Below are 121,938 nucleotides of genomic sequence, written 5' to 3'. Positions count from 1 at the left end.
AAGAATAGCTCTAAAATCTGAGATGAGATAAGATGAGATTATCAGTAAATACAAATTAAATAATTTTTAAATAGTAATAAAATGATTTGAGTTAATATGTTTTATAGGATTTTGAAAAATAAGATAGAAAAAGTTGAATAAAAATATTATAAAATTAAAATATTATTAAAATATAATTTTTTTATTTAAAAAAATTGAATTACTTTTTGTTTGAAAGTAATGATTATATGAAAAAGTTAAAAATTTGAAATTCAAAACTATTTGTATTTATGATGTTTGGATATTGAGATTTGAGATGAGATGAGATGCATTGGGAGCAGAGACTTTGCTATCCATATCAGGCCTAAGAGATATAACATCAACAATGCGATTAAAGATGATAAAAAGTAACATTTCTCTTAGAGCAATTATACTTCTTATCTTAGATCTTGTTATTCTTGATTATACCATGGTTGGTGAGACATATTTTAAGTTGTTTTATATATCTATTACTCAAATTAATGACTTAAATTTGTGTATTTCATCATTAAATGTGTATGGTGATAACAAAATCTAATGTTTCAAATTTGAGAAAGGCTTTAAAAAAAATACATACATTTTGAATAAAAGAGGTTGATCATTGATCTTGTTTATAAATTAACTACAACAGTAATTGTTTTTCATGAAAAACATACCTCCCAAAAGAATAAGCAACTCAATGGTCATATTCTAGGGGGAGTATAAAGGCATAACATGTATGTATTTACAATTATGAACTCTATGGACTTGCTTTGCTTGTCTATAAGAATAGTCATGGCATTGCAAATATACATATATATATATATAGAGAGAGAGAGAGAGAGAGAGAGAGAGAGAGAGAGAGAGTAGTGTTATTAAAAAGTTTCTGTGTATAATAATTTAATTTAAAAGATAAATTTAAAAATTTAAATATTAAAAATTAAATCTTAATATTTAAATGATGTAAATGACGTGTTTTATGTATCAGCCTGAAAATAAAATAATTTATATGTATATATATATATATATATATATGATATTATGCCTTATATGAGCAAAAGTATAATCCAAAAATGAAAATTAATCTTTCTTTGCTATTATTTTTCCTCGTCCTTCTCTAAACCTTCAATCATTACCGTCGCACATGTCCAACTGTAGTAGTACTAAAAATTCTCAAAAGAATTATGATTCTAGAACCATTAAGTTTGAGATTCGTTTTCCTTCAAACGATTGCCACACGGACATTGCCGACCATAGTTGCTTGAAAAAAAAAAGGAGAGAGAAAACAAAAACAAAAACAAAATTTATGGGTACGAATCATGGGCCCATATAAAAGCAAATATGCATAATATGTGTATATAAAAAAAAGTGTGTCCATGTAGTACTTCTATAAAACTGGTCATTTATTGGTCATTTATATGCATAAAATTAAATTTATAAATTAACATAATTTCATATCATCTATTAAATTTATTTTATAATAAAAATAATTTTATAATCTAACATATCACATAAAATTTCTTCATAATTGAAAAGCTTGTGATATAGGAGGAGCCGAGTCAGATGATGTTGAGTTGATAAATAATAGGTTGATGGCATTGAAATACCTTGAGGTGGTGGATCAGTTTAAAAATGGCAAAAAATCATGATCTTCTCCTTATTAGGGTAGATTTGGGCAAGTTTTGGTATTTTAACTATAACTTTAACTACGAGTATCAGAATAGCACGTATGATCCCAATTCAAAAAGCTCTTTTTAGTGATTACATTGTGATCATCGAACTATGCTGGGTGTGCATTTTTTTAAGGCCAAGATTCACAAATTTTTTTTCTGAATCTCTATTTTTAGTTATTTTTTGTCTTTTATGGTAATATTTCATTTGTCGTTTAAGAATTGATTTTGAATTCGATTTGGACTAAATTTTTGACAAAATACTTCTTTTATTATGTATTTATTTTTGAAGTGATTATTGAGATTTTGCTATCTTTGATAAAATTTTGATATGAATGATTTTCAACTAATAGAGCTTGGCTTGTGAGTTGATTTGATATTTTTAGATTTTGATAAGTTTGAATTGAACATCAAAATCCTTTTTTTATATTTTGGACGATTCTCTTATCTTCATTTCTTATAAATTATGTATTAAAACTAAGTTTCAGAATAGAGATTCCGGTCAATTTATTTATCATATTTTATAGAATAAAAGTTGAGTCAAAATACATGTGGGATTGTCTAAAACCAATCAAAGGACTTTATTTTATAATTATATCATATGCAAGAGAAAATGGCCCATTATTAAAGAAAAAAAAAGTGAAAATGGCTGTAGGTAACTTGGAAAAGAAAATCATTTTTCGAGGAATATTCCATAGGTTTAACACATTTTTGGTGCGACTAATTAATATAATATGGATCAATGCATGTGACGATAGAGACAGCTAGCCGAAATGGGTAGCTTACGTCCATTTGAAGAAAAGAATAATTAATATCAAACTAATTACGACTTTTATTTAATATTATGGTTTAATTAATTTTTTTAATATTCATGTCATAAGTGGTCAGATATGAGGACTTCTTGGGTCCGTGTTTGCCATTTAATTAATTAAAGAGTTGATTAAAATATGGATCTATTCGACTCATTGGAATGCTGAATTCAGCAGCCAACTTTGAAGGTACATAAGTACCAGAAAAAGAACCACAAAAAAATAAAATAAAATAAAATAAAATAAAATAAAAGAACAGTAAAATAATCTTAAATATTTTGTGGATAGTAAAAAAGAATAATAAAAAGGTATTAAATAATAATAAATAATAGTATAAAATAGTAAATAATAGATAAAAAATAATGATAAAATAATTTATAATAATGACGTATTCTAATAATCAAATTAGTCCTCAACTAGTTGTATATCAAAATTTTTAATAAATAAATAATAAAATCTATTTATAACTTAAAATCTTAGAAGTTCTGAATTCAATTCACGACCTTGCCTTTCACTCAACTAATTAAATATTTCACGTGTTAGACATATTTATTAAGGAAAAGTCTAGCCAACACATGAAAAGAAGTGTCATTTTCTTATAAGTTTAAATTTTTAAAACAAGTGGTGATTTCACAAAAGGAAAATATTTTGTGTCCTGAGAATGGGTCTTGATTATTTTTCTTTTTATTTAATAATTAAGTAAGTATTTTTTAATAATATTGTGATTAAAAAAAAGATATTTAAGAGAATTGAAAAAATGCATGAAAGAAAAGCAATTAAAGAGAGAGAGAGAGAGAGAGAGAGAGAGAGAGAGGCTAAATGACCTTCTTTGTGACTTCTCTAGTGGTACACCCTTAGTGGGTACAGCATTGTCCTTTCATAGAAATGTTTTAAGTTGCACCCTTTGAAGATGCTTTTATAAGTACTCTTTCAATATGGCTTTTTGTTTCATTTAGCCACTTTTCGTACTAGTTTTTATCATTTGCCTTTTAAGTGTATTGGTAGTCTTATTAGGCGTGCAAGTTTCAATATATTTTTTTTAAAAATATAGATAAATATGAGATTTACATTAAAAAAAAAGATTAATTAATTTTTTAATAATAAATTTCATTTTTTTTAAAAAAATTCGTAAGACTTGCACACTCTAAAACTATATATAATATTACTGTATAGTTACATTTTAACCGTACAATTATTATAGAAAGTGATGAAATAACATGAAGTCTTCAAATTTGTTTGATTATTTAGTCTCGTCTTTTTGACATTTAGCCACTGCATGCTTTATGTCGTATCCATAGATAGAGATATCTCAGATGTGGGTCTATTTGGGGTCGAATCTTCTGTTGAATTCCCTTGAAGAATAACACAAGCATCTCTCCCATAAAGCGTACAGATGAGGTTCCCACGCATCCTTTTTGTGTTTGTAGTTCATATTTTAGGCCTTTATCTTTCATTTTTCGACGAAAGGATAATTAAGCATCTGGGCTGGGTTACCAAGGCCCAAGGCCCCGAGTTTCCCTACGTCTAGTTTACCTCAGCATTGACGTGCAAGGGCCGTACGTTTGAATTGAGTAGTCGACCTATGCAAACTTATCTATTTTCATATAATACATTAGATTTATTTTATAAAAAATAATTTTATAACTTGACATATCATATAAAATTTACTTTGATAAAATATTTTTGCAGCTAAAACATTTTTCTTATATATTACACAAGATCATATACATTGAATATGGGGAATTCTAACTCCATCGATTTTCATAACTTCTCTCCTTTATGTGGTAATTCATTTCAATGATTGTAATCCACCACCCTTCTTGTGCTCTACTTGACTAAACAATTTGCTACTTGATTAAGCTCTTGAAACACATGAGATTTAGAACTCCAAATATCTAACCTAAACTATTCTTTCTCTCCACACGTTTCGCTCTCAACCAAAATCCACTTAAAGACCCCTTCTTCTTCATCCAGAGGGGCTTGGAGCTTTAGCTCCTCCCTTTCTCCTCTTGTCTGGCTTGTCCAAAAACTGTGCAGCCCCTTTCTTTCTAGTTTTTATTTTGTTTTCCATTCATAGCAAGGAGAAGTGCCAATCTACTGCTTTCTAGAGCTGCAGCTGCCACTCGGCCCACCGCAGGACTCCCTAGCTGTCGATCCTTCAGACAATTGAAGCAGAATGTCGAACAAAGCGTTGCGTGCGTCACATGCACGAATCAAAGCGCACGTGAGATCCATGCCCGTTGCATTGAGGAGCGACTGTTGCCTCTACGGGTAGCATTTTTGGAGCTAGTGACCTCAGATTCTTCAGATCTGACGGACCTTCACTCTCTTAGACTGGTGTGTGGCCTCCACGCGTCGTTGTAGTCCTTGACCGCCGTCCTTTAGTGATTGACGCATCTCCTATTTGCTATCTGCCTATGTTTTTGCTTCTCTTAACCAAGGATCGTAGAAAAGAGGTAATGAAAGTCTCCTACAACCAGTCCAGACTAGTGAAATACAAAACAAATATCTTCACTGTGATTTTCAATCATAGTATTACAATTCGTTTATTAGACTATATCAAAATCGCTTCAAGCGGCTTTCCTTTGTGAGAAATGGGTTGGAGTCAAGTCAAGTCATTACTGCGTAGTACCAATTACGTAGCTCCATTTTTTTTTGGATCTTCTCTTTCTGCTTCCTTGGTTTAGTCTCATCTAGGGTTCACCCATGGTGGTGCCCACTACCCCTCCCTCATCGGAGGGGGATGCTGGAGGCGATGGTGGTACACTATCATTCGTTAAAGTTGTCTCGAAGCCTGCACCGACTCATTCTTTTAAGGTTCTGATGTGGTTCCCTGTGGATGTGGATGGAGAGCCTGGTTTCATTTTTATGGAACTAGAGATGTTGAAAGCTGCAGAGGACTTTCAGTTTGCCCTTGTCCTAAAGTTCGTGCGTGTTAGGCCAATAATTGATGATATCCACTTGGCTATTATTAAGTCATGGGGTTTATTGGAGATTCTGACAGTGAGTGTAATGGACGATTATCATGTCTTGGTGAAGATGTAAACCGAACGTGACTTCATGCATGGTTGGGCTAGAGAAGGTCGGTTGATTGCTGGATCTGTTTTCAGACTTTTTAGATGGACGAAGGACTTTGACCTCCAGAAAGAATCAACGTTATTGCCACAATGGATTTTTTTGTCGGGTTTTCCCCTTCATATGTATCGGACGGATGTTTTGCAAATCTTGGTAACAATGTTTGGTCGATTTTTAGGGATTGATAATGCAACCTTGCATAGAACTAGAGCTTTGGGGGCCCGTTTGTGAGTCGAAATCTACTTGACTGAGAACCCGTGCAGCGTTTTCCAATTGTGGTGGCAAATAGAAAATTCTGGCAAGAGGCACAGTATGAAAGGCCAGGCTTCTACTGCAAAAAGTGCTATCGGCAGGGGCATACCTCTGTTGTATGTCGGGCAGGTGAAGGCCCAGTGCATAAGGGTCGAGATGGGGCCAAAGGGGTGGTAAAGAAAACCTGGCAAGAGAATCCAAAGAAGAAGAGTCTGCAAAAGGAACCAGGTGCAAGTTCAAAGGATAAACAGATTGAGAATGTAGATTAGGTGGAGCTATTTAATGGTAAAGAGGTGGTGGTTACAAGGGAGGATGAAAAGGTGGATGCAAGTGATGTTCTTGAGAGTTCTGCGATGAAATTAGTGGGGGGTCTAGGTGATGACGAGAAGACGGAAGAGCAGACTTCAATCCAAATAGAAAATATGGTGACCGATCGTGAAGAGCAGATAGTGTCGTTGGAGCTTGATGATGAGCGGGGAGGTTGCCTTGCTATGGTATTTATACTGGTTGATGCTTCCAAGTCGCCGGGTAGTGGGGGTCGTGGTCAAGCTACGGTGGTATCTGAAGCCCTTAATATGGAGTGTCATCTGAAACCAATTGCTGTTGATGTTCCACCGGTGGTTATGTTGTATGGTATTGATGTGGAAGAGGAGGATAACGTACTTCGTATGGCTAACATAAGGGGTATGACTCTGATGACATGCATAATCCTATTTCAAGCATTAAACAAAAAAATTTAGTTCTTTATCAATCTCGACGGGTGTCTACCCACACCACCAAACTTAATCTATGACAGAGTCCATCATTGCATGGAACATAAGGGGGTTGGGTAGTTCTCGTCGTATTTTGCATAGTTTGATTCAGAAAAATAATGGGTCTATTGTTGCTCTATTTGAGCCTTTTGTAAGAGAGGACAAGCTGCAAAGGTTGGTTAGTTCTTTGGGTTTTGATGGTTATTTTTGTAATGAGGCCGAAGGGGAAGAAATCTGGATTTTGTGGAGAGCCCCGTACGATTTTGAAGTGGCTAGTGTATCAACTCAAATGATTACCGGTTGGTTGTTGTTAGAGGGTATTCAGACACTTGTTTCGTTCGTGTATGCTAAGTGTACTCAGGTGGACCGAAGGGGGTTGTGGGCGAGTTTGGTGGAGTGTAGGTCTAATGCACATCCATGGATAGTTATGGGAGACTTCAACATCATACGAGAGGATCAAGAATATGTGGGGGGGTTGCCCCGAGTTGCTCAAGCTATGGACGATTTTAACGAGTGTATTGACTCTTGCTGGCTGGTAATCCCTTATCTTGGTGCAATGGGTAGGAGGGGACTGCACATAAATGGGCAAGATTGGATCGCGTGCTTATGAATATGGTTTTTTTGGAATGTTTCAATATGGTGAAGCTTGAATATATTAAAGGAAGACTTTGGACCATAGCCCCATGGTGGTCCGTTTATCCCGAGTTAATACAAGGTATGATCCATATCCTTTTTTATTTCAAAAAATGTGGTGCTCTCACCACTCATTTCACAGTTTGGTAAATGAGGCATGGGGTCAGCCTACGTCGGATTTGGGCTTGGTAAAATTGGCGACAAAATTGAAGCGACTCAAACTGGAGTTGCGGAACTGGAATAAAAATGTTTTTGGCAGAGTGGACGGCAACTTGCAAGAACTTGAAGCGAGGCTGGCAATATTGGAGGCCCAATTGTAATCTGAATATTCGGAGGATATAGAAACAGACTATCTCGTCACCAAGCTGGAGATTGATGTTTGGGAAAAGCAAGAGGAGATCCATATAGCTCAAGTTGCAAAGAATAGATGGTTAAAAAAGGGTGACCAGAACTCTAAATTTTTTCATGCAGTTGTTTCGCAATGCCAGCTAATTTTCTTATGGAGATGCCGCACATTGAGCCTGCAAATTTGTCTCTGTTGTTGGGTGTGGAGATGTCTGTTGATCAAAATTCTGACTTGTGCCTTTTGCCATTGGAAGAGGAAGTGAAAGATGCCGTCTTTTTGATATTGCAGCATAGTAGCCCTGGCCCGGACGAGTTGGATCATCTTTCTATATTTCTTGTTGGCAAATAGTGAAGGAAGAGGTGGTGGAGGCTGCAAGGGATTTTTTTGCAGGTTCCACGCTGTCAAGATTTTATACTTCGTCATATATTGTGTTGATTTTGAAAGTGTTAGATCCCAAGAGTTTTGAGAAATTCGGCCAATTAGTCTTTGTTCGGTGGCAGACAAAATCTTCTCAAAGATTCTTGTGACTCGTTTGACAAGCTTTTTGCCAATGTTAATTTTGGTGGAACAAGGGACTTTTATTCTGGGTCACAGTATTTTTTAGAACATATCTCTTGCTCAAGAGATGGTTCATGTTTTGAAAAGAAAGACAGTTGGAGGGAATGTTATGGTGAAACTTGATATGGCGAAGGCATATGATAGGGTTCATTGTGATTTTTTATTTAATGTTTTGGCTAGTTTTGGCTTTTCGAAAAAATTTTGTAGTTTGGTAAAGGAGTGCGTTGCGTCCCCTTGGTACTCGATGATGATGAATGAGACGTACAAAGGATTTTTCAAGTCGACAAGAGGCTTACGGCAAGGGGATCCCCTGTCGCCATATTTATTTATCTTGATGCAATGAGTACTTTCGAGGCTTCTTCGGAAAGAATTCGACGAGGGCCGCATTGGTAAGTTTTATCATCCTATGGGGACCTCGTTGTGACTTACTTGTTATATGCGGATAATATTTTAATTTTCTTGAATGGTGAAAAGAGATATTTGAGAAGATTGGGGAGTGTATTATCTTGCTATAAAACTTGGTTTGGACAGCGGGTTAGCTGAGAGAAATTGGCAATTTTTATCTCCCCAGCTGTTAGTGCAGCTGGGCAATGTGGTTTGGTGAGATTAACGGGGTGTGCGCAAGGTAGTTTTCTTGTCATGTATTTAGGGGTTTTGTTGGTATGTGGTAGATTGAAGGCGATCCATATGCATCAATTGCTAGCGAAGTTTCAGGCTAAAGTTGCTGGGTGGAAGGCGAGGTTGTTGTCACAAGGGGGGTGGCTAATTTTGCTTAAACATGTGTTATCTGGTACGGCTTCCTATTGTTTGGCTGTGATGAACATCCCTCAGGTTGTGATTAAAAAGATTAATTCCATTCTTGTTACATTGTTTTGGGGAGAAAAGAGTAGGAAAGCAAAAATGAAGTGGTGTGCATGGTCTCGGATGTGTAAACCAACAGAGGAGGGGGGCCTGGGCTTGAGGAATTTTCTGGAAATCCAACGAGCAATGCATAAGAAATTGGCGTGGCAGATTTTATCGATGAACTCGTTGTGGGCTCAATTCATGGTAGCAAAGTATGGAAGGCGCCAACATGTTTCTCTGCTATTAGCTTGAAGTAATAGCTCAAGATTATGGAAGCCTATAGTCTCTGTTCTTTTGGATGTATGTGAGGCAACTAAAGTCAGAGTAAGGGAGGGCACGGTTTCTTTTTGGTATGACAGATGGTTTTTTAGTGGTCTTTTTTGTAATATGGTGAATGAAGTTAGCAGGCCAGTTTTGAAAATTAAGGAGGTTTGGATTGGGGACTCTTGGGACGTTGACATGCTGCAGCAACTAGTTGGTGTGGAGTTGGCGGACGCTGTGATCAGCGAAATTGGTGCAGCCCGTTCTGAGCAAGATGTTTTGATTTGGAAGCCAGCACTGGACAGAAAGTTTTCTATGGCCGGTGCATGGGACTTAATCCGAGTGAGGGATGAACATCAGACTTGGATGGACTGGATATGGAGTAAATATTTACTGAAGAAAATTTCAGTTTGTATGTGGAGGGCTCGATTTAGTTGCCTAGTGACGGATTCACTGGTGCAGTCCAGTGGAGTGGCCATGGCCTCAAAATGTGATTGCTGTCAAGTCCCACGGACCGAATCTCTGGATCATGTTCTTGCTTTTGGGTAGGTTACAGAGCAGGTATGGCGTATAGCCTCTTTGACATTGGGCATCTCATGTTTACCAACCAGAACCTGGTGGCATCAAGTGGGAGCATGGCTGGCATGTGCGAGAAAAGGGAAAAAATCAAGAGTTTTAATTGGCCTTCTACCGAGCATATTAACGTGGTGCTTATGGCGTCGACAATGCCGAGCTCGAATGGAGGGAGTTCAAGGTAGTGTAGTGGAGGTATGGAGATCCGTTCGGTTATGGTTGAGGATTTTGGTAAATGACATGCATGACAAGAGGCTTTCCGTAGCTGATGAATAGATTCTTAGTGCTTTTGACATTAACGTAACGCTCCGGGCAGCACGTATACCAGTTCAAGTTGTTTGGTCAAAGCCCCCGCTTAGTTGGTGGAAGCTTAATGTCAGCAATAATTGCCGTGGGAACCCAAGAAATTGTGGTGGGGGTGGAGTGTTGCGGGATCATCGGGGCTGGATAAAGGCGGGTTTTTCTGCTCACTTCAGTTTCGGGACCAATAATGAGGCTAAATTAAGAGCTTTACTCCAATGGGTACGACTATGCAAAGAAATGGATTATCGGAATATGATTTTGGAATGTGATTCCAAAGTTGTGGTGGATTGGGTGAAGAAGTGAGACTGTAATTTATGGTATCTTTGAGATTATTGGGATGCTCTTCTTTAGGAACTTGATGGAGTCCACTTTCAAGTGGTACATCAATTCAGATAAGGAATGAAGTGACAGATTATTTGGCAAGGAGACTAGGAGAAGAGGGTTCGAATTGAGATTTTATTTTTGGTGATGACATTCCTAGATTATTGAGGGGTATTATTAGATTGGATGTGTTGGGTATCCCTTTTATTAGGAAGTAATTGTATGTTGGATTTAAAAAAAAAAAAAAAAAGACTTAGAGGTCTTTACGTTTGGATAGTTGGGATTTCCCTTACATTAGATGCTAGTTTTTGTAGGATTGGGTTTTGCATTTGAAATTGCGATGTTTTTGTTACCACGGTATTCTTCCATCATAAGTGAGGAATTTTTTAATAAAATTGAAAGGGGGTCATTCATGGATGGGTAATTTTCAGTCTCTTTCTTTAAAAAAAGAAAAAAAGAAAAGAAAAAAAAAAAAAAAAGGAGATTTGGAACTCCAAAACTCGATCACTCAGCTCTCATATATGAGAAACCATGCATGAAACATGCCCATTCCCTTCCAGCCATTCATCAAGCACTTTGAGTTTGACTCAACCTCAATCATGTCCAGAAAACTTCAAGCCATCCAAATTCGTTAATTCTCACCTCAGCCCATCTCTCTCTCTCTCTCTCTCTCTCTCTCTCTCTCTCTCTCTCTCTCTCTCTCTCTCTCTCTCTCTCTCTCATATTCATTTCCAATTATGTAAAAAATGCTGATATTTCTTGCATCGCAAAATATTATAATTGGCTCTTTTTATATAGGATCCTAATGTTTGGCAAGGAATATACGTATGCTGTCAAATCATTAAGGATAGGTGCGTATATTGTAACTCAGCAATACAAGTTTTATGAAGATCAGGCTTTGCCTTCTTTTGCTTGTGCTGCTGTCCTGAGTTTGACATGGTTCTGGAGCATCATGAACTAATTCTCACGATTGAAATATATATTATTCTTTTGTAGTTAAGCCATTCTTTTACTTGTTTACTTTTGGATCTTGTTCATCAGATCTACAAGTGGGATCTTCAGAACTAAACAAGGACACCAAAGCCTTCAAAATATTAAGATTTAAGAGTTATGCTTAATTTATACTCACAAGCTAGTGTGGAGAACTTCTCGCGCAAATCAAATTCTGTAATGTCAGTAGATGGAGGCTAGGACTCGTGAAAGATGTATATCTTCCACGCTAACTTACAAATATAATTTTTCATTTCATACTTTGAGCTTGGGCCCATTTTAAGGTCAATTCCACTAAATTTGAATCCAACTAGACGAAATAGATAAAATCCAGGCCTATCGGCTCTTGAGGATATATAATCTCTGGTTGAAGCTATGTAAGCCCACTACCAAAAAACACACTTTAATGGGGGCAACAGAAGACAAGAAATCACCAATCCGATTGGTTTTGATTTGCCCAAAACCAAAACCTCCACCTCCACCTCCACCATGGCTTTCTCCACACACAACCCTGCGATTGCAGTACCCCGGAAGTCTGAACCAGTACCACCTAACTTCTTTGGTTTTCTTTCCTTTTCAATGAGCAATATCGCAGTACTGATGAAATGTTGGTCTTCCTTTGGATCTATGCCTGCTGCTTAAAAGCTTAAAGCAACTAAAGAAGTTTTGAGAGTATTAATCCATCCTTACATGGTAAAAAAGCACAGCTTTTTCTGCTACAAATCCACTATTATACAGCAGCCCATGTTTACATGAAAAAAAGTGAACGACAAAATCATTGAGGCAGAAATAAATAAGTACTGTTGCTACGTCTTGGTAGGATTGCAAATATCACATTCCCTTTTGTAGTGCATTCAATCACAATGCAAGTCCAAGTCCTCTACCTAACTTTATTGGTTTTCTTTCCTTTTCAATGAGCATATTTGGCTAATTATGTCTGCAGACAATTTACCGGGTATCTCGAAAAATCCTCCATCAAACTTTTTCATACAAGAAACAAATTAATTACCAGTGTTCTACATGTTTAATATGTAGCTCTAAAGATCATAGATATGTAACATTAATGAATTCTAAAGGGATATGTAGTGAAATATTATAATATATCTTGAAATGGATTAGATCAATATTATTGCATGGTCAACCTCATGACTCATTCAAACAAAGCAATGAACACTGAATGAATTCTCCCTCAGATTATGGCTATAGAAGAATAGACCTTGTAAGCCACATAAAGGCAGCATGATTGGGAAGTTGAATGGAAAGCAGAGAATAAAGGTTTTCATTTCTGTTAATGGATTGAATAGGATAATGGAATCGTTGGTGACAATCGTGTGGATTGCATACTTTCTTCAATTACTTTGTATTTTCTCAGTCCCACTGATCTTTTCCTCTCATCACTACTTTCATTTTGGACGAATGCTCCCTCACTATAATATTAGTGGTTTCCTCTTCATCAATCCATTTATGAGCTTTGTTTATATATATATAGAGAGAGAGAGAGAGAGAGAGAGAGAGAGAGAGAGAGAGAGAGAGTTTCTTACTGGGAGAAAAAGCAAGGCAATCAACATAAGAGAGGTACGTTGGTGCGTGCATGCTTAATGAATATTGACTGTGGACCCAAAAAGTTGATAGTGTCTGCTTAAGAGGATTACTTACGCATGATATATGTTGGATATTCTCAGAAATAATTGGAGGATGTAGTAATATCACTACTTGTAGAGTTTCTTTACGTGAAACTGTCCGGTCTTTCCACTATTTTCAAAAGTAAAAGGAGCGGAACAACTTCACATAATTGCTCAACTAGATATATCATCATATATATGGTTCCAATTAAAAAAAAAAATGGTAATTAATTGACATAATTTATCTATCGAGAAGTATTATAACCACAAAAAAATTCACAAAAGCAAACATACAAACTGACATCGTTTTATATAATATGTTAGATCTACTTTACAATAAAAGAATTAGTTTTACAATCTTATATACCACATCAAATTATATCAGTTTGTATAGAAGATTACTTTTGTGGAACTAAGTTAGCATGCATGATCTTGAAGTAGTGGTATAAAATAAATAAAACCCTTAAAATTAAGTATCAATGTTAGCATTTTGATCTCCATAATTGTGGATCTCGATCTCCACTCTATTTAATTCCTTGCTAGTTAGATTCATCAGGAGTACTGATCACCGATCAGATAGGTATTCATACTAGTACTAGACAGATAGCTAGCTGGTATATATTTATTGATCTTGAAAAACGAGGCCGGAGGTGCCATGCATGCATGCACGGAACCCTAATTCATGTGGATATGGTACCAGACGTAGTACTTTGGCTGTGCAAATAATAAGGTCATGAGTAAAGGCAAGCCATTAAACTATCTCTCCACTATGAATCTAATATTTCCGCATGACTAGCCAACATTTTATGAGAGATTTATACGTTTTGTCGGACGATGTTGCCGAAACATACTACAACAGATACCGGTTTTTGCAACGAAAAACTCTGTTGTAGCGATAGATGTTTGCATACAAGTTCTGTAACCGAAGAACTCGATCGAGCAGTTCAAAACCTTTTTCCGTCCGTTTTTCTTCCTTCATTTCTTTGATTTTGTTACTTGAGGTCATGATCGTGTTGGTTGTCATGCTTTAGTCATGAACAACAAGGCTGGCTGCATGCATCTGTAACCGCCTTAAAGTGTATCTCTTTTCTTTCCTTCTTTTAGGATGAACTTCTCGGTGTCCGGCCTCATCATCTCTATGCTGATCTTCACAAGAAAACGTAATGCACCCAAGAAAATTCTCTCCTTGCCGGCAGTTTTCTTTTTCCCCCTTTTTTGCTCACTTTCATTTAGGTTGCGTTTAGATCATTAATGAAGAATTTGGATGTATATTTGAATTTAGAGTTGGATCATTTCAAATCAATCATGATTGTAAATCTACGATCTTGAAAAGCTTAAATGCTTGTCTGGCCTTGTTAATATAAATCCAAATCCAACGATCTTAATATATAATACAACAAGTGATTTGGATTTTAAATCCCCGGCCGGCCAGTTTATCCAAATCCCCCTCCTAAATCAATCCACCCAAACACACCATTAAAAAGTCCCACAATTAATGTTTCTTTCTAGCTTTCTTTTGGCTTTAATTAATTAATTTTGGTTTTCTCTAGTTTGAACCTCTAATACACGAGAAATACTCTAACCACAAAATATTTCTCTAACGCTATAAAGAGATCTAGATTATATAAAAATAAACTCAAAAATTATATTTATTGTAAAATATATCTAAAGCATCATATAATACCATATCAATTTATGAGTTTATTTTTACATAATCTCTTTATGTTTGTAGTACTTATCAATACACAATTTGCGATGGTTTTTTTCTTTCATTTTCTTCGCCTGATCTAGCTCCCATTTCCTGCTTCGTAGTACTATTCCCCTGATATGACACTCAGTGCAATGCCTCAGTGTTTCAAACTTCCAATATCCATTAGCTAATGATCAGACAGCCATTGCCATGATTTTTTGGATCATATGATACAAGGTAGTTTTCTAATTCTTTTTCCTAACTAATAGAGCTGAATTCTTCTCTAAATCAGTGGGTAGACCCCACCATTGCCTCCACCATAATTAGAAATCTCCATCCATAAATACGTACGTACCCATCTCTAACTGCGTGTGTCCTCCACACCTCTCCATCTCCTCCTCTGCAGTTCATATCATTATTTTTTCATTTCTAACCATGTCATCCAACCAAACATCCCTCAATGATGCCAAATTCACCATTCCCTCCACGGACCTCGAGCAACAGTCAGCCCTAGAGCTTGAAACCAAGGAATTTGACTACTCTAAAAGATCTCAATGGCTGCGTGCAGCTGTCTTAGGAGCCAATGATGGGTTGGTGTCAACAGCCTCATTAATGATGGGTGTTGGAGCAGTTAAACAAGATGTAAAGGCCATGATACTTACTGGGTTTGCTGGTCTTGTTGCTGGGGCTTGCAGCATGGCCATAGGAGAGTTTGTGTCTGTGTACTCACAGTTGGACATAGAGCTGGCCCAGCTGAAAAGAGACAATGAAAGGGGAAATGGTGAAGACAGATCCGAAGACGAAGAGAAAGAGAGTTTGCCCAACCCCATGCAAGCTGCTGCAGCATCAGCTCTTGCCTTTTCTGTGGGTGCATTGGTTCCACTGCTAGCAGCTTCATTTATAGAGGAGTATAAGGTAAGAGTGGGTTTGATTGTTGGGACAGTGAGTTTGGCTTTGGTGGTTTTTGGGTGGCTGGGGGCTCTGTTAGGTAAGGCCCCTGTGTTTAGGTCTGTTGTGCGGGTTTTGCTTGGAGGTTTGATTGCCATGGCTATAACCTTTGGGTTGACCAAGTTGATTGGATCTAGTGGGCTCTGATATTAATATACCCCAATCTCCAACTACATAATATCCTTTGTTTATGTGCCCCTCTCTCTTTCTCCTAGTAATATTGTAAGCAGTCATGAGAGTTTTTTTCCCTCTCTCTCTCTCTCTTTTCTCGATCTGTTGCATCTTTCCTTGTATCAGATGGATACTAAAACCAGTTAATCACGATTTATGACCTCTCTCTCTCTCTCTCTCTCTCTCTCTGGAGTGTACTCGTCCACAGAGAAACATGCATGCTGATCAGCATGTTCTTATCAAACATACGTGTAGATCCTTGTCTCAGAAGGGGATATTAATCATATCAATCAAATGCAGTCTAACATGCCTGTAGTAGAGTCCTTAGAGGAAGCTCTGCAGTCTAATATTCTAAGTTATGGAATGATATGATATAATTAATTGGATCATAAGCACTTAGCATGCGCATTATATATATATACACATATATTTATATATGTTTATATATTTATATATGCATGCAGCAGATCATATGACAATCCAACATCCTAATTAATTGGGAGATAGTGCAGGCAGCTTTTGTCTCTAAATTATCTATTGCATGCCTCTTAATGTATTTGACTTGGCCAAGCTGGAGGAGATGGAGGAACTAAACTTTTTTTTTTCTTTTTTTAAAAAAAATATATATATCTTTATTGAAAAAATCAAGAAAAAAAATGCGAATATATATAAATATATATAAGTGCTACCATTTCACAAAATAAATTCACAAACACTTCATATAATATTTTAAATTTACTTTATAGGTAATTTTACAATTTAACGTATCATATTAAACGACAAATAATTCGTGGGTTAACTTTTATGAGATATATATATATATATAGAGAGAGAGAGAGAGAGAGAGGTAAGACTCTAATATTTGAGTTGACTCTAGGTCATAATGGTCTGCAAGATTTGTTATTATGGAGGCCATATTAAGATTTGATCTTAATTATGATAAGGGAGCTAAATTAATGTTCTTAAATTATGATTACTCATATTAATTATTTAAATCGGTCTTCATTAATATAGAAATAAATGGACTTGGTTTAATTAGTTTTAAAGACCAAACTTAACTTCCAATTCTATTTGTTATATCATAGAAAATAATAATAATAAAAAATCCAAAATCAGTGGGGCAAGTTTCCTTCGGATCATCTGGGGTTGATCAGTCTATTTGAGAATTGGAAATTCGATCAAGATTTTTCTTTTTTAATTCTGTTTTGTAAATGAACTTGGCCGGAAAGCTTTTACAAACAGTACTTGAACCTAACTCAGACATGGATTAATTATTTGCAAATATATATATATATATATAGAGAGAGAGAGAGAGAGAGAGAGAGAGAGAGAGAGAGAGAGAGAGAGAGAGAGAGTATTTATGAGCACATACATATAATACTATATATATATATATATATTACAATAGCTTGATTAACTTGCTGTCTTTTTCTTTACTTTAGGCGTACGTAGAAAGCAATTTAAAGTCAAGAAAGTTGGCATTTTGTAGTTCTTCTAAAGCACAAAAGCCTCTAACTTTTATCCTGAAAGCCCAAAAGAAGATAAAGGCGCATCTACGCATATGTGTCAATCCTAATATATATTTCACCATGCTTTCGAACACTATCAGTTATCAACCTTATCACGACAGCATTTTTTTTATATTTTTTAAGAAAAATGATTTGGTACAAGTTTAAAATAGATAAATTAATCTTATATCAGCCATTGTAAAAAAGTGGATCCTATATATAAAAGTGTAAAAAAAAACTATTCATTCATTAGTGAGATCCACTTTTTTATAATTAAAAGACTTGTATGAGACTTATCTATTTAAGACTTGTACCACGAGACCGAAGTTTACTTTACAGGATTGAGTCCCTAGGACCCTTGCCTTAGAGAGGTTCCTGACATTAAAGCCACTCCATTCGCCTTTTAATATTTGATGATCTAACTTTATATCCATACATATAGATTTTTCCGCCCATGACTTTAATTTGTGTCATGGTTGGCAAATTGGCAATCTAAAAAAAAAAAATCATATGTTAGGGGCTTAATTATTGATATAAAAAATAATACTATATACAATCTTAAAGTGGACAAGTCATATGTATACTTTTTGAAAAAAGTTAACAAATCTTTAGAGTACGCGAAACTTGCACACCTTAGAACTGTAAATATCATTTATCTAATCTAAAAATTTAGACTCTTTGGTTAAACTTTTAGATTTTAGAATCATCAGTGTTCAGTTAGAACTTTATCTTAAGACCCCATGCTGGATCCCTTCATGTATTGAACCCTCAAATTAAGGTTCACTGTAGATCTCGGAGTCCAACACATTAGAGTTAACACATTTCATATCTTTATATAGGATTTGAAAATCTATCTTCGCCCAAACAACCCCATCAACTGAAACAGGCTATTTTCTGAACCAAATTTATGGAATAGACCAGGAGAACCACTGAAATCCTCATGCAGTAAAATAGGAGATCCACTCAAAAATTGCAGCCAACATGCTTTGCCCAAAATACCAATAGGAGTATGAATGCTATAACACATAATTTAGACCAATGGATCACTTCCCACTTTCCCCACTTCTCAACTTGATGGACCCTTACCTTAACAGCACTTCCTCCAATTCATTAATTGGCTGGTTTGATCCATTCTTGTGCATTATACTTTTATTTCTTTCGAATGCAATGCCCCATAAACAAAGAGAAAAGAAAGGAATAATTGCACGTTTCATACCCAAAATGTAGAAGGGAGACATGACAATAAATGACCGAAAGACGAAAAAGAAAAGTTAATCTTCTGATACTTGTCTGTGAATTATCCATGGGTTTTTACTTTTCTGGGATCACTGTGTTTGAAAATACCCGCCGGGCTATTATTTTTTCTTTCAAAAAAAAGTATTGCCAATATATCAACATCATATGGCTCCTCTATATAATCATTATTACATTCCCTCGATTGCCTGTTTGTACCGAAACCTCTTTCCTATGCCAACACCACCCAAAAAAAAAATAATAATAATAATAATAATAATAATAATAATGAAGAAGAAGAAGAAGAAGAAGAAGAAAGAGATTTTCACAAAAATCAAACCAAGTTAATTGGTCACTCTGAGCAAAAGGGCTTCTCTGTGCAAGACAATGGAACCTTGCACCACCCTCCCCAAGTCAAACCAAGTGGCCAAATGATAGACAAAAGCTTCTTCTCCACCACATTCCTTCTGCATCATTGTTTGTAACAGAGCAGTCTCGATGAAGCTCCTTTGTTCTTGGAAAGCTACTCAAAGTTGCCTCATCATTGTATCTTGAAAAGTCTCTTCAATGTCACAACCAACTTCCACTCCTCAACAGACAGATCATCCTGCATATTATAGAGTTACAAAATAAGCAACAATTTAAAGACAATGCATGAAGAATGGCAAAACCAAGCCACCCGATGCCACCCAGGGTTAGCGCAATGAAAGGTCAGTATACAACCCCGATGTGTGAGATTCAATCACTTACCCTATAATTAGCTTTAAGTACATCAATTGACTTCCTCGAGATGTGGCTGACAAGTTCATCCTCAAGCTCAAAGTGCCTACCAAACATCTTTTGCTGTTCCTCAGGATTGGTGCCAACTATCTGAAAATGCCAACTAACATTATGGAAGCAAGGGCATTGCATTGAGACCAAAAATTCCCATTTCTTATGTTCTTTTTTCTTTTATATGTAATCGAAGATTTTTTTTTTTATCAGTGCTATCAAATATTTTTTTTATCAATGCAATCGAAGATTTTATTAAAAAGTTCAAAAGGAATAGTCCGAGTTATGTATACTAGAGGAACACCTAACTAGGAATAATTCTGAAGTCATTTGTTTGAACCACATTTGTTTTTAAAAAAAATACCAATAATAGAAAAATAATTTTTTTTATAGGTACCAAAAATAATTAGGATTTACACAAAAAAAAAAACAATTCACTTTCAAAAGTTTTTTGATGTTACTGAATCTTGTAAAAATCGATTCATGGAGTCTGGTGATTTCCCAAGAAATTAAGAAGGGCCTGGCATATTTATTTTATTTGGAAATGCTAGTGTCTCAATGATGACGTGCACATGGCGCAGAACAAAAAACTGTATGGACTCTGAGAACAATTTGATGTAAGATTTTTAGAAAATTCAGCACTAGACTAGGTTTGTTTATAAAAAAGAGTGAATCCTGCATCATAGGTACGAACATATACCTTAATTGCAACCTTCTGCCCTTTCTTTGCAATATCCACAGGTTTATGATTATTTTCAATGGATGCAATTCGTCCGATATCAATAAAATCCCTCTGAGGAATACAAATCGGAGTCCCAACCTGTGCAGAAAGCAAATGGCATCAGTCGTGCTACACAAACTCTATGGGCATCTGATAATAAGCATCATCTGAAACCCACAACTAACCCACAGTTATAAAAGTCAACATTGTAGAGAAATTTCAGGACTAGTATTCATTCACATCAAGACTGCTCAGGAGTTCTGTGCCATACATGATATTTACAAGTTTACAACAACACAAGCTGTAAAATCAAGCAAAAGATCAGGGAAACTAAGTTAGCCTCAGTCAAAAAAGTATATAGACAAGATGGAGCATCCCAGCCTGACCATGAATTCTAGAGCTGGTAAAAAGTCATGATAAATAAGTTCAAACCCTTTAATCACATTATTAAGATAAATGACAAAGCATACTACTGCAAAAGTGTTCCCAAAATTTATGCTACTTGATCTACAAGATCTTGAACTTTTAGAGTTTCATAAGCATATCATACAGGAAAACAAATAACAGAAGTCCCATATTTTGACAACTCTGCTAGGTCATACCATTCACAATGGACAACATCAACCCTTGAGCACAGAAAATAACAGAGTAGCATCCACGGTCTCTGTATCTGTTGACTACTATCTGACCAACGAACAAAGCCCCCAAATCATGCACAACTCAACAAGCTAACTAATTTGATATTATCATCATTATCACCTCCCGACTGTGTAGTGGTAACATTTAGAACTTTACCATCTCCTCCTTCCTCTTACTTCTCTCCTACATGACAGCATAAAGAAAGGATAAACTCTCAATTCCCTTTCCCTTCCCGTCTCTTTCCTTCATTTTTCCATCCCTATCAATTCTAGTGCAGTTGTATAGGAAGGGGGAAGGAACTATGAAACTGAAGAACAAATAGAGTAGGTATATAAAACAATCTCTAGGGTAGACTTTGGCCTCAGAAAAGTTCACATACGTAGATGGCTTCACTGGCTTGTTCTGTTGGGAAGTACTAAAGCCAGACCTCCAAATTGGGGGCGTAAACAAAAATAACACCGTGTGCTCAAGAAAGTTGATTGGTTGAACTGATTTGGAGGTCACTACATAAACCCCATGCTCCAAAGCATAACTCCTAAGCAACTCAACAAGTTTAAAATTGAATGGACATTTCACCGAAATTATAGAGTACTTATTAAGCTAGCTTCTTGTTTTAAGTTTATTAGCGGTTTCCCTTTTTTCTCACTTCACTGAAATCCACAGGTAGCTGGTCTCAACCAGATCTCCTCTTTTCTCAAACCCAAGACGTGTGAGAGAGAGTGAAGTGCAGGAATTATCTGGTGCCGATAAGGACTTCATATCCTGACAAATTATATTTCACTAACATTATTGTGTCCCTCAAACAACAAAAAATAAGCCATATCGGGTGAAAAATAATTACCTTTGCAATGCCTTCAAGGACATCAAGCCCCAATACAATTGGATCCTTCTTGTTGAAAATACAGTTGGGTAAAATTTTAAGGACACATGGGAAGACCGCATCATCAGCAGTTTCCTTCTTCTTTTCCTCCTTGAGGTTGTCAATATAGGCCTTAAATTGATCAAACAAGTGATAAATGATATCGGCCCGAAAAATTGTCACACTTAGAGACTCTGCAAGTTCCTCAGCATCCTTCATAATTTTTACATCAAATGCCAAGATAGTAGCATATTCCTTTTTCTTTTCAAGCATTACACTGGCCTTCATGACATCCTTTTTATGTACTGGGCCTATGCCTATACCACTAACAGGAATGTTTACAGCTGGGGACTTTAAGAACTCGAGCAGTGCTTCCAAGGAGCCTAAGGTAGACGCTTGCACATAAACTCCCTCACCACTCTTATCAATCCTGCTCATGACTGACTCCACATCTTCCATAGCTGCTTCCTTGACATCCTCTAAATCATCATCTGAACCTACAATATATAGACCAGTGCCAGCTATAGCATGTTCAAGGCCCTGCATTAAAATAAAACACAATATATCAGGTACTTCCTTCAAAAGAACCAACAATATTCACTTTAGTAGTGCAAATGTATTGCTTAAATAATAGATAAAGCTAATAATTAGGCAGGATTGGCCCGACTTCAATATGTGAAAAAAATACCTGTGCCGAGATCTTGATACCCATTGCTGCCTTGATTTCCTTATGGTGCAGATAAGTCCCCTGAAATCAGCATTGAATTAGATTTTTTTTTTTTTTTTTTTTTTTATAAGTAAGAGAAAAATATTATTGATCAGAAAATAAGCATAGCATGTGTACACAGGAAGTATACATAAGACACCTAGTTACATTCTATGAGCGATGAATTAAAGACAGGAAATCATGAACATTGTCCCCGTTTACTACAATGGTGGAAAACCAAAGCAGTAAAGTGTGTAGGAAAAAGTTCTTCAACTCTGCCGTAGAGTTTTCCTTGTCTTCAAAGCACCGGACATTTCTTTCCAACCAAATACACCACATGATACACAGCGGGATCATCTTTCACACTGCTGCCACTTGATGACATCCTTGCATCTTCCTCCAACAACCTAACAAATCCACCACCCTCGAGAGCATAACCCACGCAACATCAACCCTTTGAAAAATCTCATCCCACAGCTCCCTTGTAACCTCACAGTGTAGTAGGAGGTGATCCATAGATTCTCCATTCTTTTTACACATATAACACCAATCCATCACTACATAGCCCCTCTTCCTCAGATTATCCGTGGTCAAGATCTTCCCAAGAGCGGTGTTCCATACAAAAAAGGCTACTTTAGAAGGCACACGAGACCTTCAAATGTTCTTCCAAGATACAGAAAATGATACAAGAAGATCATCAAAACTCAGGTTGTTATAATCCATAGCGGCTGCCCAAAGGAACAATGTATTGAAAAAAAAGATTTTAAGCTCATCCATTGTCCAGCAATTCTGATATTGTGGCATAGCAGTTCTAAGGTCGTACAACATGACTTTAGTATACTGTGGCAGATTTTTGTAAACTTCTCTCTCATCATGTTTTCTTCAACCCTGCCTCAAAGGTTTAACGTCCCAAATAATTCACCCTTTCATTACCAGAGGGCGAGTAGTGAAGCTTAGCAACCTTTTTCAAGATTCCAACTACTCTCTTTTTGTCATAAGCAGATTCCAAGCATTCAACAGACTACTGTTGCAGATTACCTTCAAGACCTTGGCCTTGAAATTCAATCAAAGAAAGATTCACTTTAAAGTCTCTTCTGTATGTTTGTTCTTTCCAAAAAAGAAAAAAAGTCTCCTGTATGTTCAGATAGAATTCAATGTAAGGCTCGACTATCTCTTCTTTGCCAGTTATTTTCCTAGCAGTTACTGGAGTTCTACTTTTCCTACTCAAGAACTTTTTGATATGCACTTTTCCTTCTCAGGCACTACGAAAACAACGTGAGAATGTCAAAAGAGAGAACCATACCTTGACTCGAAGTTCCTTCATTGGATGGGGCGTCAATAAAGCTCGAATTGTGGTGACAATAGGTCCCTACAAAGCGAGATTCATTATTAAGGATTTGAAAGCAAGCATGAGATCATGAGGAAACATGCTTTATAGGTGCTTGCCTGCATGCCACAAACAACTATTTGATCTCCTTCATGAAGCACACCATTGACTAAAACAACATCAATAGTTGTCCCATGACCTTCAATGACCTTGACTTCCAACACTGTACACTGGTGGACAATTTACTCACGATCAGATTTTCCATTCTACTATCAGGTTCTCAAGCAAATCAAACATATCGAAAATATCACAAACCTGAATTTCATTGCTATATGTAAGTTTCTCAACCATAGTTTTCTGACTCCATTGAATCAATAATAATAACAAATCTGGGATGCCTTCGCCACTGGATTACCCACAAAGCTAAAATATCAGGACAATGGCAAAAACAGCTTGGCAGCTGAAGAGCCCAAAAAAATTATGTCAATACAAGACTAAAGTCCACAATTTGTACCTAATAGCACTTGTAGGTACAATGCTAAAAGTTTCCCCCATTTCCTTATTCTTATAATACAATTCACTATTTAGACCTTGCTCCTTGAACTGGGTTACAATCTGAAAACCAACAAAAACAAACAAAATGAATGAGTTATAAATCAAACGGAAAATAATGAAACAAATAAGAAATGGCGGAATATACAAAACCTGAGTGACCCTCATATTGAATTCATTTTGTACATCCTTAGATTGTTGTTTCATGGCCTTCACAATTGGTGCATTGCGACATGTTTTCCATCCATAGAGCCTATCCACCTGCTCAATTGAAAAAGCAGTTCTTTTTTAGTATTGAAAAAACAAAATAAAATACCTACACCAAATGCAAATTAAATAATGAACCTAACCTTATTCAATGCAACAATGAATTCTGTATTCCTCATTTTCAAAAGGTTAAGTGATTCTATTGTTTGTGGCTCCAAGCCATGCATTATGTCGACAACCAAAATTGCAATATCACATAAACCCGAACCCCGTGACCTCAAATTAGTAAAGGATTCGTGCCCAGGAGTATCAATAACCAATAGACCCGGGACCTTCAGTTTTGCATCAGCTTTCAGTTCCTTGGTTCTCTCACGAATGTTCTCAGCAGGAAAATATGTTGCACCAATTTGTTGAGTGATACCTCCAGCTTCACCTTCCTGAACATTAGTGCCTCGGATACAATCCAGCAACTTTGTTTTACCAGTATCAACATGGCCCATGATGCAGCAAATTGGGGAACGAAGGTTATCTTCACTCAGTTTGGAGGTAGAATCAGACCTTGAAGCTTCTTTTTTCGAGGATTCATCTTTTCTGTTATTTTTTTCAGCAAGTTCAGCTTCCTGTATTTCCTTGTTCTCAAGATTCAGAGATGTTATTGGATGGGAAGGAGTGGTTTTCTTAGCAGCACCCATTGGTTTGGCAGTTGCAGGAGGTGCTGTAGATTGAAAAACCAAAGAAAGGCAATAGGTAGATCAGTAGGACAAAGGAAAAAATAAACAAGCACGATAGTTACTCCAAAGGCAATATGCTTTAGCAAGGTAGTTCCTAACAGTGCCATGAAATGACAATATGCCTAGACCCCAGACCTTGCAAATTCAGAGACAGGTTAAAAAACACACGATTTATCAACATGCTTATTTTTATTTTTTACCATCTTCTTGTTTGGCAATGTGGGTTGTACAAAAGGCATCTGCTATGCCAAGAAACTTGAGGTGATTCAACATCTCCGTAATCCTTACAAATAAAATTTCCCACCTGTGCAGAAAAACATATATGTTGCTGGAAAGTACGACCATAAATTTTACTTATAAAAAAAAAAGTAGGACCATAAAATCCCATTTCAGATTAATCAAGTTAGATCCAATACTAGTAATAAGTCATAGTTTTCAAACAAAACAAAAGAGAGGGCATTAGACAGAAAACAAGAGTTATATGTAATGCCCCACTCAGTCCCATATTGGGTGGGTGAAACATGATAAAGGTGAATGTACATTGAGTGCCACGTCTCAAATTGGTCCCTTAGGAAGTTGGACTGAGCTTTTTAAGGATACCAAAGAGCTCAAATTTCCCCTTGCCAAATTGCTTCCTTCTAGTTTGCCTAGGTGTGTAGAAAAGTTTCAGCAGAACTTCCTTTGGGATGGGTTAGGTGAAGAGATCAAATTTCACCTCGTCAACTGGCCGACGTGTGCATTTCAACCTCTAAGGATGGTTTAAGAGTTCAAAACCAACTCTTAATTGATTGTGCCCTCTTGGGAATTAGCTTTGGTGCTATCAGAACTAGAGAGACCTTGTGGAGTTCAGCTGTGAACTCTCAATATGGACGAGTGGGATTATGGATTAACACAAGAAAAGGTTGGGTGAAGGTTTTTTTAACATACTAGAATTGAAGTGGGAGATGGAGCTACAATGAGATTCTGAAAAGTTATGGTAGTAGGGCTCTCAAGGAACCTTTTCCATGTGCAGTGTTGCTCGTACTAAGATGCTTATGTGAAACCATTAGCTTTATCTGAAAAGCTCGTGATTGAGAGGTAGATGTCTTCACTGCATTCTTCAATTTGTTATACACCTTTAGTTTGAGACGAGGACATGGAGATAACCTCCTTTGGGCTCCTTGAAGTACACCTCACGAACATCACAAAACCCACCTCACCGACTGATTAAAAGGTTTTGTGAGAACGAAACAGAAACATATCATTCATTAAATGGCTCATGAGCTTCTTTTTAAGGTCTAGACATTATTGATGAAACAGAAACATATTATTCATTAAATGGCTCATGAGCTTACTTTTAAGGTCTAGACATTATTATAATATAACTAAATCATGTATCCATTTCCATCATCTTCATTCTCATAATTCCATGCAGATGTGCTTCCAACAGAAGGTTGTTGCTCGACTTGTTGCTATACTTCTGGACTGGTTCTACTTTTTTCCTCCAAAATAGCATTTCACAAGCATATACTAGCCAAATGTGTAGAACATGTGGCGTCAAATGCTGAATTGCTAATATAATTATACAGGTCTGAACAGGATGCTATGAAAAAAAAATTACAAAAAAGGATAAAAAGCCAGAGATATCAGCGACAAAATTGTAACTCTCCTTCTTACTACGAAAGAAAATTGTAACTCTCGAACAAAAAAAAAAAATGCAGCGTTTGCACGGTGTCCAGGATTCCCTTGACATAAAAAAAATTGTAACTCTCCAAATTCTGAAAATTCTATATGTAAAAAACATCTAAGGCTAAAGAGGAATAATGGAGAAGGTAGTTGCCGAAACAAATGGACGCGAGGCATATCCTCGCAGGCGAATGTAAACAAGTCCAAGAAAATTAAATCGAAAACCATCATGATAATATGCCCGTCAGAAAACAAGAAAACAAAGAAATGATATTTCAACATAAAACTTACCAGCATTGTGAGAAGTTGGTATTGCAACCTTTGTCTCCTTTTTAACCACTGGGTCAGGCTCAGAGTCGACCTCTTCATCAGCAAACGCACTTTTAATAGAAAGATTAACTGCAACATCATCCCAGCTCTTTGCATCCCATTCATCCTCATCATCATCTTCTTCCACTCCATTATCTTCGACAGCCTCAGCCACTTCAGACTTGTCCTCCATGTCAATGGACTCCTCATCAACTTTCTCTGAATCGACGCTATCCATCTTGGCCAGAGTCTCTGGTGGTTCTTCCTTTGCTTCTACATTTTCCACCCGCTTGTCAGGAGCACCGCCATTTGCTTTATCGTGAGTTGGTTTTTGCTTCTTGTTCTGATATTTGGGACGTTTATTTTGTGCAACAGTGTCTGTAGATGGGGGAAGCATCCCTGCATTAGCAAGGAACTGGTTCTTCATTGCTTCCAACCTTCGGGCTTCATCCTTCTGCTTCGTAGTCAAAAGCTTACCTTCCGCTTTTTTTCTCTGCAATTTCTCTTTTTCCTTTTCCTTCTTTCTACGCTTAGCTTCTTCTGCTAGTCTCTCTAGTTCTTCTTGCTTCCGTCGCTCCTCTTCTTCCTTCCTCAACCTTTCCTCTTCTTCCCTCTTCTTCCTCTCTTCAGCTTCTTTTCTCCGAGCAATTGCTTCTTGCATTTCCCTAACATGTTTTGGCACTTTCTTGTCCGCAGCTTTACTCTTAGATTCGTTCTTCTTTGGCTTTGTTGGTTCAGTTATTATTTCATCCTGGGTTTCATCCTTCACCTCCAAAACAGTGGCAGCAGCTGCTGCTGCTGCTGCCTTCTTCTCTTTTTCCTTCTCCTTCTTCTTCTTCTTCTTCTTTGCTGCAGCAGAATCCACACTCTCTTCTTCACCTTCCTTCTCATCAGCCAGAGCAACTGGTTCAGGTTGAACCTCAATTTTCTCTTCTTGTGGAAGAGCAGCCGGCTTTGACATAGGAGGCGCCTCACCGAGTTCTGCAAGAATCTTATCTAAATCGTCCTCCTCCTCAGCTGTTCTTCCACCCTTCTTCTTTTTCTTCTTAGTTTTAGAAGTGTCCTTTACCTCTTCACTCTTATTAACTTTATACACTTCAGCTACCACATTACTAGTTCCCATACTCGGTTGTTCAGGTTCATCTATACTCCTAACTTCAGCTTCATCTCCCAGTTCAGTAAAAACGCTACTACTCTTTTTCTTTGAAGACTTTTTCTTACCCGAAAATGTGATTGCAGAGAAATCTTCATCCCCTACAGTATCATCATCAGCTCTAGTATGTTCAGACACGGAAGTATCTTCATCATTCTCCTCATCAGCCAACACAGCACTAAAGGAACTACTACTACCAACAGTCTTCTTTGAAGACTTCTTTTTCTTACCCAAGAAAGTAAGCGGGGCAACATCTTCATCCTCTTCTTTCTTTTCATCCCCATCATCCAGCCCGTTAAAATCAGACGTTGTGAACACACTACCACCACCACCTTTGCTGCCACCTTTGGCTTTGGATGACTTCTTCTTCTTCCCTGTAAAAGCAATTACTTGCTCATCTTCATCATCGCCATCCTCAACTTTACTTTCTCCCAAAGAATTATCCACCTCCTCCCCCTCATTATCATCAAGATTGTCACCATCATCATCAATAGCATCAAACGCCGATGCACTAAACAAACTACTACCACCCATGCTGGCGTCCTTGGACGGCTTCTTCTTCTTCGTCTTCTTATTCCCTGAGAAGCTTACCACTTGCTCATCATCATCTTCCACACTGTCTTTCTCATCAGTTAGTCCAGAGCGTCCATCCTCATCGTCATCCTCTTCTCCCAACAAACCGAATCCAGAAGCGTTAAACGCTCTATTCCCACCGCCCTTCTTCGACTTCCCTTTCTTCTTCCCAGTAAACATCGTATCAGGAGCATCGTCCTCTTCCTTTTCGACATCGTCACCCTCATCGTCCTTGGGGTTCAAAGCTTTCGCGCCCCCCTTCTTACCCTTCTTCTTCCCAGTTACAGCAACCCTATCTTGAGCCTCTGGCTCCTCGGACAGCTCAACTCCGATAGTGTACTCATCGTCGTCGATGACGACCTCCTTCTTCTTCGACTTAGACACCGCAGCAGGGGCTTCGTCCCCACGAACCATCGGCTTCTTTCGACCCATCAAAAATACGTTCTTTCTTTTCGACGAATTGGATTCGATGAGTAGACCGAGAACCAGAACCAGAACCTATACAATCAGATCTATCCTACAAAATCTCATATGAAAAAGACCTGAAATTTATCACTAAAAAATGGAAAAGAGTCTTAAAACAAAATCAATCAATCGAGAGCAGACAAAGCGTAGAGAAAGAGGTTACTTGGGGCGACGGTGGGAAACGAGAAAGAGAATCGGAGCAATGGCGAGAACAAAGGAATTGAAACGAGGTAAACGGAGTAGGCAAACTGGAAGGAATGGATAGCTGAGACAGGGCAAGAAGTGGTTTGAAGGAAATGCAGAGAAGACCAGAAGGGAAGGGCAGAGGAGTCGGCAATATATAATTTGTTCAAGGGTTGTCTTTTGGGTCTGTGCAGAATGTATTCCGTGAGTTGGGTTTGGTTGCAACTCTGCACCCGTTTTGGACTTGCGAAGAGGTTGCAATTCGTGTTTGGATAGGAACAATCACAATCCCATCGACTCAATCTTATTTTAATTTTTAATTTTTTTTTAAATATAAAAGAAGGCAAAGACCAAAGTTTATTGATAAATTCTTACTAATTTTTTTTCTATTACAATGAGTTGACATTCTTTATCAATATTTGAGCTGCATTTAAAAAAAAATGTAAAAATTGATTTAAGGTAATTAAAGAATAATATTAGATACCTAATTCTTATTTCAAATTTAACACACTACATAAAATATTCATCTCTTATTTTTTAAATAAAAAACTTAAAAGCCGAAGTTTGATGTTATCTCGTCGTAGTAGAATGAGAGTGAAGTGTCTAAAGTTTTTATGTAGCAATTAAGTTGCTACCAATAATACACTTTTTTAGATATGTGTGGGTGATTTCAATCACATTCTCACAAATGAAGAAAAGTGTTGAAAGGAAATGAGAGAGCTGTGCCCAAAATTGTCTCTTTCATAGAATTGCCAGCCAAAGTATAATTTTATCGATCCAATATGTCAAGGCTATGCAAATTTCAGTTCGTCTAATAATCAGTGCAAGGTTTGAGATTAATGTTACTCACCAATACACTTTGTCTCCATATTACCTGACAGTGATACTGGTTTCTATGTTCAATGAATCAATTGTCTCGTTTTGGCACCATACTCCCAATGAAAAACATAATGATGACTATGTCTGTAACACGCCGTAGGCAGCATTATTGAGATGTCATTTCAGTGCGATGTCTTGAATGATCCTGGTCTAAAAGTACCATAATTTCTTATTATTCTGAAGTTAACAGATGTCATAATTCTGAAGACCCTGATAATCAGTGCCAACGGGCCAACATGTTCTTTGGAGAGGTTCAGGTGTCACCAATGGAGATTTCCTCGAGACAGGGCAGGGGAGAGAGAGAGAACAAAAGTGGGAAGCAAATCGCCATTCCTGCCAACAAAGAATCCTTGATTGGAGTATTTATGCAACTTTCTGGAGCCCTCAAGTCTTCTTCATCATGCCTACTAAACTACCTGGATCGAGTCAATATTCAGATGCTTTCCTGACCTTTTTATTGTCAGAAGTACAGAATTTGAGCTGTTAAAATGTCATATATAATCCAATTACATATTCCCTGGTACACAATTAAATTAAAACGACCATCTTGAATGATCATTGATATTCCAATAAATAAGAGAAAATGGTATTGGGCAAGCCATGGAAAGACATCAACCATCAAAAACTGGGAAAATTACATACAGAAAGTTAATATCTTGAACCCAAGTACATACCTCAATTGAATTTTATGGAACAGTATCATCAAAGAGAACTTTATAAAACCTTTTTCTTTCTTCCGGATCAAACAGACCTCCCAACTTATCTCCCCCATCATCATTGTCGGACATTTCAGAGCTTCTGGTCTTGTTTTTCTCTAATCCCCTCAATACTATGTCTTTCTTTTTCTTCTCCAAATTCAGTAAATGTCGCCTCCGATTATATTCATGAAGTCCGTCCTGCATCAGTTCCCCAAATTTTTCTTTAGCAACAACCAGAGGATCTTTATCAATCAGCTCTGACCCCTTATATCCCTCTCTAAGAAGCACAGTATAGATTTGATACTTATTCGAAACGTAGAAAATGCCTGGATGTTTGAGCAACAGAACATTCAGTTTCTCTGGCAAGCCAAACTCTCTCCTAAAATGTCCTAGCTTCAAAATTGAAGCTTTCTTCCACAGTGTCAACGACAACAGCTCGTGCACCAAGCCCACAGTCCTCTTCTCCATCTCCATTGATCCCTCCATCAAACCTCTGGGTTCCAAGTATGGCGAAATATAAGGAGTTGAGTTGAATTTGCGAGATCTCTCCCATGACTTCACCCAACTAGAGGGCAATGAACATGAAAAACATGGCTCAGAACCCTGCTTCCTAGCGGCGGCTTCAATGGCGGAAACTGCGAAATCAGGGTTCCAGGAAGCCAGTTCAATCTCCATCGAACTCCGTCTTCCGGTGTAATTAACAACCCGAAACATATCCGAATACTTGGGCACGATTCTAATCAGATAGTCGTCTGGAAAACCGAAATTCCTCTTTATTTCATTGAGTTTAACGACATTGAGTCTATGATTCGAGCTCATCATAAGCAACTTCCCCAGTCTCTCGACGAACACCGGTTCCTGCATATCTTTGACAGCCTCTTCCTCTTCCGCCAAAAACATCATCCGCTTTGTCAGCCGGCAGTAGTACTCGTCGCCTTCGAGATAAACGTCGAAGCAGCACGGGTATTTCTTGAGCCAATTCAGAGCTTTGCCCTGTAGATCAAGGTTCTTGAATTTCTTCTGCAGGAACTTCACCGGCGCCACCCGCTCGGGACACCGAAGAATGATGTTCTTGATCTGATTATTGACAACCCACCTACGGTTCCTAGACAGAGCAGATTCGAGATCCGGTTCTTTCTTCATTGACCAGAGTGAGAATTTTCGGACAAGGTGCTGAAGAGAGTGAGGAACATAAAATGGATTGTTCCTAAAACTGGGGTTTTTCCGAAGCATTTCGATTAACAAAAAGTTCGGTTCTTTGCAAACTGATCTTCAAGACCCAGTACTGAGGGATAAGATGGGTGCCTACCGATAATCTCCTCGAGTTTTTTTCAAGTTTTCAATTTTGCCATGCCTTTTTTTCTAACTAAGATCATACACGTTGATAGTTGATTCTCAAGCACCGGGCTCTTTCCGGGCCTCCAGCTAGTCAGAATATTTCAAAGGCTGCAGTGCTGCACTGAATGAGAGTGCTTTTCTTTTTTTTTTTTTTTTTTGAGAAATGATATTTGCAATCGTGATTATACAAGTGGTATGTAGTCACTTTAAAAAAAATAAATTAATATGAGACCCACATGAAAAAAAAAAAACTAACTTTTTAATCGTAGATCCCACTCTTTTTCAAAGCGATTGCGCGGCTTTTGCAATTCTACGACTGTATGTAGCATTGCTATTTTTTTTTAGGTTGTTTTACTATTTTAGCAAATTTTTACTTTTATAAATTATATATTTTAATTAATAAATATAGAAAAATATTATTCTTTATTCTAAATTTTATCACTCCAAATCATTAAAATGGATCAAATATATCACATGTTGAAAGTGACAAAACATAGAATAAAGAATAATAATGCTCATAAAAATAATTTAACATTCAACAAATTGACTTGAATTTCATAACAAAAACCTTCTTTTCAAGTAGAGAATTGTGTATTCAATCTGCAATTTATTGATGTTAACTAAAGGAAATAATTTAATTTTTCTGAAAATTTTGACTCAGCTTGACTAATCTCTTTAAATTCCAATAAGGTTCTCCAATTTTTATTCGAATTCGAATCATCATATATGTTCACGTTCACCAACCAAAACAGATGGCTCGACCCGACCCGACATTCTAATTGAAATTTTTGTCCTTTTAGGCCTGATTTGTTTTCTCAATTATTATCAACTCATCGTATCTATTTATTACAATTTTTTTAAATTCTCACACAAAATAAACAATTCAACTTTTTCAAATCTTAAAATAAAAATAATAATAAAAAAATATATTCTAACAATATTTTATTTAACTTTTAATTTTTATCTGAACTCATCTCATCTCATCTGCGAAGAAACAAGATAGTAGAAAGGGTACCAGTTGGTTAACAGGTCAATACGTTTTCCCACTCAAAACATCAGAGTGAGAAAAACAAGGGACAAAGGAAACCTCAAAAGGCTAAGGCCATGATATTTTAATAACTTCAACAGCAAGAACAAATTTCATGTTTATCTATGACCTTCCCCCCCACCACAACAAGAAGAAGACAAACAAAGAAAAAGAAAATGTTCCTCTAATCGATAAAGGTTGACATGAATGAATTTTACAACTCAAGTGACAAGAATATCACAAAGTTCTTTCCGTTTGCTTGTGTTGACATATCAAAATCTAATTGGGAGTCAAACATACAGAATATAGAGTACAAATGGCTATGCACATATTTCAGACTGACAAAACCAGTTCATGGACCCGATTCATGTGCCCTGAAACGCAATCAAACCAAACAAGCAAATCTATCCTCACTTTACCTGTGCTTGTTTTTCCATTCATGCTGTCTATGGTTCCCACAACTAAGAACGGACCCAATCATTAAATCATTCACACAATACTAGGGTGATCCCCCACCCAATTGCAAGTAGCACGGGGCCAGCGTGTTCGTATGCAGTCCACCAAAGGAGCATGCTGAGATGGCTCCGGTTTAGCTTCAGTCTCTTTCCCTCCAGATTCATTTCCACCAGAAGCCGAGGACACTGGTACATCAGCCATGAATTCCTCAGGCGTCCACCTTGGTGGTACTGAAACCCTCAATTTTGTAAGCCTCGGTCTTTGCACGGGAGTTTCACCTCCAGTTGTTATGTGGCTGCCATTCAAATCTGATTTCGCAATCCCATTAAAATGGTAAAGGTCAAACACCTTCTTGCCCATCAATCCAGATGAATCCTTTAAACCTCCCAAGCTCTTGTCCAAATCTAAAATAACCTGCCAGAACTCACTCCATACAATAAAACCCGTGTTGCAAAGGTGATCAATTTTCTCAGGGGTGAGCTTGATGTTTGTGTCCCTGAGAACTTGATGAAAGCCTTCCACACTAATGAAGCCACCACCTCCACTCTGATCTTGAGCATCAAAAGCTTTCCGTACCTGTGATTCCCTTTCTTCCAGTTCATTCTCGTCTTGAACAGTGGTATCAAGAGAAAATATGACTGTATAATGGGACTCACTCCCGACAACCCATATTGGCCATTTTGGGCATTTCAGAAACTGTCCAACCTTGCAGAAATTGAGAGATTCTAGCAGAGTGAGGAATCCAACTTCCACATTTCTGAATATGCCCTTTAGAAACATGCCACCACCCAAGTCCATCCTACCATCAAACACATTAGGGACAGCCTGGCCGCAGAGCAGTAGGTTTACAATTTCCTGTTGCATAGCATTCAAGAGAAGGACTTAATACTATGTAAGGTCCAACGGTGACACAAGAATTATAAAGGAAAGCATCCAACGGATCAATTGCCAAAGCACCAAATCAGATAAGTCAACACAGGCTTATATACCTGAGAGGCATGCCCAAATGGAGCAGTGACTAGAGGTAGGCTGGGATCATCCCTGTCAGCTTGAACAGAGTCCTACAAAAAAATAGTTTTGGATATAAATTGGTAACATTGCCAACCCAAGCAGAGAACTGAAGAACAACCACAGTGAGTGCATTCAATTGAAAATATCATTACACCAGATTATGAGATTCAATGGGTAAACATGATATTACTAAAACCTTTAGATGTATTTTTTATAGTACTGAAAGTTTTAGATATGGGCTTATACATACTTCAATGGCTCTACAGATCCACTTGAGTCATTAAAACCTTAGACTAACTGCTTCTTGGAAATCTAGATGGTACTTTAAAGTAATATTGCAGTGGACTTCTGATGAGGTTTCTGGCTTTTTCTACAATGATAACAATAATATTGACTAAGAAAATCTATACCAAACATTTCTCATCGAACATCCATTACAATTTGGATGCTTCCATACATTTAGACAGCTTGAATAAATGAAGCCAATTTAAGTCATTGAAAAGAAGCCAGAGTAATACATGTCAACAGTTCTACATATACTTATAACAGACTTAATTTACGCATAACACATTGTTCGTATTTTGTGAGAAGGTATAATATATGCATCTGATACTCTCTTTTGGCAAGTGCACGAGAATTGGGAAACAAATTGTGTTGATAAATAATGGATCATAGAATCCAATTCAAAAAGAATAAATTTGATCCGCTTGACTTAACAATTCAAGAAGAATAAACAATTCAAGAAGAATAAGTTTGATGCGCTAGACTTAACATTTTTAACGCTTTGGGGTTAATGATAGTCTCAATACATAACAAAAGACTTCACTAACTTCGTGTTTTCCAAACCATTAATTTTCAAAATTGAGAAAACACTTCTGCGCAATTTTGATAATTTTACAGGTGGCCATCTCCTACCCTTATAATCACAAAATGAGCTCTAAGTCTAACTGAGAAAACATCAGTACATTTATATTTTTAAAAAATATCTAAAAGAAAGAGACGAGGGTACCCTGAGATACAGGGGCAGACAAGCATACCAGTCCTCGTGAAAGTAAAGCAGAAATAAGAAATAGCATTGCCCCCATACGACTTTGGAAAAAGGGAATCAATTGTTGGAGAATCTGAAATGCACTTTCTTGCGATGTGTATGTGTCAACTCTTAGAATTTTCTGCAAGTCAGATGCCGATTCAATTGACAGACCATCAAGTGATTTTGCAATGATCTGTGAAATGGAGCAAATTACCAATGAGAAATGAAGGAATGCAAGGGTATTCAGCAAACAGAAAGAAATGACAAGTTTGGACTTTCAATTCAATTAAAATTTTCAGCTAAATGACTCGGTAACAAAACAAATTCACATTACCTCCTCCCTCAAACCGTCTTCAGCCTCAACATTGTGGGTTATGACATTCAGAGTTGCCACCACAACACTTTTACTATCTCCGCATAAAAACAATATCTCAACCATACTTCTAACCAGGGCTCTGTAAAAATTTAAACATAGTTTTCAACAACCATATTCCGTGAGTAGCAGTAATCAACTATCAGTCATCAAATAATCACCAAGTTGTCAAACATGAATCAATGCTTACCAGTTAGTATCACAAGAACAAAGTAACAAATAAGAGATATTATCCCAGTTCACAATAATGAGGAACACTATCTGGATGAGAGAATATCAAGATTTCAAGCCACTACTCCAGGCTATTTTTTTTATGACTAATACTCAGATGTGTTTATCAATGTAGATTAAAACTACGAACAAAAGAAAATAGAATACGGAAGTAGAACATGTCATGACTTGACTGAAACCAATTAAGCTACAGAGATCACATGCAACAAAGAAATTAAGAAAGCCACGTTGTACAAAAACAAAGCGATACACATAAAACATAATAGAGAATATATTTAAAATTATGGATCAGGCACCAACACAACCATAAAAAAGTTTGTTTAGGTCAAAAGGAAACAACTTGAAGAAAAAACCCTAAACCCTGAATTTATGTTATAAAGCAATTTAAAGTCGATAGATGAAAATAAAGTTTAAAAAATTATACACACCCAGGACATCCTAGAAATATACATCATCTCTGATTTTGGACAGTCAACTTATAGCTTAACAAAAAGCCCCATGTAATTGCACTAATTCTAAGAGAGTTAAAAAGGTATGCACACTTGCATATCAACACGCAACCAAACACTACGGGCCTATTTGGGATTGCGGTGGGAGGTCTAAAAAGTGCGGTAGAAAGGTCTAAAGTGCTTAAATGAAAAAATTTATCTGTTTGGTAGTTTTACATCAAAGTACTTCTAAACCAAAAACAAAAAAAAACAGAAAACTACGTTTCAACAAAAGCATCAAAGTGATGCTTTTTGTCAAAACCACTTCAGAAAAAGTAGTCCCTATTTTACCATGCTATGTACATTACAAAATGACCCTCATCATTTTAACACAATGACACCTTGCCCATCTATATTTTTCATTATTCTCATATTATCTACTCAAGACTTTGCCATCAATATTTTTCATTCTTCTCTTATCACTTATGCATTGTTGAAGAGATTTTCTTTTTTATTATAATTATTGAAAAATCTATTAGACTATTTTTGTTATTATTTTATTATAATATTTGATTTTTATCAAGTATATGCCCTTTTATGTAATATCTATATCAAAAAGTAATTTTTTAATTTGTTTCCAAACAAATCTAATATGTTTGAAAGTGCTTTAGACATATGGATCCCAAACAATAAATAGCTTTTTAATAGTAGTGCTTATTACGTTAAGCTCTAAGTTATAAGCCTTAAGTTAAACGTAATATTTTTTTTTGATAAATAAATAAATTTTATTGATCAAAGAATGGCAAAAGCCTGTATTACAACTCTGATGTCCCACCTAAGTGAGCACATTAGAGGCAAGGAAATCCCGAAGGGCCATGCCATTAAAATCTACAGCAATGGCCCAACTACAAAGAGTTCTAAAAAACAAGAACTTAAGTTCCTCTATAGATCTTTCCTTGTCTTCGAAAGTCCGCTCGTTACGCTCCCCCCACAAACTCCATAAGATGCAAATAGGGATCATCTTCCACATTGCTTTAATCGGTTGACTACCTCTTATGCTAGGCCAGCTGGCCAACGCTGCCTCCACAGTTTTCGGCATCACTCAAACCAGTGCCAATCGAGCAAACACGCCGTTCCATAGAGTCCTTGCTACATCACAATGTAACAGAAGATGATTTACCGACTCTCCCCCTTCTTTACACATACAACACCAGTCTGCGATAATGATCCTTCTTTTCCTTAGATTATCCGTGGTAAGGATCTTTCCCAGGGAGGCTGTCCAGACAAAGAAAGAGGCTTTTGGAGGTGCCTTGTGGTTCCAGATCTTTCTCCAAGGGAAAAGAGAGTTGGACTCTGGGGTGAGAGCCTTATAGAAAGACTTCACCGAAAAGATACCTTTTCTTGCTGGAATCCACCACATGACATCTTCTTGCTAGCTGTTTACTCTTAATGGAATAAATAAAACTGTAAAAATCTGCAATGCTGTTTACCTCCCAATCCTGAACTGCTCTACCAAAATTAATATTCCAAGTACTTCGCCCCCCCGACACCTCCATAGCATCCGCCACTGATAAATCCTTTACACTTGCCAATTGAAATAAAGAGGGATACAAATCTTTTAAAGCTCTGCTATCACACCACACGTCGCTCCAAAATTTAATCCTGGTTCCTGTACCCACCTGGATCCTAACAAAACGATTAAACACCTCCCAACCTTTTCGAATGTGCTTCCACAATCCAACTCCATGAGCCCCATTAACTTCCCTAGTGCACCAATCTCCCCATAAGCCTCCATATTTCTTTTCAATGACCAATTTCCAAAGAGAGTCTGGTTCGGTGGCAAATCTCCATAACCATTTGCCTAATAATGCCCGATTAAACACCCTTAGGGTCCTAACTCCCAATCCTCCCCCCGGGATAGAGCGGCACACCTGTTTCCATTTAACCAAATGGAACTTGAATTCATCCCCCAAACCCCCCCACAGAAAGTCACGTTGGAGCTTCTCAATACGGGTTGCCACACTTGCTGGTACCGGAAAAAGAGATAAGAAATAAGTGGGTAAGTTAGATAAAGTACTTTTTATCAAAGTGATTCTACCGCCTTTGGACAAGTACAATCTTTTCCACCCCGCCAATCGCCTCTCTATTTTCTCAATCACTGTATCCCATATCGAAGAAGCCCTCGAAGCACTTCCCAACGGAAGTCCCAAATAAGTCAAAGGGAAAGATGCTATCTTGCAACCCAACATTCTTGCCAAGAGGCGGATATTAGGAACACTCCCAATTGGCACCAGTTCTGATTTATCCAGATTTACCTTCAACCCAGAGACCGCCTCAAAGCAGAACAGTAAAGCCTTCAACGCTTGAACCTGCCTTTGGTCTGCTTCGCACATAATCAGTGTATCATCTGCAAATAATAAGTGGGAAATATTAATGATGCCCCTACTCGGGATTCCGATCGGGAAGCCTGTTATAACACCATTCACAACCAAAGCCGATAGCATCTTGCTTAGTGCCTCCATGACAATAACAAATAACAAGGGGGATAAAGGGTCCCCTTGTCTCAATCCACGAGAGCTCTGAAAGAAACCCGATACTCCATTCAACAATACAGAGAATTTTGCCGAGGAAATACACCAATGGATCCATGTCCTCCACCGCTCTCCAAAACCACATCTTCTAAGTAAATGAAGAAGGAAATCCCAATTGACATGATCATACGCCTTTTCCATATCAAGCTTGCACATTAATCCTGTTTTCCGGGCTTTCATTCTGCTATCAAGACATTCATTAGCAATTAACACCGCATCCAGTATCTGTCTTCCTTTTACAAATGCATTTTGGGGTTGACAGACAATCTTCCCCATCACCTCGCTCAGTCTATTCGCAAGAACCTTGGAAATTATCTTATACACCCCACTCACCAAACTAATAGGTCTGAAATCCTTAATCTCCGCCGCTCCCACCTTCTTAGGTATCAAAGCAAGAAACGTTGTGTTAAGGCTTTTTTCAAACCTTCCTTTGCTGAAAAACTCCTTAAAAACCTTCAATAGGTCTTCCTTAATAACTTCCCAACAACCCTGAAAGAAACCCATAGAAAAGCCATCTGGTCCTGGTGCCTTGTCCTTTGCCATTTTCCTCACAACTTCATAAATCTCACTTTCTTCGAAGTCCCTTTCTAGGCGAGATGCATCACTCACACCTATGGTGTTAAAATCCAGCCCATTCAGTGGAGGCCGCCAGTCTACCTGCTCCTTTAGAAGGTTCTCATAGAATTCCACAACATGATTGTGGATTACCTGTTCATCTCTGCATTCCTCTCCATCCACCTTCAACATCTCAATATTATTATTTCTCATATGTGAGTTCGCAATTCTATGAAAGAAACCCGTGCTCCGATCGCCTTCCCTCAACCATAGAGCCCTTGATTTCTGACGCCAAGACATCTCTTCTAATAGAATCAACCTTTCAACTTCTGCAACCAGCTCAACCTTCCGCTCTTGTTCCGCCTGAGTGAGGTGTTGTACCACTTGCAGTCTCTCAATCTCCTGTATTTCTAACAACTTTGCTTTTTTCATTTCTCCTACATTGCCAAAAGATTCTACATTCCATACTTGCAAATCTTTTTTGAGAGCTTTCAATTTTGACGCAAAGATGAAGCTAGGTGTGCCTTGGAACTGGTAGGAAGACCACCACTGTTTTACCCTATCCACAAAGCCTTCCGATTTCAGCCACATATTCTCAAATTTAAACGGCCAACGACCCTTACGAATACCTCCACAATCGAGCAAAACCGGCCAATGATCTGACCCAATACGGGGCAACCGCTTCAGCCAAACCTCTGGAAAGTGGCATTCCCATTCTGGTGAAATTAAAAACCGATCCAGTCGTGACCATGACTGGTTATTAGACCACGTAGCGGTACCACCGGCTAAAGGCAAGTCTACCAAGTTCAAGTCAAAGATGCATTCCGAGAACGCTTCCATAGCTGGCCGTAATCTTCTACTTCCCGACACTTCGCTTGGGAATCTCACAACGTTGAAATCTCCCCCTATACACCAAGGGAGATCCCACCAGTTGTGAATCCCAACCAGTTCATCCCATAACAAGCTTCTATCTTTGTCTAAATTGGCTCCATAAACACCTGCAAAAGCCCAAAGATAGTTATCGGCTATACTCTTAAAAGAGCAAGCCACCGTATAATTTCCAATGAACTCCTCCACCCTTTCTACAACACGTCTATCCCACAAAACCACAATACCTCCTGAAGCCCCATTTGATGCCAGATAAGCCCAATCTACATGTACCCCACTCCATAGACTCCGCACAATACCCCTATCAATATAATTCAATTTAGTTTCTTGTAGACAAACAATATCCACTTTCCATTCCCTGATCATATTTCTTATCCGCAAGCGCTTATCTACGTCATTAAGCCCACGGACATTCCAAGTCACTATTTTTGGTTTCATGGAGGAACGGTCTGCCCCTTCCCTTTTACTCTACTCCTACTAGCGCTGCCCTCCACATTCATTGACCACGATAGTCTTTTGAGCTCCCGGTGCTTCTTTGAATCTCCCTTATTTTTTTGTTTATGCCCCTCCTCAATTGCTGTGAACAAGGCCATGAACTGCTCCTCATACCCATCACATTCCAGCCCCACTATTTTCTGTATTTCTTTCACCTTATGAAAAACCCAATCCGAGACATTCGGTTGATAAGGGAGGCAGAAGTTCAACGGAGTGGGTTCCTCCATTCTGTTTATCTGGTTTCCTTGGAATTCTCCATCCAGAGTGAAATCTTCCAACCCCATATAACCACCATCATTAGGAACCTCAGAAACCCTCTCCCCCTCCAACTCCTCCCCCTCTGAATCACTCTCTGGAAGGATTGAGAGTTCCATCCCATCTACCCCGTTGACTCCAGCATTATCCGGCTTCATCTGGCCACCACAGAGAGGGAAAACAAATTCTCCAGTCGCCGGAGAAGAGACGCTCAAAATCGGCCTAGGGTACTGTGCACCCATGGCCACCGGCACCCTGCCAGAATCTCCCCCTTCCCCGGTCGGCACCTTCTGTAGAGTCACTGTTGGCAAATCAGTCGCCGGCGAGCATAACACTATCTCGGGCGTTGTTGAACTCGCGTGAATGGTGACCGGGTCACCGGGTGAGCCAACAGGGCTCAAGACACAGGTGGGCTGGGTCGGCCCAGGCCCAGGCCCTGAATCCCTATCTTTAAAAGAAACACTGGGCCGGGCGTTCTCCGCAGGGCCCGGCCATTCTAAGTCCAGCAAAGCTGAACATGGCTGAGGCCCACATTTGGGCCCTTTTGGCCCTTGATCGCACGGCCCCAATTCCACTTCACCTTCAGCCAGAACCAACTTCCCCTTCCCTTTAAAATCCTTTTTCATCCCGACATAATCACGCAGCTCTTCCATCTCCCTCTGCACTTTTCTCAACTGCCCCTGCAAATCCAACAGACGCCTACTACTCACCCACGTCTCCTGCCCAACCTTAGGCCCGCCATGTCCTGACCCCCGTACAGCTTGAGTGGCTCGAAACGCACCCCCACCCCCTCCACTGGTCTCGCCGTGCACTGGTCTCGCCGCCATAAAGGTCTCTGCGTAATTACAGTTTGAATTTCTATACGCCTTATTCCCATCAACTTTAACTACCGGCTCCCTCAACTGAGTCATCTCCTCTGCCATCTCCTTTAAACTTTTCCAGCCCCGTCCCGCTGAACCTTCTGGAAAACAGAGTAGAGAAACTCTTCCCTCACGTCCATATTCTGCAACCGATAGATAACGGCCTCGGTGATTGATACAACGTTGAGCAACAAAACTCCTGTAGCCTTCCCTTACCACGGAGTACACCGCCTTGCTCCCCCCTCTCAGACAATCCCCCAGCACGCTTGCGAGCCATAACAGAGTGTTACGGCACACCACCACCTCATATTTTTCCTTCCACCCCCTTTCCGACAAGCGAAAGTTAACTCCTTCTCTAACAAACGCAATCCTTTTCGATTCTATCACTAACTCTCTCATCAAAAACATCCTCCTTCGTATCTTTTGATTTTTTGATTTTTTTTTTTTTTTTTCTCCGTCAACAGTTCCTCACCGTCAACAGTACCGGCGAGATTCCGGCGTGCTCTGTGATAATTTCCGGCGAGAAAGGAGCACTGTGATGATTTCCGGCATGTTCAACGGAATCTCGGCTTGGTGCTGCAGTGCTTCACGGCTAGATCTGAGTAGATGGATACGAGTGATAAGGCCGGATAAAACGAGCTGTCGTCGGGATCTACAGGTTCAGAGGAAACTTCCGGCGGTGTCTGTCGAAGCTAGGGATCAATCTTCGCAGGGAACTTCGGAAAACCTCCCAGGCTGCACAGAAATCTCCGATCAAGCACCCCCTGCTACCTCGCGCTATTCCGGTAAAGCTACACCGAGATCCCCCTCCTCGTTCCTATTCCGTCGAGGTTCTCGGTCTAACAGACCACAAAATCTATTTCTCTCTCTCAGAAGAACCTTAAATGTCTATAACCCAATTAGTTTATCACCGTCCTCTCTGCCATATAGCATACGTATAACTGGTGGAGAAACAATTGGCCCTGATGCAAAAGTGTACAAAAGATATAACTAAACGTAATATTTTCTACCACAATCCCAAATATGTGCTGCACCAGAGATGGCATAGTATGAATCTATGCATTCCAACTCTTTTAATAGTCAATGGTCTTTCTTTGCATGAAGTATTAAGCAATTGAACTTGAACTGTACAGTTTAAAACAGTGTCTGTACCTAGACTAAAACATGATGTATATGCTTTACCATGCAAATATAATTCACCTTGCTTTTGCATCTTCGGTGAGAGAAGGAAAATTATTTGATGCAATACATTCACCTGTAGACAATCTCCTTGAACCCAAATTCTGTGTCACGCTACCTAATTCATTTGGAAAGAAAAGAATGTATTTGAGAACATATGCCTGCAAAACCCAAAAAACAGTATTGAACACACATAAGTACCAGAAAAAATGTTACTTCTTGCCAATTTTAAAACATTTCTTTATAGGTAAATGAAAGCAATTTTAAAACATCTTAAATAACATAAACCATGATCGAACTGGAACAAATTCTATTAGCAACATATCTGATATATTAACCACATAAACAAATTTATCATATGTAGCAAGAAGTTCCATGATAATTATTAACAATGTCAAATTGAACAACAAAAGATCACAAGATGAACCCTTCAATGCCATATTCAAGTAAAAGAGAAAGGAAAGCAAAGAACAAAAAAAAAAAATAATTCACAATAAGTGACATCATGCAAAGATTTCATAATTACATCAGTATAATGACCAAGATTTTTTTTTAAGTAAGAAGATATCTTATTAATATTGAAATAGGCATAGTCCAAGTACACTGGATTTTTGTTTTTTTTTTTTTTTTTTTTTTTTTTTTTGTTTTGATAAGTAAGAGATAAATTGTATTAATATGAATGAAATAGGCATAGGCCGTGTACACAGAAAGTATACAGAAAAACACCTAAATACCTTCTAAGTGAAATGAATTAAAGACAAAAATCATGAACATTGTCCCAATTTAGTACAATAGCGGAAAACCAAAGCAATAAAGTGTGAAGAAAGAAATTCTTCAGTTCCTCCATTGTACATTCCTTATTTTCGAAGCAACGCTCATTCCTTTCCAACCAAATACACCACATGATACACAACAAGATCATCTTCCACACTGCTGTCACTTGATGACAACCTTGCATCTTCCCCCAACACCCCAACAAATCCACCACCTTCAAAGGCAAAACCCAAGCAACATCAACCTTTTGAAAGATCTCATCCCACAGCCCCCTTGCTACCTCACAAAGAAGTAGAAGATGATCTATAGATTCTCCATTCTTCTTGCACATATAACACCAATTCATCACTGCACATCCCCTCTTCTTCAGATTATCCATGGTCAAGATCTTCCCAAGGGCGGCATTCCATACAAAAAATGCCACTTTGAAAGGCACATGAAACCTCCATATATTCTTCTAGGGGAATGGAAAATGATCTTGTGTTGACAAAATTTTATAGTATGCCTTAACAGTAAATTTCTTATGATTATTAGACCTCCACTTCAATCTATCCCTCTATGCCATAGGAGTCCCCTTGGAGTATAGTAGGCTGAAAAAATCTGAAACAATAGATAGTTCCCAATCGTCGAAATCCCTATTAAAAATAATATTCTACTGGTGAGAGCCATGAGAAAAGAGTCGCATATCCGCCGCTAAAGCCTTCCTATTCACTGCAATATGATAGAGAGCTAGAAACACCCTTTCCAATGCATGATCCTCACACCAAACATCTCACCAAAAGCTGATATGATTGCCCTCACTGACTACATAGCAAATCTGATTCTCAAAACATGACCACCCCCTCCTTATAAACTTCCATAACCCCACGCCAAACCCCCCTCTCACTTTTTTGGAGCACCAACTACCCCAAGCAACTCCATATCTAACATCAATAATTGCCTTCCACAATGATCCCCCCTCCAAATGATATCTCCAAAGCCATTTCCCCAAAAACACTATTAAAAGTTTTCAAGTCACACACTCCCAACCCCCCATACAGAACTGGAGCACAACCTGTCTTCCATTTAACTAGATTAAACTTCTTCTCCTCCCCTATACCCCCCCTCAACCCCAATAAGAATGGCCTAAAGAGTTTCTCAATCCTGTTCAACACCCCTACAAGGCTATAGGCATAGGAAATAGAGATAAAAAATATGTAGGAATGTTGGTAAGAGTGCTCTTAATAAGGGTGAGACGACCCCCTTTCAATAAATACATCCGTTTCCAACCAGCCAACATTTTCTCTATCTTTTCCACCACCCCATCCCATATAGCTCTAGCCTTAAAAGTTGTTCCTGACGAAAGGCCCAGATATTTCATTGGCAAAGAGGACACCTTACAATCCAAGATTCTTGCTAAACTAACAATATTTGAGACCGCACACACTGGAACCATCTCGGACTTACCAAGATTCACCTTGAGCCCCAACATTGCTTCAAAGCAAAGTAACAATGATCGTAGAGTTTGGATTTGGCTAGTGTCCACATCAAAAAAGAGCAAAGTATCATCTGCAAATAAAAGATGTGAGAAGATAATAGAGTCACCAGTGCCATTGCCCACCTTTTAACCAGATAATAGACCACCATCCACAACGGCCTGAACCATCTAACTAAGAATCTCCATAACTATAACAAACAACAGGGGAGATAATGGATCGCCTTACCGCAAATCCCGGGAACTATTAAAAAAACTAGCACGTGTACCGTTGACTAGAACTGAAAAATGGGCAGTAGAAATATAGTGACGTATCCAGGAAATCCACCTATCACCAAATCCACACCTCCCAAGCAAGTATAATAGGAATTCTCAATTCACATGATCGCAGGCCTTCTCCATGTCAAGCTTACAAAGAATACCTGGACCTCCCTCCCTCAACCTGTGATCCAAGCACTGATTTGCAATGGGCGCTGAGTCAAGAATTTGTCTCCCACGAATAAATGTGTTTTGAGGCTTGGAGATAATATGTTCCATCACTGGAAATATTCAGGAGAATACACCTAGTTAGGAACTAGAAATGGATGCAAGGAAATTGTGAAGGCTGAGACCATCAAAATTTGTAGCAATGGCCCATGTAAATAAAGTCTTCATAAAAAAACTCTTAAATTCTTCCAAGGAGTGCTCCTGATCCTTAGAATTTCAGTCATTCCTTTCCCTTCAAATGCACCATAGTAAACAAATGAGAGCCATCTTCCACACAGCCACAATCTAGGGGATACCCTTAAGCCCTCTTCAACTAGCTAGCAGATCAACCACCCTCCTAGTCAAACGGACAAGATTACCAGGAGTCAAGCGGACAAGATTACCAGGAGGAAAGTTGTCGCAAGAACATACTCCATGGATAATATAACAAACTTATTGGCCCAATCATCTTATTTATTTGATGGTTTCTAACACTAAAAGTTCACCTGATAGAATCTTTGGGAAAGGAGGGAATAACATGCTGGCGGGATTCCTAGGGCGATGTGATATTCGAACAGGTCTGGCCTGAGATCCCATTCAATTACTTGTAGACATTTCATAACTTCAAGACAAATGAAAAACATATCCCTTTTAGTACTGTATAACTAAACAGTATTTTAAATTAACTTTTTTTTTTTTTTTTATATAAAAATAAAAATTTTGACAGGTTAAACCTAATTTGTCACCTTATATATTTGCATCTTCCCATTCAACAGCCTGGCATATGCCACAAACTCTTTTATAGTCCAGGAACTTTGTTTTTCATAGGTCATAGTCCAGGCACTTAATTATATATCTGCTCCAGTTTAAATTACACATTTTTAACCATGTCTTGTTGCACTTTAAACTATAAGAAAATGTATCATACAGCTGAAAGCATTCTAAGGAAAGTCTTTTCATTGAAAGTGACCAGGTCAGCAAATCTTTTGTTTAGAGTAAAAGATTAAAAAAAAATAGAAAAGTGGTGGAAGAGGACAACTGCAGTAATAGAACTTCTACATGCATCCAAAAAAAAAAAAAATCTTTCCAAGAGTGGGGGACAAAAACTTCAAATCACCCAGTTTTGGGTTTTTTCTCTGGTTAAACTATCTCCCAAAGTGAATTAATAAATGGCAGAGCCCATATGTAAATTTCAATCCAACTTTCAAAACAATATATTAATACTGTCATATACAGACCCAGTAACTTGAAAAAATAGAAGAATAGTAGAACTCTAGGTGCTTCTACGTGTTCAAAAGGATTTTTATTGTTTGTTTATGTTCTGTGATTTTCAAGAAAATGGTCTCTCAGTTACCTCAACAGGAGGAAAAATAGAGCTACTAAAATTTAACAACTCCAACGTCCAACTTCAAGGGTCGTCACATGTCTTCTACAATTGCACTTTACACCCTTAAAGCTCCCTTTAAAGTTTTCCTTTTATCGGTAACTTAAAGCTCCCATAAAGTTCCACCAATCAACCAGTTAAACAACTCTAAAACAACATGCATCAACAGTTTTGCAACTTAATATTATCCCAAAGTAGTAGATTTAGAGTTCAACATCAAATGAAATTGCAAACTTATCAAGTTGCTGCAGGTATATGTCACCAAACTAGGATGTTCGAAACAAGAAACCATTTTAGAGAGCATATGTGCTATAGCACCACAAAATATCCTGAAAGCAATAGGCACAGCACAAAACAAAATTGATTCACACACTGCATGATACAGGAAACATATATACACTATTTTGAGTGATTAGAGCATTACCTGTAGGGCTGCTAAGACGCCACAGGGCCCACCTTCATGTTGCACTAGGCCCATAGATGTTTCTGGATCAGAACTAAACCTATATGAAAGTTGTTTTGTGATATTAGCAAATGGGGTGCAAGATCTCGATACCACCATAAAGATTAGTTGTTTAATTATTACAGGGAAGTATTCATCAAAAATTATTACAGGGAAGTAGATACATTGGCCTATTTTTGAAAAGGAAATGACTTTCATAGATATCAACGATCTCAAAACTTATAAAAAGATGAAGGATATATGTACTTACCAAGAAAGATGAAAAAAGATTAAGAATGCATGTAGACATTCTCAAGAAAGGAAAACGAGCCTACTTTTAGATAATAATGCAATCACATTGAAAGCGCAGAGGAGTGCAATGCCAACCTAAATTCAAGACTGCAACATTTTTTTTTTTTTTTTATAAATATGACTGCTAACATATAAAGAACTGCATTGCAATATCACCGCAAAACAACCACTACACTGCTAAAAATTGACAGCACTCTGGTTTGGATAACAAAAACAAACTATCTCATCTCATCTCATCATTTCAACATTTTCAAATTTTCATATAAAATATAATAAACAATTCAACTTTTTCAAATCCCAAAACAAAATTAATGTTAAAAAATTATATTATAATAATATTTTATTTAACTTTTAACAAAATATGTCATCACATCTCATATGTACTACGTAACCAAACAAAGTGAATTTATCAAATTCCAAATCCCATCCAACAAATCCTAATTGCCTAAACACAACGAAATGATAAGAAATTAATAGAGAAAAACGTCATCCTTTGAGAACCACGTTCACAAATAAAAGGTTACCTTATTCCCTGATTAGTCCATTGTGCGAGGATGTCCTTCGAAACCTCATTCCCAAACACCATCGAAAACAGCTGCTTCGCTTCCTCCTCCGATAGTTCCTTCCCCCAACTCACCTCTTCCACCCCTAATTTCCCCTCTTTCTTATCAACCTGCAATGTGGAACCCGAACGCACACCCGCCATGGGAGTGGCGGTCCTAACCGGCAGCATTCGCCTCTCTGCGGCGGCGGCCATGAGCTCCCGCTGCATCCGCCGGTTCTTGGCCTCTGGCGACTCCATCGACGAGTCAGCCGGAGATCCGGGTGGAGCGTCCCTGGGCTTGCTCCGTTTTGGCTCGGGGGGAGAGGGCTGCATACTCATCCTCAGGGCCATTCGCAGGTCCTCCTCTTCCTGATCCGCCATGGAAACTCTCCTCGCAGATCCAAAACCAAAAATCAATGCGAAACCGAACAGAATTGAGAAAACTCGGGCTACTTCAGTAATTCAAAACAATTCTTTATGGAAGTCCATCGTCGAATCGCGTGTCTAGAAGAACCGAACGAATTGTACGAAGAGTAATAGAACTAGGGCTTGGTGTAAGGGAAAGGAGAAGAAGAGAATGACGACGAACGAAAGGGAAACTCGAAGAGGGAGCAAATAACAGCGGCGCCCGCATGCCCATTGTGGGTCGGGGTAGTTGAGACGGTGTCGTATTTGGAACCCCGAAATATACATGTGCAGGAAATGCCAGAATCGGTGGCGGAATGACGATTGTACCCCCGTTTATTGGTTTCATAAGGGTAATTAGAGGTAAAGGGTAGTTTGGGGAGTTGGCGGGAGTGTTTGGATTTAAGCGGGCGTTGTGTGCTTAAACGACCGGCGATAACTTTCCTTTTGACGGAGAGCCAGAGGAAAGCGATCGGAGAGAATCCCCGCCGGTGAAAGGCGGAGTTGAATGAAAGTGTGGATTTCGAGTGTGGTTTTAAGGCTGGCTAGGGTTTGATGTTTGGAAGGAGAAAACATCTTTTCAATTATTGATGGGGGACCATGAGCTGCATATCGTGATTAATGGGCCTGGCGACGATTGATTGAGGGCTGAGGTATCAGGCTAGCAGCATTGACCGAGTGGTCGGTGATAAGGGGTTTCAGTCCTTCGGGGACAGAGGCCATTCATGGCTAGGTCAAGGCGGGATTAAATGTTGAATCAGATGACGACGTTTTGTGAGATGCATTCATGATGATGATGGCTGCTTAAGAACGACTAAATCAACAGCCCCGATGGTAAGACTACTTCTTCATCATTCAATCTTTCTTAGTTCAGTACAATGGTTTATTCTTTAGTGAGAATGTGTAGGCAAGCACATCTGTACAGGCAGGGGCCCACGTTAACATTCTGATCAATTACCCTGTTCATATACTTTCTGAATCTCCGGAAGGCTGATGATAAATTGATAATTGATAAGTTCTTATCAATCTCCTAAATGCAGATATGTGAGAAAAAAACCGCTTTATCTTTGTGTCTTTTCAACGTTATTAGAAACATTCTTAAAAGCAAACGGTAAAGATTGGTTAAGTTTTAATAGTTAATTTGTAATTGCTTTAGCCAAATATCCTTCTGTTGATTGAAATGGTTATTTTATTCATTCTCATTGGTAAAAGATATTACTTATCTCAAGTTATATGCTCGGCAAGGCTTTATCAAAGTGAGGCTAGTTGCTCTTTTGGCCTTGTCTTGTTGTGAAAGACACTTCTCATCCTCAATCCTTTTCGAAACTGTAACTTACTTTTCGAACTAGTTTAGGCTAGGTTATGTTGTATTGTACAAGTATACAACCATATCTATTTTTGAAATATTGATTCATTTTTTCATTCTCAAGGGTTTATAGATTGGTACCATCCCTGTTCATTTTTGTATAAACCACATGGAGAATGTAAGATGGGCTCCTCTTCCAAGTTTCCTCCGTGATTGTTGGTAACTATGTTGATGGAGTGGTTTATTTTGGTTGTGCCCAAGGAACAGCTATTGGTGTTGTGCCACATGCGAGGTTGGCTGTTTACAAAGTGGCCTGGAATGATCAAGAACTTACACATGTGATGTGATTACTGATATAGAACAAGCCATCATTGATGGTGCTGATGTGATAAACCTTTCCATAGGTAATCTAGGGGCAGGAAAACCATCGTATGAAGATCTAGTGGCAGCTGCTGCATTTGTAGCCATGGAAAAAGGCATAGTGGTCGTAGCTGCTACGGGAAGTTACGGACCGTCGTTGGAAACTCTAAACAAGAAGTTCCCCTGGGTATTAACTGCCACCACAACCACATAGTGGTCGGAGTCAGAGCCCAGCCCTTATTGGTTGTAGCTGCAGCAGGAAACAACGATGGGCCATCTCCGAATACTGTAGGGAATGACCTTCCCATGGATCTCAACTATCACGGCGAGCACCATTGATAGATGGTTTGCTGGAGTTGTGAGACCAGGAAATGCAGAAACCATTTTGGAGTTATGAATCTTCTACATCTCTGTTTCTTGGAACAAAAGTTCAGGTTTTTTGTTTCCTTTTCTTTTTTCTTTTTGTCTGATCAATGGTAAATATCTTTGATATGGATCTTTTCCATTTAACAGAAACTAAAACCTCTGATTTGGAATTAGTTTCCTGGCATTCCTCCCTAGTCAATCAGAAGGTGCAAATTGTGGGATGCCTTTAGAAAATTGAGGGCCCAATGCAGACTGAATAATGAAGCATCAATTTGAGCAAGGTCTATTTTTGCGATATATGTGCTCTCTCTCACACACAAACATACCAAATATAAATGAAAGAATGATGAAAATGTCTAAGAAAAAGAGGAAAGATTTTGTTTCCCTCAAATACCAAATAGTTCATATTGTTTTGAAACCATAGTTTTAAATTCCGTTCCGGTGTAATATCTGGTGCACTATACCTCATTATTCTATTTTGCTACAAATTCTAGGCCATTCTGGTCGCCATTATGGGCTCTATTCCATTTCGGATTATTTTTATAATTTTTATATGCTTGGATGGCATTTTTGTAAATTTTTAATTTAGATAATATTTAATTAATTAATTTCTATAATTTTAATTTTTTTTGTAACTTTAAATATGTCTCATCATTCTCTCTTTTTTAAATATCACTATTTTTAATAATTTCTCAATTCTTTTATTTTTTTCCTTTATTTTTTTGTTGTCTCAACTCAAATTTGTGATTTTTTCAACGTATATTCATTTTACAAATATTCAATTCTTCCATATATATACACATATACATGATACATAATTACATATATATAATTTATTCTATTAATTATTAGTTTATATATACATATAATTATTTTTATATAATTAATTTTAAAACGGTATACCAGAATGCACCGATGTCAAAATATTCTGTTTTAATATTTAAAGCAGAATGATCATCGGAACGAAATTTAAAATATTGTTTGGAACACATCCTAATAGGCTCTATCATTGTAATGGACCATGCTAGTCGACTGCCCAACTCCAGCTCTTACTGTTGGGCATAACCACTAGTTCATTCTTTTTAAAAAAAATAAATAAATAAATAAATATTTTTAAATACTTTTAAAAAAATACTCAAATTTAGTAGTAGTAAATTATTTAAATATTTTTAAAAAATTAAAATGCATTAGCGGTCGTAAACTAGCATTTTCCCATTGTAATACACAATAGAGAATATTTCCCTCCATATGCAAGCCCTTATATTTAAAAAGAAAGAAAAAGTTTGATGCATTTGAATTTTTAAAGAAATATCGTGCCTATAAAAAAATTATAAAAATATTTTATGAACTAACATAATTTGATTGATTAAGTGTGTAAAAAAATCTGAAAAATATTACTTTTTATTGAAAATTACATCATTTATGCCTTTTTTAATCGAAACTTTCAAATAAATAACTTCAATCATTGTTGGCTGGGGCGCTGATGGGGGTGGTGGTGTTGGTAATGGAGGCGAAGGTTTCGGGCCTCGATTGGCCTTAAGGTTGTGGCCGATAATGGGGATAGATCTTGGGCCAAGGTCAAGCTTCAATGGGGGCACCAATTCTATCTCGGTGGGCGAGTATTTCTCCGTTTCGGTGGGTGAGTATTCGTCAAAGCTGTTTTTGGACCAAGCTTTCTTATGGTTTTCAGACACTATTGCACCCTAAACCTTTCACTTCCCCCAAACGGAAACAGACACCGCAAGGCAAGAGAGTTGGCAAGGCATTGAAAGTTCTTGAACTTATCGCTCCGAAATCCATTGTCAACACAACTAACCAGAGTCATCTTCGGCTTGTTCAAGCCATTTTACGAGCAGGCTCAAAGCAACATTATTGCGATGATTTCTCTGGATCAAATCTAGAGGTTCGAATCCCATATGTGGTTGATGGAATCCTTAGACCATCCTCTAGGAAGTATTTGATTCCTACGCGTAATTTGCGACGGGAATGTTTGGGAGTCGATGCGGATGTCTTGTCTCATGCTTTGAGTTTATGCGGGTCTACACGTAATCTTATTGGTGGTATTCAATATCATTGCTTGGCAATAGGAACTGGGTTTGTCGACAATGTATATGTTGGCAGTTCTTTGATAAGTTTGTATGGTAAATGTGCAGAGTTAGAAAATGCTTATAGGGTTTTTGAGGAAATGCCTGTTAGAAATGTGGTGTCGTGGACAGCTATTATTTCTGGATTTGCTCAAGAGTGGCAGGTTGATGTGTGTTTGGAGCTTTTCCATCGGATGAGGAACTCGATGTCAGAACCCAATGAATTTACGTTCACAAGTCTTCTGAGTGCTTGCACGGGAAGTGGAGCTCTTGGACATGGGAGAACTGCTCATTGCCTAACAATTCAAATGGGTTTTGATTCGTACGTCCACATTGCTAATGCTCTTATCTCAATGTATTGCAAATGTGGGGTTGCTCAAGAGGCGCTTTACATTTTCGAAAAGATGGATGGTAAAGATATTGTATCGTGGAATTCCATGATTGCAGGTTATTCCCAGCATGGGCTTTCAGTTCAGGCGATTGATCTTTTTGAAAAAATGAGGAAGCAAAGCGTAAAACCTGATGCCATTACTTTCCTTGGTGTCCTCTCTTCATGTCGCCATGCAGGTATCGTTAAAGAAGGCTTGTTATATTTCAATTCAATGGTTGACTATGGTGTACAGCCAGAATTAGATCATTATTCATGTGTTGTTGATCTTCTTGGCCGGGCTGGTTTACTGGAAGAGGCTCAAGATTTTATTGAAAAAATGCCAATTTATCCCAACGCTGTTATATGGGGTTCCCTGCTATCTTCTTCAAGGCTTCACGGGAGTGTATGGATTGGCATCCAGGCTGCAGAGAAAAGGCTGGTTCTGGAACCAGGTTGCCCTGCTACCCTTGTGCTATTGGCGAATTTGTACGCCAGCGTGGGCTACTGGAATCAGGCTGCGAGGGTGCGAAAATTGATGAAAGATAGAGGGCTGAAAACGAGTCCAGGATACAGTTGGATTGAAGTTAAAGATAGTGTCTACCAATTTAGAGCAGAAGACATGTCAAACACCAGAATGACCACAATTCGTGGTATTTTGAACATTTTGATAGATCATATGAAAGCTTCAGGCGATGAGCCTGAATTGCTGGAGGAACTTGATGATACAAAATTCGATTGGGTATGTTAAGATGAATATACGAGAAAATTATTGGAGGCCATTATTCTATAATTTTTTTTAATCTCCTTTTTCCTTATTTTATATCTTATATTATTATTATTGTTTTATCTTTCCTGGGTTTTTAACTGTCTCAGATTTATTGGATTCAAAGATACATTTTCATTGAAGTTTGGCATTCTGGGAGGGAAAGTAGCCATTCTACTCTACGTTCTCTTTCCAGAAATTCTGTTTTAGGTGTCTGTGGCAGGCATTTTGTAACGACTGGGCATATACTGGAAACTTCATATTCTAATGTTACTTGCCAATTTGAACTATGTTGAACTTTGTTGATATTCGGGCCTTGCTTTTCATTCAAGTTGTCATGGTGGTTAGTTGCTGGCTAAATAATCAAGCCCTCTTACCTCATGTTTAAAATTTTCAGGCGTTACGAGCAAACTAGTTCAGTTGTCATTAAACTTGGTGTTTCAAGTGGCTTTACATTTTAGTTTGTTACAACCTTTTGGAGTGTTAGCTGTGTTATAAACAAATCAGAATACTTTTCAAAATATTCAGTTGGAAAGTTGGATTGCATCGTTAAGAGTGTTGAGTTTTGACATTTTGGGAGTTGGAAAGAATATTGAGTAAATTAGGAACTCAGTGATGTTGGAAAAATTCTATCCAAATTAAATTATTAATGTAGATTTTATATATTAAGGATTGTTATGTTGTGTCCAATTAGGATCAGGCATTTAGAGTTAAATTCTGATTAGTATTCACTTTCTTAAGTGGATTTAATTTCTAATCTACAGTGAAGCTATTTAAAGGAACTACTGAACTCACAATTTACAATTGAGCTGCCACATCCCAGTGAAGAAGCAAGAGCTCGTATGTTGCAGGTGAGTTTTCAAGAGTGCTTTATTTGACTATTCAGTGCAGTCAATCTGTGCTGTGTGCAGGATTCTCATTGAACCCTTTTCCTTGACATATCGGATTCAGTTGAGGAAGATGAATATTCATCCAGATGTAAATTTTGAGGAACTGGCTCGGTCTACTGATGATTTCAAAGGAGCACAGCTAAAAGATGTTTGTATGGGGGCAGCCATGCTAGCCCTACGACTCGATGTGACTGAATTGCTCATTTTCCCCGATTTATGAAGCATCAAGGGAAAATGTTGATTATGTTCAACTCCAGGTGAACCATGAAGACTTTAATGAAGGTATCGTTCAAGTTCTGGCAAAGAAAAAAGCGAGCTTGAATTACTATGCTTAGACTGCAATGTTATATTATTCAAGCTAGGCCAAGAAGAAAGGAAAGGTAGTGGTTAGGACCTTGTTCAGAGAAGTGAAACCTTTCTTTCTAACTATGTAACTGGCTTTTGCATTTTGTCTTTCTATAGGATCTCAAGCCAAGTTTCTTTGTATGCGAGATATACACACTTTTTATTTTTTATTTTTTATATCCGTGAGTGTCCAAGCCAGCTTATGTGCACTTCAACTAATCCGAGGTACACAGCTGAGAGTTGTATTTAACATTACTCTTAAATCAATTGGACAAGAGAATTTACTTTTATCTTATAATTAATATAGTTCACACATTCAACCATGTAAAGGCCATGATCTAAAAAAAGTCAATCATGTAGACATTAAAAAATGTTTCGTCTCTTCCATAATTTTCTCAAAGTCTCCTAAGTTGAAAAATATGCCACAATGGAGGTTTGATAGAAACATAAAGTCTAATTTGCTTTTATAATGGGATGGAATATCACAAATTTTCAAAGGTCTTGACTAATGAAATACTAAATTATTATTTATTAGACTTAATTCCCTAGCATTATTTACTCAAATTTTATTAACTCAGAAAACATTTCAATATATAGGTTTATAATAACATTAAACATTTGAAAATCATGCAATACATCAATTGTTGACAACTATTAAAGTTCAATAAGATTGCATTATGTGACAAAATTCATCAAAACCTAAATAAGTGCCATTAATTTTATAAACATTATCAAATTATTGCCCTTAAATTCACTGAAGTAATTACTCATTATATAACAAAAATTAGCATCCAATTTGGAATATTTATAACATTCATAAATTATCAAACATATAGTATTAAATATACTTTTTCTATCAGCCTAATAATGGATATATATACATACCAATTTATCTAAGAGTAATGTTACATACAAAATTAATGTGTGCAAATTTTTTACTGGCTCTTTGAGTAATGTATATGGATAATACTTGGGCAACCGAGGATTCTCACATATTTAAATTTTATTTTTACTTAATAGTTATGGAAATATTTTTTAATAAAATTTTTAAAAATATTTAAGGGGTTTAAAAAAATGTTTGAAAAAACATTAATGCTCATATAACTCTTTTGATGTGATACCATCATATAGTATCACGTGATTTATTTAGAAAAAAACACAAAAAAAAAAAAATTATATTCAAACTAAAAGAGTGTTCAAAAATATTAAAAAATAAAAACTAAAACTTTAGATTCTCTCTTCCTTTTTTATGTTTGTGTTTTTAATTTTTTTAATAAATTACGTGAAATCACATGTAATACAATGTAACAAAAAATCATCTGAACGTTAAATTTAAGATAATCAAGTAGCATTATTTTTTTCGAAATAATATTAGGTACAAGCTCTAAATAGGCAAGTCATGTGTAAACTTTTTTTATAAAAACATAAATTTCTTTAACAAAAAATAGTTTTTAATAATTTTTTAAAGTGAAATTTACCTTTTTACAAAAACTAACACGAGACTTGTCTATTCAATATATATACATATCTTTTCCTTCCTTAAGAATAAGGAAAGATGAGGATAATTGGCATAGCAACCCTCCCTTAAAGTTACAATAGGAGCTCATTCCTGTTGTGGAATGTCTAGTTTGAGTCGTAATTATTGTCTAAAAGGCGAGTTTGTCATCACAGCACTTTCAAAATATCCAACTAGTCTAAATTACATCCCATAACTCAAAGTTCAAGCTTTACTATCACAAATAATTTAAAACTTTATCCTAATTCGAAATGACTCCGAAATTATGAAATACCAATTACCAAGTCGCGGCTACTACCATGGTGTGACAGTATATTCCTTTTAAGAAAATATTGGGAGTAACCATTATTCATCACTGCACACCACACACTCTATAAAAAATATCTATATATCCTATAAAAAGTAGAGTTCAGCTACGGAGAAGCCACTATAGCGGTGCACACTTTGCACTCACTACGTGGCGGTCTATTTTATAATTTTTTTTTTTTACTTCCTAAGCAAAATGTGCGTTTTGATTCATTTGAAAACCCATTTGAAATCATCGCGTGAAGTCCCTCCTCCCTCGATAGCAACCGGCGTGCAGTTTCTCTATCCAGAGGCTCCCGGCGACGCCGAGTATCTTATCAGCGCCACCGTGGGGCACTGCTCCGTCAGCCCAGCTTCGGCGCACAACCCGGTAAACAAATTTCAGAGTGGATAAACGCGATCCGAAACTCGTGTAAACCCACATCGTCTCGAACCCGCGTCGGGATTCCTCTGCCCAGGGCCAACTCGCTACGGTGTCTCCATGTTCGACGGCAGCTCCAAACGGTCGTACGTCGGAAAGCTGCTGTAAGTTTCGACAACTTGATTGAACGCACGAAACCAGCGAGAACCTCCGTCAATGGCTCTGGGGGGTTGGGGGCTTCGATGGCTCTTGGGGGGAAATGGAGGGACACGGATTCAATCTAACCGGTTCAGTTCAACTGTATTAATGAGCCGGTTTACACGTCATGGGTTTTATGGCTGCAGCGGAATAGTGGCTGCGGAGTAGATTAATTTTAAAAAGCATTTCTATATCTTATAAAAATCTATAAATATATAATGTACAACATAAATAATGGCTGATCCCTGCCAAACCTCATCCCTTTTATCTCGTAGCATCTTTGCGCAAGTCTACCACCGACAAGCAGAGGAGCTTGGAAACATCATAAATTTTGTCGAAATCAACCATATCTCTGGGTGGTCCTACAAGGAGAACTTGACACACAGAAAGAGAGGGAGAGTGACAAGTTGACAACAACCTTATAACCGCCAAATCAGAGCAAGGAAGAAGACGGATGGCGTTATCCGCACCCATCAGTGACCACTACTCGCTCACTCCATCCCTCCACGCCCGCCACGTGTCGTGCGAAACTTCCCTGGACATCAGATAGGCCCATCTCCTTCCCTTCCCCAAACTTTTATCTGGCCAGGCCAGCCATTCTTATCCATCTCCCTCCTCGAACCGAGCAATCTTAGGAACTTATATAGAGAAAGAAACACAGAGAGAGAGAGAGAGAGAGATTCTTTGTTTATCGGAAGCGAGTAAAAGAAGAAGATGGATCACGCGGCGGACGCCTACCGGACGGACTTGATGACCATAACTCGTTTCGTGCTCAACGAACAGTCCAAGCACCCGGAGTCCCGCGGCGATTTCAGCATCTTGCTCAGTCACATTGTCCTCGGCTGCAAGTTCGTATGTTCCGCCGTCAACAAGGTATTCCCATCCCAACCTCTCGTCCTTTGAATTCCTTTCTTCTTTTATTCGTATTTTTTTTTTCCAAATCCTAATTCTATAGTTTGGTTGGCGATTGGGATGAGAATATTTTTCAATTCCATTTCATTGCCTTACCTTGTTTGCTTTTTTTAGAACTGTGTAACATAAGACACGAATAAATTTTTCTTTTCCCCTTTTTTTATCACGAGTTCAAGTATCGGACAGATTGTTTTGTTGTTAGATATTTAGCGGAAATGCTACTGTTTGCTTCTTGTATATAGATCAGATAGCCCGGAAAATTTCAGATACTTTTTATTTCGGGGAAGAAGCTAAAGAATTTTCCGATCTATTGTTGCAAGAGGATTTTGACGTTTGACTTTTGATTCTTAATGGTAAAAGTTCTCTACTTTTCTGTTTGCAGGCGGGTCTTGCCAAACTCATTGGACTTGCTGGAGAGACCAATGTTCAGGCTAGTAATATATTATTTCGGAAACCCTTGTATGGCTTTTCTGTGTTCAATTTTTACTCAGCTTACACCATCCCCGTTTTGTCCTTTTTATCTGCTCTTTAGAGATTATCAACTTCTTATCTTGTTTATGTGAGGTTTTTGTGCCTTTGTGACTCTAGGGTGAAGAGCAAAAGAAACTGGATGTGCTTTCAAATGAGGTTTTTGTCAAGGCTCTGATAAGCAGTGGCCGAACAGTGAGTCCCTAGAAGATTGTTGATGGTTATTATCTGAACTCGTTATGAGTTTTCTAAAAGCCTGGGTCTTCTTGCAGTGCATCCTTGTATCAGAAGAGGATGAAGAGGCAACCTTTGTGGAGGCATCTAAGCGTGGAAGGTGTCTGCTTTCACCCACTGTTGTTCAGGACTTCATAGTTGATTTAAATATCAGATATGAGATTTTTCTATAGATCTTATCTTAAATGCTTTCTTATAACACAGGTATGCTGTTGTTTTTGATCCATTGGATGGATCCTCCAACATTGACTGCGGAGTTTCAATTGGAACTGTATGCCCCCCGATCTCTTGATAATTGAAATGATGTTATGATTTGCTGATCTATATGTGAAGTAATTATTGGTCGAGAATAACTTGAAATTGAAATCTTATTGATTGCCTCTTCTTTCATCTAGATCTTTGGGATTTATATGGTTAAACATACCAATGAACCAACACTAGATGATGTGTTACAACCTGGGAAGAATATGTTGGCAGCTGGCTATTGCATGTATGGGAGCTCTTGCACGGTACAGACTCAGTTGATCCTTTTCTAACTTTTCCCCTCAATTTTTCCTTTTGTTGGTGCACTGATAGTGTGTTCCCATTGTGATAATGGCATCTGTCATGACTTGTATATTGAGTGACAGGCAGAACCTATAATTAACAACCGTTGATTGAATCTTCTGTGCTGGCAACTAATAATGAAGTTTCTTTGTTTGCATCCTAGATTGGGCTTTGTTAAGTCATTATTTTCTCATGGAACTTTGTCATTTTACAGCTTGTGTTAAGCACTGGAACTGGTGTCAACGGCTTTACTCTTGATCCATCTCTCGGGGAGTTCATTCTTACTCATCCAGACATCAAGGTATATATATATTACTCGAGTACCAGATACGGCATTCGTAGATTTTGCCGTTCGCCATGAATGCTATCATGGACATTCCCATGTTGGAGTACATGTGGATTTTGTTTGCCCTATTAATGAGTCAAATGAGTGAAATTGTAAAATTTCTCAATTTTTTTATCCAAATAATTGACTATGGTAAAGTGATTTTTTTTCTGTAGTAAATTCTCTTTCATGCTTGTAATTTATAAACCTCTATTGTTTACATTAGGCTGATGCTACATGTAGTATACTGACAAAATTGGCTTCATGGTGATCCTGCGTGTGTTCTTTTCTTAAATGGAAGAGAGCAATAATACAGTGATACATATATATATATATATATATATATATATGTGATAAGAGGGACATGCAGCTCTGTATATGCCAGCTCAGGTTTATTTGGTGTATTTAGAACCTGCTTACTACATTCCTTTTTGCAGATTCCAAATAAAGGAAAGATTTATTCAGTAAATGAGGGAAATGCTAAGAACTGGGATGGTCCAACTACTAAGTTTGTGGAAAAGTGCAAGTTCCCTAAAGATGGTTCATCATCAAAGTCTCTAAGATACATTGGAAGGTATCATGGTTCTGAACCTAGCTACTAAATATTTCTAGGTGTTGATTTTTTTTTTTTTTTTTCTGATATTTGGTTGCTGGCTTGTCACATATAATATGGTAGTTGTTGCCACGTTTGAATGGCAGCTCTTAACATTAACTAAAATGGATTCAATCTTTTTTAGGCAGTGTTTATATAAGGGGTTAACATTAACATGCAAAAATATTGAATTGCTGTTTCTGCTGACATCTATGCAGAGTAGTCCGTTGCCCTGACATTAATTCCTATGCTTATTAGTTACATGTTTGTGACCACTCTAATTCCGATGAAAAAATGTTTGTGGCCACTCTTATGACTCTGAATGCAGTCAAAATAATTTTCTGCATATACTGGTGTTCAAAAGCAGTGACCAAAATGGATGTTAGGCTAGTTAATTGCCTTTCAACTAAACATAATGTAAAATTGTCAACTTACAATATTGGTTGATCTTTGTGTTTTGTTTACTACCTGACTTCATCTCTTTCAGAAAGATTAATGTGGTGTCATATATTATTATGATTGACAGCATGGTAGCCGATGTCCATCGCACATTACTTTATGGGGGTGTCTTTTTGTATCCTGCTGACAGGAAGAGCCCCAGTGGGAAACTGCGGTATGTTATGTGCGGTTAGATTACTGGTTATTTCATTCTAAGTAATCCAAACTTGATGTTAGATCTTAAAGCTTTAGGCCATAAATCTTGGGGGGGATTAAATTTTGTGAATTTGACTTTATTTCTTTTTATAATCTGAACAGTGTTCTTTATGAAGTTTTCCCAATGTCATTCTTGATGGAACAAGCAGGAGGTCAGGCTTTCACCGGCAAGCAACGGGTATTGATTTGATGAACCTTCTTGACTTTATCATGAAAATAAGTTTGGTTTCCTAAAATTCACCTACAAAGATCTTGTTTGTTAACTTTTTTTTGACAAAAAACTAGTTCTTGACCTTATGTTTTCGAATTTAAAAATCTGAGCAAAACTTAATCAATTTTGTAGTTCTTTTCAAACGCTTGATACCAAATCACTATTTAGTCTACACAGCGCGGATAAATGCAAAATAATCAAAAGTTGACTGTTGAGTTACTCTGTTTTTTGGGATTGGTTCTGAGCCGACTGCCCAAGTCCTGGTCTACAGCGCCGCGGAAGAATTAACCATTGAGAAAACCCATCTCTGAATTTTCAAGCTACTTTTGGGCTAAAACTAGAAACTGATTGAAACGGGTTATCTTTGCAGGCACTTGACTTGATTCCAAAGAAGATACATGAGAGATCTCCGATATTCCTTGGAAGCCATGATGATGTTGAGGAAATTAAAGCTCTCTATGCTGCTGAAGATAAGGAATAAAGTCATCCTTCTCATGTCTGTCGTATTACTACGATAGCCTCAAGTTTCAACAATGTCCGCAGTTGGTGGAATTTCATATGGGTCTTCAATGAATAAATAAATAAATACGAGTCTTCAATGCAAAATCAGGGTCTCTGCCATTTCACTCTTGCGTTTATAGATAAACTCACTGAGGTTTTGTAATGGGAAACAAATATTCTTAATTTATAAACCTCCTCGTTCACAGTAGTTAAAGTGTTCAAACTAATAGTACTTCCTTTGAATAAAAAAAAAGGATCCTCATTAAAAGAATAAATTTTTTATGTGAGTTTTAAATTTATCTTTTTTTTTTTTTTGAAGTGTTTGAAACTTACACATTCTATATGACTGCAATATCATCTCTCTAAACTTAAATATTTCGAGGCTATGCATGTGTTTAATATTTGGAGTATGCTACTCTTACAAAGAAAGCCACCCGACAACCCCCTTCATTTTGTCCCCGCCCTAAAAGAAAAGGAATCTACCACCGGCCAAATTTAAAGAGTCCTCACTCTTTTTAGTCATCACAAAGTATTATCCCGTGTCGGGTCCAACATATCAGCCTTATCTAACCAATCCTGTGTAGTACACTAACATCAGCCTTACATTTTTATACGAAAGTGAAAATGGAATCAAGAGTTATCTAAATCAATAAGGAAACTCCAGAATATAACTTAGTTATCTAAATCAATAAGGAAGCTCCAGAATATAACTTGTACATACTAATTCAGTCGATGCAAAAAACTTAAGGGTTTTAGAATACAGGGACAATAAGGTCTGTGATAGCAGGCGTGAAATAGACTGGTATGCTTCCTCTCGAAATCAAGCTGTCCTCAATGGCGGGGAAACCAATATCACACCATCTCCTCTAACAAAGAGGAATGGCACTGTGCGCCTTGTAGTCTGTAATTGAGAAAAAATAGTACATCAGTAACAAAAATAGGGTGATCAAAGAACCAGCTGGACTGACCCAACCGGAAAGACTGGTTCTGGCTAGTTTTATCAAAATCTAGTCCAGGCTATATGTGGATGTCAAATCCGATCAAATTAAACCTTAGAAACCCTCGATAGATTTTTATTCTAGACTTTTTTTTTTTTTTTTGATAAATAAATAAATTTTATTGATCAAAGAATGGCATTTTTATTCTAGACTTTTACTCTGCCTTCTTGTTTCTCACTCACCACACTCAAACTCATCAACCCTGTGCCGCTGTTCAGAACATCAAGTCAAGTCTCTCTTTTTCTCCTCACACTAAGTTTGGAGTTTGGAAAGGTACTAGTATTCTAAGGTTACTTTTCCAGTATAAGAATTTGAATCAATATAGTGATTAATAAATACTACATGCTCCAAAGGAGTAAATCACCAAAAAAATAGTTACCATGCATTGCAACACAGAGAGTAATGATGTCCCATAGTGTCAATATCTACGCACCAAGTTTCACCTATATGTAATTCCTATATATTTGCCAAAATTGATTAAAAAGAATAAAAAGAAGAGTAAATCCAGACTATAAAGTGATAAAGAAGATTATTAACAATGCCAAAAAAAAACAAAAAAAAAAAAGAGATGTCAACATTACTTCCATCTTGAAAAATTTCTTCCATGCATAAAGTAAAAGGTTTTTAGACAGATAAATGAATTTGAACTCTCAGCATAGGGGTGGTTATATGGGAACCAAACTCCTCAATGCAACAATAGAAACAAACTTCCATGATTGTGAGTCTGAACTTCATGAATCATAATATAGAGCCAAAGGTTTCACTAAGTTAGCATATATTTCTACTTATAAAAGAAAGTTAGCATATATTTCTCCTTTTCATTGGCAATAAAGGTTACCATCCTGAATAATGTAAGGTTCTTAAACGATTAAAGCTACCAGAAACACCAGAATGGCACCTCTACCTTGCCTAAGGTGCAAGGCATCCCATCATCTCTTCCATTTCCATATTTAGCTTCTAGAGGGGACAAGATAACCTTTTATAAATGAGAATAATGTGAAAAAACAAGGTGAGATTAAAACATACCCGAACTATCTCTTCATATGTTTCATCATCGATTTCAACTGTGGTAACAATTTCTTCAACATCACCAAGAATCATATTCAAGTGCTGATCATAGGCCTGCAAACCAGATTTTCAACCACAATATGTATCAACGGTTGCATAAACATATCTGTTGCGTAATGACCAAATTGCAAGCCGAAATCAATGAGAATATACAACGTCTTGTTTTCTCCTTTATGTTCATTTCCTTTTCAATACAATTGTCTTCTTGAGCAAAGCTTCAAATCACTAGTTCAAACATGCTGCATCCAAGTACACAGCCTTCACAAACTTGAGAACCAAAAAATTTTTTGATCATTTTTATCTTCGAAGATCAAATTACTTCAGTCGAAGACTACTTTGTCTTGCAATTTTTTCTTCTAGAAGAGACTGCTATATGGATTGTTGTGGGAATTTCTACTGGTTTAAGTAGAAATGTAGCAAAGGTCAAGTGGGACTAAAAATATATGAATTGGGAAGTGTTCTTCTTAGCTCTGTGTCGGCTAGAACTTATAAAAAATACAAAGTTAGTGTCAGCTAAGAAGAACTCTTTGGCCAATACCTAGACAAACTCACCCATGCTAACTCTACTCTTAAATGTTTAGGATTGGATGGTTTTGGACAAAGAGAAAAGTTGAGAAGCGTAAGGTTGAGTCTGGGAATCTGTTCTGGGATGGTCAAGACTAGTTAAGTTGATGATCCAAATTAAACACAAGCTAATGTACAATTTTGCAATATACATTAACAAATATTTATGCTAACAAGAAACCCCAACCAATTTGATGATCGCACCATCAAATTGCATTAAATTACTAATTTACAACAAAACTAAGCTTCCTACCTCACTAGTATAATTTTTTTTTTTATTGGCACCAGGTGTCTGGGAAAAAGTATCGGCTAATTCCAGGGTGCACATGCCCTCGGCAAGGAGTTTCCAGCAAGGGCACCTTGGGTAATTTAAGGGAAAACTCCCCCAATTCAATGGCCCCAAGAGTGTGAATGTGAAATTTCGAACCCATGGAGTCCAGTTTATACGGCTCGCCCCAGGCTCACTCATGTATTTTTGTCGGATATAAATTTCTCTTGACGAAGGCTTTAAGAATTCCCACATTTCATCACTACAGCTGAAAAAATTATCAAAGCTCGCTTGACAGATTGCACCGAAAAATATAATTTTTACCTACTCTGTAATTTCCCCAGTAACAACCGGGATTTTTGTACTTCAAAAATGACACCTTTTCAATGTTATCGAGCTAAGTCTAGTGGACCACCAATTTCATAAAAAAGAAACATCTTCTGCACGGCTCCCTTGAATCACAAATGCCCAAAATTAGTTTCTGCTATTGCTAAAGGATGTTCTTTCCTCGTTTCAAACAACCAATCCATTCACTTCAGAAACCCTAACCTTCATTGTTTTAGATCCGTAAAGCAGAACCCTAGGAACACAAGAAATAGATAAATAATACAAATACAGCCCGCGTAAGACAAAGACCCCCCCAACCCCCCAAAATCCCCAACAAGAAAGCATCAAGACTTGCTATTATGTTTGGGAGAGAGGGCGAGAGATATAGAGAGGAACCCACATGGAGTTTGCCGCGGAGTTCACGGTCTGATCGGAGCTTGACGTAGATGCGCTCGTCGAGGCTGAGTCTAATGAGATCCAAAGGCTCCTTCACCGCACTATCTTCCTCGCTCGCCATTCTTTCTTTCCTTCTTTTTTCTCTCCTTTCTACGTTTTGCTTGCCCGCCCCCAATACAAACTGAGAAACTCCACAACACTCTCACTCTAAACTCACCTCCACTAGTTTTACGGCCATAAGAAAAAATTAAATTAAATTAAATTAAATCTACAAAAGTAATATAATTTATATATATATATATAATTTCCCCTTAAGTTTATTTTATAATAAAAATTATTTTATAAGTTGACACATCAAAATATGTCGAATATTTATTTTTGTCAAATTTATTTATAATTTAAAAGTTTCCCAACACTTTCGACTTTAAAAAAAAAAAAAAAATCTCAACTCTTTTTCTCCGTGTAAGTAGGTAGATGAAGCATATAGGGGTGAAAAAAAACTAGTGTTATGAACAATAGGATGAAAGGCAAATCAAGCTTTACGACTCTTAAATTGACATAAGTAAATTTTATGATCGAGTTGAGTGGAGTTTTCTTGAAACTATTATGGTTAAACTGGATTTTTCTTAAAGATGGTGCTCTCTTGTAATGGCTTGTATAACTTTAGCGTCTTATTCTATTTTGCTCAATGGAAACCCACAAACTGAATTCTGTCCTTCAATGGGTCTTAGGCAAAGTGATCATCTTTCTCCTTATTTGTTTATAACGTATGCAAAAGCATTATCTTCCCTCTTGTTCCAAGCTGAGTTGAACGGAAGCATCACTAGTGTTCTAATTGGGAAGGGTCCTCTTAGAACCAATTATTTATTCTTTGTTGATGACAATCTTCTTTTCTGTAAGGCTAATATTGTTGAGTGGTGTAAAATATCTCAGATTCTTGGCATCTATAAACAAGCTTTTGGTTAGGTTTTAAACAAAGAAAAGATTTCAATATTTTTCAGTATAAATACTCCTAAAGCTACTCAGAAATCCATCTTGAACATAGCTGGGATTAAATCTTCTAGATCATTTGAGAAGTACCTTGGGCTTCCTATTGTGATTTGGAGATCTAAAGCTATTGCATTTCACTCACTTATTAACAAGACTTGGATAATGATCTCTAATTGGAAAACAAAAGCTCTCTCTGTTGTTGGTAAAGAGGTATTAATAAAAGCTATCCTTCAAGTTATTCCCACATATACTATGGGTATATTTGTACTTCCCCACTCTATTACTCAAAGACTCAACATACTCTTGAAGAAAATTCTAGTAAGGTTACAACGAAGATCACTCAAAGATCCAGTAGGTGAAATTGGATCAAGTCAGCCATTCTAAGGATCAAGTTGGGTTGAGTTTTAGAGACTTTAGAAGTCTCAATGTAATTATACTTTCTAAACAAAGCTAGAGGATGCTCTGGAACCCTTCATCACTTATGGCTGAAGTTTTTAAACAGAAGTATTTTAAAGATGGCAATCTGTTGAAGGCCAAAATGGGTTATAGTCCTCATATGCCTGGAGGAGCCTATTTACTGGTCTGAGCTTATTTATTGGTGATAGGAGAGGAGTGAAGATTTGGGATGACAAGTGGATACCAAGAGTTTATGCTTCTAAGGTTTTATCTCCTAAGTTGTCCTCTAGAAGTCATCACTTTGTTGCTGACTTAATAGATCATGTTCTAAATGCTTGGAAGGTAAACAATTTAAATGCTTTATTTGAACCTTATGAGCTTGAGTTGATTAAATCCATGCCTATTAGCATGGGGACAGAGCAGATAAACCGATTTGGTTGTATACGAAAAATGGTATCTTCTCTATTAAGAGTGCATACCATCTTCACAAAGATATTACAGTCAGGTCTCTAGGTGAGTCATTTGGTGGGGGAAGCCAAAAGGATGGATGGAAAGCAATATGAAAATTGAAGATTCATAATGCTGTCAAAGTATTTATTTGGAGAGCATGCAAGGAAGCTCTTCCTACTTTATCCAATCTAGTGAAGATAAAAGTTGTTGAGGATGGTGCCTGCTCAGTTTGTGGTTTATTTTCAGAAACGTTAGGGCATGTTTTGTGGGGATGTTCTGATGCCAATGATGTATGGAGTTTGAGTTGTAGAAAAATCCAAAAGATGGCTTTCCAAAGTGAGTTTTTCTTTGATATATGGAACCAACTGACCAGTTTTCTAGAGTTGGAAGAATTGGAGGAAGTTATTATTACTGCAAGTTTGATTTGGACTAGAAGAAATGAACTCATTCATGGAAAGGGATTTAAACACTATATTGCTCTTAATAAAACTGCTAAAAAAGATTTGGTATCTTACAAAAAATGTCAATCTCCAAGTCAACAAGGCGTCAAGCAGATTAGCCCAAACACAAACCACATGACAGAAACCAACTAAGGGAGGGTTTACAAGGTTAATTGGGATGCAACAACTAAACTTGCAAATGGGAGGATAGGCATTAGTGTGATTGCTAGAGATTTCAAAAGGCATGTTATTAGCACTCTTCAAGTTTCTAGAACTATGAATGAGGACCCTTTTAAGGCTGAGGCATATGGTACTTTGTTGGCTGCCATATTTTACAAAGAAATGGGTGTATCCAAGATTATGCTCGAGGGGAATGCATTGCAAGTAGTCAACATGATAAAAAGGTTTGCCACAGACCTGTGCTTGGGTGGATTACTGATTGAAGATGCTCAAAATATTTTAAAATCCTTTACTTCTTGGTCTACTGTTCATACTAATAGAAGTGCTAATATGGCAACTCATTGTTTGACAAAAGTTGCTCTTGATCTTAATGAAGACATGTTTTGTAACATATTTCTCAATGTATTCGGTCTACAATTTTAAGTGAAGAAAAAAGCTATTTGCACACAGGAGGGGGAACCTCCGCGTACAAGGACCTCCACATGGATAAATGAAACACTATGTTTTATATAATCAGCTGCTGCATTTAATCTTTCAATTCAAATGCTCTGCTCCCTTCCCTTCTTGTCTTCATCACGATCACCTAATCCTGCATCGTAGATCCCCTTTTGCTTCCCCACGAGCACTTCTCTTTGGACAACCCACAATCAGCAAGCAGATTCTACTTCTCTTCTTCTCATCTTCTTCTTCTCACCAACCCCACGAAGCCCGAAACCTAACCCTAACCCCAACCCCCAACCCAGGAAGCCGTAACTACATCTAGCTTCTATTTCTTCAATGGCTAGATTTCTTTCACTCCTTCAGTGCATATACCTTACTCTCTACAACTGGACCATATCTTTGGATGGTTCCCGCCTTAGCTCTCCCTCTCTTTCCCCTCTTTTTGTACCCAAAAAATGCCCCCAGTGAAAACTAATTCTGTATCATTTATCTATTTCAAGCTTCAAGTGTTTTACCTTACTGTGAAGATGCTCAGAGAGTCCAACCATGAACAGGTTTACAACGCCGTCTAAAGCCCACTTCAGTTCGCTCAAACGACTACCCTCTTGGAGGTTACTAATACCACCAGTGTTTGTCATTACAGTATCGTTGGCTATAATTGTTTACTACAATAGTAGCTACAATTTCTGTTGTATGGGTGATAAGAAATATGATTATAAAAAAGAAAAAAGAAATAGGATTATAAAAAAAATGATTATTGTCATTTTTGTTGTACAAATTTCCATCGTTATAACAAAATCTTTGCACAAATTTGTGGCCAATGTATGCTATATAGAGGATCTTAATTTTTTTTAAAGCTCATCATTAAAATTTTAGTGCATAGAAGTAAAATCAAATTTCTATAGCTTCATTGGCATGTAGTGTGATATTATTTATATGTAAATATGAGGAATGCATTTTATTTATTAGTATATGCATTTTGTTTCATTTTTTATTCCATCTGATGGATACAGCTTCATATAAAATTATAAAAAGCTTCATATCCACTTGTCAAAGAAGAAGAAGAGTGCTCTGTTGTTTATTAATTACCTTTCCAATGCAAGGGTAGTGTTAACTCTGGTCAATGAAAGCTTAGTTGATGCCCTAAAACCTCTTAGTTCATAGTCCTTCTAATTTATATGACATAACTTTGGAATTTAAAGGCAAGATCCCTCACATTCACACATTTTTATGTTGCGAAAGACAATTACTTTTGTGCTTAAAAAATTCTTGGAAGTTAGTTTTTAAGTTTGAGAATATGCATGCTTGGTCCTTAATTTTGGATAGCCTGCCATTTGCAAAACATAACTTTGGAACTTTTTATTGTTCTGCACTCTTTATACTTATATAGACCTTTATTTTCATATTTTGCTTGAGCCACAAGTATGAATATGCTTTTGAGTGATTTTCTATTCGTCCATTGAGAAGAATATAGATGGAACTTCAAAATCATTTTATTTACAATATGATGGCAGTAGGAAATTTCTTTTTCCTTTTAGATAAACTTTTTTCCATATGATTCTTTATGTCTTGTACTAATCAAATAATTAGTTAAGATGGCTGAGTAATAGGAGTATAATTGATCTAACACTAATATCACATTGAATGGTACTAAGGTGCTTTGGTCAAATACAAGTTATATGTTTGGTTATGTTGGAGCTGGTTGTGGTGTTGGATTTAATGTGGGCATCACTCTGGCAGCTTTTGGCATTAGTCTACCTGCAAATTCCCTCTTTGAAGCTCCATACAATGGTATAGTATGGAGTAATTAAATCATTTTGCTCACTACATTTCATATTAGTCTTGAATTGTTTATGTTTCCCCAAATGAATACATGAAGTGTGAATGGTTTTTATGCATGTACATATTGAATGTTTGTATGTGTCTGCCTGAGTTAAGGACTAGTCTTGAGTGCCAAAGCTTGATGACTAACCTTTTTTGGCAGCTCACATGGCTACAAGAAATGGTGCGTTGGTTTTTGCTTGTTTTAGTGGCCTTCTCTCTAATGTGCCTACCTAGTTAGGGTATTAGATTTTGTTATTGGCCTTGCCATTCTTTGATCAATAAAACTTATTTATTTATATCAAAGAAAAATTCTCAGGTGAGATGGGGCCAGAGTTTAACCCCAAAATGCCTATCAAATATCTAACATCTCAATAGATAGTTCGTATTCAGCAGTTGTTTCGTCAAGCTAAGTTTGATGGCCCAGTGGTGATGTAAGCCTTTGATCAGTAGCGTTCAGCTATTCTGTTAATTTCATTTCAGTCTTGTTTTAGTTTCTGATATGCTATGTTGCTTTACATATCCTTTATATTCATAGCCTTTACATATTATTTTTCTCATTTTTCGTATTACTTAGAACCTGTTTTTAGTGTCTTAGTCCTGCAGGTGAATACAATCTTCGTCTTTGGATTATAAAGGAGCTGCATCCATACATGAGGGCAACTTATTCAGGTAGGTTGTATTTATACCTGAGTTTTCTAGATCTGTTATTCTTTAAATGTCTTCTATTTTTTATGAGTAACCAAATACTTTATTGAAAATTAAAAAGGTCTAGTCCAAATACATAGGATATGATAAATTCCTTGTATATAGTATAGTAATACATTTTATGTGTTTGAAGGAGTGTGTGTATGTGTGTATAGTAATACATAGGATATATGTGTCATTAGCTAGAAATTATGATGTTAAGATGTTAAGTTTGTTTATGGTTTTTCTTGCCATATGATTATGTTTTGAAATATGGTTTATTATTATGCTATCATTTGCAAACTTAATTTAGGATTAATAGAGGAGACAGATTCACTCTTACAAATAATAGAATAGTGTGGCTGATGCTCTAGCAAACTTATGAGTTACTGTTGTATATACATGCTTCTTTTTACTTAGTTGTTCACTTACCAAAATACTTATATTGCATTTATGTTTTAGATCATGCAGGACTCCCTCATGAAGGAGTTGGTGCTTGTTGTACGTGAAGTTGAAATAAGACGTCCACGCATACTACTTTGAGTGTATTGGACTTTTGCATTTGTTGCAGCATGTTACTTGGTAGTCTATAAGTGATTTTGGATTAGTGTTAAAAGTTAGTAGCTATGTGTATGTAACGTTGTTATATATGTTAGTTTTACCTTTCTACTATGTAGATTGCACTTGGTAACAGGTCTAAAACCACAAAATTTTACTATGTTAGTTTTACCTTTTTATATGTTTATGTGTATGTAATGTTGTCATATGGATGAGCCTTGAGGGCATTTGAATCCATTTATGAATTGTTTCATGCTTTTATTGTGTAATCAGTCCATATGATATCCAAGTCCGCATAGGATATACATGAATGAAAAGTGAACTCTTTTTTTTTTTTTTTTAGTTATGCTGCTCAGGTTTCAAGATGCTCCCCTTCTAGGATATGTAGAATGCAAAATAAACAATCATTTTTTCTCCTAGTATATGTTGCTCAAGTTTCTTTGACCAAAAATAAAATAAAATAAAATTAATGCTATAAAAAGGATGATTTAGCATTCACTTTTTCTCCTTCATTGTTATTTTAGTTCTTTGATTATTTTACATTTCATAGAACCACTTGTTTACGTCTTCTTACCACAGCTCCACGTATCCCTCATCTAGAGCTTTTACCTATAAAATTGAGTTCCAAAAGTTGCAAGAGACCATACATATCCTGCGGGTTGTTTGGTTTCCCTGCCCTACATCAACATGTTCATTTCATTACAGCTTTGGATGTAAAGTCAAGAGACTATACATATCCAACAATTACAGCCCTTGAATGTTGCGACTAAAAATTCAAACAAGTAAATTACAGATTTGTTTCACAATGGATTTGACTGGGACCCAGCATATAATATCCAAAACATAATATCAACAATTTGTATCCTGGGAAACATCAAAATAAGTTGGTGCTAACTACAAGTTTTAAGCTTTTCAACCAAACTATCCAATGTATCCATCAAATCTTGGTCTCCGCTGAAAATCTGAAATTGATGTTTAGTAACCGTGGGATTGTGTGCAAGCTCCTATGCACCTATGGACGAGTTGGGTAGGACCTGCAAGAACAACAAATCAAGCCACAATTCAACAACAAAAAAACCAACTAAAACATTCAGAAACCAAATAATGAGACCAGCCCTCATGTATAGCTTAATATCTACTAGGAGTAATGGTGCCACTGCTACCAAATAGTAAATATCCAAAAGAAATTTAATTGAGGTTTAAAAATTAAGGAAAAACATGGTAATATCCAAAAGAAAAAAAGAATCTGAAAGTAAGAAGGGATGGGGGAGCAGAGTTAACATCAATCCAACTATCAAATGGACCACAAGTAAATGCAACACAATTATTATTGTTTGTATGCCTTGCATGTGTCTTGTACTGTGTGCCTAAGATTTTCTTTACTCGTTTTAACCATTAAATAAAGTTGTAAAAAATAAGATAAAACATTAATAACTTACTAGCACCAATAAACACTTAGAGTTAAGAACTAAGATTGCTAGCTAACATTAGTAATGTTGGCTGTATATATTATGTGCTTGCACATATTGATTATTGAACTTACAAATTATCAATATTGAACTTAAAAGTCACCGAGGTTGCACCGGTAGTGATCCATCCACCCCAAATTTGACAAGTTGTGATCCATCCAACCCAAATTTAATCTGTAAGGATTAATATGCAAATTTTAGTATAATTTCAATATTACTATACATCAAAAAATGTAAAAATATTATGCTTTCTTGACTCCCAATAACTGCTTCTCAATGGTGGGTTCAAATAATGTCGACAACTAAGCTGTCTTCAACAGGCTCCTAATAACATAACAAACGTCAAAATAAATATAACAGTTCCATTATAAATAGCAACAAAATCAATATACCTGCACGTGTCCAACATTAGACATATCTATCTCTGATGGTCCAAATAAATTCCTGGACGTATTTGGCAATTGTGTATCTCCTCCATCTATCTAAAATATACAAGCAACACAATCGATTTGTAACTGCTTGCATTAATAACTTATAAAACCGAATAAACAATGTATATTTTAAAGTAATTAATGTGCACCTGTTTACATTTTTTCTTGACTTGTACTTTCTTCATCTTTGCTCTAATTTTTCGCAATTTTTCGCATGTCTTTCTCCATCCTGGATGCTTTCCTTAGAGATGGAGATTTTCCTTTCTTTATTACAACTAGTAGATTGAGTACTTTATGTGAACTACCACCTATAACTGTCTCCTGTGTTGTACAGGTAACAACATTGGAATCGTCGAGGGTCATCGATGGGGGTTCTTTGTTTTTCCTATATAAGTCAATCATTGCATACAACTTATATGTTGCATCCTCAGTATGTTTTTTCGAGCCCGCTGCATGAGTAATTATCTTATAGACTTGAATATCTGTTAGGATCTTCCCGTTGAGCCCCAGCATCATAGAAGTTGTCGATTAACGTGTATCTTCTCTTTATATCCTTCATTCATCAATCTAAAATATACTAATTTGGCACATATTTTATGTCGTTGCATTTGAATACGGTCAAAATATGCCTACACAACATACCCCTTATCTGAAATAACCCACATGAACACTTTGTATCGACATCATCCTTACTAAAGTCCATTGAACATGTAACCAATTTAGTGAAGTCTTCCACACGATCTTCATCCTCTACTAGATAGGTCTTTACTGCACCATCTCTCTTAATTAACTCTGAATCCAGATCTATAGGACAGGTAAGTTGTTTATGAACTTCCCTGAATTTTGCATTAGTATACAATTCTTGAAATCTATTTTCGATCGGAGATCTAGATATGTAGGGAATGATGACGTTAAATGAGTGAAAGTTCGCATTGGCTTCATTTTCAATTTTTTTTTTCAATGTATTGTCAAACTAATTGAAGAACTCTTTCAAGTTTGTCTTAGCATGAACATAATCGTCAAAAAAAACATTCATGCTCTCACTCCGTTGTATTGTACTCATCCCTGTCCAAAAAAACTCTTTCAAGAACACTGGTACCCAATACTCATGCTCAGTGTATAAACTTTGTAGCCAGGCATTCTTCTGCAAGTTGTAAGTGGTGATTAACTGATTCCAACATTTTTCAAACTCTTCAACACTTTGGGTGTCATATACGCATTTCATCAATGCTTTTTTCATCCCACTTTTATAGGAAGTATGAGAGGCAAGCTTTTTAGGGACTTTCTTCAATATATGCCACAAACAAAATCGATGTCGACTTTTTGAAAAGACAATAGCAATAGATTTTTCAATGATCTGTCCTGATTTGTGATAATAACTTTTGGAGCTATACTATCCATACACTGTAACCAGGTTTGGAATAACCACACAAACGTCGTCGTATCCTCACTGGATATCAATCCTCCTCCAAACAAAATTGACTGGCCGTGGTGGTTTGTACCAACAAATGGTGTAAAGGGCATCCCATATCTATTGGTTAGATATGTGGTGTCGAATGTAACCACATCACTGAAATATTGATAGGCTTTCCTACGACGGGAGTTTGCCCAAAAGACATTCTTTAACCTTCCGTCATCATCTAAATCCATCAATGCAAAGAATTTAGGATTTTTGTACTGCATCCGTAAAAAATACTCTCGAATCATTCCAGCATCACCTGCGCCAAGTCGTAAATGTCTTGCTTTGTCGATATAATTGTGACAATCTTTTTCCAAAAATGAGAGGTTCTCGAAACTACCCGCACCAACGACAAGAGATCCAAAACTCTTTTTCATTCGGATACCAGCCAAATCATTTATATCTATGACTCTTTTTATGGAGTCACTCATTTGTCTATTATATCGAAAGAAGCGAGATTTTTTTGGACTGAGGTCATGGTTATAGATATTATGAATTGTTGTCAACTTAAACTTTTCGTCAACTTTTAAGACATTAATCTTTACCTTACATTCTGTCTTTCCTGTAGGACATGGTCTGGTGACATTCAACTTCCTATTACAGGCCTTCCCACCACGGGCACAACAAATGGTGGCATATCTAACAGTCTTATCATCTCCCTTCTCAGTCATTCTTGTCATCACCCCAAATCTAAATTTTTTATCATACTGTTTATACTAACTCATTACTTTTTCAAAAGAAGTAAACTCCATCGCCAACTTTGGCTCCTCTATCGTATCACCACCAACTTCATCCTCTAATTGAGATGTCGAGGTAATTCTATCCTTGGTTTCCACTAAATTTGGTCTATCTTCGTTACTTTCTTCAACTCTAGTGGAGGTATAAGGAATATCAATTTCTCTAGAATCGGGTATTTCCTCTACATCAGCTATTTCGCTTGTGGCAGATCCAGTATGTAACAGCCCGCTAGAAATTCAATTGTGAAATTTCTATTAACTTTAGGAATCTCGTGAAAACCTCATAAGTTTTCACGAATCCATTAATCGTATAGGTTTTTGTCTAACTATATAGTTAGTGTTATTATTTACTATGGTATCATAAGTGTATTTTTGATTATTGGAGATAGTTAGAAGTGTCAAAATGTATTATGATTTGTGCCATTAGACTTGGAGGATTATTTAAAGTCTTATGGCGCAATAACATTTTTCATATTTTCGGACAAAATGTCTGTTCAAAACTGTAGATATTATTGGATAAAAAGAAATATCTTGAGGTAATTTTCGTGAATATTATTGGGTAAAAATATTTTGAGTTGATAGATATTATTAGATAAAAATATCTTAAGTTGATTTTTTTTTAGATATTATTGGATAGAATATTATAAGATAATCATTTATAGATTTTTTTTGGGTAGGAGAAAACTACACTCAACTCTCAACTCCAGCCTCATCTCTTCCATATCTCATCCATAAGTATCTCCAGCCACCTCTCCCCACGAAATTATCTTCATTTACACTTTCCATTAAAAGAATATCAAACACTCTCTCTCGGACAGCTTTTAAGCGGTCTTTTGTACACCCATTTCGAAGCTTTTGTAAGTGTTTTATCATAAAGTCTCCTTCATATAAGTTGTTCCTTTTTGAGTCTAGTTTACATGGATATTTTATTTTCCCCATTTGAAGATCATTTGGTCAGTCAAATATTGTGTAAACTATAGAAAGGTCATTCTGGGAGATAAACTGGAGAATATGTTATAGTTTGGAGTTTTTGACCAAGCTAATGGATAGATATTGGTCCGAAATTTTTATGGAGTATTGTTAACATGTATATATGACTATTGGTTGAGGAGTTTTTCATGATTAAAGGTTTTGATGAAAGATTTTCTTAGATTTAGAAACTTAGAAACTGGAAGAGGAAAAACAGTTTCTGTTTTGAGAAAGTTTAACTCTTTGGTGGTCTAAACCTATTCTAATGACTTTGATAATTTTATTGGAGGATCCTAAACATCTTATATACATGTTATATTATTATTTTGAAGATATTTGATGTTAGTTTCAAAGATATGAAATTTTATGCAAAGAGATATTCAGATAAGCCAAAGTGTGGATATTCTTGGCTAAATTTATGTTTTGGTTAATTTCTAACCATGTGATCTTGAATTAGAAGCTTGTATATGTTTTAGGACATCTTTTTAAACCATATAATGGTTTGGTTTGAAGATCATATATTTATAAGTCATAGATCAAGAGATTTATCAAAACTAGTTGAGGAAAAAGTTTCTGTTTTTGGACTAAGTGTAAAACCAAAAACTCCAAATGTTATTTTGTGATTTTGGTGACTTTAGTTTGATGATTTAAAGCATGGTTGATGTTAGGATGATATTATGAATATGTTAGAAGTAAGATTTGATTTTTGAAATTCTTGGAGATGTTTTGATTTAAGGTCAAAACTTGTGATTCAAGTGCTTGGATCTTTTTACATAAAAGTTTGGTGTTGATTATTAGCTTTTTCTAAATGGATGTTTTAAGTATGGTTTTGAACTTAGGATTGGAAGATGTTTGTTGCAAAATTTTGGTTTAAGCATGAGTTTTGAAATTGGAAGGAATTGCAATAAAAATAAACGGAAATGGTCTATGGATGTTTCGACTATAGTGTGTTCTTCATAGTTGTGTTTTGTTTTAAATTTTTCTGAGTTGATATTTAAATTTAGGACAAAATTTACATGAGAAATGTAAATTTTGGAAACTTTTGGAGTTAGTATGCAAAATCCTTAAGTTATGGGTAAAACGGTCATTTTCCCACACTTTAAGACAAAATTTAGGACAAAATTTTACTCTTTAAGTTAGTATTTTTCATATTTCAAATTTTTAGTGATTTAGTTCTAACTTTTAGAATCACTAATTACAGTTCCTCGTGATCGCACTTGAAGTTTTATAAGAAACGCGGAGATCAATGTAAGTTAGCTTTTAACTTACTAGCAGTCTACTGTGTATGTGTTCTAAGTAAAAGAACTACAGTGTATGTATGTATATTATCATATGTGTCATGCCATATCAAGTTATCATGTAATTGTCTATTATACAGAATTTATTCTGTCATCAATTTTTATCTGTTACATAATATATTCTGTTATGTATTACTGTACATTACAAGTATGTCATGCTAAGTATGTCATCTATTACATGTAAGTCAAGTCATGTAATATTCACTGTTACAAGTATGTCATGTTAAATATGTTGTCTATTATATATTATGCCATGTTACGAAATGTTTCTATCTCAAGTTGGTCATGTATTCTAAGTTATGTTCAAGTCACGTTATGTTACGTCAGGACTTTAGTCCTTTCGTATTCCAGTCACATTTCATCTTGAGTACATTATGATGTGTAGAATACATGGGGCCACAACAAGTGTGGAGTATGTATTTAACTACAATTGTGATACGTAAAATACATGGGGCCACAATAACTGTGGAGTATGTATTTTTCATGTTAAGTCAAGTTTGTGTAGAATACATGGGGCCACAACAACTGTGGAGTATGTATTTTTAATGTTAAGTCAAGTTTGTGTAGAATACATGGGACCACAACAACTATGGAGTATGTATTTAACTACAATTGTGATGCGTAAAATACATGGGGCTACAACAACTGTGGAGTATGTATTTTTCATGTTAAGTCAAGTTTGTGTAGAATACATGGGGCCACAATAACTGTGGAGTATGTATTTACACGTAGAATACATGGGGCCACAACAACTGTGGAGTATGTATTTTTCATGTTAATTCAAGTTTCAGAGCAAGTTCATGCTAAGTCAAGTTTCAGATCAAGTTCATGTCAAGTCAAGTTCAGTTCATGATTCAATTTAAGCTATGTCAATTATGCTATGTTGTACGCTAAGTTATGCTTTAATTACTTATGAATTTGATTATGCATTTATGCTTTTACTGTCATACATGCATCATTAGTCTGTATGGAAGTTTTTTGTTAACTTGCTGAGATTTGTAATCAAATCTCACTGTGGTAGTCCCAACTACCATTCCCCCCGAATGGTAGATCTTGTTACAGGACCTGAAGGAGGATCAGGAGCTGACCAACTAGACACAGTCGACTGAACGACGGTGCGTCGTTAATGTTAATACAGTAGTTAAATTACTACTTGTACGATGGAGTTGCATCTCCAGTACTATTGGATCATAACTATTTTGGAATAGTGCTGTGATCTTAGTTATTCAATGGATCTTTATGTATGAAGTATGTTTTAAGCATTTGGGATATTTTCAATTTGGTGCATAGTATTGCTAAAGAAAAAAATTATCCGCTGCGAATATTGCATAATGTTAGATGCATGTTAGGATTATTGCATCTTATATGTCATGAACGGGGGCAGGTAACCTTGTGTTGCATGTCTCGACGCTTCAAATGTCCGTCCGATCCCAAACGGAATTTGGGGGCGTCACACAGTAGTCATGAGAGGAGTTGGGTAACCAGCATTTTGCTAAACGAACAAAAAATATATGACAGTAATCTTAAGAAAAAAAGCCAACTTATAAAAAAAATTCAAGAAAACATTTGTATCACCACTTGAATGTTGCTTGGATATTGGTAGTCATATGGATATTGCAGAAGAGCTGGTGACCGCGTAGGAAGTCCTCCACAGTAACCATGCATGTGCATGTAATTTTCAAAGTTTAGAGAAGTTGATGGTATGTCCTAACATGTTATCACACAAGTTATTCATGTACAAAATCCATGAATATCAACTCAACACAATCCTACAAATTTTTAAAAAATATAACACCATGGTTGGAGGATTTGAGCTAGATGATGTTAGCGGAGATTGGTGTTCTTCCCATTTTCCCATGATAAGAGGAGATGAACTGCATAATTCCACCAGAGGAATTAAAACTGGCCTTACAAGTAACTTATCAAAAAAAAAAAAGCCTTAGAGCATTAGCATTGGCTTGGCCAAATGCATCTTCAAATTTAGCTAATATCAACTTGAAAATACATTTGTCTATTCTATCTAAATTCAATCTCCACATTGGATTAGCCATTTATTCTCTATATAATAATAAAATATTATTAAATTAATAATTTTTTTTAAAAAAATTATTTTTATCACATTTTATAATTCTACCAATTTAATATTAAGCAATATTATATTATAATTAAATTAATATTAAAAAAACACATTTTCAAAGCTCATTTAATCCTAACAAAATTCTATCAACTAAATATCAAGAAAAAAAATTCTAACCAAATCTCATTTAATCCTAATAATTGATTTACTAAATATCTTAACCAAATATCTAGCAACATATAAGAAGTCATACAAAAAAAAAAAAAAAAAAAACACTGCACTTACATAAATCAATATTTACAAAACATATTAATTACAAAACACATACATAAACACCTTAATCAAGAAAACGTCTTAATTTCAACACTTCTACATAAACAGAATTAGGAAATCTGCACTGATAGTTGCCATCTTAATTATAAAACAGTGACATAAACAACATCAGGAAATCTACACTTCCTCCACCATCTTAATTACAAAACACCTACATAAACACCTAGAGGATCCAAATATTCCGACACCATCTTAATTGCAAAAAACACTTATATAAACACCTAGAGGAAATACATAAATCTACACTTTAGTTACCATGTACAGTAGCACAAAAATAAACCCCTAGATTATACATAACAGCAGTTACAAGTGATCAATATACATTCAAAAAATCAGTTAGTAGGTTCCAATCTGTCATATTCTACCAAAAAGTAGTCTTTCATCCAAAAAATAGTCTTCCATTTCATAAATAAGTACCAACTGCAAAACAGAGAGATAGAGCAATATTAATCTATGTTTTTTTACTAAAAATAGCAACTAGTAACTGTTTTCGGGTGTGCAAAACCATCAGCAAATAAGTTTATTAACCAAAAATAGCAACTACCAAATATTTTTAAATTTACGTGGTATTACTGGGTGTGCAAAACAGCAACTCCAGTGCACTTCTCCCTCCTCCAGCTACTGCATTTCATTCAATTCAGTCTTATGTTTTTCTAGAATCTCAATTTGAATTGACTTGAAGTATTCTTGCTGCACTGCATTCATGTTATCAACATTCAACATCATGACTTCCATCTCCATCTTCTTCTTCTTAAGTGAAATTATCTCAGCCATGTCCTTGTCAGCCTTCATTGCCGTCTCTTATCGCTCAATCATCATTATCCTCCTATCACTTTCCATATTACTTAACTTTTCATCAAATTGACTATTACAAGATTCTTCATGTTTCCTTTTCCTTTCCCTTTGTTTTTCAGATTTCTTGCCTAGCGGCTTCTCCAAATTGGTAGACATGCTCTCATTTTCCTCAACATCTATGGCATTGGCAGCTGGAACAGTAGGGCAGCCCGTCTTTCTCTTTGTTGGCAAATTATCCATATGCACTTGCCACTTTGGTTGGTGTCTCAATAAGTCCAACAATGATCCAAATTATAATTGCTTTTTTGTGTCGATCGGTACAATACCTTTGCCTTGTCAATCTAAACATCAATCATAAAAATATTAGTACATATTACAATCCAAATTTATGATAATTAGAAACTTACCTTGTCTTGTTCATTGTTACCGCTTGGATGCATTGATTCGACTTGGGTCAAGCAACCACAAAACTTGTTTGTGGCTTTTTGGATAGTTGACCATCGATTAGTCAATGACCCCACATAACGTTCAGGCCAATTAGGTTTTTTATAAGTATTGAAGTAATCATAGATTCTTATCCACAATTGGGTAGACTTTTGATCTGTCCCCCTAATAGCGTCTATACTAATGTCGAGTCACCCTGATGCAAGGAGGTTGTCTTCTTCCACGATGAAGGACACACCCCGTTGGGATAGTTTAGTTCGTGCCCTTACTTGCCCTTCAGGTTGTGTCACTTCAACCTCATAAACAATATTATCATGCAAGACACGAGCCATGGGGGGGTTAATAATACCTTCTCCACCACTTTGCAATAGTGTGGTGAAAAATGGATCATCCAATAAGTGTGAATCCATCCTAAATAAAACAGTCAGCAAGTAATAAAGTCAATGCATCATTCAGCAAGTAATACAAAAAACAATGAGCAAGTATGAACACTTCTAAAAATGGTGAGCAAGTAAGAACACTTCTAAAAAATAGTGAGCAAGTAAGACCAATTGGTTGCTAAAAATGGTAGAAAAGAAAAAAAAAATCGAAATATATATTTAAGTATTTAATCGCAACACATATTGCATCTTCTTCATCAGATTATATAGGAATGAGTCACTGAAACATGTTTCCTTTTCCTGCACAGTTAAATGTGGCTTCCATGCCCTCCTCCTTGTTGAGCCATGTGTTTTCTAGAATATCCTAATCTAATGCTCATCTTAAAATGGATTCAAAAGAAAGGGATTGTTCATTTACTTGTGGTAGTTGGGCATGGGCTCGAATCTGGGGTTAGAACTTGAGGAGGAACTTGGTTAGGATCCATGGCCATGGTAGCAGCACAGAAAAACAGAATAAGGCTTTTGGTGGAGGTGTTGTTCATGGATACACATGATGCCCTTCCCATGCCAATTTATTTCTTCAACCCACTTGTCAGCGGTTGTCCTTTTATTTAAAGGAAAATGTATTTTGCGTCTAAATGAAGAGAATTAATAGTTCTTTAGCAACTGTTCTATAGCATGCTCTTATCTTTTAGCTAGGAACCTGACATGGCCAATATTATTGCTCAAACAGTTCATGTCTTTGATACTTATCATATGAATTTTGAGTGGCCATGCTCTCACCCTTATCAAGTTGCTTGGTTTTGAGTGATATCAGCCATTATATATATATATATATATATATATGGTTCTGACCAAAAGATCAATCCCATTGATTCATTTGAAACTCAAGTATTGAAATTAGGGACAAGAATTAGACCAATCTTCCAAATTATTATTATTCTTTGAAATTAAAGAGTATATATAATGTCATAGTATCATGATTCATGTCCTGCGATTGATCGAATTAATATCATTAACATATTGAGTTATGTCTATGTCTAATTAACATAGATTATCAATATTTTTGAGTCAATTAAAAGTTTTCAAAACCCATACAAACAGGAAATGATCAAAATCATATATAGTTAATTGTTAGCAATTTCTGATAAGATCATGATGAGAGATATTGCATGTACTTAATTATGAGGATGAAGAACGGGGCAAAGTGGGAGTTAAAGGCCGGGAAGTTGATCTATGAAGTTGAAGGTCTGCCATTTTTAAATCAAATAATTAGTCTTAAGAATGATAATAATTAGTCTTACCATTTTTAAATCAAATAATCAATTTTTCCTTCTACCTCCCCCACATTTTCTCTGGAGCCAAACAAATTTTAGGATTTTTATTAGATTATCATAACACAATCTTACCAACCAAACAGAGTTTCAGAGTGCCCAAGAGAAAACCATCTCGGAAACCAAACAGAAAACCATCTACCATCTCGGAAACCAAACAGAAACCATCATACTTTGTCTTCAATCACTCAGTTCTTGGAAACCAAACAAAACTACACCTGTTTTTTGTGCTCAATGAAAAACCCTAACTGTCAATCCCACTTCTAAATCCGTTTTCTCAGTATGGTAAGAAAATGATAGACAATCCATAGTGTAAGAAATACAAACCAACAGATGGAAATCACTGAAAAACCGAGAGCCTAAAGAGAAAAAATGAAAGGAAACTTACAGATCAGGATCGTCCGTGAGAGAGAGAGAGTGGAGGGCCAAGCCGTGGGAGTAGACGTGCACAACCGTGGGTTGTGGACCGTTTCCGTGGATGCAAATCGAGAGAGACAAAGAAAGAGTTTAGGGAGAAAATGAGTTCGGTACCGAAATGGAGGGAGTGACTTTTCCTTCCCGCCTCTATGTGTCTGACTTCAGCTTCCTCGGTTCCAGTGATAAAATAATTGTTTATTATTTGGCCAACGAAAACTGTCTTTCATATTTGGACTGGGACTGTAGCAGAAGTCTAAAATAATTTACATTTGCCCAATTCAGTGTGGTGCATTTTTTAGTCAAATTAGTCTAAATTTAGCCAAGCACCTTATTTGGCCAAGCCAACGAGGATGTTCTTACAAGTAGTACATCTTGAATAAAAAACCTCTAAAATAAACAAAACTGAACTATACTTCCATTAAGCAACAAAATCATTTTCTCATCAAATATGACAGATGGAGGTCTATCATGCTAAAATGTCACAAAAACATCAACATTTGATCATACTATCATGTAAATTTTAAGGGACTTTCCATCACCCTATTTCTTATCCAAAACTCTAAGACAAAAAATTAGAGTTAATTGCCTGCTAATCTAAATTTCCTATAACATAAATTCAGTAATCAGCAACAATTTAAAGCAAGCATCAATCACTTTCAAGAAAAAGCCACACTACGTTATAAAAAAAAAAAAAAAAAACAAGAAATAAAGATAGAAAAGCCACACAAATATCCATTAACTGATCTAACTTCCTGCAATTCAGTGCATAAATAATTTGTAACATTCATAAACAATTTAGTGCATAAATAATTTGTAACATTCATAAACAATTCAAATAATGCATATCAAATAATTACCAAAACACCTAATCCATTAAAACCAACCCATTCAGTCTATTTCACACAATTTCAATTAATTAATTCTCACACAAATCTCCATGAAGCAATCTCTATCAAAAGAATAATACAATCCTCAAGACCAAAACACATAATCCATCAAAACCAACCCATTCAAGCTATAAACTATAGCTGTTTGCCACGCTCATCTCAGCTTTAGTTTGCAATGACAAAATCAAAGAACGAATTATTAAGAAAACTGATGACATTTGAACTTAAGGAGATAATAATAAAACCATTATTGGGTGAGCAATGAGAGATATTCCAGAGAAACTAACGAAACTTATGGTTTCATAAAGATTTTGGTGCGAATGATACTAACAAACAAGATAGTTTGATTTTGAGGACAGATTAGACAACTCTCAGAGACCCATTCGTTTGTAAAATTCGAACCAGAGGAAGATTAATAACAAAGTACAAAAATAGTTTTATAGATGAAAAAAAAAAAAGTCCCAAACTCATCGTTTCAGAGAGGCTCACAGGTTTTTCAACTTGTCTCCAAGACTCTTTTGATTTTTTCTACTATTTTTTGTGCAGCTTCTTCTGACCGGAATGGATTTTGGCACTACTGGGTCGATTTCATTCTCTTTCGATTTTGGCGCTGGGTTTGGTTTACCTCACTTATGGTTTGAAATCATTTTAATCACGTTTTGTCCTTTTTTTTATCCTTTTTCTTTTTCAATGACTATAACCCACATCGGCGTGTGCGCAAAAGGTTCACAAGACGTGTACCTGTAACAGTATACTTAAGTGAATTGATATAAGTCTTCAATGATGAATGAAATTTAGATTCATTTCAAAATAATAATAAAAAGTAACCAATAACGATTGGAATGGTGACTAAAATAATTTTTACAAATAATTAGAATTAAAATTTTTAAGATTTATATTTTCAAGTTCCAAAATTTTTCTTTTAAAAAAAATTCAATTGGGTATAATTTAATTTATTGCAGAGTTGATAAGAGCACTACTAGTGGCTTAGCTATAGTAAAATTTTAGCCAAAATTTAACTAAGTTGCATAAATCATATATATACCAAACTCAACAAATATATAGTATTTTTAACCAATACCAAATTCATTGGCCTAATCTGATTAGTCCAAGTTGTTGACCAAATTATATTTTGGATATAAAATATTCATTCCCTCTTCATCTTCATCGCACACCAAAGCATACAAAACTCAAAAAATTCCACACCATTCTTTAGAGGACGTCAACGTCTCCCATACATTCCTCATAGCACCTTGCACGTCTCCCATACATTCTGATTTGGGATTTTTTTTATTTGATTTGTTCATTCTTTTTTGGTTTAATTTATACTACTTTCAACGTCTGATCTGTTTGGTTTTTGAGAAATCTCTACGGAAAAAGGAAACCTAAGAACTTTAAAATAAACAATGTTAAAAAATATGACCACTGTAAAAAGAAGATTGTTAAAAAATTATATTCGTTAGAATAATAGCAACGTCAAAAAATTAATGTGTGCTATAAATATTTCAATTACAGTTAGAATTAAAATAAATGAAAATATAAAAATCAATATTTTAATATAATAGTGATCGATTTGGAGAGTTTGTTATTTGACGTTGTTAAAAAGTAGCTAACTAAATTTATAAAAATGGATTTCCTAATCAAAATTTGGCCAAACTTTAACTAGGCCACTACTAGTGCTCTAAAATCATGACTTTGTTTATGATTTTAGGGTATAAAAAGTAAGAAAAATATTATTTATACGTACAATTTTTAATTACATAACCATACATATTGATGTGTCAGTTATTAAAATTGTGATTATTTTAAAATTCAAAATTTAAATTAAAAAACACTAATAAATTGAGACTACTATTTATTATATATTATTTATGCGTAAAATTGTGCATACATATATAGCATTACTCATATATAAATATTATTCCTAAGCCAGAGGAAGAAAAATACTACTTGTTTGGGTTGACATTTGCAAAAGCTGCTAAGTTAATCCTCTACCCAATCACTTTTTTAGTCTGATTTTAAAAATAATTTACAATCTCATAATTGTACTAGTAATTTTTTATAGGATTTTAGTGTGTGTAACTCTCGCATATTTTTTTATTTTTTTTTTAAATATGAGGTTTACTAAGACTATGAGGTGTGCAAGTGAGTTTCAGATTTATCCATTTTTTTAAATAGAATGTGCGAGATTTGCATACCTAAGATTACATATATCATTTCTCTAATCGTAACTCATTGAGTATACTTGGATGCTATAGACCTCTATTATTTTTTAGATTTATTGGTTAGTCTTTATTGTAGAGAAATTCTATTATTGAACTGGTGTATTAAGCATACATGGTAAAGTGCTTAAATGATATGCAGATAAATTTTAAAATTTGAATCTAATAAATTAAATCTTATTATTTAAATGATATATTGTACTCTACACACTAACTTAAGGCTAGAATACCTCTTTGATATAAGATTAATATTAATGACATGGGTAAAAGTATTTTATAATTCATTTTATAACCTGCCAATCAAACATATTATTATTATTTATTTTAATTTTAAGATTCCATCTCATTAGAATCTCAGATTTTACATATGTATCTTTTATTTTATATAAAATTATTAAAAAATTGTAAAAAACATTACGTATGAATTATTACTTACCTCGTAAAAGAATAGTCTGCATTATGCTTTGGATTGGTTACACATATTAGATAAATTAAAATATTATTAATAATGGTATGAATAGTAATAAGATAATTTCTAAATTATGGTAAAATATTTTGAGTTAAGATATTTTATAGAGTTTTGAAAAATGAAAGAGAAAAAATTGAATAAAAATATTATAAAATTAAAATATTATTATAATATAATTTTTATTTTAAAATTTGAAAAAATTGAATTATTTTTTGTGTTTTATTGAAAGTTTAAGAAAGTTTTAATGATTAGGTAATAATTAGATGAAAATTTTGAAAATTTAAAATTGAAAAATATTTATATTTGAATTGTGTTTAGATATTGAGATAAAATGAGATGAGATGAGATGTAATAAAATGGTCTCAACCATATGTAAAACCAATCAGGCCTAAGGAAATGTTTAGACAAATTATAGGTCTTGGAGTTTACCTATGAGACATTCTAATTAAAAACCACAGAGCAAAAATGTTGGACGAATTAGAAAATGAACTCAACACCTGCGACATAGATTTTTATTTTTATTTTTTTTAAATATCACTTAATTATTTAAAAAATCACATAAAAATTTGTTAAATGAATTACTGGACATAATAATTTATATCAATAATGAAAAACATTTCTTTTTTATTTTAAATTTTATTACTCAATTATTAAGTTCCGGTGGAAAATGAATGCTTAGCATTTAAGGTAGGAGAGGAATTATTGGAGACAGTTATTATATTACAAGCTGATTTATTGAAAATACTATCCATATCATTTAAAGCATAATATTAGATACAGTTTTAGAATATGTAAGTTATGCACATTTTTTTTTTTTTAAAGTAGAGTCTACCATTTAAAAAATAAGAATAATATTTTTAGAATGTGAAAGTTCCGCGTAATTCTTTAAAAAAAGTTGGTAAATATAAAATTTATATGAAAAAAATTATTTTTTTAATAATAAATTTCACTTTTTTTTTAAAAAGTGTACAAAATGTTTACGCATTAAAATTGTATTTAATATTACTTTTAAAAAAAACAAAACAAGGATTACCTCCCTCTCTGACTCACCACCCAAGAGTGCTTTTTTTTTTTTTTTTTTTTTTTTCCAAAAAAGAAATACGCAGAACTGGAAATTATAAATTATAAATTATGTATACCTTATAGATAACACGATGAAAGCATGCAGCTTGATGATGGAAATAATTAAATTCTGCAGCGTTTAGTGGGCTCGAGGAACAGTTCTGAGCTTCAACTTAGCCTAGAAGTAGCAGCTTTATATCACAAATTATTTGATTTCATGCAGCAATAATGCTTTTTATTGGATATTATTTCAGTTTGCTATTAATTATCAGCCTCAATAAAATAAATGTCTTTTAAGGTCCAAATTAATGAAAAAGAAGAAAAAAAAAGCAAGAATAATCCATCTTAATAATAATTCAAATTTCAGCAGAATCTTATAAGCTGATGCATATCAATTTAGTAGTTGTTAAATGATAATATTTTAAAAAATATTCATATTTTGTATTAATTAAATATAGATTAATTATCTGTTTCATGACTTGAAATGGTTGAGGATTTTAATGGATAAAAGAATGTTGTAATAAACTTTTTTTTTTTTTTTTTTATTGTAATTCGGATGGAGATATATATTTACTTTTAATACATAACATTCAAAGAAGACATGAATGTACATAACTTCGTGATTGGAATAGAAAAACTCTATTTAATATTTATATGTCTTTGTGAATAGCACTCTGGACTAATAAAGTGCTTATATGTTATAATTTGATTTGTAAGAAAAATCTTAAAATTTGAATCTTACAAATAAAATTTTATTAATTTAAGTGATGTGAACGGTATACGTTATATATTGACTTAAGAATAGAATAATTCACTGGAATAAGATTGGCCAAATCATTTGCAGCTTATGAGTGTCAGACTCAATTTGATCAGTTTATATATCTCATGCCCTAATGGGATGGGAGTGGGGTGGAGCAGATCTTGAAACTTGATGAGCTAGGCCAAGAATTCATTGGTATCGTGAGTGTACTACTTGTTGAATATGTAAAACCACAATGGTGCATGTTTTATAAACATTTGTAGTGGTGTGCGAGTCTCAAGCATTGATCAGATGGTAAGACTTCTAACATCTGAATTTTTTTTTTGAAAAAAAAAAAGAAAAAGAAAAAAAGAGAAACGAGTGATTCGGCCCTTTACCACTTAGAAAAAAATGAAAAAAAAATTATAAATTCATATTTTTGCAAACTTTATATGCATAACTGATTCTTCTGTAGAGGCCATTGAAGATGTCCCAACCATTCCTGGTTATCACCAGTTTGGAGTAGGTACAGAAAAAGAGTTCCAATATAAAATTCAAAGTGCTTTTATCCTCTAGAAGGATGCACTAGTGACCACTGTGTGCAATCCATTCTTGCACAAGCAGCACAACCATTATTATCTATAATTATGTATAAATTAAATTAAAATATATCAGATGATCTAGTGCTCCACCAAACATCAATTAAAATGGAGAAAATCTAGCTATCTCCATATCACAATCTACATGCATGGCCAAAATCTGGGGCATTAAGGAACATGATCATCTCAAGGCAATCTTCTGAGTCAGATCTGTAAGATTTACCCTTTTCTGTGCTAGAGAAAGATGATACTGTGAGATCAATTGTTGCTTCATGATCATTTTGTGATTTCATTAAATGCTAGGTGCATAGGGTAGATTCAATATTTTTAAGAGCATGTCTCCTTCATAAGTTATAATTATTGACTATAATTTCTAATTATCAAACATAGAAACAAAAATATGCATTTATTGTGATTTGATTGGTGACAGGAGTGCTAAATCAAACAGTTTTCCAAACTTGCACAACACTTGAAACACATTTAAAAAAAAAAAAAATCAACTTCTGAAACTTAAAAAAAAAAAGAAAAGAGAATTCTGTGTCCATCAGATTTTTGTCTGATGAACAGAGAAAATTGTCGACTGATCTTAGAGATTACAATCATAAAACACAAAACCAATAGAGTGAAAAGATGAACAATATAAAAGGGCATCATGGAGATTATGGAGGAAGAAAATAAAAGATGCTGATCATTGCCAGCTTGGGGCAATACCTGGCAATAGCAGTAGTAGAAATAGTGCAATATTGCAGTACCTTCTCCGAATTAATACACATTTATTTCACAAGCTAGCTACGTAATTAATAGATTTTATATGCTACTTATATATGTGTATATATGTGGGTGATCTCTGTGTGTGTATACATATCTTGTCTGTGTGCTCTTGTGCTAGCTTGTCTCTCTGAAAGAGAGAGATCAGCTCTAGATCCATAATATGAGTTTTCGTAGTACTCCAGTACTTCTCGAGTTCTGGGACCCTAATGGTCGGAGTAACCCTGACCCACGTAGTTGATCACTTCAGAGAGGATTGGAGCATATATATTCCTCCATGAAAAGCCAAGAAGATCAAGTACTTGTTCCTAATTCCGAAGTGCAGCAGCTGGGCAGTACTTCAGTCAGCTAGATCGACATGTCAACCGGTGCTCACTCTCCGTATTTCTGTCAAGGAGGCTCAACCAGTGATCTTTTGCTAGCATATTACAGTATTGTCGTTTTCGCCAGTACTGTCAACCTATGAAGAATTATTTCTAGGACCACGTGAACGTACGTACGTTTAATTTGCTGCAATATTGCAGGCTTCTGGGTCGTCGGTTTTGTTTGTTCAAGCAGAACTGATGTTATCTTTCAAAAGTTTGCTCTCTCTCTCTCTCTCTCTCTCTCTCTCTCTCTCTCTCTATATATATATATATATATCATTTGGCACTGGTTCTTTTAGTTCCATTATTGTAAGAATGAACTTTGTTGTAACATGATGAAGTTGGTGAATTCAAAGTCATCTAATCTACATGTTTTCTGCAAATTTATATGGTTCTATGATCACCTGCTTCTTTTATGTTTCTTTATCGGTTCCTGTCTTTTAACTTGGAATGTAAATTAAGAATTTCATATATATATAATATATATATATATACAAATTATATGTGAGAAGCAAGAAAGACTGAAACCTCTACAGTACGGTGTCCAGCCAAAACACGCTGTGTGTGTGTGTGATTGATCTGTCCCGTACATATATAGCAAGCTAAATAACTTCAAGAATCAAAACCTCTAGCTTTCACACAAGACTACACATTGAATGTCACCTCTTTAAAAAGAGCAAGAGGGTACGGAACTTCTTGGATTAACATAGGATGGATGAGTTAGAGTAGGGACCGTTCAGGGTTTCTAAGCCAAGAAACAACGAACCGGAGACTTGACCCTGGCGCGGTACCGCCTGGGACCAGAGAAATGGTGAGCTTTTTGCATAGTGTGGTATTGCTTCAGCCTCAAGGATCGAAGTAATTTATATTCATCACCAAAATCAGTTCATAATCTGTAATTAGGAAAAGGATATGTTGTGTGAACACACTGACCTGCCTGTAATTATTTTCTTATGGCAAGTTGGCATGACTGGCCGATCTCATATGCTTTAAAACAACTAAAAAGAACATAGTATATCATTTATTTATTTCAAAATGAGCGGAGTTTAACGTTCACTGAAAGATAGAAACTTCAAGATTACTCCAGTAAATTGGCATGAGCTGCCCATATGTTCTACACAAGGTACTGTAAAATAGACCAGATCCTCAAATTTTTATTGTACCTCGAACTTGTTTTCTTTCTTGTTTGTTTTCAGTTTTGCACTAATCCTAACTACCAGTGTACTGGACTGTTTAGCAAAACTTGCATCACTTTCTTGGTTGGATTTAACATCGCATTCATCACACCAAGTAAAAGGAAAAGAAAAGAAAAGAATTGTCTGGGCGGATGGGTCATGAAAACTCACACCGATGAGAGGTGTAGAGAATCACGAACGCAAGCATATAAAAGGACATGGGTTGGACTTTTCTGTGATATTGGGGCGGGCGACAATGTCGACTCGGAAACAATAAAATGGCTTCAACAAAACGTGGAATTCATGAGGCACACAACTATTCCGCTGAACTCATTTATTTTCTTTGGTATAATTCATGGAATTAATTACCGAATACAGATACAGAAGAATGATAGTTTCGTTAACCCAAGGTAACTGTATCAAAGATAGACGAAGGAAGCATACAGAGCTAACTAATCAGGATAACCAAAAGGAAAAGGTCCTTCTGTGTTAACCAATATTGTTCTGCACTTTTTTTATAGGGCATTGAATTTTACATACAAACAGCCCATCCTATAAAACCCTATAAAAGAAGAGATTACCATCTAGATTTTCTATTCCTCACCATTGTTATTTGTTTTCTATTCACATGCCAACTTAGTATCAAAGCTGCTCAAGCAAATGGCAAAAGCCTGGAATGCAGACAGAGGATACCGATAATCCATGGTAAACATATCCTTGCCGACTTTACCAAACTGCAGAATTACCTTGTCATGATCAGGTTGGGTTGGCTGCCTTGGTGCACCAGCAGCTGGCTGTGATGGTGTTGGTGCACCAGCAGCTGGCTGTGTTGCAGCAATTAGCTGAAAGTTCTTGACAGAGGCAACAGTCACCCTTCCACGGAAGTTGAGGCACCAACACTGCAACTGTTCATGCCATCTTGGAGCCTTGTTTAGGAGAACCAAAGGTCTCACTTTTCTGCCATCTTCTTCATTGTGGGATCCAATAATATCTGAGAACCTGGAGCTGCCAAACTCAGTTGAGGTATCGATTGATTTTGCAAATGAAATGCTACTAAACGAGTCTTCGAGGGAGCGAGGGAGGAGCTCTGGTTGACCAGGAACAGTACCACCTGGTTCAAGAGCAGAGGCAGGGATTGAGTGCATTGTGCAATGCATCTTGCGTGGACCCCGAGTGCCTAGCACATTGAGCTCATATGTGACTTGAGCAATGTTATAGGTTCCAGTGGGGACCTTTGGAGAAACCTTTTTTGAGTAAAACCGACGACTTCGGCTGGGGGGTGAAAACTGCCCATTGTTATAGGGAGGCTGTGTATCATAAATTATGAATTTGGTGCCCAGGAAATTTGACCTGAAACAAAGACCTTATGCGTTTGAACAGAAGAGATTGATGCAAAGCCATTCATAGCATGTACTTGATCATAGGCTTCAAGTTACAAAATAAAGACTACTTGCACAAAGTACATAGTGGGCTCTGGTGATAAGAACAAATAATAAATATACAGCTTCCTTTAATATTATTATTTTGTCTTTAGGGGTGAAATGCTAAAATTCAAAGAAACATGACCAACAAAGCAGCACAATCCAAACGAAGGTTCCAATATAAATATAACAGGCAAGAAAACAAGTTATAAATTAATAAAGAAAAATTATATTTGCAAGCCAGTGTTGAGGACACACCTTCCACACTGTCAACATGACATTATTTGATTTGCAATAGTAATTTAAAATTTTGAATCTTGCAAACCAAATTTTGCCAAGTTAGTGGTGTGGTGTGGATGGTGCGTACTTCACACCAACTTGCAAAGTAGAAAACTCATTAATAAATGATTAAACCGAAATATGAGGCGGCACCAATTATGGACAAACTCAGAGAAGTTTATCTAGTATGGTTTAGGCGTGATGTGCAACAAATAATACTTAGCTGCAGCTCCAAAGGTTAAATCACCTCTAGAATGGGGCAATAGGATTACAATGACAATAGGATATGAGAATTAGATATGTTTGACCATTATTTAACAGAAGACAAGCCAGATAGATACAGTGAAAAGGACATAAATTTAAGGTTAGCTTTTAAGTACCAGAAAGAAGACAAAATAAATAAAGCTTTTTAATAATCGGATAAATCTGTTCATTTGAACAAGACATACATAATACCTATTACTGAAATATAAACAAACATCTAATTATAATCTGAATTATAAAAAAAATTAAAAAATAAGTTATAAACCATTGAATGAAGTTGTAACAATTTGTTTGACCACAGATTCACACAAATTGCAACATTGCATACTTTCATTGTTCTTTACTTGAATATCTTTCTCCTCCTTTTTGTTCGTTTATTTTTTTATCTTTTTGGGGGCAGTAGAGGGAGGAAACCATTAATACAAGGACTTTGCCCCACATTAAAACATTACAGTGAATTGAATCACGTATAAAAGAATTAAGAAGTTTAGCAAGACCTACCTCAGTTTTCCAATGTAAGTGCTCTTTGATCTTGAAATGCTATCTGCATCCATGGAAATCACATATTCTGTGCAAGTTGTTCGCCGGGTCCGTTTTGCAGAGAGAAGAAATTTCCCATTTTCGACAAGCAGAGCTGCAGGACAATAGATGGGTTGGGAGTTAGGAGTTCATCCCCAAATAGAATGATAATGAACGAACACAAAAGAGAAGATGCACAAATACATTTAAGGGAAAGAAATTGTGCTTTAGATGGAAAAAGGCTGCCAACATACAGATGCAATCACACGGCATAGATAATTGATGCAAGCACTAACCTAAATCAATCATAAATGAAGAAGACATTCAATTTAACACAGCACACAGCCCAAAGAAGATACAGCTGATACAAATGCCCAGCTAAAACCTTTGCAACTGGAACAAAATTTCAAGTCCATGGAGCATGAGAAAAGAAAATTTCATAAACCTAACGTAGTTCATCCTCTGACCATTCAGGAACCATACAGAGTGGACCTGCAGGTACATACCCAATGAGTTCTCAACTCACGACCCAAAATTTTTCATTCATTATAAATTAAACATCAGGCAAATTGACCTCAGGAGATGGGAATCACCACATGTTTTCTAAACAGACTTAATAGGAATTGGATCAAATTCATAAACATTGAGCCTAAATTTGCCACTAACCAAAAGAGCCCCAAACATTTACATCAGTGACACTGAAGCAAAGTGAAATTTCAGCAAAGTTATAAGCCATGCAATGGAATCACATCTCATATGACCATGAACATTGGAAATGGCCATTAGATGTCTAAGGCATTACATTTGTGGTAAAGGCTATAACTTGGAACGAGTCAAAGAAGATGGCCAAGCTAGATGTCACATATATGATTTAGGTTATGAAAAAAGCTTATAAATTGCCCGGGGCTTAGGCCATCATAGCCACAAGAAGACTCAATTAAAGAAGTTTTAGGTGGATACTGAAGCATCACATTCATTTTAGAGGATGGTACACACACACACACACACAGAGAAGACATGTAGATGCCAAATACATATTAATCTAGCATTTCAACATTTTGGCACCTTCATTGCATAGAAGATTTCATTATAATTGTTCACCTGGAATCATGTCCCATAAATTATATGAAGCTCTTGGTTATGGTGAAGGGCAATTCTCATGTTAAATAAATAAATTATTGGTGACAATAAAAGCGTTTTGAGCAATAAAATCTGACATTGCCAATGTATGCAGTGAAAAAAAACCCAAGAAGTTAACTGCAAACCAGGATAATTTTGAGCTGCAGAAACCATCAATTTCATTGAAAAAAAAATTGCCGAATATGCTGAGAAAATATTAAGAGGCATTAAGTTAACCGCCAACATCACTTTAGGACCCAAATCAATCACAAAGCAAGACATACTAAACTCAACAAGATATTAGCAGCAATCAAAGTGTAACAACATGCATACCAGGGCTAAGACAGAGGAAAAGGTGGTAAGTTAAATTTGATGTGTCCCTCTTAATGAAGCATTGCATGTTTCCATCTTGAGGACCCGGCTGTAAACAAAAATAATAGTTAAAATGATGTAAAAAATGCAGCAATGAATTTACATTCAACTAAACTTCCAGATACAAAAACAAAGTAATGACCTTAATAAAGACATATTTAAGCAAGTATATCATGTATTTATTAAACAGACAAGATAAAAGATAATAAAGATCACACCTGCTTCAGGGAAATAGGAAAGGTAATTTTCCCAGATAATTCAGGACCTCTGACAATTACTTTGCACATTTCCCTCCAGGCTCTGCAGACAGCAGCACATGCAACAACATGCCTCCGGGCAGGCCAAGTACTCTCACTTGCCTCCAGTCTTTTGATCACATCACATAAAAGCTCAGGCGGGAGGCTAGCCCAACGGCTGTTCTGGACTACCAGGGGCTGGTCATGCAATTCGTGGACTGAGCCATGTGATTTTCCCCTGGGATGACGGGGCAGCCTCACCTCAATACTTCTTCTTGATAAGCTTCCTAGTCCATCCCTTACATCACGAACTATACTTCGGAACGACATCTTCTCCGTTATGCTGATAACCCCAGATGTAATATATCTTCAATATCGTCTCATATATTTTATTCCACTTGATAAAAGTATGACTAGTCACCACAAACCCATAAGTTCAAGTACAGCTGCAAATCAAATTCATTTATTCAAATTCCAATCACCATGCTTGATAACAAAGAAAAGATAAAAAGAAGACACATAGGGAAAAGCACAAAGCAAGAAAAGGAGATTCTCAGACAAGAAGGCTCACATGGACCTAAAGCAGAATAAAATACCACACTTTTATCAGAGAAATCTTTTGGCAAATTTTAAACCGATCCAGGAATTCTAAAAATTAATTCAAACAAAACTTCTTATTTGGCACAACGTAATTTAAATGAAGAATCCAGTCAAAAGAATTATGCTCACATGATAAAGCCAGATGCAAATCTCCCCCAACCAGAAAGTACGCACCAAAAATATTTAAATGGCATTTTCTAAACCGTACCCCTAATTATTAAATACAAAATCTTCACGGCAGCTGAGGTAGATGGAAAAATTAATGTTAAAAAAAAAAAACATTGCAGGCCCAATATCTAGAAGTCAATAACGTGCGAGACACATACAGCTCTGTACAGCCATACTAAATTTAATTGCTTGAAGTCCTGACATCGTGTTTTGGGAGCAAATGACAATGTCAAAAAAGGAACCTTCTGGGAAAAAAACCTTAAAACTTAAGAATCACTAAAAGAGGAAGATCCGTTCCTCCACTCCTAGGGCTCTCGGAGATCGGTGAAAGCATGCAAAGATCTAGTCTTCCAGGTAGAATTCTGCAAAGGAAAAAACGCAAAATTAGAAATGTGACGTAAAAATGATTCATTTTCTTCCTAATTAAGCATCAAACCATAGAATTCAAAAACAAGAAAAAGATACGAGCAAATAAAATTTCAATTAGGGAAAAAAAAAAAAAAAAAAACCCAACCACAACAACAACAACAACAACAATGTTATGCACTAAAAGTCACAGAACACAAATTGAAATGTGATGATACAAACACCTCGAAGAAAAAATTCAAAAAACGAAACAAATATGTTCTGAGTTACAGCATCACTGAGAAGATTTACACTTCTCGTCAGCTGAACAAAGCCCATCAGAATCTTTCAAATACCGAGACTTTTTAACACCCTTTTGCCCCCTTCCATGCAAACCTACCACCACTCAAAGAAACAGTGGAACTTTCTCGAACACCCAGCGAAAACTCAAAGATTCCGGAGATAGACTTGCCCAGAACCGAAGATTAAACATGGCTCACCATCTTTCTTCTCTTGTCCTCAGACTCAATTCTCCGGATGGTTCGTTTCTTACTACAGTCTCTCTCTGTCTCTCAATGGGACTCGGACTTGAACACTTTATCAAACCCAACTCACGAACGTAAAAGATCAGCTGATCAAAATTACCGATCGGCTTTTATCTCCACGGCTATAATAAATAGAGAGTGTGTTCAAACATTATTAGTACTAATTAATTACTTAATCGTTATCTTTAATGTTGTTTGTTTAATGTCCACTTGAGCCAGAGACTTTTCTTTGTTTTCAATATTACCGTTTTGCCCTGAACAGTTGACCTTGCAAGTTAGCCTGATCTTCGTTTACCTTAACTTCCGTTCCGGTACCTTCGACTGCCCGTGCATTCTACGGTTCTACCTGTCCGAGCTAAGTCTTCAGCATTCGCTTTTCCCTTGATTCATGTTATTTTTTTCTATAAAAAGGAAAATAGTTTTTAATTTATTTATTTTCTGATATAATGTCAAGTGATTAATAAATAAGTTAAAAAAAAAAACAACCAAACAAAATACAGTATTTTTCATATAACTTATATATGGGTGAAGATCATTGTCAAGGCCGGAGTTTTTGGGGATGCATAGGAGTTGTGAAAGGCCTTGCATGATTCATAATTGCTTGTTTAATTGGGGACGACATGCAGTAAGTTCATGTGAGAAGAATTATGACATGGAGCACGCGCGTGGCTGTAATGATGGAAGCAGAAGACATGCATGCAGAACTGATCTGTAACATGAAGAACACATCCACTTTGAGACTATGCATGTCTTTGAATCTACATATTATAATCCCAGTTGAATAATTTGCAAATGCATGCTTAATTAGCAGAGTAACGAAGATATTTAAGAACTGTTTAGAGCAGTTTTTTATCTTTCTGGCGGTAGAAAGATCACCTGCAAAGGATTATGCAGAAAATAAAAATGGAAGTCCTTGAAAAAGACATAGTATGATGTACAATTAGTACCGTTTGTGTTTATCTAATACGTACTCAGAATTTTTATTTATTCATTATAATATAGTATAAACAATTAAAGAAAGACAAACACAATTTTATCTGAAATTCCTGAGCTAACACTCATGACATGCATCCTGCTGGTTACCTACATGCAGCAATGACGCATGCATTGAATAAGGTAGGCGAGTTTCTGCCTGTCGGGATGGAACTTAGAAAATGGGGAGGGGGAACTAATTTTTATAGTGTTTGGAAAATGGATCTGAGATAAATTGGCGTCAATGGTATGAACATGGTTTATTCGACTGCAGACATTCACGTGAACTTTGATGATCGATGTTGATTTTTATTTTTATTTTTTAAGGAAATAGTGATGATATTTTAATCGCACTAAAAGTTATAAAAAGTGGGGCAAGCATTTCCATCTCTGTTTCCTAAGATCCCCATCGAATAATTTCAAGCAACACGTAATTACATGATGGATCAATCTAGCTTGTCATGCATTAATCAACATGATATATACTTGCTATCATAAGACGTGCCAGCATACGATTGGCTCTTGAATATATATAGATTTTTTCTTTTGGATCAACCCTTTGATCATTCAAAGCTTGACAATGTAATTTCCACTATCCTTTGAATATAGATGTGAGACCCACTATATATATATATATACACACCTGACATATTCTTACACTTGGTTGCGTTTCAAACTGCATGGACCTTGCCTTTCTTACGTTAGTTCAATGTGGCAATATTCTGTTGTGGGTAGTACTCTAATATTTGTCGAACAGAGGTTATGGATCCGATCGATCATGTTAAAGCAAAACAAATCAGATAATGTAATCCTCATTGGAGAGGCATAAATCTCCTCCAACCTCAAGGCTCACCTACACGGCTTAAAGATCCACAAGTCCAAAAGAAAGAGCCCATGATAAGTCCTGAACGTCGTGTGGGCCATCCATTCACAATCCATACATCATTCGCAGGAAATGATTCAAGCAAGGCAAATTCAAATACATCTCTAGTGATCAAATGAGATTAGATAATGAGGGAGATTCAAATCACTAACCCAAAGCTAATTCTAATAAGAGATAAAGTTGTTACCGAGACGAGAGCAAGCTTCTCCCGACCTCTATATATATGAGAGGAGGTGCACTAGTCAAGTAAGTGAATCTAACCTCTAATCTTTATGTAAGTCAAATAATACGCTTGTCTTAGATATTGAATGTGTTTTCAGTACCCTTCAAACCTTTCTTGATTCATGTGTTGTAGGTTTGCGGAAGGCGCGTGCAAGAGTGCGAAACGTCCATAACACTCATAATGTGGATATAAGTCCCTTGTTTGATTAAAGTAATATTGCTTTTTATATTTAGTCATAGTGAGTGAAACAACATGTTTCAATTATTTCATACGTCAATTACTTATATAAATGAAAAGATAAATAATATTATCAATTCTAGAGTACACAAATACTATGTATTCCATTTGAAAAAAAAAATGAATAAATTTGAGATATGCTTATATGAAAAAAAAATATATATATTTTTTTAAATAGTAGAGATCACTTTTTTTAAAGAGAATACACGACATTTACATACCTTAAAATTATATTTAGTATTACTCATTTTATTATATTTTCGGAGAACGACACACTGTAAATTTTGTTAAGATTATACGAACTACTTCAATTCTTTTGCACCTACGGCAAGTGGCTTGTAATTGGGTTCAACTAGATGAGCTAATGAAAATGAAGCATATCTTCATTGCCAATAATTTCATTAATATTAATTACTTGAGATCGAAGTAAAGAGGGGACACATGATGACCACTTGCTGCAAAATATTGCACGTACGCAACTTGCCCGGCCTATTATAATATTAGATAAATGACACATACATAACACCAAATTAATAATACTATAGTCAATATATATGTTGGGTGCATATAATTATTGTCCCACTATGGCTTGGAGAGTCAAAAGAAGTTGAAAAAGTACACAATTGTGCACAAATTTCTCATTTGGATATGCTGGTAACCATAAGAATCTTGGCTTGAAATTAAGGAGATCGATGTTGTTCGCTTTATGATCTTCCAATCAAGTTCCAACTGATGGTAGATGAGGGGTTAGTTGATCATGATTAGTGTATATTGCTTAGAATCAGAGTGTTAGGTAAAAATCAAGATTTCATAGGTTGTCACTTTTAAGACTAGAATTAATGATTCACTTAAAACTAAATGAAAAGGAAAAATGCAAAAGAAATTTGTGCTTAATTTTCTAAGAAGCCAATCATACTTTGACCTTACCTTACCTTCAACCTGATAAAAACTCATTAGCTGTAAAGATAATTGATACTTATAATTGTGAGTGTGACAGTGTCCCGTAATTATTTTGAAAAAAATAAATAAATACGATATTCATATTAAAAAAATTAATTTTTTAATAATAAATCTCACTATTTTTTAAAATGACTGTACGATATTTATACACTCCACGATTATATGTAACATTACTCAATTATAAATGAGTTTACAATTAAAATCTTTGGCTAAACTGTTGGAACAAAGATAAACCCACACTTATAATAAAAGATTGGATTTTGGTCACAATCAAATCTTATCTTAGAAATGATTTGATTGGTTTAATGTCATCATGATGATCTTTAATCTCATAGGTAATCAAATCAAATATTCCAATTCAATACCATTTCCATCTTCGAATTACATCCACCTACCAGCTTAATTCTCCTCTGAGTAAATAAGCAGTATAAATTTTGTGCATGTCTTTTATAAAAGAGTAGATCTCATCAGAAAAACTAAATTTTTTATTTATTTTTTTATTTTATACTTTTTTATGATGAGATTCACATTTTATAAAAAGCCTACACAAGACTTGTATACTTAAAATTTGTACATATCATTACTCTTGCTGGTATGTCTGCGTTCATGTGTTTAGCAATTATATATCATCATGAATCGATCCACTGCGTACAAACTCCCAAAAAAAACTGAAATTAGATGGAAGAAGAGTTTAATGATGCTATTACTTGTGCCATTTTTTAGGCTTATTTGTTGCATATTGACACTTTCAAGTTTCAACTTGCATATAAAGAATATGATCTAGTTTAGATCCAAGAAAATTAGAAGAAGACTTGTATATCGATATAGAATTCAGGAATTTAAATGCAATAAATGAAGATAAAGCAAACCACAAGATCACATGCATTCATGGTGACCACTAAGCACCATGGAAGAGGTGAAAGTGCTAAGTACTACTCTCAGTTTGTCTGCAATTTTAGAGTGGCTGTCACTGCCTGCAGACTAGCTAGTTAGTAGCAATATGTCATTGACATGATTTAAGGAGCTGGATTTCAATCATTTCATGAGGAACATCGTTTTAACTAAGGATTATGAGAAGTCCCACAAGATATGCTGGTATTAATCTTTTTCAATCTGCAGTAGTACTGCTTCTTTCTTGTCTTTTCTTTTTGTTTCTTCTCCAACTTTAACGTCACCTAACTTTCTTTTCCCATATTTCTATTTCTTTGGTTGGTAGGTAAGCTAAAAGATTTAAAAAAGTCTCTCTCCTTCAGACAATACATGTTGGCCGGAGCCTAATTAGGCCAGTATCATAGGCCCATGAAGAGATGGTACCTTACAAATTTATAGTTTGGGATCCCCAGGCCAGTTATCTGCTTGTTATTGCAGGGACACTTAAGCCCGTTTAGGTAAGAAACATGTGCATGGCCGGTCTCAACGCTGCCCCTGCTTAATTGCTTGAGACAATTATAGTATCAGATCGAAGATGCAAACTTCTTAATTTGCTAGCCAGAATGAATGTAACACACACGCGCGCACGCACATCATGATGTTTTTGTTCTGATCGATCTCCAGCGGCTTGATCACTTCAACTCTTGAAGCCAAGTCCTATTTTTCTGGTGATAGTTGCATCCCTTCCTCTCCCTGTCCTTTTTTTTTTTTTTTTTTTTATCATTTCGCTATGTGGCCTCCCACAAGAAATATTATATATATGGTCCTTCCCCCAATAAATGTTATCATCACTCCCACAAGGATGCTGAAATGGTTGCTGCATGTAAAAGCTGTCAGAGTACTACCACTCATGGAGTACTGGACAAGCTGTGAAAACGTGGCCTTCCTTCTAATCTGTAGCCCAAACATGCAGCCTAATATTAAGTGAGTCCAATAACAATTATACCCTGCCATTTTTCACCACAAGAAAATTAGGCAGTTGTTATTATTTATTTTCTATAAAAATAATTATTTTTTATTTTAATAAAAAAATAATCATTTTTATAGAAAATAAATAGTAATAACTATCAAATTTTTTTTTAGTGTTTATTTAAACTTGTTTGTGGGTGCCAGAGCTACTACCTGTATTTTTAGTCCATATAATAGGCATGTGCATGCACTTAAAATGGCAATCTATTAAAATGCATGGCAATGAACTTATGTCGATCACGATGCAATAGGGAGCAATATGTTCATTTCATAATCAATGAGACATGAAAATAGCCTGCATGTACCTATATATACGTGTGTATATTTGGCCCTAAAATCTCATTTTGACATTTTTGTTTATACCAATTCAAATAAGAATTTTATTATATACGATTACTTTTCCGTACTCCACTAATGTTATTGGCTAAATCAGTTAATGTAACTAATCACATTAATAGAATGCATAATAGAGTACATAAATATGACTATATATAATATTTGAGTAATGCTACATACAGTCAATTTTGTATATTCTCTACGCACTCCATTGACGTGATTAGTTGTATCAATTTTTTTAATACACAACCATTCACATCAGTGAAGTGTATAAAAAAGTATGTAAAAGTGACTGGATATAAAAATTTTTATAATATTTTTATTCAAGTAAAGAGATGAGATGAAAGAATCTTATTTGATTAATTAAATGAGTTATATTAAGATTAATTATATACAATTCAAACTTTACTTGGAAATATACGAAAAAAATAAAGTAGTACTCTTTGTTGTTGGATTCCTTAAGAATAATGACGCGTGTGCCAAGTACTCTTGAAATTATTGAGGAGAAAGAAGAAAGAAAAGAATGATTAAAAGAGCAGTACTGAACCGTAGAAGAGAACCATCATCAATTCATGTGAGTTTTCTTAGCTAATGCCAGATAAACTTAGGTTTTTTATGTCCACGTGGATGCATGACATTCAGAATATATATATACATATATATATATATATATATATATATCCAATTAGTGTGGTTTCACATGATGCCCTCCATGTTAAGGAACCGGCTTTTTGTCTACGTGTAATTTTTCAAAGTATGGGCCAGCAAGAAGGACGTCGGATCAAACAACCTCATAGCGACTTGTAATGACATGAATACCAATTATTATGATCTTGGAATTATTAATTAATTGTTTTCATCTCGTAATTGTGGTAAATATGTTTACATGCACCTCCCACAAATTATCAAGAATAAAGATATATATCCAGAAGTAGTTTTAAAAAGAGATAGACACATATAATATTACAAACATATTTAATATTCTTTAATTTGTATAAATTTTGAGAAAAAAATGAACCCTACACGTATATTTATTGTTATATTTATCTCTATGCATTGAATCATTTAATTTAAATAAAAAGTTGGAAAAAAATAAAATTAGTATTGTTGAAAATATTGTTGAGGATATCACTCCTCAATCAAAGTCTTTCCATATATGTGAGAGTTGATTGTCGTGATTGTGGGAGTCTTATTTGTACATTGTTTCTTTTTATTGTAAATTTATTCATTCGTATTAACTATGTACATTCTACAAACAATTATATAAAGCAATGCAATTCACCACCGTAAAGTAAGGTGGATTTCAAACATTCTCATGGTATCAGAGCCACCACCGCTCAAATGGCCCAAACCCCTCTCCCCTGTTTTTCGGATTTAACCTCCAAGGCTGAAAGTTTTGAGATTTTTCAGAAATCTCTTGAGGGTTCTTCTTCCTCTCCTGCGGCTTTTATAGTCACCAAACCCTCTCCCAATCGTGGTGGCTTTGCTCGCAATTCTTCAGGACGCCCAAATGGCCATGGCAGCGGCTCCTCCAGCCGCGGACAGGGACGCTCCAGCTCGGGTTAGCGCCGTCGTCCTCCACGGTGCCAAATCTGCAGGATGGACGGCCACTATGCTGATCGATGTCGCCAACGCTACGCTCGGAGTGAGCCATCTGCTCAACTAGCCGAAGCCTTCACTGGTTCTTGCAACCTCTCTGAAAACGTGGGGTCCGACTGGTTTGTGGACACATGGGCTTCGGCCCATATGACTACGGATTCAACCCACCTGGATCAGTCCACAAGTTATACGGGTAAGGATTGCGTAATTGTTGGGAATGGTGCGTCACTTCCCATTACTCACACCGGTAAAATTTCTCCTATCCCGAATCTCCATCTTCTCGATGTCCTTGTAGTTCCTTGCCTTACCAAAAATTTGCTTTCCATTAGTAAATTAACATCTGATTTTCCATTATCTATTACATTTACTAATAATTTGTTTACTATTCAGAATCTCAAAACAGGAGCGGTGGTGGCAACCGGCAAGCGTGATGGTGGCTTATATGTGCTCGAACGAGGCAATCCTGCCTTTATTTCTGTCCTTAAAAAATAATCGCTTCATGCATCTTATGATTTATGGTATGCACGACTTGGACATGTCAATCATTATGTTATTTCTCTTTTATATAAAAAATGACAGCTTTATCTTCTTTGTTGCTTTCTCCTGCTTTATGTAGCACTTGTCAAATTGCCAAAAGCCATCGCTTGCCTTATTCTCGAAATGAATATAGGTCGTCTAATGTGTTTGATCTTATCCATTGCGATCTTTGGGGTCCCTCCCCCGTCAAATCAAATTTAGGATTTGTCTACTGTGTTCTTTTTATTGACGACTATTTTCAATTCACATGGCTCTATCCTTTGAAATTGAAATATGATTTTCATAAAATTTTTATTCAATTTCAAAATTTTGTGGAAAATCAATATTCTGCTCGTATCAAAATTTTTCAAAGTGATGGCGGTTTCGAATTCACTAGTAATTTCTTTCAAGATCATCTTCACTCTTCAGGCATTCATCATCAGCTCTCATGTCCATATACACCCGCCCAGAATGGTCGTGCCGAAAGAAAACATCGTCATGTGACTGAGACAAGCCTCGCCCTTCTTTTTCATTCTCACATCTCCCATCGTTTCTGGGTTGACGCCTTCAGCACTGCAGCCTACATCATCAACCATTTGCCTACACCGCTTCTTGACGGTAAGTCACCTTTTGAGATTTTGTATGGTCATTCTCCCAATTATGAAAACTTTCACCCTTTTTGTTGTCGTCTATTCTTGCTTACGTGATTATATGCCTAACAAACTTTCTCCTCGCAGCATTCCTTGTATTTTTTTTTGTTACAATTCTTCTTATAAAGGATTTCGCTGCATAGATCCCATCACTTCTAGGCTTTACATCACTCGCCATGCTCAATTTGATGAAACTCATTTTCCCTCCCCTGCCACCTCTCAGGCCCAACCTCTATCCTCCTTTACTTTTTCAAATTTCCTTGAACCCGGCCTCCTCCATGCCGATCCGCCCCTCTCTGACACCTCTTCCCCACATATTACTCAATCTGGGTCTAATCCGTGTATTATGTGTACTGATTCAGTAAATGAGTCCTTGCAGGTCCCTAATTCTCTTGCAGGTCCCTCTTTGCAACACTTGGCTCCTCCACCTGAGTCCAGTGTCGTTCCTGCTCCTACTGCCGTGGATCTGTTGGGTTCTCATCCTATGATCACATGAGCTAAAGCTGGTATTTTCAAGACTCGTCACCCAGGACATCTTAGCCTCTTGGGCTCCTCTGGTCTTCTTCCTGCTCTTCTTGCATCAACTGACCCTAAAAGTTTCAAATCTGCTGCTAAGAATCCTGCTTGGCTTGCTGCCATGGATGAAGAAATCCATGCCCTTAAGAGTAATAGTACCTGGATTTTGGTCCCTCGACCTGTCAACACCAACATTGTGGGCTCCAAATGGGTTTTCCGGACCAAGTACTTGCCTAATGGATCTGTTGAACGTCTCAAAGCACGCCTTGTTGCCAAAGGCTATACATAGGTACCTGGTCTTGACTACACTAATACTTTCAGTCCTGTAATCAAGGCCACCACTGTTCGCGTTGTGCTCTCTCTTGTTGTAACACAGAAATGACCCCTTCGTCAACTTGACGTCAAAAATGTGTTTCTCAATGGTACTCTCACTGATCAAGTTTATATGGAGCAGCCTCCAGGGTATATTGATCCTTGCTTCCCTGATCATGTCTGCCAGTTGAAGAAAGCTCTCTATGGTCTCAAGCAAGCACCTCGTGCCTGGTTCCAGCGCCTTAGCTCCTTTCTCACTCACCTTGGTTTTTCTTGCAGTCGTGCTGACCCCTCTCTTTTTATCTTTCATAAGCAATCCGATATTATTTACCTGCTTCTTTATGTTAATGACATCATTATTACGGGCAATAATTCCTCCCTTCTTGACAGCTTCACTTGTAAACTCAATTCTGAGTTTGCCACTAAGGACTTGGGCTCCCTCAGTTACTTCCTTGGTCTAGAAGCTTCCTCCACTTCTGATGGTCTCTGCATCAGTCAGCTCAAATATGCCCGGGATATCCTTTCTCGAGCTCAGTTACTTGACAGTAAGCTTGTTCACACTCCCATGGTTGTTTCTCAGCATCTATCCGTCGATGGTCCTCTGTTTTCCGATCTCACTCTCTACAGATCTCTTGTTGGCGCCCTCCAGTATCTGACCATCACACGTCCTGATATTGCTTATGCTGTCAACTCTGTCAGTCAATATCTGCATGCTCCAACTGAAGATCACTTCCTGGCTGTTAAACGTGTCCTCCGCTATGTCAAAGGCACCCTTCATTTTGGCTTAACTTTTCACCCCTCCTCCTCTCCTGGTGCTTTCGTTGCTTATTCTGATGCTGATTGGGCTGGCTGCCTCGACACTCGTCGCTTGACCTCTGGTTACTCTATTTATCTCGGCAACAACTTTGTTTCCTGGAGTGCTAAGAAACAGCCAACTGTCTCTCGTTCTAGTTGTGAATTTGAGTATTGTGCCCTTGCCTCTACTGCTGCCGAACTCGTTTGGCTCACACATCTTCTTCGTAACCTCCAGGTATCCATCCCACAACAGCCTCTTCTCTTATGTGACAACAAGAGTGCCCTCTTTTTGAGCTCCAATCCGGTTTCACACAAGCGGGCTAAGCATGTTGAGTTGGACTATCATTTTCTCCATGAACTTGTTGTCGCTGGGAAGCTCCGTACCCAACATGTCCCCTCTCATTTGCAGGTTGCTGATATTTTCACCAAGAGCATTCCTCGACCACTCTTTGAGTTCTTTCGATCCAATCCGACGCTCAGCTTGCGGGGGGGTGTTGAGGATATTGTTGAGGATATCACTCCTTAATCAAAGTCTTTCCATATATGTGAGAGTTGATTGTCGTGATTGTGGGAGTCTTATTTATACATTGTTTCCTTTTATTGTAAATTTATTCATTCGTATTAACTATGTACATTCTACAAACAATTATATAAAGCAATGCAATTCACCACCGTAAAGTAAGGTGGATTTCAAACATTCTCAAGTATGTAATTTGCGTTTGTGTATTTATATAAATATATGAAAAGCACTATTTCAATAAAAAGATTCTATAAAAATAAATTCACAAATTAATATGATTTTATAGAATATATTAGATTTACTTTATAATAAAAATAATTTTATACGCTAACATACCATATCACTTCATGTCAGTTTATGTGTTTCTATTATGAGATATCTTTATGATTAAAATATTTCAAGTAATATTATATACCACACTCTCGTTCTATTTTCATCTGACTATATAAGATGTGACATATTTATCACTATTAAATGTTAAAAAATTATTTAATGACAATAAATGTATCGTGTCTTATATAGTGAGATATCGATAAAAGTAAGATGATAGTGTAATATACGTAAAGAATTTTCCAAACATTTCTCAATATATATATACATATATATTACATAGCTTAATTGGGAAATCTTCGATCCTTGATAAATATTAATTAATACTACTTCTAATTAATTATGGACTCCTTGTAATTTTTACCCTGGCATAAACAATCATTTCTTTATCTCGGATAAGCATGAATTATACATGATTGGTGTATACGACTTTTAGATTGGCCAATGGCCATAACATTAATAGCAGCATACTTATCCGTACGAATAAGTTAATACATCTCTTTCTTTTTTTAAAAAAAATAAATTAATATATCAATATTCATTCAACAAAAAGGGATAAGTAGTTTAACATTACTATTGAAGGACGATTTATATATGCATAATATCCAATCGATTGGTTAGTACTTAGGTCCCACTCATTGCCTTATGGCTGGGGTTGCCCCAAATATTAGTCTTCACCCCCATAATTGAGTCAATGAAAATGCACAAACTAATGCTTCGGATCATCATCATATATAATCAACCTTCCTTTCTTAACTAAACTACGTACGTACTTTCCCTCGATTCAACCACTCAACCATGAATATTCATATATATGAAATATTTTAATTATAAATAAACTTTATAAAAGTAAACTCGACATAGTTTGATGTAGAGCCTGTTTGGAATTGAGTTTGAAAGTTTAAAAAGTTATTTTAACTGTTTAAAAGTTCTTTTAAAGAAAAAATGATATGTTTGGTAAAATTATAAAAAGTGCTTTAATTACTTAAAAAAACTGAAAATCTACTTTTTTTAAAAATCATCAAATTAAAGCTTTTATAAAAAATTTACTGCAGATAATTGTATATTTTTAAAAAATTAATGTAACTAACTTTAAAAATACTTTAGATACATGTTTATCAAACATTAAACAACTTTTGAAGTATAGAGCTTATTATTTAAGTTATAAACTATAAGTCCTAAAACTATAAACTATATTTCCCACCACAATCGTAAACATGCACGTAGTATGTCAAATTGTAAAGTTAGTTTTATTGTAAAATAGATCTAACAAACCACATGAAAACATGTCAATTTATAGATTTAGTTTTATGAAATCTCTTTAGGGCTTCTGTGGCAGTACCTCTCCCTATCTCATATATATATAATATTTTTCTTTCATAAAGTCCACCACATTGAAGCACGTTGTGGGGTCAGTTTGCATGTTCTTGGAGTATATGATCAATTAATTTAAGTACAAATTTAGGTATGTGTCATTTACCAAATTATAAAGATTAGCACCGAATTAATTTACAAGAAAAGCTGGATGACTTAATTTCAGCAACCAGATTAAGCTGGATCGCCTGGAGGGAGTAATTAATTTTAGGATGCATGCAGCATGGCATGGCATGAAATGTAGCAATCAAATCAATTATGCCCCGGAATTTGAAAACTAAGTGGACAGCAATTGAACACACCAACGACAGCAACTCACAATTAGAAGCTGCTACGTCCACGGCTGGCTATGGTCCCGGATTGTCAAATAATTACAAGAAAAAAATCATCACAAATTATCAAACCTTAGCCATCGGAATTTTCATTCCCATTTATTACGGTAGGTCACAACCTAACCGAATAATTGGCCGCTATGTACTAATTACTTCAGTTCATAAATGGCTACCCTGGCCTTCATCTAACTATATATATATATATATATATATTTATATTATTACATAATAAATGATATATATTAATTTGCAGTACTATGATGCGTAAGTTCTACGTACTTCTTTTATAAAAAATAGGCCGTAAATTTGAGACTTATAAAAAAATTATTTTTTAATTTAGATCATACTTTTTCTAAAAAGAGTACTGTACGGATTTGTACATGTTGAGGGTTTGTTTGGATTGAAAGAGTCTTTGAACTCATCTCATCTAATCATTATAACTTTCTTAAATTTTTATATAAAATACAATAACAATTCAACTTTTCAGATCTCAAAATAAAAATAATATTTTATTCAACTTTCATTTTATCTTATTTTAACTCACTATCCAAATCTCCATTTAGAACTGTTTCTAGCATTATTCGAGATAATTATCATAATTACATGACTTAGAAATTAATAAAGTAGTAAGATTTATCAATATTAAGGTTTAGATCGAGTTTTGATGCAACGACATTAATTGATGTTGATTGGGAGGATCTATTCATAGAGCACATAAATGAAGCTCAAATGAAAACAAAAAAGGAAAAAGAAAAGTAAATATTTTAAACAAAGAAGGAAAAAGAATCCCATATTAATGCTGATGACCTGATATTCCAATAAAATAGTAGCAAGATTAGCTTGCATGTGGATGGAGGTCAATGGCCTTCATGTTAGGGGTAGCCAACGGCCACTGAAATCCAAAACTCACCCTAAAAGCAAAGCTGACCTACAAATGGGCCAGCTTATTATCCTCCATCGTCGCTATCTGCAGCTGTTGCCACTGCTACTGATCATAAGTTTTCCATTACCCTAAAATATATAATATCATTCCTTTCAAGCAGTAGTACTGCTGTTTTCACTGATGTGATGATGCATATAAGAGAACCCAAGCGAGTATTTTGGTGTTCTTTTTCCCAGCCAACAAAAAAGAACAACTAGAAAGTCTGAAGATTCCATAACTAAGATATTATAGAGAGAGAGAGAGAGAGAGAGAGAGAGAGAGAGAGAGAGAGAGAGAGAGAGAGAGAGTTTTGATTTCTCTGTATTTCTTTTCTTTGTTCTCATTTTTAAAGAAGTATTTATCTTCCTTCCTGAGATCGACAGGCAGATCCCACCCAAATAAACAAAAAAATAAAAATAAAAAAATCACCCACATGCCTGTCTTCATTAAACCCTTGCGACTTCACTCGCTCTTGTCATATAATTCTTTTTTGCAGCTTTAATCCTTGGAGATCGGCTCCATGTCAGGCGATTCAGGTGTTTTGGCAATCTCTGTTGACGGTGACGTGGTGGCCGGAGCTGATCATGGCAATATTAAGACAGAACACGTTGTTGGGTGTAATATTATTTCAGGTGATCATGACGACAACCGTGGAGGCGATGATCATGAGACCGGTGATAAAGCTAACGGCGGTGGAAACCGGTGGCCTCGCCAAGAAACTTTGGCACTCTTGAAGATACGTTCTGATATGGATGCTGTGTTTCGTGGCTCAAATCTTAAAGGTCCACTATGGCAAGAGGTTGCAAGGTGATTTGATTTCCTATACTATGATTTCTGTTGAAAATTAAGCAGTTTGAGATCCAGAATTATTTTCCACTGAATTTGTTCAATTTCTTTTTTGTGGACTTTTCTGAGCCATTCATGACATGATTTACTGGGACATGCATTCGCTGGTGTCCTTGAATTTTCATTGCTGATGTTTTTTAAATAAATTCACATGAAAATTCGATATCCACAAGTTTTGGGTTTGGTGCTTATGTTTCTTATTTCTTAGATAAATTAGAGAAACTCGTAACCCCACATGACATGATCAAAACCAGTGGTTTCAAGTTTATTCTCATCTGCTTGTTCACTAAGTGGAAATTCAATGAGTTTGCTATAGTTTCAAGAATAAGATAAATTATATTTTACAATTAGTCTCCATTAATGGTGATCATGATTCTTCTTATTCTTACTCTCATCTTCTAGGGCCGGCTTTCTTCCCTTATGTCCTCCTTTTCCATATATAGTTTTTGGTAAATAGTCGTCAGGTTTATCCAACACGTAGATCAATGCCGCTTTGTTCAAATAATTAGTAATCTTTCCAAGGGACATGAGAAACATATATATTATGGATGTTTTTTTCTTGGCAAATGTTGTTTTCAGGAAACTAGCAGAGCTTGGTTATAATCGAAGCGCCAAGAAATGCAAGGAGAAGTTTGAGAATGTCTACAAGTACCACAAAAGAACAAAGGAAGGTCGAATCGAAAAGTCAGAAGGAAAGACATATCGGTTTTTTGATCAATTACAAGCTTTCGAGAGTACCGTCGGACAGCCTAAACCTCAGGCTACCTCTACAGCAGTGAATACTCCAGCAGGACTTCCGGCCTGGACTATGATCAGCATTACTCCAAGTGTCTCTCATATCAGTACTGTTCCATTAACAGCAAACCCTATATTCATATCCCAGAATGCTGTCACTCCAATATCAAACTCTACAATTTCCCCAATACCAGCAAGAGTTCCTGTAATTTCTTCAGCACAAACAGACAACGTCCCAAGACATGGTTTGCAAGGCACCAACATGTCTGGAAATCTTTTCTCCAGTACTTCGACCTCGTCTTCAACAGCGTCAGATCAAGAACTCATGAAAGGAAGATACAAGAGAAAGAGGAAATGGAAGTACTTTTTCCAGAGGCTCGCAAAGGAGGTGATAAAGAAGCAAGAGAAGCTACAGCAGGAATTCTTGGAAACCATCGACAAGCATGAAAACGAACGAATGGTTCGAGAAGAAGCTTGGAGGATGCAAGAAATGGCAAAAATCAATAGAGAACACGAAATCTTAGCACAGGAACGATCCACGGCAGCAGAAAAGGACGCAGCAGTCGTTGCATTCTTGCAAAAGATATCCGGACAACACCACCCAACACAAGCACATGACAACAATATTACCACAGGACTGCTGTCACTGCCAATGTCTCGGCAACCACTGCCACGTCCTCCACAGTCGGTGAACAGTTCCGATATTCATAAAACGAATGGCATTGAGAATAATTCTCTTACACCGGATAAGAGTTCTTCTAGATGGCCAAAAACTGAAATTCAAGCTCTGATAAGGCTTCGGACAGGTCTCGATCTGAAGTATCATGAAAGTGGGCCAAAAGCACCCATGTGGGGGGATATCTCGGCAGGCATGCGCAGGCTTGGATACAACCGGAGTGCGAAGAGATGCAAGGAGAAATGGGAGAACATTAACAAGTACTTCAAGAAGGTGAAGGATAGCAGCGTGAAACGGCGCGAGGATTCAAAGACGTGTCCGTACTTCCACGAGCTGGATGCCCTATACAAAGAGAAGAAGAACCAGATCCATAGCTCGGGCATTCCTGTAAATGATATGAAACCCAATAGCCTAATGGAGCCATTGATGGTAGAGCCAGTGCGGCAGTGCCGGCCTGATATTCTACAAGAAGACAATTACCATCCACAGAAGACGGCGATGGGGGTTATCGATCGTACGGAAAATGGTGAAAAAAGTTATGATCAAGAAGACAATAAAGTGGCCGATAGTGATCAGGAAGAAGAAGATCAAGATGATCATGGTGGCGGTTATGAGATGGTAATAAAGGAACCTTCTTTAATCGAAAATGTTGAATGAGACAAGCTGATACGGAAGCTTCTTTAATTATTTCTCAATATTGATTGCATGCCCAGAAAATAATACTAATGGGAGGCATCTCCTGTTATATATTTTCAGTTTTGGGTCTGATTGGTATATATATATATATATATATATATAGCACCGTGTGTTTAATTAATATGAATTTGTGGTATTTAAGTTGTTGTTATTTGCAAAATTAAATAAATAAGGACAGCGCTACATGAACCGATATTTGACCGAAGGAGTGAATTGATTATAGCAAAATTATGTACTTTTTTATTTTTTATTTTAATCATTTTTTATACAGTTTTAAATATTTTTTAAAAAAATGTTAATTTACTACCTTCCTTAACCATAAGTAAAAAAAGAAAAATTAAAAAGAAAAATTCAATCGGTCATGACTTTTATCAGTTCAACTAGCATTTTCCATCAAATAAGTAACAATATTTTTCTATTTACTTAGAAGGTGGCATCAAATAAAGGACTTATCGATTGATTACACAGTTCAAATAAGATGTTTTGTTGAAAATTAATAATATTTTTATATATAATATAATTTTTAATAAAAATTCTATGTGCAGTCACTTTTAAGTACTTTTTTGTGCACTCCAGTAATATGATTAGTTGTGTATTAAAAAAAATTAATCTAGCTAATCATATCAGTGGAGTGAGCAAAGAGAACACAAAAGTGACTGTATATATCATTACTCATAAAAGAGAGTTGTAAAAAGCAATAAATTTAATACTTGGAAATTAAAAAAAAAATCAATCAAAGTGGCTCTTTCCCCACGTCTGAGTCTCATGAACAGCCCCACTAGTGGGGCGAAAGTCGTGATCGGTACAAATGAATAAAGTCACAACAAGTATTTAATTTAAACTTGAACACTCTTAGTTCACATGATAACCATATATTATAATTTACAAATTAAAATATATAAAATCAAGAAAAAAATATATTAAAAATTAAAAGCAATAAAATTTATTAAAGGATTTTAAAATCTAAAAAGTTAAAATGACTAAAATTTAAGAAAAATTTTTAAAATGAAAACTAAGATTTAAAAATTAAAAAAAAATAAAAAAAATAAAAAAAATAAAAAATAAAAAAAAAACAAGTAGCTGAAAATTAGGAAATTAACAATAAAAAAAGTAGCCGAAAAGGAAATAAACCATAGCACCCTCGGCACGACCACTTTAATTACTCGAGGAGGAAGACTACAGGGCTTCAAGGGTGGATCGAGGTCACGTCCACATGGGAAGGTCTCCAACCCCACAGACCTCCACGACCCACGTGTCTGGAATCAATCCACCCCCTCAGGGGGGGGAAGCAGGCCCCTAGCCTAGCGTGGGGCGGCTGCCCCCTCACGGGATGAGGTCTCCACCTCTGGCAAGCCATTGTTGGATGAGGGCAGCTTTGAATTGATTAACATGGGATGGATCCATGGGGCTGGAGGTCAGTCGGCCACCTTCTTTGCTTGGGGAGGCCTAATACCTCGTGGATGCAGGATCCCGATCAACCCTAGCAAGGGAAGGCATGATCCAATACTATATATAACCTCTTCATGAGAGGAGTTACCATGACTAGGAGGCCGATCGAGAGGATATTGGTACTCCTCCCTGCATTTGTTATTGTGTGCATGCATGCGTAATTCATGAAACACTGCAATAAACTTCACATAATGAAATCCATGTATTTGAGGAGTAATTAATTTAAGGTATCGTTCTCTTCTTTGAAAAGATGAAAAGAATCGTTGCTATTAGATAAGAATTTTTCTTTTTTATGACGATTTTCTTCGAGACTTTTTCCTTTGAAAAATGCTTGAGAACCCGCTGGGGTTACTGTTGACTTTTTTTACTTAATAATTAAATAAATATTTTTTAATAATACTGTAATTTTTTTTAAAAAAAAAAGTAATTAAAAATATTAAAAAAATACATGAAAAAAAAATTAAAAGAAATAACTAGCGGGAGCTACCCACTGTGACTAAAGTGCCACCCTTTTCCTTTACCTGAGGCTATGTATTTGATAATCGGGTGGTCTACTTTTTAGGACAATCTTACTTTTAGTTTCTTGAACTAATTCTAACTTCTAGCGCTTCTCATTGGAAGTGACATGGTCTAGCTAATTCATAATCCATATATATCATCATTTTGTTTAAAAAAATAATCTCTCTTTTAATATTTTATAATATTTATATTTAATTTTTTATTATTTTTTAAAATCTTATAATATATATTAATTTAAATCATTTATATTTACGAATAGCAACTTATCTCATTATTCAGACCAGCCCACAAGCTTGCATGCTGAACTGGCTAGATTCTGCAGTAGTAGCCATTAATAATGGTAAAAAAAACGAGAGCCCAGAATTTGGGAGGTCGTGATCTGGGGAAAAGGAATTGATATTCCGCCAAAAAGTTGGTGTAAGACACAAATCAGAGAAGCTCCGGTTGCCATCACTGCACATGCACTCCATTTCACACCTACTCTATCCACTTAATTCACAGCTAATATCTCTCTCGGATCTCTCTGAGTCTCAAGTACTGCTACTACTGCGTCTTAAGTTTAAATTATCATCAGCACTGCGCATTTGCATTGCATTGCTGGTTAAATAATTTGTGGACGCCGACACGCCTGGTGGGTCAAGACCAAGGGATTCTCTAGTGTCGTCCCCACCACCAACAGCAACTTGCGGACTGCATGCTAGCTCTAGTGCACAAATGAATGGTGTAGGTGAAATTTCCGCCAATTGACATTTCTCTTTTGAATAATAAAAAGAGGAGAGGTGGTAACTAGAGGTAGGTTCCGTACTTGGACGCGCTTATGGTAGCATTAATAGCACCGTTTTTGGCTGAGAATCGAATTAGGGACTTGGCACAAAATCACAAGCGCTAGCTCACTCAACTCGAATTTGAGCCATAATTTAGGCCCTATTTGGATTTTGAATTAAGTTGAAATGAATTAAGTTCTTTATGAATAATAATGAGTTGAGATGATAGACTAAATTTTGTGAGACCTATCTAAAATAAGTTTATATGTATTTATAGGAAGATGAAAAATGTTGTGGGTCCTGTATGCAAATAGGTATACGTTGATTTGAAAAAAGTTATGAATCCAAAGTGTAAAAAGGTTTTGAGTTAAAATGAGTTTAATTATTTGAGAATTGGGTATTTAATTGGATTTTAGCTAGACTTAACTTAAAATTAGACTAAAATAAGTTGGTTTCAGTTCGGTTCAAGTTCCAAACGAGGCCTTAGGCTCCCTCAAGTCGGATTTAAGTCATAGTTTAAACTCTATCCTATAAAATAGTCTAAATTAGTTGAATTCATATTTGAATTCGAATCCGAATCCGAGACCTAGTACGTACGTAGTACAGTATTCCAAACCACTTCATGAAAATAACTCAAAAGTCTCAAAGACCATTGAACCAGCACTTTTGGTGGGATTATGAAGGCGTGATGTGTTATTATAATTCTTGGTACGTAATATGCATGTCTTTGTCTACAAAGTTTAAGTATATATAATCGAATAAAAAAATTATAAGAAATGTTGATTTGCAAGTAACTTTTTCATTTGAATTTAGGATCATAGAATATTTAATTATACGATTTTTAGGAAATGTTCCTATAAGCTGTACATATATATATATGTGTGTGTGTGTGTGTGTGTGGATCATGATCATCTGCTGCTTTTTCAGTAATTAGGAATTGGCAACTAAAACTAAATTTAGAGAAAAAGATAGAAAAACTGCAAAAACAAATAACACTTCCTAGCCATCATGTATATATAACATGTTCTAATTACAAAGAACATCAGCAAAATAACACTTGGTTGCTTTGTCATTTCAAAACATCATCAGTAAAAGAAGCAAAACTAAATTACAATAAGCTAGGCATGATCTAATCATTTTGGGTTTATATTGTCCATCTTTTTCATATCCTTTCGATGTCTTCTAGTTTGTCACAATAATTAGGACATGATTGCAAACATCTTCTGGTCAATTCTAATTAAGCTATATATATATATAGCTGTATTAATTACATATAGTAAGAAAAGAATATAATATATGGGTTAAATCGAACTCAAAAAGTCTCATCAATAATGACTCCTTTTAAAGCTAATCTATATTATTGTATATTATTATTATTTTTTTAAGTCCTGGGTACTGGCTGAAAAATAATAATAATAATATTATTATTATTATATATATTGTGCCCATCTCTTTTTTAATTACAAAAAATATTTAAAACGGATAATTATTAAAAATAAATAATAATCCCTAGCCGGGTTACAAATCAGATGTTGCATATCTAGTTCAAAAAAAAAAAAAAAAAAAAACGGAGGATAAACAATATATACACCATGCATCAATAATTTTTGTTCAATAAATGTAACCGTGCATGCCAACTGATCCTTGCAATTATTTTTGCAGCAAGCAGTACTACTACTGATCCGTAGCCTAACATTCAGACACTTGTACAAAACTCACATGCAAGTTGCAATTGCCAATCGACTCAAGTAACAACTAGTACCATATCTATATGATCTATATATATATATATATACATACACACACCAATGAATTATTCTATTATCAAATCATTATAATTTGATTTGTAAAATTTAAATTTTAAAATTTGTCTTTTAAATAAAATTATATTAGATAAGCAATAAATGATATAAAAGTTTTAGAATAACATACAACTGGATATTTTGGTAGTGCTATGGTGAATGGCTTACTCTTAGAGGAATAGTTATGGTTCAAACTGAACATTCTGCAACGGGGAGGGACTCCAATGGTCACGTCCAGAGAGAATTGTTACGTTGATCGCTCCCACCTCTCTTTTTAGTTGAGAAAAAAAAACATTATTCTATATATAAGTAATAGTGATGAGGCGTGCAATAGATCATAGTTAAGTTAAGAGAACTGCTACAAACACAAAAAAATTATACAAAAATAAATCCATCAATTGGCGTGGTTTCATAAGATCTATTATATCTATTTTATAATAAAAGTAATTTTATAATTTAATATATCACATCAAATCATATTAGTTTATAAATTTATTTTTACATAATCTATTTATAATTAAAATATTTTTTTTAATTGTTAATTTGTTAAGACTGCTCCAATTTAAAAGTAGCCTTTTGTTTTTCATCTCAAACTTTTTATTCACTTCTTCACGCAAATTGTCTGAAAAATGGGTTGATAGTCTTTTATGATAGGGGCAAGATCAGGTGGCAGCATGTGGACAAATTCAAGATTGGCAGAGCCCAACCCAAGCTTGGCCTTTGAAATATTAGGGCCCAACTTCAGTATGTTAGATTAATTTATCAATGAAGTAATAATGAAATATGTACAACTCTTTAAATATATAAATTGATATATTCATATTAAATATATTTTATAATAAAAATAATTTTATAATTTATTGTACAATATCAAATCCAAGTTAATTTATAAATTAATTTTATGAAATTTTTTTATAACTAAAATATTTCTCGTTTCACAATACTAAGTACTGATATAATATGAAAAGTGGTACTATAAACTTCTAATGAAAACGAAGATCATCATAAAGTAAATCACAAGGGTACCCAACTTGGGACAGAAAGTACAAATAAATCCTGACTCATCTAACCAAATATAATTTGGTATTTGTTTTGTTTATGTTATTCATTAAGATCAGCAATCATATGCACTGACTTTGAGAGACTTATAGACTAAAGTATTGTTAGAATATTATTTTTTAATAATATTATTATTTTAAAATTTAAAAAAGTTGAATTATTTATTATATTTTATGTAAGAATTTATGAAAGTTATAACGATGAAATAAGATTAATTCAATCCAAACCGAGCCTAAAATTTGGTTTATCATCTTGAGTTTTTCAAATTTGAAGATTTTGAACCAAAGAAATATATGCATAAAGTAGAATTTATTAAAAAAATTATTAAATATTTTATATTATTTGATAAATTCAAACAAATAAAATAGGGCTGTCACCGCCACCAATAATTCTCCCAACATGTGTAGCTTTTTTTTTTTTTTCTTTCTTTAATTTTTCATCTATTCTTTTAATCATCTTAAACATTTTCTTTTAAAAAAATTCATAATATTATTAAAAAAATGTTTTCCTTAAGTAAAAAGAAAATATAGTCTAGACCCATTATTGAAATTCCTATCATTTTCCATAAATAATTTAGAATTCACTTCATATCCCTATCTCTTATTGGATTCTTTCTAAATAAAACAAAAAAAATATGATTGTAAGCGATTCCACACGCTAATACGCGCATCCATCTAATATAATTAGTCAAAAAGTTAAGCTTTAATTAAAATAATGTCAACTTAAATTTTAGATATAAAGATAATAATATTGATATACAAATTAATATATAATATATATTATATATTATATATATATAATATATATAATATTATATTATATATATATATACGGTGTTTTAATATATAATTAGGCAGTGAAATGTGGCTTAAGTAGCGCAATTATGGACGCGGCTGGCCGCGGTAACCCTATTAATTAATAAATGACAGGCGAAGTCAACTAAATTTTGGCTGGACATGACTTGGATTTTTCCTCGGCCTTGATAATGATACCCCAATGATTAATCCTCGTGTCGGCCTTTCTTACCAGCTTTGATTATCTCTAAAATTATTGTATACAAACTTAGGCATCTCATGAAGTAAATTGAATTTAATAATCTATTTAATTTCTACAATTTTAAATACTTGATATGTCCTGTTTCAATTTATAACAAAATTTTATAAAAATAAACTTATAAATTGATATACATTCACGTAATTTATTAAATATATTTTATAATAAAAATAATTTTATAATCTAACGATATACCAAATTAAAATATGTAAATTCGTAAATTATTAGTGACGAAATAGTTTTATATGCCGGTCAAAATATTGT

General features: G+C 35.8%; 11 protein-coding genes and 1 long non-coding RNA gene across 30 annotated transcripts; 6 read left to right on the top strand and 6 right to left on the bottom strand.

Moving 5' to 3' along the window:
* Nucleotides 1-15,022: 15,022 nt before the first annotated feature.
* Nucleotides 15,023-15,974, top strand: LOC122298587 (vacuolar iron transporter homolog 1-like). Its single transcript, XM_043108407.1, has one exon. It carries the CDS (start codon nucleotides 15,131-15,133, stop codon nucleotides 15,788-15,790), a length of 660 nt encoding a protein of 219 aa, XP_042964341.1. The 5' UTR covers nucleotides 15,023-15,130; the 3' UTR covers nucleotides 15,791-15,974.
* Nucleotides 15,975-18,655: 2,681 nt separating this feature from the next.
* On the bottom strand, nucleotides 18,656-29,767 carry LOC122299696 (eukaryotic translation initiation factor 5B-like). Of its 4 annotated transcripts, none has more exons than XM_043110107.1 (13): nucleotides 29,397-29,760; nucleotides 27,025-29,285; nucleotides 24,481-25,052; nucleotides 24,284-24,391; nucleotides 24,093-24,193; nucleotides 23,894-23,984; nucleotides 23,698-23,808; nucleotides 23,555-23,620; nucleotides 22,234-22,293; nucleotides 21,528-22,085; nucleotides 20,027-20,146; nucleotides 19,306-19,425; nucleotides 18,656-19,162 (listed from the first exon to the last, which is right to left on the bottom strand). In XM_043110107.1, exons 2-13 carry the CDS (start codon nucleotides 29,198-29,200, stop codon nucleotides 19,097-19,099), a joined length of 4,149 nt encoding a protein of 1,382 aa, XP_042966041.1. In that variant the 5' UTR covers nucleotides 29,201-29,285; nucleotides 29,397-29,760; the 3' UTR covers nucleotides 18,656-19,096. The 4 variants fall into 4 exon arrangements, with proteins under 4 accessions (XP_042966041.1, XP_042966043.1, XP_042966040.1 ...); XM_043110109.1 differs by lacking the exon at nucleotides 29,397-29,760 and adding an exon at nucleotides 25,269-25,372 and having other exon boundaries at nucleotides 27,025-27,151; XM_043110106.1 differs by having other exon boundaries at nucleotides 27,025-29,760.
* Nucleotides 29,768-30,823: 1,056 nt separating this feature from the next.
* LOC122299697 (protein WHAT'S THIS FACTOR 1 homolog, chloroplastic) lies at nucleotides 30,824-32,468 on the bottom strand. Its single transcript, XM_043110110.1, has one exon. The coding sequence runs from the start codon at nucleotides 32,224-32,226 to the stop codon at nucleotides 30,982-30,984; it is 1,245 nt and encodes a 414-aa protein (XP_042966044.1). The 5' UTR covers nucleotides 32,227-32,468; the 3' UTR covers nucleotides 30,824-30,981.
* A 1,056-nt stretch (nucleotides 32,469-33,524) lies between these two features.
* On the bottom strand, nucleotides 33,525-49,730 carry LOC122299631 (ubiquitin carboxyl-terminal hydrolase MINDY-3-like). The gene is made up of 7 exons (XM_043110025.1): nucleotides 49,086-49,730; nucleotides 48,232-48,310; nucleotides 43,732-43,871; nucleotides 36,190-36,310; nucleotides 35,863-36,048; nucleotides 34,804-34,875; nucleotides 33,525-34,669 (listed from the first exon to the last, which is right to left on the bottom strand). Exons 1-7 carry the CDS (start codon nucleotides 49,484-49,486, stop codon nucleotides 33,848-33,850), a joined length of 1,821 nt encoding a protein of 606 aa, XP_042965959.1. The 5' UTR covers nucleotides 49,487-49,730; the 3' UTR covers nucleotides 33,525-33,847.
* A 224-nt stretch (nucleotides 49,731-49,954) lies between these two features.
* On the top strand, nucleotides 49,955-51,822 carry LOC122299633. Of its 2 annotated transcripts, none has more exons than XR_006239713.1 (2): nucleotides 49,955-50,344; nucleotides 50,941-51,822. It is a non-coding gene; the product is annotated as an uncharacterized LOC122299633 (long non-coding RNA). The 2 variants fall into 2 exon arrangements; XR_006239714.1 differs by having other exon boundaries at nucleotides 50,205-50,344; nucleotides 50,950-51,822.
* An 802-nt stretch (nucleotides 51,823-52,624) lies between these two features.
* LOC122299632 (pentatricopeptide repeat-containing protein At2g37320) lies at nucleotides 52,625-56,292 on the top strand. Its single transcript, XM_043110027.1, has 3 exons — nucleotides 52,625-54,735; nucleotides 55,524-55,610; nucleotides 55,711-56,292. The coding sequence occupies exons 1-2, from the start codon at nucleotides 53,131-53,133 to the stop codon at nucleotides 55,524-55,526; spliced, it is 1,608 nt and encodes a 535-aa protein (XP_042965961.1). The 5' UTR covers nucleotides 52,625-53,130; the 3' UTR covers nucleotides 55,527-55,610; nucleotides 55,711-56,292.
* Nucleotides 56,293-58,870: 2,578 nt separating this feature from the next.
* LOC122299290 (fructose-1,6-bisphosphatase, cytosolic) lies at nucleotides 58,871-63,026 on the top strand. The gene is made up of 11 exons (XM_043109438.1): nucleotides 58,871-59,248; nucleotides 59,670-59,717; nucleotides 59,876-59,950; nucleotides 60,028-60,089; nucleotides 60,194-60,260; nucleotides 60,385-60,498; nucleotides 60,750-60,836; nucleotides 61,298-61,434; nucleotides 61,979-62,065; nucleotides 62,209-62,284; nucleotides 62,688-63,026. Exons 1-11 carry the CDS (start codon nucleotides 59,090-59,092, stop codon nucleotides 62,796-62,798), a joined length of 1,023 nt encoding a protein of 340 aa, XP_042965372.1. The 5' UTR covers nucleotides 58,871-59,089; the 3' UTR covers nucleotides 62,799-63,026.
* Nucleotides 63,027-63,399: 373 nt separating this feature from the next.
* On the bottom strand, nucleotides 63,400-66,651 carry LOC122299291 (sm-like protein LSM3A). Of its 2 annotated transcripts, XM_043109440.1 has the most exons (4): nucleotides 66,444-66,651; nucleotides 64,843-64,938; nucleotides 64,196-64,272; nucleotides 63,400-63,719 (listed from the first exon to the last, which is right to left on the bottom strand). In XM_043109440.1, coding segments are annotated over exons 1-4 (291 nt in total). In that variant the 5' UTR covers nucleotides 66,561-66,651; the 3' UTR covers nucleotides 63,400-63,718. The 2 variants fall into 2 exon arrangements, with proteins under 2 accessions (XP_042965374.1, XP_042965373.1); XM_043109439.1 differs by lacking the exon at nucleotides 64,196-64,272 and having other exon boundaries at nucleotides 66,444-66,646.
* A 7,505-nt stretch (nucleotides 66,652-74,156) lies between these two features.
* LOC122299591 lies at nucleotides 74,157-76,432 on the bottom strand. The gene is made up of 5 exons (XM_043109975.1): nucleotides 75,930-76,432; nucleotides 74,945-75,189; nucleotides 74,594-74,751; nucleotides 74,264-74,353; nucleotides 74,157-74,195 (listed from the first exon to the last, which is right to left on the bottom strand). The coding sequence occupies exons 1-5, from the start codon at nucleotides 76,430-76,432 to the stop codon at nucleotides 74,157-74,159; spliced, it is 1,035 nt and encodes a 344-aa protein (XP_042965909.1).
* Nucleotides 76,433-93,150: 16,718 nt separating this feature from the next.
* LOC122299332 (tubby-like F-box protein 8) lies at nucleotides 93,151-98,830 on the bottom strand. Of its 14 annotated transcripts, none has more exons than XM_043109542.1 (6): nucleotides 98,400-98,830; nucleotides 97,968-98,171; nucleotides 97,024-97,487; nucleotides 96,767-96,854; nucleotides 95,297-95,429; nucleotides 93,151-94,181 (listed from the first exon to the last, which is right to left on the bottom strand). In XM_043109542.1, exons 3-6 carry the CDS (start codon nucleotides 97,369-97,371, stop codon nucleotides 93,452-93,454), a joined length of 1,299 nt encoding a protein of 432 aa, XP_042965476.1. In that variant the 5' UTR covers nucleotides 97,372-97,487; nucleotides 97,968-98,171; nucleotides 98,400-98,830; the 3' UTR covers nucleotides 93,151-93,451. The 14 variants fall into 14 exon arrangements, with proteins under 14 accessions (XP_042965476.1, XP_042965478.1, XP_042965475.1 ...); XM_043109544.1 differs by having other exon boundaries at nucleotides 98,446-98,830; XM_043109541.1 differs by having other exon boundaries at nucleotides 98,467-98,830.
* A 7,657-nt stretch (nucleotides 98,831-106,487) lies between these two features.
* On the top strand, nucleotides 106,488-109,261 carry LOC122299778 (uncharacterized mitochondrial protein AtMg00810-like). The gene has a single exon (XM_043110214.1). It carries the CDS (start codon nucleotides 107,936-107,938, stop codon nucleotides 109,121-109,123), a length of 1,188 nt encoding a protein of 395 aa, XP_042966148.1. The 5' UTR covers nucleotides 106,488-107,935; the 3' UTR covers nucleotides 109,124-109,261.
* A 2,804-nt stretch (nucleotides 109,262-112,065) lies between these two features.
* On the top strand, nucleotides 112,066-115,221 carry LOC122299889 (trihelix transcription factor DF1-like). Its single transcript, XM_043110370.1, has 2 exons — nucleotides 112,066-112,882; nucleotides 113,501-115,221. The coding sequence occupies exons 1-2, from the start codon at nucleotides 112,596-112,598 to the stop codon at nucleotides 114,987-114,989; spliced, it is 1,776 nt and encodes a 591-aa protein (XP_042966304.1). The 5' UTR covers nucleotides 112,066-112,595; the 3' UTR covers nucleotides 114,990-115,221.
* The last annotated feature ends 6,717 nt before the right edge of the window (nucleotides 115,222-121,938 follow it).

The sequence above is a fragment of the Carya illinoinensis genome, chromosome 16, assembly GCF_018687715.1.
Source record: "Carya illinoinensis cultivar Pawnee chromosome 16, C.illinoinensisPawnee_v1, whole genome shotgun sequence".
Lineage (NCBI taxonomy): Eukaryota > Viridiplantae > Streptophyta > Magnoliopsida > Fagales > Juglandaceae > Carya > Carya illinoinensis.
This window is presented reverse-complemented; position numbering and strand designations above follow the sequence as displayed.

Excerpts from the sequence above, each read along its gene's own strand:
- LOC122299290 (XM_043109438.1), top strand. The coding sequence starts at position 59,090 with ATGGATCACGCGGCGGACGCCTACCGGACGGACTTGATGACCATAACT. Across the intron at positions 59,249-59,669 it reads TATGTTCCGCCGTCAACAAG|GCGGGTCTTGCCAAACTCAT; the intron begins GTATTCCCATCC and ends TTCTGTTTGCAG. Across the intron at positions 62,285-62,687 it reads CTTTCACCGGCAAGCAACGG|GCACTTGACTTGATTCCAAA; the intron begins GTATTGATTTGA and ends TTATCTTTGCAG.
- LOC122299591 (XM_043109975.1), bottom strand. The coding sequence starts at position 76,432 with ATGACTGAGAAGGGAGATGATAAGACTGTTAGATATGCCACCATTTGT. Across the intron at positions 75,190-75,929 it reads GATTTAGATGATGACGGAAG|ATCTCCGATCGAAAATAGAT; the intron begins GTTAAAGAATGT and ends CTACATATCTAG. Across the intron at positions 74,354-74,593 it reads TAGGTGGTAGTTCACATAAA|ATAGATGGAGGAGATACACA; the intron begins GTACTCAATCTA and ends TGTATATTTTAG.
- LOC122299778 (XM_043110214.1), top strand. The coding sequence starts at position 107,936 with ATGGAGCAGCCTCCAGGGTATATTGATCCTTGCTTCCCTGATCATGTC.
- LOC122298587 (XM_043108407.1), top strand. The coding sequence starts at position 15,131 with ATGTCATCCAACCAAACATCCCTCAATGATGCCAAATTCACCATTCCC.
- LOC122299632 (XM_043110027.1), top strand. The coding sequence starts at position 53,131 with ATGGGGGCACCAATTCTATCTCGGTGGGCGAGTATTTCTCCGTTTCGG.
- LOC122299696 (XM_043110106.1), bottom strand. The coding sequence starts at position 29,200 with ATGGGTCGAAAGAAGCCGATGGTTCGTGGGGACGAAGCCCCTGCTGCG. Across the intron at positions 24,194-24,283 it reads TCAATATGAGGGTCACTCAG|ATTGTAACCCAGTTCAAGGA; the intron begins GTTTTGTATATT and ends GTTGGTTTTCAG. Across the intron at positions 19,163-19,305 it reads TACTTAAAGCTAATTATAGG|GATGATCTGTCTGTTGAGGA; the intron begins GTAAGTGATTGA and ends TATAATATGCAG.
- LOC122299291 (XM_043109439.1), bottom strand. The coding sequence starts at position 66,560 with ATGGCGAGCGAGGAAGATAGTGCGGTGAAGGAGCCTTTGGATCTCATT. Across the intron at positions 64,939-66,443 it reads AACTCCGCGGCAAACTCCAT|GCCTATGATCAGCACTTGAA; the intron begins GTGGGTTCCTCT and ends TCTGGTTTGCAG. Across the intron at positions 63,720-64,842 it reads CATATGAAGAGATAGTTCGG|ACTACAAGGCGCACAGTGCC; the intron begins GTATGTTTTAAT and ends TCTCAATTACAG.
- LOC122299332 (XM_043109542.1), bottom strand. The coding sequence starts at position 97,371 with ATGTCGTTCCGAAGTATAGTTCGTGATGTAAGGGATGGACTAGGAAGC. Across the intron at positions 96,855-97,023 it reads TTCCTATTTCCCTGAAGCAG|CCGGGTCCTCAAGATGGAAA; the intron begins GTGTGATCTTTA and ends TTTTGTTTACAG. Across the intron at positions 95,430-96,766 it reads TTTCCTCTGTCTTAGCCCTG|CTCTGCTTGTCGAAAATGGG; the intron begins GTATGCATGTTG and ends ATTGTCCTGCAG.
- LOC122299631 (XM_043110025.1), bottom strand. The coding sequence starts at position 49,486 with ATGGCGGATCAGGAAGAGGAGGACCTGCGAATGGCCCTGAGGATGAGT. Across the intron at positions 48,311-49,085 it reads TGGACTAATCAGGGAATAAG|GTTTAGTTCTGATCCAGAAA; the intron begins GTAACCTTTTAT and ends ACTTTCATATAG. Across the intron at positions 34,876-35,862 it reads CTTTACTTTCACGAGGACTG|GACTCTGTTCAAGCTGACAG; the intron begins GTATGCTTGTCT and ends ATTTTTTTGTAG.
- LOC122299697 (XM_043110110.1), bottom strand. The coding sequence starts at position 32,226 with ATGCTTCGGAAAAACCCCAGTTTTAGGAACAATCCATTTTATGTTCCT.
- LOC122299889 (XM_043110370.1), top strand. The coding sequence starts at position 112,596 with ATGTCAGGCGATTCAGGTGTTTTGGCAATCTCTGTTGACGGTGACGTG. Across the intron at positions 112,883-113,500 it reads CTATGGCAAGAGGTTGCAAG|GAAACTAGCAGAGCTTGGTT; the intron begins GTGATTTGATTT and ends TGTTGTTTTCAG.